We start from the raw sequence: 144,179 nt of genomic DNA on the forward strand, positions 1-144,179 counted from the left end.
AATTTCCCTTTAATGTGACTCTATTAATAATATGGCATTTTGGACCAGTATAACACCAGTTCTCAGTGGTGTCCTTACATCATCTTCCTCTCTGTCTCTGATTCAAATGTAGCTGCAGTTAAAGGGAAGACATAGAGGGCCAACTTAATACCAATATGGAGAGAAATTACAAAATATAATTGTGTTTTTTTACCATTATATTGTAATGTAGGTATCTTTCCTTCACATCCAGAACCCTGCATAGAAAGATAAAAAGCTATCAAGGTAAAATTTGCCTTTTTAATTTATTTGAGGAACCTTGCAGAGTTGACAAGAGTTGGACAATCTTTCCAGAGTGGAGCACATTACCTAATCAGGCCCTTAGTTAGAATCCACTTTAAAGGGACACTCAGGTTAAATTAAATTTTCATGATTCAGATACAGCATGTAATTTTAAACAACTTTACAATTTACTTTCATTAAAAAAATGTGCACAGTCTTTTATATTTACATTTTTTTGAGTCACCAGATCCTACTGAGCATGTGCAAGAACTCACAGACTATACGTATATGCATTTGTGATTGGCTGATTGCTATCACATGGTACAAGGGGAGTGGAAATATACATAACTTTAAAAATTGTTATAAAAAAATCTACTACTCATTTGAAGTTCAGACTAAGTGCTATTGCATTGTCTTGTTCTCTTGCATTTATTGATTATGCAAATCTAATGTGTTGACTGGTCCTTTAATAAAATTGTATATATTTAATAGTTTTATTCAAAAGGATAAAATGTCTAGTGCAGTTATACAGATGTAGATGCACGAGATTTAGATCTTGCCAAATAATTTCTAAAAAGTTCTCTGAATCAAATGAGAGAAAATGCTCAAGAGGGAAATTGTTAAAGGGACACTGAACCCAAATCTTTTCTTTCGTGATTCAGATAGAGCATGCAATTTTAAGCAACTTTCTAATTTACTCCTATTATCAATTTTTCTTCATTCTCTTATTATCTTTATTTGAAAAGCAAGAATGTAAGTTTAGATGCTGGCCCATTTTTGGTGAACAACCTGGGTTGTTCTTGCTGATTGGTGGATTCATTTAACCGACCAATAAACAAGTGCTATTCAGAGTTCTGAACTAAAAAATAGCTTAGATGCCTTCATTTTCAAATAAAGATAGCAAGAGAACGAAGACAAATTGATAATAGGAGTAAATTAGAAAGTTGCTTAAAATTGCATGCTCTGTCTGAATCACGAAAGAAAAAAAAAAAATGGGTTCAGTGTCCCTTTAATAAAGCAAAGGTTTTACTAACTTTTTTTGCATTACAATGACAGGGACCTATCATATTTTCTTAGAAGTTAGTTTAAGATAACAATTTAACAGAATTATGTATAGGGAAATAAAGAAAAGACGAGTGAGTACAGACGGTGAAATGTGCTGTTTTCTACATTTAAATGGTTAATTACTATTAATTACATGACAGTAAAAATCCTCAGATTCCAAAGGTTGTATATATTTTAGCATCCTCTTATTTTATAATCTACAAATGATTAATAATTAGCTACTACATAATCTCTTAGGTTATTTGTTTAGCCTGATAATTCCTATTAAGTCAACAGCTGGATGATTTCCACCTCACAAAAGTGCAGAACGGCCAAACTAACAAAGAATTCTGCAACATCTAAAAATTCTATCCACAAATGTTTACGAGTTTGCAGACTATGAAAAATCTATCAATTTCTTGCTGTCAAACGCACATCTTTGTATTTTAGTATTGTATATGATATTGTAAAGTGTACATGTCGGCAAGATAATCTGCATAAGCCACAAAAAAATGCTCACACACACACACATATATATATACAGTGGATATAAAAAGTCTACACACCCCTGTTAAAATGTCAGGTTTCTGTGATGTAAAAAAATTAGACAAAGATAAATAATTTCAGAACTTTTCCACCTTTAATGTGACCTATAAACTGTACAACTCAATTGAAAAACAAACTGAAATGTTTTAGGTAGAGGGAAGAAAAAATATAAAACTAAAATAATATGGTTGCATAAGTGTGAACACCCTTTAAGTAATACTTTGTTGAAGCACCTTTTGGTTTTAGTGTATATATATATATATATATATATATATATATATATATATATATATATATATATATATAAAACACAGAGAAAGTCTGGCACTCTCTTGCAAGCAGTAGATTAAAAGCAAAACAGAAGAGTTAGTTACAGCATTTGGCCAAATGGTTATAGGCACAGGTCCACGTCAAGGTCTCTTTCTCCATGGGTCCCTAACTCACAGCCACACAGTGCGTGCAAACAATGGCTGTGTGGAATATAACAATATGTTAAAGGGACTTTAAACCATGTGAAATATTTATGATCAGATATACTGAAGCAGCTACAGAGTTAAAAGGACACTCAAGTCAAAATAAACTTTTATGATTCAGATATTTTTAAGACACTTTCCAATTTACAGTGTTTTTCGATTCACACTTTCTGGGGAACAAGATCCTACTGAGTATGTGAACAAGGTCACAGGGTATACGGATACTAGTCTGTAATTGGCTTATGTCTGTCAAATGATACAGAGGGCCGGAAAATGGGAGAAAAAATACGTCAGAAAAAAAATCTACTGCTTATTTGAAATTGAGAGTAAGTGCTATTGCATTGTCTTTTTATTATGTACTTGTTAATTATGTAATTCCACTGCATTGAGTGGTCCTTTAACTGTATTCAAAACAGCTACAGGAACAGGAATGGGCTTGTCTTTCTCCCATTCTTCACTGGGAGATTGAGTTTTGCTGCTGCCACTTGTTTACCTAGCTTTTTTTTCTAGCAAATACTCCATATACTTTCAGTATATATATATATATATATATATATATATATATATATATATATATATATATATATATATACCGGTATATATAGGTTTGTGCAAGGTAGAGTTATCTTTCAATCACGTGGTGTTGGCAAAAATAAAGATGTTATATTGTATTAATTAGAAGTCACTGCTTAGAGCATTAACACTTTTTTATTTTGTGCTCGATTCCTATTACGAGCCAAAATGTATTTTTTAAAATCACTTTTTACATAATTGATTGATTTCACATATATGGTAAAATTGTGAAGAATGAGGTTACTGGTTTCATAAACCTTTTACAGCAAATAAATTGTGATGATATTACATATAACTTAGTCAGAATCGTTAAAGGGACACTGTACCCAAAAATTTTCTTTCGTGATTCAGATTGAGCATGAAATTTTAAGCAACTTTCTAATTTACTCCTATTATCAAATTTTCTTCATTCTCTTGGTATCTTTATTTGAAATGCAAGAATGTAAGTTTAGATGCCGGCCCATTTTTGGTGAACAACCTGGGTTGTCCTTGCTGATTGGTGGATAAATTCATCCACCAATAAAAAAGTGCTGTCCAGAGTACTGAAACTAAAAAAAAGCTTAGATGCCTTCTTTTTCAAATAATGATAACAAGAGAACAAAGAAAAATTGATAATAGGAGTAAATTAGAAAGTTGCTTAAAATTGCATGCTCTTTCTGAATTACAAAAGAAAAAATTTGGGTACAGTTTGCCTTTAATGGAAGATAAAGGATGTTTAAATGTTAAAATATTTTAAAATATTCTAATTAAAGAAAAAAATTGTTAAAGGGATACTAAACCCACATTTTTCTTTAATGATTCAGATAGAGCAGCAATTTTAAGCAGCTTTCTTATTTACTCCTATTATTCGTTCTCTTGCTATCTTTATTTTAAAAGCAGGATGTAAAGCTAAGGAGCTGGCCCATTTTAGATTTTGGGTATAGTATCCCTTTAACCATATGTATAAATCCAATGCAAGATATGACCCCTGCCTAGTTAAAATATATATGCCTGGGAAAAGGACATTTAAAGAGTTAGCATCCACCAATGGAAACATTTTGATATCTTTAAAAGGAAGAGGGTAGACTGCAATATTACTCTTTGAAAAAGCTAATACATCTGGTGAAACGTACGTCGGAGTGGTAATCCACACATGGACTTACTCATCACAGGAGGTGGGACATTCACTTTGTTCCACAATCTGGAGGAAAACACTGGGTGGCAGTCGCTCCGCCTTTTACATTGATCCGGCCAGTTGCTTTGTCTCTTCCTTGGTGAAGTGGGAGACAGAGACGGTTTTTTCCTGAGAGCTCAGGTATAGCTCTGTATAAAGTAAGGTTTCTCTATACCCTTTGCCTTAAAGGGACATTAAACACCTGATGAAAATTGCTAAAAGCTCATTTTTCCTATTAATAAAAATAAAATAATCACTGCTGTCTATTTAATCTGTTCCTCTTACCTCAAACTGTTGAAAAAGATTGTTTTGAAGTAGAGCATTTATCCAGTGCTTGATTCTACTATGTAAGCTGCCATATTGTAACCTGCGTTACATGGGCACAGTAGTCACATGCTCATGAAGCAGTCATGTGACACACACAGCATATTGTCTGTTACATATATTTTTTAGAGGATCACATCTGTCTGCAGTGTGTGAAGATAAATATTTGTCAGTCAGAGTATAAATGTATTAGACTTTCCAATCTATTTATATACACATAATATGCAGCAAAATTTAAATAAAATTCTTTATAAGCAATATGTTTGTTTTTAACTCCCCCAGAGTTTTTTCTTCAAACTGCCCAAAAGTTTTATGGTCTAAGCAATTTCATTTGCATTAATTGGCTTCAGACACTATTGTGATTGTAAATCATTACAAGCAGCTCCGGGAGGGGGAGAGGGAGGGGGAAGCTCTCACGTATACTCGGCACAGAAGATTTCTGCTTCTCAAGACCTGTCTTGTTTATGTAAAGCACTAAGGGCTGACTCTTGTACTGTGTCTCGGCAGAGGGTGTGACAGGAGCAGATCGCAATGCTATCTAATGAAGACGATAATTGCTTAACGATCACAAAGGCTGGTACTAGTGATGTGCAGTTCATGAACGAATCGTTCATTTGAACTGGTTCTTTTTACTGAACTGTATGAATCAGTTCACCAGACTGAACTGATTCGTTTGTAACAGTTCAGTTCCTGAGTCAACTCAGTCAGATGTAATATGATCCTATAGTGAGGTCTCTGTTATAACTCTGGTTCTGCTATGAATCACTGAGACCTCACTCTAGGATCATATTACATGCTGTTGAATCAGTGTATTGCATCAGTGTACTGTGTACTGTTAACTCAGTGATTCATTAGCAACTGTGTTATTATAACTCTGGTTCTGCTATGAATCACTCAGTTGCTAATGAATCACTGAGTTAACAGTACACAGTACACTGATGCAGTACACTGATTCAACAGCACAGCACTCATATATATGATCCTAGAGTGAGGTCTCAGTGATTCATAGCAGAAGCAGAGTTATAACACAGTTGCTAATGAATCACTGAGTTAACAGTACACAGTACACTGATTCAGTACACTGATTCCAGCTCAAAGGGGGCACCCTGCAGGGTCACAGTAATGCTGTGGTATTCAGGGGTTCAAAGGGTTAACCTTGTAGTTATTTGGGAATCTGCCAGAAGGAATCGATGGTTTATTAAGAGAACACCGTATCTTTATAGTTAATGTAATTGGGACACTTTAATTCTGGGTTGTTGCTTTTCTATGACATGGGCAGTTTAGAATGAGCGGGTTAATATGGCTGGGAGCATAACAATGATGGATATATTATGTTGTAAATAGACGCGCGTTCTAATTGGAGGTGAAGTATAGCAGGGCTATTCCGTCCCCCCTATTCTAGCTGCATTGGTCCTGTGCTTGGCGGATTCGTGCACACTACTGTAGAAGCTTCAACGGCAGCAATCAGGAAGATGCTGGCAGTAGCAGACGCGTGCCTACTTATCAGACCGTTGAAGCTTCTACAGTAGTGTGCACGAATCCGCCAAGCACAGGACCAATGCATCTAGAATAGGGGAGACGGAATAGCCCTGCTATACTTCACCTCCAATTAGAATGCGCGTCTATTTACAACATAATATATCCATCATTGTTATGCTCCCAGCCATATTAACCCGCTCATTCTAAACTGCCCATGTAATAGAAAAGCAACAACCCAGAATTAAAGTGTCCCAATTACATTAACTATAACGATACGGTGTTCTCTTAATAAACCATCGATTCCTTCTGGCAGATTTCCAAATAACTACAAGGTTAACCCTTTGAACCCCTGAATACCACCGCATTACTGTGACCCTGCAGGGTGCCCCCTTCGAGCTGGTGCTATTAGATCCCGGTTAATTAGAGTAATCGAACCGTCCGAAATGAACCGATTCATCAGGATGAACCGAACTTCACATCACTAGCTGGTCAGCCCTTAGTTCTCTACATAAACAGGAAGACAGGTCTTGAGAAGCAGAAATATTCTGTGCCGAGTATACGTGAGAGCTTCCCCCTCCCTCTCCCCCTCCGAGAGCTGCTTGTAATGATTTACAATCACAATAGTGTCTGAAGCTGTTTAATGCAAACAAATTTGCTTAGAGCATAAAACTTTTGGGCAGTTTGAAGAAAAAACTATGGGGGGGGAGTTAAAATTCTTTATAAATAATATGTTTATGTTTTTATTTAATTTTTGTTGCATATTAATGTGCATATAAATAGATGGGAAAGTCTAATACATTTTTATTCTGACTGACAAATAAATATCTTCAAACACTGCAGACAGATGTGATCCTTTAAAAATATATGTAACAGACAATATACTATGTGTGTCACATGACTGCTTCATGAGCATGTGACTACTGTGCCCCTGTAACGTATGCTACAATATGGCAGCTTACATAGGAAATCAAGCACTGGATCAACAATGTACTTCAAAACAATCTCCTTCAGCAGTTTGGGGAAAGACAAACAGATTTAATAGACAGAAGTGATTATTTTATTTTTATTAATAAGAAAAGGTTGTTTTTAGCGATTATTAGAAGACAGCTGTAAGTGTCCCTTTAATTTAAATGGAACTTCACTATATTGTGCATTCTATTTTTTGATGCCATCTGTATTGAAGCCCTGAAATCGGCAGCACATTTAAGAATTTTAAGGACTTTATTATTTTATTATTAGTGCACAGTGTTGTGTTTTAGTAAATATGTGTCTTTAAGGTTTCTAAAATATTGTGTGGCCCCATGTGTTAAGAAGTTGTTCTTGGTCTAACTCATTAGAGCATGTAGTTTTATTACTAGTGATGCTGCAACGCTACATGTTATCTAATAGCATTACTATAAACAATTAATAGGGATACATCAACATACAGGCCCTTCCACCTGTGTTGTAATTGATAAACTAACTAAATTGTACATTTCATTTTAGGATTATGAAACCAGGAGATTAATAATGCAAATAATTATTTTGTGTTGGATTTGGGAGGCAACATTTATAATCTTCAGGGTTATTAAGCCCTAAAGGGACAGTCTATTTTTATTGTTTAAAAAGATAGCCAATCCTTTTATTACCCATTGCAAAGTTTTGCATAACCAATACGGTTATATTAAAGGGATACCAAACCTTATTTTTTTCTTTAATGATTCTGATAGAGCTTTTATCAATTTGTATTCGTTCTCTTGTTATCTTTATTAAAAAAGGAGGAATGTAAAGCTTAGGAGCCATCTCATTTTTGGTTTGGAACCTGGGTTATGCTTGTTTCTTGGTGGCTAAATGTATCCCTTTAATATACTTTTTACCTCTGTGATTATTTTTATCTAAGCCTTTGCAAACTGCCCCCTTATTTCAGTTATTTTGACAGACTTTCATTTTAGCCAATCAATGCTGACTCATCAATTAACTCCATGTGAGAGAGCACAATGTTATCTATATGGCACACATGAACTAGTGCTGTCTAGCTGTGAAAAACTGTCAAAATGCACTGATATAAGAGGTAGCTTAAAATTAGCATATGAGCCTACCTAGGTTAAACTTTCCACAAAGAATACCAAGAGAACAAAGCAAATTTGATGATAAAAATAAATTGGAAAGTTGCTTAAAATTGCATGCCATATCTGAATCATGAAAGTTTAATTCTGACTAGACTGTCCCTTTAAAGACAGGGAATTTCAGAGAAAAAAGTGCAATCACTCCATTTAAACAGAAATAGAGCCTTGAAACTATATATATTTTTCTTAGTAGACAACCCAAAATATTGATCTAGACCCATTTTGGTATATTCCATGTTATTGTTTCGCCACCAAAAGTGATCATATTAAAAAAATTGTTAAATTTTTGCACAAACTTTTTCACTAAAATTATTTACACACAACTACTACAGTCATAAAATAAATGGTTGTAAAAGATTCTCTGGGGTCCCCTTTGTTCAGAAACAACAGAAATAGATGACTTTGCCATTGTTTTTGGGCAATTAGAAGGCCACTAAATGCAGCTGTGCACCTCACTTCTGAAAATCCCAGCACTGAAGGGGTTAATCAGGTAAGTTGTAAGGTTAATTTCTGCTGTAGTGTAGAGATTACCCTCCCACCGGAAACCATCCACCCCCCAATCCCTCCCAAAAACCTCTCTTCCCTTCTTCAGCCCCCACTGGTCAACACCATCTTAGGTACTGGCAAACAGTCTGCCAGTATGAAGTTTAGGGCTATTTGTTTTTTTAAATATGTATAATTTTTTTACATTTTTGTAGTGTAAGGAGCCCTCCTCACCCACCTGCCTCCCTCCCCCCAAACAGCTCTCTAAGCATCCCCCTCTAATAGCCAACATCTTAGGTACTGGCCGCTGTTTGCCAGTTCTCAATTTATAAAATTTTTTATATTTTATTTTTTATTATTTGTATTAAAAAAAAAAATTCTAGTGTAGCGATCCCCCTCAGTCCCCAACTGATTTTCAATAGGGCCCCCCTCCCTCACCCATTTCTGTAGTGTAGCAGCCCATCCCTCCCAAAAAAACCTTTTCTGTAGATAAGGAATCCCTACCCTTTCTCCAATCCCTGCCCCGATGCTCCTCTCTCCTTGAAGGCAGCACCGCAAGCCAATGCAAACAGTGATACAGTAATTTTTTGCATCGACGATCTACCTTCAGTGCTCCTTTACCATATGAAGGCTGCGGTCTTAGCTGTAAGAGCTGACAGCCGGGATCACAGCATGAGCCAGAAGGTTGGATGTAGCTACTACAGCAACATGGTACGCTGAGCAATTTACCCTGTGACGAAGTAGCTACATCCTGGTGGCTTAAGGGGTTAATAGCAGAAGTTCAGAAATCGCTATCTACCGAAAACACCCACAAGATCACCCTCCCTAAAAAATGGGCTGAGGATCCCATAGCAGGCCCAAATGTCACGATCTCTGAATTACAGCTCAGGTGATAAAATCAGCTGCTCAGTAATTGTGGTTGTCATTAAAGGTAATGTTGAAAATCTGGCCTAGAAGGTTTTTCTGAGGAATGAAATTAAAGAACTGAGATTAAAGAGTGGAGAATAGGATGGCTTGAGAGCCGAAAGAAATTTACGGTAGTAGTTTTGTAGTCGTTTACAATATTTTATTAGCGTTCCCAAAGTAACTCCTTGCCCAATGTGCTTAGAGGAATATTGCTGAACCTCAATGACGAGGCCCAAAGAAGGCAGAAACGATCGTCTGGGATTGTCATGTTCCTTGTTCAGAGAAGGATTTAGTTGTATTTTGGAGCTGGACTGATCTTGTTAGGCAGGTTCAGACTGATATATTTCAGTAAAGTTCTCCTCTGTGAAAAGCACAATTGGGCTAAAAGAGGCTGCTCCCAAGTGGTAACTCACCATAGAACAATCTACTGAGCTGTTGTTCTTTCCTTGTTGAGTGCTTCTCTTCCAGTTTGTATTTGCATAATGACCCTGGGGAAGTCTACCTAAGGGTGATGGGGAAACCAAATGTGGACTCCTTGGCCAATGTGCTTAGAGGAATATGGCAGTATCTCACAGAAAAGGTCCAAAGAAGGCCGAAATGATCGTCTTGGGGTTTGTCATGTTCCTTGTTCAGAGAAGGAGTGTCTGATAATTTGGGGCTGGACTGATCTTGTGAGGCAGGATCAGGGTGACATACTTCAGGAAAGTTCTCCTCTGTGAAAAGCAGGATTGGGCTAAAAGAGGCTGCTCCCATGTGGCAATTAGCCATAGAACAAGCTAATGAGCTGTTATTTGTTCCTGAGAAAGCACTTCTCTTTCTGTTTGTATTTTCATAACGACCCTGGGAAAGACTCCCTAAGGGTGATGAGGGAAAGCAGACATGGACTCCTTGCCCAATATGCTTAGAGGAATATGGCTGTACCGCACTGACAAGGCCCAAAGAAGGCCGAAACGATCATCTGGGGTTGCCATGTTCCTTTAGAGAAGGATTGCCTGGTATTTCAGGGCTTAACTGACCTTGTTAGGCAGGATCAGACTGATATACTTCAGGAAATTTCTCCTCTATGAAAAGCACAATTGGGCTGCTCCTGGGTGGTAACTCACCATAGAACAAAATGAGCTGCTGTTAATTCCTGGTTAAGCGCTTCTCTGTTTGTTTTTGCATAATGACTCTAAGGTTGATGAGGGAAACCAGAGCGCTTCTCTTTCTGTTTGTATATACATGTGCAAACAGCAAATAGAGAGTAGCAGCACCAAATGTAAATTTTCAATAGCCTTTAATTCGAGACATCACAAAAAACAAGAAACGACGTTTCGGTCAGCACCTGACCTTAATCATGTTGTATATACATATGTCCACAACCACTCTATATAAAGCCATAAGAGGAGGAGTCTAATACCTGTACAGGTGTTTCAAATTCTGTTAACCCATCATCTACTGACAGGAGAATATTTTCCAGACTCCATCTAGTGGTTACAGGACTACTCATCTTACAAATATATTAACCTGAAAGACACTATATATATATATATATATATATATATATATATATATATATATATATATATATATATATATATATATATATATATATTAGCAATCTCCTTAACATTAATATTCTTTTATTAAACAATTAATCCAAAGTCATTTAAAAACAGCATTCTAGTAGCAAAGTATTTATATTAAATTCAATAATACTTTTTCTAAAAAACATTTACAAAGTGACATTCCAGTCTATCTCCCTATTCATCCCTAGTGGAATGAGAGCATGATGGGTATATATCCAATATGTTTCCCTACACTTTAGGATTTTTTGCCTGTCTCCCCCTCTCCTAGGTCTCTTAATCTGTTCAATAACCTGGTATCTTAGTTGTGAAAAAGTATGTCCTGCTTGCAGAAAATGATTTGAGACCGGAGCATCCCTGTTCTTACACCGTACATTAGATTTGTGTTCAGTGATTCTATCTCTTATGCTACATGTAGACTCACCTATGTATATTTTCGAACACGGACACTTCACCAGATAGATCACATATTCTGAATTACATGTATAATAACCAGGAATTTTATACTTCCTTCCATTTAGTGGGTGAGTAAAAGAATCACCCTTAATAATGTTATTACAATTACAGCATCCCAAACAAGGGAAGCATCCCAGTTTAGGGGTAGATATATATATGTCTGAATCAGTTTCCTCTCCGGGCCTAGATCTGCTCTCACTAATTCATCTTTTAGATTTCTACATCTCTTATATGCAGGCATAGGTGGCTCTTCAAATTCTTCAATCTGGGGGTTAAGATATTTGATTATAGACCAATGTTTTCTAATGATGCTATTCACATCTTTACTAAGGGGGTTGTATTGGGAGACAAAAATCATCTGTTTGTTATCCTGTTTATCCTTCAATTTCATCTCTCTAAGGATGGAACGTCTGGGAATTTCACTGACTTCTCTAATTTGTTGCTGAACAAGCTGCTTTGGGAAACCTCTCTCCAGAAAACGATCACCCATCTCACTTAATCTAGTCTTTACCATATCCTCATCAGACACTATCTTTTTAACCCTAAGGAGTTGACTTCTGGGTAAACCCCGAATAAGAGGGAGGGGATGGGCACTTTCATATCTCAGTAAGCTGTTCCTATCACTATCCTTTCTATATAGATAAAAACGCCACTGAATCTTCACTATGTGTCAACTTAAATTTAATATGTCTCATGGAGATATTGAGTTCAGCCACAAACTCAAGCAGGGAGTCAATGTCGTCCCACCATATGCCAAATACATCATCTATATATCTAAACCAGCATAACCCATACTGTAAAAAAGTTCTATTGGTAAATACAAATTTTTCTTCCTATATATTCATGAAAATATTGGTATATGTGGGGGCGACATTCGACCCCATTGCTGTCCCCTGGCACTGAATAAAAAACTGATCCTGGAAGAGAAAGTAATTACAATAAAGGATAAGCTGTAACAATTCCAAAAAGTTTTTACATTGGAGCTCAGAGAACATCCCATTAGTGCTAATAGCTTGTTTTATGGCACCTAATCCACTAATATGAGTAATTGATGTGAACAAGGTATTAACATCCAGTGTATAAAGGATGAATTTATCACTCTGTATATCCAGCTCTTCTAATTTAATAAAAAAAAAACCTGTATCTTTGATATATGACATTGACTCAGTAGTAAGGGATCTAAGGAGTTTATCCAAATATATAGACACATTTTTCATGATAGAATTGGTACTCGCTACAATAGGGCGACCTGGGGGGGGGTCTCCCTGCTTTTATGTATCTTGGGCAATATGTAAAATACTGGTGTAGAGAATGTTTCCTGTATTAAAATTTTTTGTTCTTTCTCAGTAATCAGACCATTACACATTGCCTTACTGATACATTTCTCCAATTCTCTCTTCACTTCAAATGACGGATCTCTATCCAACAATTTATAGATCTCCCTATCTTGGAGTTGTGTTTAATTTCCTGGACATAGTAACTTCTATCTAAGATAACTGTGGCCTGCCCTTATCGGCTGGCTTGCATATAATATCTTTATTACCCTTTAAATCTAACAGGGCTCTGGTTTCCCTCTTAGTGAAGTTACTATGCAGAAATTTATGTCCCCTGTTTGAGACCCTATTTTTGTATTTCAATGCATCAACATCTCTCAGAACTAGTTGCATAAAGGTTTCAACACTATTATTGCATGTTTTTGGGTTAAATTTACTTTTCACTCTAAGGTTCAAGTTATTTAATGATAAATTATTACCAGTCTGTGTTTCAGCCCCTGTCATGGGATTAAACCCCTGTAGTGACTGTAAATGTCCAAAGTGAGTTTTCAATTTGATATTACGAAACAATGCATATAGGTCCCTTTGTAGTTAGTAAAAGTCACATTTAGATAAGGGGCAAAAAGACAACCCCTTATTAATCACTTCTCTCTCCATCTCAGTCAAAACATGTTTGGAAATATTTACCACTAGTTCTGCTTGTTCCTGTTGCGGGTCATCCTCTGTGGTTTGGATTCCTTGGGACCTGTATCCGTTGCACTTGTGGCGATGTTTCCGGCCGCCTCGATGCTTCCTTCTGAGTCCCCCGATGAGTTGTTGGTTGATGACGTGGAGCTTGCGCCTGTGTTGCGCATGTGACGTTTTTTCGCCGCCAATTGGTCACTCCCTGTTGCCGTGGGGGGAGTCCCTGGACCATCTGTACACCATACCATTATGGTAATCATCCTCATCTCTTTGGAACTTCTGGCGTTTGCGAGCCTCTATTATCTTTTTCAGCTCCGCAATATTTGTATTTACAGACGTCAACAGTTTGTCCATATCCTCGGTGGACAACATGGATTTCAGGGCTCCTTCAAGACGTGCTAGCTCCTCCTTCTGTGCATTCAGGTCCCGCTGCAGGAATTCCACCGTCAGCACCAGGAGATCAAAGGAGCATTTATTTAAAATATGAGTACATTTTTCATAATATTCCTTATTTTCTCGCATCAATGAAGGTCTCACATTCATGCGAAGGCCCCTCGGTATCCGTCGCACCCTATGGTACTCTGCTATGGTTGTGGTCTCTTTAGTTGATGTTTCCATAGGTGGGGTCTGGAGGAAGTTTCTTGAGCCTCGCACTAGAGTGGTAATTTGTGCGGCTTCCAAGTCACTGTATGTGAAAGTCTGTGGTTCTATCTCATTCATATTTTTCTCCATGGTATGCAGGCTAATATGTGAGTGCACGAGCCAAGTGCAGTCAATGACTTAATACAGTGGGGGAAAAAAGTATTTAGTCAGCCATCAGTTGTGCAAGTTCTCCCACTTAAGAAGATGAGAGAGGCCTGTAATTTTCATCATAGGTATACCTAAACTATAAGAGACAAAATGTGGAAACAAATTCATACAATCACATTGTCTGATTTGGAAAGAATTTATTTGCAAATTATGGTGGAAATTAAGTAGTTGGTCGATATCAAAAGTTCATCTCAATACTTTGTTATATATCCTTTGTTGGAAATGACAGAGGTCAAACATTTTCTGTAAGTCTTCACAAGGTTGTCACACACTGTTGCTGGTATGTTGGCCCATTCCTGCATGCAGATCTCCTCTAGAGCAGTGATGTTTTGAGGCTGTCACTGGGCAACACGGACTTTCAACTTTCTCCAAAGGTTTTCTATGGGGTTGAGATCTGGAGACTGGCTAGGCCACTCCAGGACCTTGAAATGCTTCTTATGAAGCCACTCCTTCGTTGCCCGGGCAGTGTGTTTGGGATCATTGTCATCCCTGTTAAACGTGGCAAAACTATGGTCTGTACGGGCTATGGCTTAAAGAAAATATATACATGCTTTGTATCTATGCTTTAAGGAGACATTGAGTATTCTTATTTACATCAATATACTTACCACTAGGTACTAAAACTCTGCTGAGGCTATGAAACAAATATAACATTTTCTAGAAAAAAAATTAAGAATACAAATCTTTTAATCTATTTGCTAGACAATTATTTCCATGGATGAATACATTTTATGGATTTTTTTTATTCCCCAGGGCGAGTTAAAGTTGGTCTTTCTGATAGTTTAGCCATAGTAAGTAAAATGTGTTTTGGTTCTGTCATGAAACCCCTATTTGTTTAGGCTTATGATATTTTGCATATTTGTCAGCTGCATTGACCATGGGATCAGTGGAGGCTCCTCCATATGTGCACTGTCGCACGTGAACCCCCAGGGGGCAGAGGAGGGGGGGGGGAAATGAGCAGAAGAAAAAAAAAATGAGAAAAAAAAATGATGAAAAATTTTATTTTTATTTATATTATTTTTATATTATATTTATTAATAAATGTATTATTTTCCTGTGTGCTGTCTAACTATCATCATGCATATTAGGCTAATAGGCTGAAACCTGAAAGTGGAAAGGGCTGTTTTGCCTATACTTCTATGTATCGCACATGCTGTGCAGTGCGATACATTGAAGTATAGGCAAAAGCACTTTCCACTTTAAAACTGCATTGACTGCAGCGCCACCTAAAGGCCAGCCCATAGCCTTCCTGTTCGCACAGCTCTTAGTGTGCGGGAGCCAGCTGTCACGTGACACTCGCACACTAAGAGCTGAGCTGACTATGTGTGTGGGAGGAGGCAGGGGTGTAACAGTTACTCCGTAACTACACAACTACTTCATATGCAGTCGCCATTGCTCAGAGCTAATCTCATTCTTCATTTATCTTTATCTTGACCTCTGGTTGTCTTAAGTTGGTGGTCCCATCAGCTGCAAGCATAGAAGTAACTCAAGTAAGTAATAATAGTCCTGACAGTGACTTCAATAATACATATGATAAGCCTTGCCGAAGTTGCGCTGCTAGTTTTCTGTGGGCGTGATCAGGGGGTCATAACGGTGTCACCAAAATGAAACTATTTCATTGATCTTCTTAAACAGTAGCTGTGTCTGCCTTTTGTTAACACACAGCCATCCCTCCTCCAGTCCTACTCAGTCATCCACAGTCCACCTTATCTCTCTCTGGCATTGCTTTTCATTATGACAGGCAGACAGTTATACTCAGAACAGTGGACGGAGCTTCTGTTGTGCTTGCCTGCATACCAGGAATACCAGTGCAACTTTGACTGGTATTCCTGGTATGCAAGTAAGCAAAATAAACACTCTGTTCATTGTGAGATCAGATTGCTGAATAATAATGCCTGGCTGTCAATAATACTGCCTGTCATGAGAGGCTCCTGTTGTGTGTTTTTTATACAGGAAGGAAAATGTGTATAAAGATTAGTGGATTGGGAGTTGATTTTGTGTTTAAAATCCCTATGTACAAAGATAGTGTTTGCACATGATGATATATATATATATGTGTGCATATATATGTGTGTATATATATATATATATATATATATATATGTGTGTGTATGTGCATATATTATATATGCACACACATATATATATACAGGGAGTGCAGAATTATTAGGCAAGTTGTATTTTTGAGGATTAATTTTATTATTGAACAACAACCATGTTCTCAATGAACCCAAAAAACTCATTAATATCAAAGCTGAATAGTTTTGGAAGTAGTTTTTAGTTTGTTTTTAGTTATAGCTATTTTAGGGGGATATCTGTGTGTGCAGGTGACTATTACTGTGCATAATTATTAGGCAACTTAACAAAAAACAAATATATACCCATTTCAATAATTTATTTTTACCAGTGAAACCAATATAACATCTCAACATTCACAAATATACATTTCTGACATTCAAAAACAAAACAAAAACAAATCAGTGACCCATATAGCCACCTTTCTTTGCAAGGGCACTCAAAAGCCTGCCATCCATGGATTCTGTCAGTGTTTTGATCTGTTCACCATCAACATTGCGTGCAGCAGCAACCACAGCCTCCCAGACACTGTTCAGAGAGGTGTACTGTTTTCCCTCCTTGTAAATCTCACATTTGATGATGGATCACAGGTTCTCAATGGGGTTCAGATCAGATGAACAAGGAGGCCATGTCATTAGATTTTCTTCTTTTATACCCTTTCTTGCCAGCCACGCTGTGGAGTACTTGGACGCGTGTGATGGAGCATTGTCCTGCATGAAAATCATGTTTTTCTTGAAGGATGCAGACTTCTTCCTGTACCACTGCTTGAAGAAGGTGTCTTCCAGAAACTGGCAGTAGGACTGGGAGTTGAGCTTGACTCCATCCTCAACCCGAAAAGGCCCCACAAGCTCATCTTTGATGATACCAGCCCAAACCAGTACTCCACCTCCACCTTGCTGGCGTCTGAGTCGGACTGGAGCTCTCTACCCTTTACCAATCCAACCACAGGCCCATCCATCTGGCCCATCAAGACTCACTCTCATTTCATCAGTCCATAAAACCTTAGAAAAATCAGTCTTGAGATATTTCTTGGCCCAGTCTTGACGTTTCAGCTTGTGTGTCTTGTTCAGTGGTGGTCGTCTTTCAGCCTTTCTTACCTTGGCCATGTCTCTGAGTATTGCACACCTTGTGCTTTTGGGCACTCCAGTGATGTTGCAACTCTGAAATATGGCCAAACTGGTGGCAAGTGGCATCTTGGCAGCTGCACGCTTGACTTTTCTCAGTTCATGGGCAGTTATTTTGCGCCTTGGTTTTTCCACACGCTTCTTGCGACCCTGTTGACTATTTTGAATGAAACGCTTGATTGTTCGATGATCACGCTTCAGAAGCTTTGCAATTTTAAGAGTGCTGCATCCCTCTGCAAGATATCTCACTATTTTTGACTTTTCTGAGCCTGTCAAGTCCTTCTTTTGACCCATTTTGCCAAAGGAAAGGAAGTTGCCAAATAATTATGCACACCTGATATAGGGTGTTGATGTCATTAGACCACACCCCTTCTCATTACAGAGATGCACATCACCTAATATGCTTAATTGGTAGTAGGCTTTCGAGCCTATACAGCTTGGAGTAAGACAACATGCATAAAGAGGATGATGTGGTCAAAATACTCATTTGCCTAATAATTCTGCACTCCCTGTATATATATATATATATATACACACATATATATATATGCACACATATATATATATATGCACATATATATATATATATATATATGCACACACATATATATATATATATATATATATATATATATATATATATTTGTGTGTATATATATATATGTGTGTGTGCATATATATATATGTATGTGCACATATATATATATATGTGTGTGTGCATATATATATATATATGTGCGTGTGTATGTATATATATATATCAGAGCCATCTGGTGGGTGGAGCTTAGCCATATGGTGGGTGGAGCTTTATTTTAAGGGGTGGAGTCTAGTGCTCCCCCATCTTCAAAAGTCACCAGCCGCCACTGCATGGGATTAATTCATGCAGGAGGCATCACAGTACTATCTGCTTTCCCTATAAAATGTGGAATGATGAGACTGTGACATTCTCTTAGGGACTCCTCTTCAGCTGCTGTTTTGGAGATTCCCTATCTTGATAGCTGGTCACTAGGTCCTCCACCATAATGGGCAACCTCTGGTGGGTATGATGTCACAGGAAATGGGGAAGTGTCCAGGAACAGAGACACTTCCTCACTGTAAGAAGTGCCAGTGGGGAGTGTCTTTTGGAGACCACATCCAAAGAGGGAAGTCTACCCTTTCAAATGAGGAGTTGCATGTCTCTAAAGTATGTGGGTGATTGCGAAAATATGATCACCATCAGAAAAAATCCCCTAACTCCACCTCTATTTGACCTAGAGGAACAAATAACCCCTTATTTAGAAAGGGAGCAGTCTTTCAAATGAGGGGTCATTTTTCCCAAGGTAAACCAGTGATATCCCCCCCATTTCCACACAGAGGGTATGAAACCTCATTCTTTTGAAAGAGGGGAGTACTCTTTCTCAGGGACATACCCTATATTTCTGTGCACATGCAATTTTAAATAACTTTCCAACTGACTTCTATTATTAAATTTGCTTGATTCTCTTGGTATCCTTTTTTGAAGAGTAAATCTAGAAAGGATCAGGATTGGGCATGTGTCTTTAGCAATCTATGCCAGCAGTGTTTGCAAATGGTCCTTAAGGGCTTATGACCAGCGTTGTACAGGGTACGGCACTAGTCGTTAAGGAGTTAAAACTTTATCAACACATACCATATGGTTATAGAAGTAAAAGAAATAAATCCATGCCAATGTGGCTAAATAAAAATGTGTTAAGAGAAATTAGGAAAAAAAAATGTAGGGCATTTTAATTATTCAAAGAAAATAGTACAGACCCAATATACCAAATATATAAGTAATGTAACAAAGCAAGCAAAAAAGCAATCATATTAGCCAGAATTGAAAGATTGATTGCAAAGGATTCTAAGTCAAACCCTAAAAGGTTTTTTACATACATTAATAGAAAAAAAAAAATCTAAGGACAGTATAGGTACATTAATGTGAAGGATAGCATGATTAGCAGTGACAGGAATAAGGCTGAGGTACTAAACCAATTCTTTTCTTCAGTATACACAAGAGAGGAACCAATGGGGGATACTTTAAAACAGACAAGAAGATAAAAGCCCATACTATTAACCGGGTTATCTCTAGAGGATATGATTGGAGTCCCCCAAGCGCCTATCATACGAAGGCAAAGGGGATTAACAGAGACGATTAATAATCGGGATAGAGAAATTACTTAACACTCGGACAATTGTGGTTATACAATGTCAAATTTTAAAACTTTAATAATACAAATCATATATCTGGATGTACACAATAAATATCAATGTGTGCAATAAATATCATGGATCCATGAGACATTTACAGATAAAATAATACAATAAAAGCAATACTTTAAAAAAGATACAATACAAATGCAATAAAAACAATAAATTGGAGTATCATATAAGGTCCTCAGACACTGTAAAAACACTCAAAATGACACTGGGAGTGAATGATAATGTAAACAAACACAATGAAAAGATGTGGAGAAAAAATGAAAATTATAAAAATGTCGAGAAGCGTGGAAAAAACGGGTGATTGGTGAATAAAAAATATGAAAATCCTTTTAAATATGTAAAAATCCTTTTAAATAATCTAGTCCATAGAGTTCATCATGAAGTGTGGTAGACTTAGAATGCAAAGAGGATAAATATTGCGTGTAGATTTTGCGTGTAGAGGTACAACAATAAAAAATAGAAAGTAGAACCAATATATATAAATCCAGTGATAGTCAGGGGAGGTGTAGATCCACCTTTGAGAGGATGAGTTTGGAAAGGTTTGTGTAGAAACAAAACTAGTGAAGATATCCGAATCACACAGTAGTGAATAATGGTATTAGCAAAAATAGCAAAAAAATCAAAATAATAGTGACAAAAAATAGTGACCAAAAAAATGGGTGCTTGCAGCTAAGGGGTTCCTAGAAAATACAGAGTGTGAACTTCTGAAAGACTCCAAGTGTATGGTGAACCGGATATCAACCTAAAAGGAAATGAAAAACAACATAGCGCAATAACGTTTTCACAATAGGGGTAGTAAAGGAAACAGGCTTACCAATCGGTCAACGCGTTTCGGCCCGTGATAGGCCTTTATCAAGACTGATTGTAAGGTAGGATTGGTAGCCTTTTAAAGCCCAAGGACCGGAAGTATTACATTGATACGCTTCCGGTTTCCTTTGTTAAGGCATAAAACATAAAATAGTTAAAATTATTAAAATTAATTATAAATAGATTTCCGTAGAATATCGGACTTTGTTATGTCCGTTATTTAGACCTTCTGATTGGTCGTGACGCCATAATCGGCGTCTGAGGGTAGTAATTGGTAAATACTATTACAGACTAGGGGCAAAATCTTCCCTTCTATATTTAATAAAGGCTTATAGATATTGATCACCATCATTGTTAAATAGAGTGAATGTCGACCCTGATCGTTATAGTGTTTACTTCACTACAGCGGTGACTTTATTTTTTAGAAAAGGAAACTTTAGGTGTGTGTGCACTTGATATTACGATTGGGCAAGTTTCTGTGAGTTGATAGATTATGATCTTAATTTATTTGCATGTGATGTGTTGATAAGTAGACATTAGTCCTAGTTAAGTTTACGAAGCTAAATAGCTTAAAAGAAATCTTTTGAATGAGAAGGTTATATCTCTATATCAGTCTCTCTAATTTCAATTGGAGGAGATCGTGGGTGTGAGAGCGTTTAATCGTGTGATTGGACGAACTTTGCCTGTATTGAAATATTTATTACGTGTTGATAGTATAGAGCGAGTAGGGGAAAAAGGGAATAATAAAAGGTTCAGAGGCACGATAGTGTCATAATATAATCTCATCATGAAGTTTCTAAGAGGATTTTGCAATTAATCTATTGAGAGATTTATCGGAGTGATTACAGACTTATTCGAGGAATTAAATAGTCGACGCTGTTAGCTTTACCAGGTTATGCTATTGACTTGTCTGCCTGGTGTACATAGTTCTTTTGAATATTTCTAAAGATACTCATACTATGTTATAAGAATGCCATTCAAATATATATCTCTATTTAGTTATAAGAATGCCATTCGAATGTCTATCGGTTTAGTCTTATATATCCCAATATAGAAAGGAGGTTTGTCGGTTACAAGGATAGAGTATATATTTCCAATTGCATAAAACGTGTTGAATAATAAAATACTAAAATCGATTCGGGGGACCAATTTTTCTAATTGTAATATGTGTGTATCGATACATAATATGAGGACAAAGGTGCTGGCACTTTAGTTAAGTGTAAAGAAGTGGATAGAATCAAATGCGAATGTGTTTATACCAATCGGGATCAGACTGATCCCATTGGTTAGGCATTGTTTTATAACGCCACTTATATCTACTTTTTTCTATTTCTCACTGATGGAATAAACCTGGGTAATAGCTGAGTTGTATTATTATTGGGGCAGCGGCCTCATAGCAAATGTTATGGTAATCAGAAAAACCCCGAAGTTAGGGGCAACTCAGATTGGTCACATGGGCAACAGAGCTGACAATCATATTTGAAACTTTCAAATGGTACAAGGACTAGTACCAGTTTGATGTTGCAATACGAAATTTATTGCATAATGAGATTGGGCAACAGATTGCGCTGTAAGGATAAGGCTTAGGATTCAATTAGATGACCCATAGCAGATGCTTATTAGAGTCCCATTATCCTAAAGGCTATTCTTTAGACCTTATATTAACAACTTATATTGCAAATTTGTTAGTACATATGTGGGGGGGGGGGAGTCATGAGGCAATTTTTTTAAAAAGACCTTTCCGGTGGTAAATTTCTCCAGACGGTCCCATATGAGGTTTAGAGATGAAAAACTCATAATTGGTTCATTTGATGGTCCCCACTAATATGTGGTGGGATTGTTATATCTTTCTTTATGTCATGTTGATGGTCCCCACTAATATGTGGTGGGATTGTTATATCTTTCTTTATGTCATGTTCAGAAGGTGAGATAGGTCTTCTTTGTTATTTAACCCTTTAGGGTAGAGGCAGTCCAGGTTGAAAATCCATAAGGATTCGGTTGTTAATAGGTTTTTTTCAAAGTCACCTCCCCTCCATCTTTTATTCACCTTCTGTATACCCAAAAACTTAAGGTCTTTCACATTTCCATTGTGTTTCATTGTGAAATGTTTATATAATGGTGTTTCCATACTGCATTTCTCAATTGATAATAGGTGTTCACGTACCCTGTCTCTCAGGTACCGTGACGTTTGGCCTACATATTGTAGTCCACATGTATATGGCACCTGATCATATCATAGATCTTAAAGGTTTCTCCGGTGTTATGGCATTTAAATGTTGAAGATTTAATTCCATGTTTACATGCCTTGCAAGATGGACATGGAAAAAAGTCTTTTATCTTTCTTCCAAAGACAACTCCTAGTTTTTTCTTTTTCTGCATACTCTGTGCTATTATGCTTTTTAGATTATTGGTTCTCCTATAGATGAACCTAGGTTTTGAAGGTAATCTTTCCCCAATTACCTCATCTTCTTTAAGGATCGACCAATGTTTGTTGAAAATGTTTTCAATAATGTTTTTATTCGCACTGTATTCAGTGATCATTGGTATATCAAGTAATCTATTCGGTCCATCTTCAGATCGTCCAGCTTTGTTCTTGTATTTTGTCAGCTCTGTCCTTTCTATGTTTCCCACTTCTTGAATTTTTTCTTCCAGTAGACTTTCAGGATAGCCTCTTTCTAAGAACTTGGTTTTTATCATTTGGGATTGTTTCTCCCATCCTTCCTGGGTGGAGCAGTTCTTCCTTATTCTTAGCAGCTGCCCTTTTGGGATGTTGTTCTTCCATTGATCATGGTGGCAGCTTGTTTTATGGATGTAATTGTCGCTGTCTACGGTTTTGAAATATGTCAAGGTTTCTATCTTTCCTTTATTCACAGCAATCTTCAGGTCCAAGAATACTATCTCTGTGGTACTTGACTCATACGTGAATTTCAGGTTATTTACGTTCTTGTTCATGACTTCGATCGTAAAGTCCAGGTCTGCCTTTGTCCCCTTCCATATGATTAAAATATCGTCGATATAGCGGCGGTAGAGGACCAGGTCCGCGCCAGCTGAAAAAAAATGGATAATAATTAGGTAAATAAAACTCCAGGCCCAGATGGAATACACTCAAGGGTTTTACGGGAACATAGTACAGTTATAGCCAAATCTCTACTCTTAATTTTTCGATACTTATTATCTTCAGTCATAGATAAAGGGGAATCAGTTGATGTGATATACTTGGATTTTGCAAAGTGTTAGCGCATGAGTAAAACCCTCATGGACTGGGAATTTTGAAATATTTAAGTTTAAAAAAAAAAAAAAACAGATTTGTTTGAAACTTGGTATTTTTTATTTATTTTTATTGAATGATCCTGCAAAAACTTCCACATACATGATAACAGAAAAACAGGACAAAAATAAATTATTCTTCATTACACAAAGCTGTAAAATAAGATCATATTCATGAAGTCTCCAAGATCCAGTTTTTACATTACATAAAGACTAAAAGAAAAAAGAACAGCTCCTATAAATAGTAAATCATACAGGGGGAGGGGGAAGGAGAGAGGAAGATAAAAAAAAGAAAAAAAAAGAAAAAGTATTACATCCATCCACTTGGAAAAAAAACATCACCTATAGTTTTAAAAAAAAAACAAAAACCCTCCATTCTTTGCTAATGGCGAATAATTTGGTGTTGAACCTCTCTTGGCTGGTCCCTAATTACCTCTATACAAATATATACAATTAAGGAGTGCCGGTCTAATCTAATCAATAACATGAGTGTAATAGGGACCAAAAAATACGGAATTAAGTTATGTAGTCCCAAAAGTTCTTGTAGTGTACAAATATGATAATCCAGGACTGAAAGTAAAAGGTAAGTGCTGTGTATTCGATAGGGTGCCTGGACTTTTGCCGAACATCTATTCCAAACGAGCGATGAGACCCCTCTGGAGCAGGTCCGGTCTGTGTGTCCTGTAATGGGAGTGCTGATCACGGTGAGCCTGTTCCCGGTCTGAGGCTTCCTGGTGCGTCACCAGTGAAGCTCAAAGATGATAGGCTATTGGAGGGAGGGGGGAGGCTCCTCTAGTAGAGGAAAAGTTCCAGTGGGTAGTCCAGCGGACAAAAACCGGTATTTCCAACCGTTATGAGTAAAAATAATATGAGCAAAAAGGAGTCATGCTGGAACAGGAGAGTCTTTTAAACAGAGTTTTTTGGATAATTCCAAGCCAAGTAAGGCTGAGGGTCACAGTCAGTGATTCCTGATGCGTTTTGCGCATGCGCACATTACCTCTACCCATTTATAAAATAACTTCTTAATATATTGATCATTATCTTTACTAGACACTGTTCCATAAAAAATTGGCTTTGAATACTACTAATAAATTCAGAAATGGAAGGACACTATCCTTTCCCTTTTTCAGAATAATATTCCAACCTATTAATAAAGCTGTATTTATCAACCCCATATTGAATCTTAAATTGGCATCTTTAAAAAAAGAAAGATATTTATACAGGTTCCAAATCTAAAATTCTCTCCATGTATTTATTAAAGCCAAACATTAATTTCACCCCTAAATGTTTTAACTTTTGGATAGTTCCAGAAATAATGATAAAAATCAGCTTGTTCGGCATTACATTGAACGCATCTACTAGGAGGCCCTGTAGTCCACCTAGATATTTTGGCTGGAGTTAGATACAGTTTATTTATTATTTTAATTTGAGATTCCCTCCATGTGTTTGAAACAAATTAATTATATAAAATTGTAAAAATTTGTTAATCCCTAAGATCTGGGAAGATTACCTGCCATTTATAGAACGGAGTGCTAAAATGTAACTGGCGTTGCCTATTCTTAAACAAATTATATATATTAGAAATGGCGAAATTACCAGCCTGATATTATTTAATTCCCAGTTCAATATCCTCTAGATCCCAGCAATAACCATACTTATGAATCAATGTAGCAAAGAGGTTGGATCTCTCCAGCTTGAACTCAGCTTTAAAAGGGATACTGAACTTATTTTTTTTTCTTTCATGATTCAGATAGAGCATGCAATTTTAAGCAGCTTTCTGATTTACTCATATTATCAATTTTTCTTTGTTCCCTTGGTATCTTTATTTGAAAAAGCAGGAATGTAAGTTTACGAGCTGGCCCATTTTTGGTTCAGCACTCTGGATAGCACTTGCTGATTGGTGTTTAACTGCAGCCACCAATCAGCAAATGCTACCCAAGTGCTGAACCAAAGATGGGTCAGCTTGTAAGCTTACATTACTGCTTTTTCAAATAAGGATACCAAGAGAACGAAGAAAAAAATGATAGTAGGAGTAAATTAGAAAGTTGCTTAAAATTGCATGCTCTACCTGAACCATAAAAAAAAATGTAGGTTCAGTATCTTTTTAAAAGGGACACTGAACCCAAATTTTTTATTTTGTGATTCAGATAGAGAATGCAATTTTAATCAACTTTCTAATTTACTCCTATTATCAAATGTTCTTCATTCTCTTGGTATTTGTATTTGAAAAGCAAGACTATAAGTTTAGATTCCGGCCCATTGTTGATGAACAACCTGGGTTGTTCTTGCTGATTGGTGGATGAATTCATCCACCAATAAACAAGTGCTGCCCAGGGTCCTGAACCTTCTTTTTCAAATAAAGATAGCAAGAGAACGAAGAAAAATTGATAATAGGAGTAAATTAGGTTGCTTAAAATTGCATGCTCTATCTGAATCACGAAAGAAAAAAAAATTGGGTTCAGTATCCCTTTGTCTGTCAAAATTGCATCCCAGTTAAAAATTTTAACCAAAAATGTAAGCCCTTTCTGAGCCCAATCTTGCGTTCTACACATAGCTTCTGAATCACATTTCTAAAAAGCAGCAAATCAGAAATTGGAGTAAGGAGTTAAGACAAAGGGGCCTATCTATCAAGCTCCGAATGGAGCTTGATTGCATGCGAGCACAAAATAGTGCTTGTATGCAATGCTGAATTCCGGCAGAGGCGAGCTGCGGCGGACAAGGGCGCATATGTGTGCCCCAGCTTGATAAATAGACCCCAATGGGCAGTGTAGGATAGCTTTTAACAATAAAGATGCAATTCGACTGGGGTGATTGACAAGCCATATTCTCAGGCAATTGGCTTTGTGAATATAGGGGGCAGTATTGCAGGAATGTTCACTCGTGCAACGATAAATATGGAGAACACATTCGCCCCACAATTTGCGATAAGATGCAGACAGGTTTACTACATGTGAATCCTGTGGGCTCGCAAATTGATAAATACTACCCATTATTGCGGTCTAATCAGGTGTTAAACTATGACTGAGAACACAGCTTGGCAACGTCTAATCTCAATTTTTTATTTTGCAAAATATAGCAATCCGTTTTAACCATAAATTGTACCATATATTTGTATTCAGGAACCAGTGGCGTCACTAGGGGGGTGCGGGCCGCACCTGGGTGACACCCTTCAGGGGGTGACACCACAAAAAAAAAAATTGTGAACATTAGTGGGACTGGGGACTGCTAGCCTAAACCTGCCTGCCTATCTGTGCTCACTGCTCAGTGACGTGTGGAGCAGTGGAGTCACTCACTGCTGTGCTGTCTCTCTAAATGGGAAAAGGGAAATTGTGAGGGGGATGCCTGGCACCTGACTGTCTGACATTGTCTCTAAAGTGAAGGAGCCACGTATGATGCCCACCAGACCGTTACGGTCACGGTACACTAAGTGCACACTGAAGAGGTAGGAGGGCGGGGGTCCTGGGGTGGGCAGAGAGCAGAGGTGATTGGCCATAAGAAGCGGTAGGCACGTGGCCCGGGGCTGTGCACTGACAGACTTGGAACAGAGTCAGAGAGCAGAATTTTCATAGTTTGCGCGCCTAAACCTTTTCTTCAGTGGTTTATTTTAGAGTGCTCTGTTTATGTTTCATTTGATGCTCTGCTGAGCCAGGGAGCAGCTCTAGGCATGAGCTTTATAATTAATGCAGTGCAGTTTACATATTTTGTATGTGTGTATGTCTGAGTTTTTGTGTGTGCATGTCGGGACATACTAAACTGCATATTGGGATGATTGGGATGATGGGATGATTGGCTGCAATGCTAAACACTATCACTAGATGTCATTATACTTTTTACACACATTCATGGTAATGACTCTGCTGTAACTCAAAATATGTTGTTCTTTTCTGCACTGCTTGATACTAAGTTGCAAACAGAAGGTGCAAATGTTTAACTATTCACTTGCTGACATATATACAGTTGTATAATGGAATCACATTAAATAATATAATAGAAAAATACTTTTGTAGGACTACATTACTAATTTAATATAGTACATGTATGTGCAAACCTGTTTTGATAGGAACCTGTGAATAGATGTTTTAAACATGGGGATTATGGGTTACACATGCCAAGGAAAATTTTAATTTCTGATAAGAATATGGTTATAATTATTTTTCTACATGGGGATTATGGGTGAAATAACATTGTTACACATGCAAAAAAACACATTTGACCTGTTTCTGATAGGAATATGGTTCTAATTATTTTTATACATGGGGATTATGGGCGAAATATAATGGTTACACTTGCAGAGGAACACATTTGACCTGTTTCTGATAGGAATATGGATATAATTATTTTTATACATGGGGATTATGGGTGAAATATCATGGTTACACATGCAGAGGAACACATTTGACCTGTTTCTGATAGGAATATGGTTCTAATTATTGTTATACATGGGGATTATGGGTGAAATATCATGGTTACACTTGCAGAGGAAAACATATGACCTGTTTCTGATAGGAATATGGAAATAATTATTTTTTATACATAGGGATTATGGGTGAAATTTCATGGTTACATATGCAGAGGAACACATTTGACCTGTTTCTGATAGGAATATGGTTCTAATTATTTTTCTACATGGGGATTATGGGTGAAATATCATGGTTACACTTGCAGAGGAACACATTTGACCTGTTTCTGATAGGAATATGGTTCTAATTATTTTTATATATGGGGATTATGGGTGAAATATCATAGTTACACATGCAAAAGAACACATTTGACCGGTTTCTGATAGGAATATGGTTCTAATTATTGTTATACATGGGGATTATGGGTGAAATATAATGGTTACACATGCAGAGGAACACATTTGACCTGTTTCTGATAGGAATATGGTTATAATTATTTTTCTACATGGGGATTATGGGTGAAATATCATGGTTACACATGCAGAGGAGCATATTTGACCTGTTTCTGATAGGAATATGGATATAATTATTTTTATACATTTGTATTATGGGTGAAATATCATGGTTACACATGCAGAGGAACACATTTGACCTGTTTCTGATAGGAATATGGTTATATTTTTTTTTCTACATGGGGATTATAGGTGAAATATCATGGTTACACTTGCAGAGGAACACATTTGACATGTTTCTGACAGGAATATGGTAATAATTATTTTTATACATGGGGATTGTTGGTGAAATATCATGGTTACACTTGCAGAGGAACACATTTGACCTGTTTCTGAAAGGAATATGGTTCTAATTATTTTTATACATGGGGATTATGGGCGAAATATAATGGTTACACTTGCAGAGGAACACATTTGACCTGTTTCTGACAGGAATATGGATATAATTATTTTTATACATGGGGATTATGGGTGAAATATCATGGTTACACTTGCAGAGGAACACATTTGACCTGTTTCTGATAGGAATATGGATATAATTATTTTTATACATAGGGATTATGTGTGAAATATCATGGTTACACTTGCAGAGGAACACATCTGACCTGTTTCTGATAGGAATATGGTTCTAATTATTTTTATATATGGGGATTATGGGTGAAATATGCTTACACATGCAGAGGAACACATTTGACCTGTTTCTGGTAGGAATATGGTTATAATTATTTGTATACATGGGGATTATGGGTGAAACATCATGGTTACACATGCAAAGGAACACATTTGACCTGTCTCTGATAGGAATATGGTTCTAATTATTTTTATATATTGGGATTATGGGTGAAATATCATGGTTACACTTGCAGAGGAACACATTTGATCTGTTTCTGATAGGAATATGGTTATAATTATTTTTATACATGGGGATTATGGGTAAAATATCACGGTTACACATGCAGAGGAACACATTTTACCAGTTTCTGATAGGAATATGGTTCTAATTATTTTTATACATGGGGCTTATGGGTGAAATATAATGGTTACACTTGCAGAGGAACACATTTGACCTGTTTCTGATAGGAGTATGGATATAATTATTTTTATACATGCGGATTATGGGTGAAATATCATGTTTACACTTGCAGAGGAACACATTTGACCTGTTTCTGATAGGAATATGGTTCTAATTATTTTTATACATGGGGATTATGGGTGAAATATCATGGTTACACATGCAGAGGAACACATTTGACCTGTTTCTGATAAAAATATGGTTATAATTATTTTTATACATGGGAATTATGGGTGAAATATCATGGTTACACATGCAGAGGAACACATTTGAGCTGTTTCTGATAGGAGTATGCATATAATTATTTTTATACATGGGGATTATGGGTGAAATATAATGGTTACACATGCAGAGGAACACATTTGACCTGTTTCTGACAGGAATATGGTTATAATTATTTTTCTACATGGGGATTATGGGTTAAATATAATGGTTACACTTGCAGAGGAACACATTTGACCTGTTTCTGATAGGAATATGGATATAATTATTTTTATACATGGGGATTATGGGTGAAATATCATGGTTACACATGCAGAGGAACACATTTTACCAGTTTCTGATAGGAATATGGTTCTAATTATTTTTATACATGGGGCTTATGGGTGAAATATAATGGTTACACTTGCAGAGGAACACATTTGACCTGTTTCTGATAGGAGTATGGATATAATTATTTTTATACATGCGGATTATGTGTGAAATATCATGTTTACACTTGCAGAGGAACACATTTGACCTGTTTCTGATAGGAATATGGTTATAATTATTTTTATACATGGGGATTATGGGTGAAATATCAAGGTTACACATGCAGAGGAACACATTTGACCTGTTTCTGATAAAAATATGGTTCTAATTATTTTTATACATGGGGCTTATGGGTGAAATATAATGGTTACACTTGCAGAGGAACACATTTGACCTGTTTCTGATAGGAGTATGGATATAATTATTTTTATACATGCGGATTATGTGTGAAATATCATGTTTACACTTGCAGAGGAACACATTTGACCTGTTTCTGATAGGAATATGGTTCTAAGTATTGTTATACATGGGGATTATGGGTGAAATATAATGGTTACACATGCAGAGGAACACATTTGACCTGTTTCTGACAGGAATATCGTTATAATTATTTTTCTACATGAGGATTATGGGTGAAATATAATGGTTACACTTGCAGAGGAACACATTTGACCTGTTTCTGATAGGAATATGGTTATAATTATTTTTCTACATGGGGATTATGGGTAAAATATCATGGTTACACTTGCAGAGGAACACATTTGACCTGTTTCTGATAGGAATATGGTTATAATTATTTTTCTACATGGGGATTATGGGTGAAATATCATGGTTACACATGCAGAGGAGCATATTTGACATGTTTCTGATAGGAATATGGATATAATTATTTTTATACATTTGGATTATGGGTGAAATATCATGGTTACACATGCAGAGGAACACATTTCACCTGTTTCTGATAGGAATATGGTTATAATTTTTTTTCTACATGGGGATTATAGGTGAAATATCATGGTTACACATGCAGAGGAGCACATTTGACATGTTTCTGACAGGAATATGGTAATAATTATTTTTATACATTGGGATTGTTGGTGAAATATCATGGTTACACTTGCAGAGGAACACATTTGACCTGTTTCTGAAAGGAATATGGTTCTAATTATTTTTATACATGGGGATTATGGGCGAAATATAATGGTTACACTTGCAGAGGAACACATTTGACCTGTTTCTGACAGGAATATGGATATAATTATTTTTATACATGGGGATTATGGGTGAAATATCATGGTTACACTTGCAGAGGAACACATTTGACCTGTTTCTGATAGGAATATGGATATAATTATTTTTATACATAGGGATTATGGGTGAAATATCATGGTTACACTTGCATTGGAACACATCTGACCTGTTTCTGATAGGAATATGGTTCTAATTATTTTTATATATGGGGATTATGGGTGAAATATGCTTACACATGCAGAGGAACACATTTGACCTGTTTCTGATAGGAATATGGATATAATTATTTTTATACATAGGGATTATGGGTGAAATATCATGGTTACACTTGCAGAGGAACACATCTGACCTGTTTCTGATAGGAATATGGTTATAATTATTTTTATACATGGGGATTATGGGTAAAATATCATGGTTACACTTGCAGAGGAACACATTTGATCTGTTTCTGACAGGAATATGGTTATAATTATTTTTATACATGGGGATTATAGGTGAAATATCATGGTTACACATGCAAAGGAACACGTTTGACCTGTTTCTGATAGCAATATGGTTATAACCATTTTTATACATGGGGATTATGGGTGAAATATCATGGTTACACATGCAGAGGAACACATTTGACCTTTTTCTGATAGGAATATGGATATAATTATTTTTATACATAGGGATTATGGGTGAAATTTCATGGTTACATATGCAGAGGAACACATTTGACCTGTTTCTGATAGGAATATGGTTATAATTATTTTTATACATGGGGATTATGGGTGACATATCATGGTTACAAATGCAGAGGAACACATTTGACCTGTTTCTGATAAAAATATGCTTATAATTATTTTTATACATGGGGATTATGGGTAAAATATCATGGTTACACTTGCAGAGGAACACATTTGACCTGTTTCTGATAGGAATATGGTTCTAATTATTTTTCTACTTGGGGATTATGGGTGGAATATCATGTTTACACATGCCAAGAAACATATTTGAATTGTTTCTGATAGGAATATGGGTATAAATATTTTTATAAAAGGGGATTATGGGCATAATATCATGGTTACGCATGCCAAGGAACATATTTGACTTGTTTCTGATAGGAATATGGGTGTAAATATTTTTATATAATGGGATTATGGGCGGAATATCATAGTTACCCATGCCAAGGAACATATTTGACTTGTTACTGCTAGGAATATGGGTATACATATTTTTATATATGGGGATTATAGGTAGAATTTCATGGTTACACATGTCAAGGAATATATTTATCCTGTTTCTGATAGGAATATGGTTCTAATTATTTTTATATATGGGGATTATGGGTGAAATATGCTTACACATGCAGAGAAACACATTTGACCTGTTTCTGATAGGAATATGGATATAATTATTTTTATACATAGGGATTATGGGTGAAATATCATGGTTACACTTGCAGAGGAACACATCTGACCTGTTTCTGATAGGAATATGGTTATAATTATTTTTATACATGGGGATTATGGGTAAAATATCATGGTTACACTTGCAGAGGAACACATTTGACCTGTTTCTGACAGGAATATGGTTATAATTATTTTTATACATGGGGATTATAGGTGAAATATCATGGTTACACATGCAAAGGAACACGTTTGACCTGTTTCTGATAGCAATATGGTTATAACCATTTTTATACATGGGGATTATGGGTGAAATATCATGGTTACACATGCAGAGGAACACATTTGACCTTTTTCTGATAGGAATATGGATATAATTATTTTTATACATAGGGATTATGGGTGAAATTTCATGGTTACATATGCAGAGGAACACATTTGACCTGTTTCTGATAGGAATATGGTTATAATTATTTTTATACATGGGGATTATGGGTGACATATCATGGTTACAAATGCAGAGGAACACATTTGACCTGTTTCTGATAAAAATATGCTTATAATTATTTTTATACATGGGGATTATGGGTAAAATATCATGGTTACACTTGCAGAGGAACACATTTGACCTGTTTCTGATAGGAATATGGTTCTAATTATTTTTCTACTTGGGGATTATGGGTGGAATATCATGTTTACACATGCCAAGAAACATATTTGAATTGTTTCTGATAGGAATATGGGTATAAATATTTTTATAAAAGGGGATTATGGGCATAATATCATGGTTACGCATGCCAAGGAACATATTTGACTTGTTTCTGATAGGAATATGGGTGTAAATATTTTTATATAATGGGATTATGGGCGGAATATCATAGTTACCCATGCCAAGGAACATATTTGACTTGTTACTGCTAGGAATATGGGTATACATATTTTTATATATGGGGATTATAGGTAGAATTTCATGGTTACACATGTCAAGGAATATATTTATCCTGTTTCTGATAGGAATATGGGTATAATTATTTTTCTACGTGGGGATTATGGGTGGAATATCATGGTTACACATGCCAAGGAACATATTTGACCTGTTTCTGATAGGAATATGGGTATAAATATTTTTATATAAGGGGATTATGGGCGGAATATCATGGTTACACATGCCAACATATTAGACTTGTTACTGCTAGGAATATCGGTTTACATATTTTTATATATGGGGATTATGGGTGGAGTTACACATGCCAAGGAACACATTTGACCTGTTTCTGATAGGAATATAGTTATAATTATTTTTCTACTTGTGGATTATGGGTGGAATATCATGGTTACACATGCCAAGGAACATATTTGACTTGTTTCTGATAGGAATATGGGTATAAATGTTTTTATATAAGGGGATTATGGGCAGAATATCATGGTTACACATGGCAAGGAACATATTTGACTTGTTACTGCTAAGAATATGGGTATAATTATTTTTCTATGTAGGGATTATGGGTGGAATATCATGGTTACACATGTCAATGAACATATTTAACCTGTTTCTGGTAAGAATATGGTTATAATTATTTCTCTACATGGGGATAATGTTGCCCCACTGGGTTTTTGTCGCGTGCCACGAGTACTGCTAATGCTGCTCTGAACATCACCTGTGTGTCCTTGGCGGGAACCGGCGCCTATGTAAGTAATGTCACGCCGTGCCGTTGCTAGGGACGCGGCGTCTTCCCCATGCTCGTTGCCTAGGGCTGTGTCGGCTCAGGATGCGTGCAGTGCTAACGTCATCGCCGCACGCTCCTGATGCCGGCCGGTCTCTTGGCACCAATCCACCAGGTACTTTAGCGGGCAGCAAGCGATCTGTCACTGCCCAAGTATAGGTGCTACTTCGTGTGCTCCTGGGAGTGACAGATCATCTGCTGGACTGATACTTTGTTGCTGAAACCTTGCCTGTCTTACTACATGATTTGGTTAACCCCTAAACTGCTGGACTGATACTTTGTTGCTGAAACTCTCCTGTCTTACTACGCTACTTGGTTAACCCTTAAACTGCTGGACTTATACTTTGTTGCTGAAACCTTGCCTGTCTTACTACGCTACTTGGTTAACCACTAAACTGCTGGACTGATACTTTGTTGCTGAAACCTTGCCTGTCTTACTCCTCTACCTGGTTAACCCCTAATCTGCTGGACTGATACTTGTTGCTGAACCCTGCCTGTTTCACTATGCTTCTTGGTTACCCCCTAATTTGCTGGACAGACTTCTTGTTGCTGATCCCTGTCCGTCTCACTACGCTACCTGGTTAACCTCTACATTGCTGGACTGTCTTCTTGTTGCTGAACCCTGCCTGTCTCACTATGCTACCTGGTTAATACCTGAATTGCTGGCCTGATTTTCTGTTGCCATATCCTGTCTGCCTTATTTGCCTTGTGCTGTCCAGCCTGTGGTGAGTGCCGCTCTCCTCATTTGCCTGATACTCTCTGCTCTGGGATATTCCCTATCTTTCCGGCTCGACGCCAGGATAACAGGACTACTGGCTGAGTTCGGTCTGATAGAGGAGTATCCCACAAGCCTTACAAGTAACTCCTTTTCATGTAATCTCTGCCCAAGAATAGGTTTACCCGTGTACTCCTGGGTGCTATTGTAGCAACTTGCTAGTGTTCTATAGTGGACTGCCTGCTTGTTACAGAACCCTGTGCCTTGTGACCATTCCTTTGCTTAACCCTTTTGATACTCAGAAAGATTTGACAGCCTGCCTGTTACTGAACCCTGCACTGCCTTGTGACCCATAATTTGCTTAACCCTTTTGAAAACTCAGAAAGATTGAACTGCCTACTCTTAAGGAACCCTGCACTGTCTGGTGAGCATTCCTTTTGCTTTATTTCTTGTGTTTCTCAGGGGCATAGAACTACTTGCTTACTTCTGAGCCCTACTCAGCTCTTTGACCTTCTCCTCATTAACCCTTGCTGTTCATTGTGTTTGCTGTTCCTGTACTACCACATTCTTTCAATCTGTTAACTTAAGTTCTGGGATTTTTCCTTATGTTTCCACCACTTGATGCGCGGATAAGAAGACTACTGGCCAGGATTGGTCTGATAGGAAATATTGCACAAACATAACAGATAATGGGTTAAATATCATGGTTACACATGCCAAGGAACATATTTGAGCTGTTTCTGGTAAGAAAATGGGTATACATACTTTGAATATGGTGATTATGGGTGGTATATCATGGTTACACATGCTGATGAACATATTTGACCTGTTTATAATAAGAATATGGTTCTATTTTTCTACATGGGGATTATGGGTGGAATACCATGTTTACACATACTAAGTAACATATTTGACATGTAAATATATTTCCTACATGGGGATTATGGGTGCAATATCATGATTACTCATGCCAAAGAACACATTTGACATGTTTCTTATAGGAATATGGGTATAATAATTTTTTTATGCGGGGATTATGGGTGAAATATTATGATTACACATGCCAAGGAACATATTTGACCTATTTCTGATACTTCTGGTTACAAGAAGTGCAGGCTACAAGTAAACGTTTCTACAAATTCAACACTAGAAATATTTTTAGTTCACAAACTCAACCAGCCATCTAGTTTATATAGGGTCTCAATTTGCAGATACCCTACTTATGTTTAAAAATGTTTTTAACCTAACTATTTTTAGATGGAGCATGTATCTCAAACATCAATATAGATTATGTCTATACCAAGGCCATAATAACAACAAACACAATAAATGTCTTACAGAAAACAGTCCATTCTTACTGAACAAGTGCATTTTCATATTCTCATGTGTATTGATGTGAAACAGTAGGTTAGACTTCCTTACAAGACAAGCGGATAGCTTCATATATTTAGGGGCCGATTTATGAATGTCCGTCCCATATCGATAAATGCTGCCCCCTGCACATTCACGGCCAATCGGCCGCTAGCAGGGGGTGTCAATCATCCTGATCAGATCAGGATGATTGCTGTCCACCACCTCAGAGGTGGCGGACGAGTTAACGAGCAGGGTCTTAGGACCACTGCTCCTTAACTCTTGTTTCCAGCGAGCCTGAAGGCTCGTGCAGAAACTGCAGCATACACTGCATGATAAATCGGCCCCTTAGGCTGGAATTGAGAATTTTCATTCATTTTCATGCTAAACTTAACAAAAGAAAAAATATCTGGTTATTTCCTTGGGAGATCATGAGGGGTAATTTACACATGTAAACTATTATTAAATAACTGGACAGGAAGAGTGTTTTACTTTGTGTCTCCATTAATGGAATTCAATGTCAATAAACATCCAGTTTATCCCAGGCAATTTAAATTCACATTAAGAGCAGTTTATCAGAACTATTTTGTACTTTTTTATTTACATGTTTATTGTTTTGAATAGCTATGTACCAAACATTTTTAAAAGGACAATTTAACATTCTACTAAATAGTAATACTAAAATGTGGTGCTATTTTCTTTTGCACTGTAAACAAATTAAATATTTTGTTGGTCTACCCTTCTGCCCTCCACACTTCTGGTGATACCAGTTTCGACACACAACACTTAGTGGTCAATTTATCATTGTGCGGACGGACATGATCCGCTATAGCGAACCATGTCCGCCGCACATAGATAAATGCAGACAGCATTTATCATTGCACCAGCAGGTCTTCTGAACTGCTGGTACAATACCGCCCCCTGCAGATTTGCAAGCAGGGGGTGTCAATCAACCCAATCGTATTCAATTGGGTTGATTTCTATCTGCCGCCTCAGAACAGGCGGACAGGTTATGGAGCAGTGGTCTTTAGACGGCTGCAGACCCATAGGATCTGTTTTTCATCATGGTCAGCATCACCAAAGCAGTAACAAGATGAACAAAATGTCCAGTCTTCTGATTTGCAGTAACGGGAGGGGAAAGAACTCGTCCTCCTGTTTGTCCTGTTCTGCTATTTTGACCATTGGTGGGCTGTATTTCTCAATTTTTCCTGCTATAAATGTGTGCTTTGTGGTTTGTTTAGTGGTCAGGTATGAGTAATCAACTTTGCAGAATCTTGCTGTGCATCCACTGTCTAACTTTATTGCTGTCAAAATTCCTCACATATTTGAGACCACTACATATAATGTACGAATTTAGGAGGACATGCACTCCAGTCATAAGTATTACTTTGTTTCGGGCAATCTAGGTCCAGTCTGCTTCAAGAAACTCAACTGAGGGACAGAGAGTGTGAATGCAATAGAGCATTTTTTGGACAATAGCACATTATGTGTTATAATCATTGCTTAGCGAGTCCATTATTGTCACTGTTTTAGATTTTAGGTCTGCTACAGCCAAAAACCAGTGCAAACCTCGTCCATATAAAGTTAGGTCACTGTTAGTTGGAAAGAGTGAAACATCATAGTTTAAAAGTGATAAGGAATCTGCAAATTTTACAAAGGATACATGTACTCCATTACTAACAGAATGGAAACAATGTAGAGGAATAATAATTGCAACCATATTCGTATCAAAAACAAGTCATATATGTTCCTTGGTATGTGTAACAATGATATTCCACCCATAATCCCCACGCAGAAAAATAATTATACCCCTATTCCTATCACAAACCAGTCAAATATATTCCTTGGCATGTGTAACTATAATATTCCACCCATAATCCCCATATATAAAAATATGTATACCCATATTCTTAGCAGCAACAAGTGAAAAATGTTCCTTGGCATGTGTAACCATGATATTACACCAACAATCCCAATGTAAACAATATTTATACCCATGATTCCTATCAGTAAAAGGTCAAATATGTTCCTTGGCATTTGTAACCATGATATTCCGCACATAATCCCTTTATATAAAAACATTTATACCAATATTCCTATCAGACACAGGTCACATATGTTCCTTGGCATGTGTAACCATGATATTTTACCCATAATCCCCACATAGAAAAATAAGAATACCCATATTCCTATCAGAAACCGGTCAAATATGTTCCTTGGAAAGTGTAACCATGATATTCCACCCATAATCCCCATATATAAAAATAATTATACCCATATTCTTAGCAGTAACAAGTCAAATATGTTCCTTGGCATGTGTAACCATGACATTCCGCCCATAATCCCCTTATATAAAAATATTTATACCCATACTCCTATCAAAAACAGGTTAAATATAATCCTTGGCATGTGTAACCATGATATTCCACCCATAATCCCCATGTAGAAAAATAATTATACCCATATTCCTATCAGAGACAGGTCAAATATGTTCTTTGGCATGTGTAACCATGATATTCCACCCATAACCCCATGTATAAAAATAATTAGAACCATATTCCTATCAGAAACAGGTCAAATGTGTTTCTCTGCATTTGTAACCATGATATTTCACCAATAATCCCCATGTATAAAAATTTTGAACCATATTCCTATCAGAAACAGGTCAAATGTGTTCATCTGCAAGTGTAACCTTGATATTTCACCCATAATCCCCATGTATAAAAATAATTAGAACCATATTCCTATCAGAAACAGGTCAAATGTGTTCCTCTGCAAGTGTAACCTTGCTATTTCACCCATAATCCCCATGTATAAAAATATTTAGAACCATATTCCTATCAGAAACAGGTCAAATGTGTTCCTCTGCATGTGTAACCATGATATTTAACCCATAATACCCATGTATAAAAATAATTATATCCATATTCCTATCAGAAACAGGTCAAATGTGTTTCTCTGCAAGTGTAACCATTATATTTCGCCCATAATCCCCATGTATAAAAATAATTAAAATCATATTCCTTTCAGAAAGAGGTCAAATGTGTTCCTCTGCAAGTGTAACCATGATATTTCACCAATAATCCCCATGTTTAAAAATAATTATTACCATATTCCTGTCAGAAACATGTCAAATGTGCTCCTCTGCATGTGTAACCATGATATTTCACCTATAATCCCCATGTAGAAAAATAATTATAACCATATTCCTGTCAGAAACAGGTCAAATGTGTTCCTCTGCATGTGTAACCATGATATTTTACCCATAATCCAAATGTATAAAAATAATTATATCCATATTCCTATCAGAAACATGTCAAATATGCTCCTCTGCATGTGTAACCATGATATTTCACCCATAATCCCCATGTAGAAAAATAATTATAACTATATTCCTATCAGAAACAGGTCAAATGTGTTCCTCTGCAAGTGTAACTATGATATTTTACCCATAATCCCCATGTAGAAAAATAATTAGAACCATATTCCTATCAGAAACAGGTCAAATGTGTTCCTCTGCATGTGTAACCATTATATTTCACCCATAATCCCCATGTATAACAATAATTAGAACCATATTCCTATCAGAAACAGGTCAAATGTGTTTCTCTGCATGTGTAACCATGATATTTTACCCATAATCCCCATATATAAAAATAATTAGAACCATATGCCTATCAGAAACTGGTCAAATGTGTTCCTCTACATGTGTAACCATGATATTTCACCCATAATCCCCATGTATAAAAATAATTATAACCATATTCCTATCAGAAACCGGTCAAATGTGTTCTTTTGCATGTGTAACCATGATATTTCACCCATAATCCCCATATATAAAAATAATTAGAACCATATTCCTGTCAGAAACAGGTCAAATATGTTCCTCTCCATGTGTAACCATGATATTTCACCCATAATCCCCATGTAGAAATATAATTATAACCATATTCCTATAAGAAACAGGTCAAATGTGTTCTTTTGCATGTGTAACCATGATTTCTCCAACATAGGTGTGTCCCGTCCACGGCGTCATCCTTACTTGTGGGATATTCTCTTCCCCAACAGGAAATGGCAAAGAGCCCAGCAAAGCTGGTCACATGATCCCTCCTAGGCTCCGCCTACCCCAGTCATTCTCTTTGCCGTTGTACAGGCAACATCTCCACGGAGATGGCTTAGAGTTTTTTAGTGTTTAACTGTAGTTTTTATTATTCAATCAAGAGTTTGTTATTTTAAAATAGTGCTGGTATGTACTATTTACTCAGAAACAGAAAAGAGATGAAGATTTCTGTTTGTATGAGGAAAATGATTTTAGCAACCGTTACTAAAATCCATGGCTGTTCCACACAGGACTGTTGAGAGGAATTAACTTCAGTTGGGGGAACAGTGAGCAGTCTCTTGCTGCTTGAGGTATGACACATTCTAACAAGACGATGTAATGCTGGAAGCTGTCATTTTCCCTATGGGATCCGGTAAGCCATGTTTATTAAGATTGTAAATAAGGGCTTCACAAGGGCTTATTAAGACTGTAGACTTTTTCTGGGCTAAATCGATTCATTATTAACACATATTTAGCCTTGAGGAATCATTTAATCTGGGTATTTTGATAAGATTATATCGGCAGGCACTTTTTTAGACACCTTTCTCTTTAGGGGCTTTCCCAAATCATAGGCAGAGCCTCATTTTCGCGCCGGTGTTGCGCACTTGTTTTTGAGAGGCATGACATGCAGTCGCATGTGTGAGGAGCTCTGATACATAGAAAAGACTTTCTAAAGGCGTCATTTGGTATCGTATTCCCCTTTGGGCTTGGTTGGGTCTCAGCAAAGCAGACACCAGGGACTGTAAAGGGGTTAAAGTTAAAAACGGCTCCGGTTCCGTTATTTTAAGGGTTAAAGCTTCCAAATTTGGTGTGCAATACTTTTAAGGCTTTAAGACACTGTGGTGAAATTTTGGTGAATTTTGAACAATTCCTTCATATTTTTTCGCAATTGCAGTAATACAGTGTGTTCAGTTTAAAATTTAAAGTGACAGTAACGGTTTTATTTTAAAACGTTTTTTGTACTTTGTTATCAAGTTTATGCCTGTTTAACATGTCTGAACTACCAGATAGACTGTGTTCTGAATGTGGGGAAGCCAGAGTTCCTTCTCATTTAAATAAATGTGATTTATGTGACAATGACAATGATGCCCAAGATGATTCCTCAAGTGAGGGGAGTAAGCATGGTACTGCATCATTCCCTCCTTCGTCTACACGAGTCTTGCCCACTCAGGAGGCCCCTAGTACATCTAGCGCGCCAATACTCCTTACTATGCAACAATTAACGGCTGTAATGGATAATTCTGTCAAAAACATTTTAGCCAAAATGCACACTTATCAGCGTAAGCGCGACTGCTCTGTTTTAGATACTGAAGAGCATGACGACGCTGATAATAATGGTTCTGAAGGGCCCCTAAACCAGTCTGATGGGGCCAGGGAGGTTTTGTCTGAGGGAGAAATTACTGATTCAGGGAACATTTCTCAACAAGCTGAACCTGATGTGATTACGTTTAAATTTAAGTTGGAACATCTCCGCATTCTGCTTAAGGAGGTATTATCCACTCTGGATGATTGTGACAAGTTGGTCATCCCAGAGAAACTATGTAAAATGGACAAGTTCCTAGAGGTCCCGGGGCTCCCAGAAGCTTTTCCTATACCCAAGCGGGTGGCGGACATTGTAAATAAAGAATGGGAAAGGCCCGGTATTCCTTTCGTCCCTCCCCCCATATTTAAAAAATTGTTTCCTATGGTCGACCCCAGAAAGGACTTATGGCAGACAGTCCCCAAGGTCGAGGGAGCGGTTTCCACTTTAAACAAACGCACCACTATACCCATAGAAGATAGTTGTGCTTTCAAAGATCCTATGGATAAAAAATTAGAAGGTTTACTTAAAAAGATGTTTGTTCAGCAGGGTTACCTTCTACAACCAAGTTCATGCATTGTCCCTGTCGCTACAGCCGCGTGTTTCTGGTTCGATGAGCTGGTAAAGGCGGTCGATAGTGATTCTCCTCCTTATGAGGAGATTATGGACAGAATCAATGCTCTCAAATTGGCTAATTCTTTCACCCTAGACGCCACTTTGCAATTGGCTAGGTTAGCGGCTAAGAATTCTGGGTTTGCTATTGTGGCGCGCAGAGCGCTTTGGTTGAAATCTTGGTCAGCTGATGCATCTTCCAAGAACAAGCTACTTAACATTCCTTTCAAGGGGAAAACGCTGTTTGGCCCTGACTTGAAAGAGATTATCTCTGATATCACTGGGGGTAAGGGCCACGCCCTTCCTCAGGATCGGCCTTTCAAGGCCAAAAATAAACCTAATTTTCGTCCCTTTCGTAGAAACGGACCAGCCCAAAGTGCTACGTCCTCTAAGCAAGAGGGTAATACTTCTCAAGCCAAGCCAGCTTGGAGACCAATGCAAGGCTGGAACAAGGGAAAGCAGGCCAAGAAACCTGCCACTGCTACCAAGACAGCATGAAATGTTGGCCCCCGATCCGGGACCGGATCTGGTGGGGGGCAGACTCTCTCTCTTCGCTCGGGCTTGGGCAAGAGATGTTCTGGATCCTTGGGCGCTAGAAATAGTCTCCCAAGGTTATCTTCTGGAATTCAAGGGGCTTCCCCCAAGGGGGAGGTTCCACAGGTCTCAGTTGTCTTCAGACCACATAAAAAGACAGGCATTCTTACGTTGTGTAGAAGACCTGTTAAAAATGGGAGTGATTCATCCTGTTCCATTAGGAGAACAAGGGATGGGGTTCTACTCCAATCTGTTCGTAGTTCCCAAAAAAGAGGGAACGTTCAGACCAATCTTAGATCTCAAGATCTTAAACAAGTTTCTCAAGGTTCCATCGTTCAAAATGGAAACCATTCGAACAATTCTTCCTTCCATCCAGGAAGGTCAATTCATGACCACGGTGGATTTAAAGGATGCGTATCTACATATTCCTATCCACAAGGAACATCATCGGTTCCTAAGGTTCGCATTCCTGGACAAGCATTACCAGTTCGTGGCGCTTCCTTTCGGATTAGCCACTGCTCCAAGGATTTTCACAAAGGTACTAGGGTCCCTTCTAGCTGTGCTAAGACCAAGGGGCTTTGCTGTAGTACCTTACTTGGACGACATTCTGATTCAAGCGTCGTCCCTTTCTCAAGCAAAGGCTCACACGGACATTGTCCTGGCCTTTCTCAGATCTCACGGATGGAAAGTGAACGTGGAAAAGAGTTCTCTATCTCCGTCAACAAGGGTTCCCTTCTTAGGGACAATAATAGACTCCTTAGAAATGAGGATTTTTCTGACAGAGGCCAGAAAAACAAAACTTCTAGACTCTTGTCGGATACTTCATTCCGTTCCTCTTCCTTCCATAGCGCAGTGCATGGAAGTGATAGGTTTGATGGTAGCGGCAATGGATATAGTTCCTTTTGCGCGCATTCATCTAAGACCATTACAACTGTGCATGCTCAGTCAGTGGAATGGGGACTATACAAACTTGTCTCCGAGGATACAAGTAAATCAGAGGACCAGAGACTCACTCCGTTGGTGGCTGTCCCTGGACAACCTGTCACAAGGGATGACCTTCCGCAGACCAGAGTGGGTCATTGTCACGACCGACGCCAGTCTGATGGGCTGGGGCGCGGTCTGGGGATCCCTGAAAGCTCAGGGTCTTTGGTCTCGGGAAGAATCTCTTCTACCGATAAATATTCTGGAACTGAGAGCGATATTCAATGCTCTCAAGGCTTGGCCTCAGCTAGCGAGGGCCAAGTTCATACGGTTTCAATCAGACAACATGACAACTGTTGCGTACATCAACCATCAGGGGGGAACAAGGAGTTCCCTGGCGATGGAAGAAGTGACCAAAATCATTCTATGGGCGGAGTCTCACTCCTGCCACCTGTCTGCTATCCACATCCCAGGAGTGGAAAATTGGGAAGCGGATTTTCTGAGTCGTCAGACATTGCATCCGGGGGAGTGGGAACTCCATCCGGAAATCTTTGCCCAAGTCACTCAACTGTGGGGCATTCCAGACATGGATCTGATGGCCTCTCGTCAGAACTTCAAAGTTCCTTGCTACGGGTCCAGATCCAGGGATCCCAAGGCGGCTCTAGTGGATGCACTAGTAGCACCTTGGACCTTCAAACTAGCTTATGTATTCCCGCCGTTTCCTCTCATCCCCAGGCTGGTAGCCAGGATCAATCAGGAAAGGGCGTCGGTGATCTTGATAGCTCCTGCGTGGCCACGCAGGACTTGGTATGCAGATCTGGTGAATATGTCATCGGCTCCACCATGGAAGCTACCTTTGAGACGAGACCTTCTTGTTCAAGGTCCGTTCGAACATCCGAATCTGGTCTCACTCCAGCTGACTGCTTGGAGATTGAACGCTTAATCTTATCGAAGCGAGGGTTCTCAGATTCTGTTATCGATACTCTTGTTCAGGCCAGAAAGCCTGTAACTAGAAAGATTTACCACAAAATTTGGAAAAAATATATCTGTTGGTGTGAATCTAAAGGATTCCCTTGGGACAAGGTTAAGATTCCTAAGATTCTATCCTTCCTTCAAGAAGGATTGGAAAAAGGATTATCTGCAAGTTCCCTGAAGGGACAGATTTCTGCCTTGTCTGTGTTACTTCACAAAAAGCTGGCAGCTGTGCCAGATGTTCAAGCCTTTGTTCAGGCTCTGGTTAGAATCATGCCTGTTTACAAACCTTTGACTCCTCCTTGGAGTCTCAACTTAGTTCTTTCAGTTCTTCAGGGGGTTCCGTTTGAACCCTTACATTCCGTTGATATTAAGTTATTATCTTGGAAAGTTTTGTTTTTGGTTGCAATTTCTTCTGCTAGAAGAGTTTCAGAATTATCTGCTCTGCAGTGTTCTCCTCCTTATCTGGTGTTCCATGCAGATTAGGTGGTTTTACGTACTAAACCTGGTTTTCTTCCAAAAGTTGTTTCTAACAAAAACATTAACCAGGAGATTATCGTACCTTCTCTGTGTCCGAAACCAGTTTCGAAGAAGGAACGTTTGTTGCACAATTTGGATGTTGTTCGCGCTCTAAAATTCTATTTAGATGCTACAAAGGATTTTAGACAAACATCTTCCTTGTTTGTTGTTTATTCCGGTAAAAGGAGAGGTCAAAAAGCAACTTCTACCTCTCTCTCTTTTTGGATTAAAAGCATCATCAGATTGGCTTACGAGACTGCCGGACGGCAGCCTCCCGAAAGAATCACAGCTCATTCCACTAGGGCTGTGGCTTCCACATGGGCCTTCAAGAACGAGGCTTCTGTTGATCAGATATGTAGGGCAGCGACTTGGTCTTCACTGCACACTTTTATCAAATTTTACAAGTTTGATACTTTTACTTCTTCTGAGGCTATTTTTGGGAGAAAGGTTTTGCAAGCTGTGGTGCCTTCCATCTAGGTGACCTGATTTGCTCCCTCCCATCATCCGTGTCCTAAAGCTTTGGTATTGGTTCCCACAAGTAAGGATGACGCCGTGGACCGGACACACCTATGTTGGAGAAAACAGAATTTATGTTTACCTGATAAATTACTTTCTCCAACGGTGTGTCCGGTCCACGGCCCGCCCTGGTTTTTTAATCAGGTCTGATAATTTATTTTCTTTAACTACAGTCACCACGGTATCATATGGTTTCTCCTATGCAAATATTCCTCCTTAACGTCGGTCGAATGACTGGGGTAGGCGGAGCCTAGGAGGGATCATGTGACCAGCTTTGCTGGGCTCTTTGCCATTTCCTGTTGGGGAAGAGAATATCCCACAAGTAAGGATGACGCCGTGGACCGGACACACCGTTGGAGAAAGTAATTTATCAGGTAAACATAAATTCTGTTATTTCACCCATAATCCCCATGTATAACAATAATTAGAACCATATTCCTATCAGAATCAGGTCAAATGTGTTTCTCTGCATGTGTAACAATGATATTTTACCCATAATCCCCATATATAAAAATAATTAGAACCATATTCCTATCAGAAACAGGTCAAATGTGTTTCTCTGCATGTGTAACCATAATATTTCACCCATAATCCCCATGTATAAAAATAATTATAACCATATTCCTTTCAGAAACCGGTCAAATGTGTTCTTTTGCATGTGTAACCATGATATTTCACCCATAATCCCCATGTAGAAACAGGTCAAATATGTTCCTCTGCATTTGTAACCATGACATTTCACCCATAATCCCTATGTATAAAAATAATTATATCCATATTCCTATCAGAAACAGGTCAAATGTTTTCCTCTGCAAGTGTAACCATGATATTTCACCCATAATCCCCATGTATAAAAATAATTATATCCATATTCCTATCAGAAACAGATCAAATGTGTTCCTCTGCATGTGTAACCATTATATTTCACCCATAATCCCCATGTATAACAATAATTAGAACCATATTCCTATCAGAAACAGGTCAAATGTGTTTCTCTGCATGTGTAACCATTATATTTCGCCCATAATCCCCATGTATAAAAATAATTAGAACCATATTCCTTTCAGAAACAGGTCAAATGTGTTCCTCTGCAAGTGTAACCATGATATTTCACCCATATTCCCCATGTATAAAAATAATTATATCCATATTCCTATCAGAAACAGATAAAATGTGTTCCTCTGCATGTGTAACCATTATATTTCACCCATAATCCCCATGTATAACAATAATTAGAACCATATTCCTATCAGAAACAGGTCAAATGTGTTTCTCTGCATGTGTAACCATGATATTTTACCCATGATCCCCATATATAAAAATAATTAGAACCATATTCCTATCAGAAACAGGTCAAATGTGTTCCTCTGCATGTGTAACCATGATATTTCACCCATAATCCCCATGTATAAAAATAATTATAACCATATTCCTATCAGAAACCGGTCAAATGTGTTCTTTTGCATGTGTAACCATGATATTTCACCCATAATCCCCATGTAGAAAAATAATTATAACCATATTCCTATCAGAAACAGGTCAAATGTGTTCCTCTGCATATGTAACCATGAAATTTCACCCATAATCCCTATGTATAAAAATAATTAGATCCATATTCCTTTCAGAAACAGGTCAAATGTTTTCCTCTGCAAGTGTAACCATGATATTTCACCCATAATCCCCATGTATAAAAATAATTATATCCATATTCCTATCAGAAACTTGTCAAATATGCTCCTCTGTATGTGTAACCATGATATTTCACCCATAATCCCCATGTAGAAAAATAATTATAACCATATTCCTATCAGAAACAGGTCAAATGTGTTCCTCTGCAAGTGTAACCATGATATTTCACCCATAATCCCCATGTAGAAAAATAATTAGAACCATATTCCTATCAGAAACAGGTCAAATGTGTTCCTCTGCATGTGTAACCATTATATTTCACCCATAATCCCCATGTATAACAATAATTAGAACCATATTCCTATCAGAAACAGGTCAAATGTGTTCCTCTGCATGTGTAACCATGATCTTTTACCCATAATCCAAATGTATAAAAATAATTATATCCATATTCCTATCAGAAACATGTCAAATATGCTCCTCTGTATGTGTAACCATGATATTTCACCCATAATCCCCATGTAGAAAAATAATTATAACTATATTCCTATCAGAAACAGGTCAAATATGTTCCTCTGCAAGTGTAACTATGATATTTTACCCATAATCCCCATGTAGAAAAATAATTAGAACCATATTCCTATCAGAAACAGGTCAAATGTGTTCCTCTGCATGTGTAACCATTATATTTCACCCATAATCCCCATGTATAACAATAATTAGAAGCATATTCCTATCAGAAACAGGTCAAATGTGTTTCTCTGCATGTGTAACCATGATATTTCACCCATAATCCCCATGTAGAAAAATAATTATAACTATATTCCTATCAGAAACAGGTCAAATGTGTTCCTCTGCATATGTAACCATGAAATTTCACCCATAATCCCTATGTATAAAAAATAATTATATCCATATTCCTATCAGAAACAGGTCATATGTTTTCCTCTGCAAGTGTAACCATGATATTTCACCCGTAATCCCCATGTATAAAAATAATTATATCCATATTCCTATCAGAAACAGGTCAAATGTGTTCCTCTGCAAGTGTAACCATTATATTTCACCCATAATCCCTATGTAGAAAAATAATTAGAACCATATTCCTATCAGAATCAGGTCAAATGTGTTTCTCTGCATGTGTAACCATGATATTTTACCCATAATCCCCATATATAAAAATAATTAGAACCATATTCCTATCAGAAACAGGTCAAATGTGTTTCTCTGCATGTGTAACCATAATATTTCACCCATAATCCCCATGTATAAAAATAATTATAACCATATTCCTATCAGAAACCGGTCAAATGTGTTCTTTTGCATGTGTAACCATGATATTTCACCCATAATCCCCATGTAGAAACAGGTCAAATATGTTCCTCTGCATATGTAACCATGACATTTCACCCATAATCCCTATGTATAAAAATAATTATATCCATATTCCTATCAGAAACAGGTCAAATGTGTTTTTCTGCATGTGTAACCATGATATTTCACCCATAATCCCCATGTATAAAAATTATGATTACCATATTCCTATCAGAAACAGGTCAAATGTGTTTTTCTGCATGTGTAACCATGATATTTCACCCATAATCCCCATGTATAAAAATAATTATAACCATATTCCTATCAGAAACAGGTCAAATGTGTTCCTCTGCATATGTAACCATGAAATTTCACCCATAATCCCTATGTATAAAAATAATTATATCCATATTCCTATCAGAAACAGGTCAAATGTTTTCCTCTGCAAGTGTAACCATGATATTTCACCAATAATCCCCATGTATAAAAATAATTATATCCATATTCCTATCAGAAACAGGTCAAATGTGTTCCTCTGCAAGTGTAACCATTATATTTTGCCCATAATCCCCATGTATAAAAATAATTAGAACCATATTCCTTTCAGAAACAGGTCAAATGTTTTCCTCTGCAAGTGTAACCATGATATTTCACCAATAATCCCCATGTATAAAAATAATTATATCCATATTCCTATCAGAAACAGGTCAAATGTGTTCCTCTGCAAGTGTAACCATTATATTTTGCCCATAATCCCCATGTATAAAAATAATTAAAACCATATTCCTTTCAGAAACAGGTCAAATGTGTTCCTCTGCAAGTGTAACCATGATATTTCACCAATAATCCCCATGTTTAAAAATAATTATTACCATATTCCTGTCAGAAACATGTCAAATGTGCTCCTCTGCATGTGTAACCATGATATTTCACCTATAATCCCCATGTAGAAAAATAATTATAACCATATTCCTGTCAGAAACAGGTCAAATGTGTTCCTCTGCATGTGTAACCATGATCTTTTACCCATAATCCAAATGTATAAAAATAATTATATCCATATTCCTATCAGAAACATGTCAAATATGCTCCTCTGCAAGTGTAACTATGATATTTTACCCATAATCCCCATGTAGAAAAATAATTAGAACCATATTCCTATCAGAAACAGGTCAAATGTGTTCCTCTGCATGTGTAACCATTATATTTCACCCATAATCCCCATGTATAACAATAATTAGAACCATATTCCTATCAGAAACAGGTCAAATGTGTTTCTCTGCATGTGTAACCATGATATTTTACCCATAATCCCCATATATAAAAATAATTAGAACCATATGCCTATCAGAAACTGGTCAAATGTGTTCCTCTACATGTGTAACCATGATATTTCACCCATAATCCCCATGTATAAAAATAATTATAACCATATTCCTATCAGAAACCGTTCAAATGTGTTCTTTTGCATGTGTAACCATGATATTTCACCCATAATCCCCATATATAAAAATAATTAGAACCATATTCCTATCAGAAACAGGTCAAATATGTTCCTCTCCATGTGTAACCATGATATTTCACCCATAATCCCCATGTAGAAAAATAATTATAACCATATTCCTATCAGAAACAGGTCAAATGTGTTCTTTTGCATGTGTAACCATGATATTTCACCCATAATCCCCATGTATAACAATAATTAGAACCATATTCCTATCAGAATCAGGTCAAATGTGTTTCTCTGCATGTGTAACCATAATATTTCACCCATAATCCCCATGTATAAAAATAATTATAACCATATTCCTATCAGAAACCGGTCAAATGTGTTCTTTTGCATGTGTAACCATGATATTTCACCCATAATCCCCATGTAGAAACAGGTCAAATATGTTCCTCTGCATATGTAACCATGACATTTCACCCATAATCCCTATGTATAAAAATAATTATATCCATATTCCTATCAGAAACAGGTCAAATGTTTTCCTCTGCAAGTGTAACCATGATATTTCACCCATAATCCCCATGTATAAAAATAATTATATCCATATTCCTATCAGAAACAGATCAAATGTGTTCCTCTGCATGTGTAACCATTATATTTCACCCATAATCCCCATGTATAACAATAATTAGAACCATATTCCTATCAGAAACAGGTCAAATGTGTTTCTCTGCATGTGTAACCATTATATTTCGCCCATAATCCCCATGTATAACAATAATTAGAACCATATTCCTATCAGAAACAGGTCAAATGTGTTTCTCTGCATGTGTAACCATTATATTTCGCCCATAATCCCCATGTATAAAAATAATTAGAACCATATTCCTTTCAGAAACAGGTCAAATGTGTTCCTCTGCAAGTGTAACCATGATATTTCACCCATAATCCCCATGTATAAAAATTATTATTACCATATTCCTATCAGAAACAGGTCAAATGTGTTCCTCTGCATGTGTAACCATTATATTTCACCCATAATCCCCATGTATAACAATAATTAGAACCATATTCCTATCAGAAACAGGTCAAATGTGTTCCTCTGCAAGTGTAACCATGATATTTCACCCATAATCCCCATGTATAAAAATTATTATTACCATATTCCTATCAGAAACAGGTCAAATGTGTTCCTCTGCATGTGTAACCATTATATTTCACCCATAATCCCCATGTATAACAATAATTATAACCATATTCCTATCAGAAACAGGTCAAATGTGTTCTTTTGCATGTGTAACCATGATATTTCACCCATAATCCCCATGTATAACAATAATTAGAACCATATTCCTATCAGAATCAGGTCAAATGTGTTTCTCTGCATGTGTAACCATGATATTTTACCCATAATCCCCATATATAAAAATAATTAGAACCATATTCCTATCAGAAACAGGTCAAATGTGTTTCTCTGCATGTGTAACCATAATATTTCACCCATAATCCCCATGTATAAAAATAATTATAACCATATTCCTATCAGAAACCGGTCAAATGTGTTCTTTTGCATGTGTAACCATGATATTTCACCCATAATCCCCATGTAAAAACAGGTCAAATATGTTCCTCTGCATATGTAACCATGACATTTCACCCATAATCCCTATGTATAAAAATAATTAGATCCATATTCCTATCAGAAACAGGTCAAATGTTTTCCTCTGCAAGTGTAACCATGATATTTCACCCATAATCCCCATGTATAAAAATAATTATATCCATATTCCTATCAGAAACTTGTCAAATATGCTCCTCTGTATGTGTAACCATGATATTTCACCCATAATCCCCATGTAGAAAAATAATTATAACCATATTCCTATCAGAAACAGGTCAAATGTGTTCCTCTGCATGTGTAACCATTATATTTCACCCATAATCCCCATGTATAACAATAATTAGAACCATATTCCTATCAGAAACAGATCAAATGTGTTTCTCTGCATGTGTAACCATGATATTTTACCCATAATCCCCATATATAAAAATAATTAGAACCATATTCCTATCAGAAACTGGTCAAATGTGTTCCTCTACATTTGTAACCATGATATTTCACCCATAATCCCCATGTATAAAAATAATTATAACCATATTCCTATCAGAAACCGGTCAAATGTGTTCTTTTGCATGTGTAACTATGATATTTCACCCATAATCCCCATATATAAAAATAATTAGACCCATATTCCTGTCAGAAACAGGTCAAATATGTTCCTCTCCATGTGTAACCATGATATTTCACCCATAATCCCCATGTAGAAAAATAATTATAACCATATTCCTATCAGAAACAGGTCAAATGTGTTCCTCTGCAAGTGTAACCATGATATTTCACCCATAATCCCCATGTATAAAAAATAATTATATCCATATTCCTATCAGAAACAGGTCATATGTTTTCCTCTGCAAGTGTAACCATTATATTTCACCCATAATCCCCATGTAGAAAAATAATTATAACCATATTCCTGTCAGAAACAGGTCAAATGTGTTCCTCTGCAAGTGTAACCATTATATTTCACCCATAATCCCCATGTATAACAATAATTAGAACCATATTCCTATCAGAATCAGGTCAAATGTGTTCCTCTGCATGTGTAACCAGAATATTTCACCCATAATCCGCATGTATAAAAATAATTATAACCATATTCCTATCAGAAACCGGTCAAATGTGTTCTTTTGCATGTGTAACCATGATATTTCACCCATAATCCCTATGTATAAAAATAATTATATCCATATTCCTATCAGAAACAGGTCAAATGTGTTCCTCTGCATATGTAACCATGACATTTCACCCATAATCCCTATGTATAAAAATAATTATATCCATATTCCTATCAGAAACAGGTCAAATGTGTTCCTCTGCAAGTGTAACCATGATATTTCACCCATAATCCCCATGTATAAAAATTATGATTACCATATTCCTATCAGAAACCGGTCAAATGTGTTTTTTTGGCATGTGTAAATGTTATTTCACCCATAATCCCCATGTAGAAAAATAGTTATAACCATATTCTTATCAGAAATTAAAATTTTCCTTGGCATGTGTAACCCATAATCCCCATGTTTAAAACATCTATTCACAGGTTCCTATCAAAACAGGTTTGCACATACATGTACTATATTAAATTAGTAATGTAGTCCTACAAAAGTATTTTTCTATTATAGTATTTAATGTGATTCCATTATACAACTGTATATATGTCAGCAAGTGAATAGTTAAACATTTGCACCTTCTGTTTGCAATTTAGTATCAAGCAGTGCAGAAAAGAACAACATATTTTGAGTTACAGCAGAGTCATTACCATGAATGTGTGTAAAAAGTATAATGACATCTAGTGATAGTGTTTAGCATTGCAGCCAATCATCCCATCATCCCAATATGCAGTTTAGTATGTCCCGTGCATGTCTGAGTTTTTGTGTGTGCATGTCTGAGTTTTTGTGTGTGCATGTCTGAGTTTTTGTGTGTGCATGTCTGAGTTTTTGTGTGTGCATGTCTGAGTTTTTGTGTGTGCATGTCTGAGTTTTTGTGTGTGTGTGTCTCAGTGTTTTTGTGTGTGTCCGAGTGTTTGTGTGTGCATCTGAGTGTGTGTGTTTGTGCCTGCTTTCTGGGGGGGGGTGACACCATAACTTACCGCACCGGGTGACACCAACCCTAGTGACGCCACTGAATGTAACTGCGGATAGGTGTATTAGTATATAAAGATAATAAGCACAGCCATGAACTGATTATAAACTACTATCAATACGATTGTGATGCGGTTAAAAGATACCTTAAATAAAATTAGCATTTATATATCACATAGCGCCGTTTGTATCGCGTACATTCGAAACTAAGCAAATGTTAAACTATAACTGAGAACATAGCCTGACAACGTCTGATCTCAATAATTTATCTTACAAAATATAACAATCCGTTTCACACATAATAGCACCATATATAGGTATACAGCTATAGCTGCCATAACCGAGCTGTGTACTGTAATGTGCGCCTCCGACAGTCACACAGTATGTACAACTGAGATTGATACACAATTAATTACACATACTCGCTCACAAGACATGCGCGCCACCCCATCTAGTTCTAAAGAGACGTCACTTAAAAGTAAGGAGCACAGGCTCGATCAATAGAGAAGCTCACTTTCCTACATGTAGCGTTTTGCAATCTGCGGATAGGTGCTTATTTATTTAGGTCTAGCTTACGTTTTGGTAAAGGAATCAATGGACGTCTCTTGGAGGTGGGGCTTGTGGTTTAGCCGGTTGAGTAGACTTTGGGAAGCTCAGCTGCGGAGGAACTAACAGGGAGTCGAGTTTCACTTGTTACCGGCTACACTCGGTGCGTGTGGTTACTGTGGGTTGATGGAGTAGATAGATTACAAAGGCTTCTAAATTCTGCGTGCGTGGACATTTTACCTCTAATATCCAGCGGTAAACAGTAAATATAGATACAGATACGTAATGTCTGGCTTCCCTGAGTGCACTCAGAGGTTAGCTTACAGTTGGATGATCATTGTTAATTATATATTCATAAATAAAGTGCTTTGGGGTTAAGAGTGAAAAGTTACTTGTGTTTTAAAGAGTTTGTTTTAGCTGAAAAAGCATTAGGATTTTAGATATAAAAATGCCTACAATGGTTTTGTAGAATATCTTTTAATCTTGTATACATTATACCATGCAGACTTGCAATGATTTTACAGTTAAGATTTATATTTTTTATATTAATAAGGTAATTATACATATAAAATAGTCACTGCTTCTGGTAAATTTTGCCCATCTTTCTTAATTCTGTGACTAGCTTGTGTGTGTATGTATATATAATTAATAATATATATATATATATATATACACTGTAATACTGTAATACTTACAGAAGTGTATTCATTATGTATATTTTGAAGGCATAGACATGTCAAAATTAATATATGTATGGGTGCATTTCAATTTTAAATATAATCATATCTGCAATATGTTCCCATTAGCAAACATGCTGCTTCTAGTAAAAGGTATTACTGTTTTTCAGCAGCATATGCTGTGAGGTCCCATGCACCAGTATTCCAACATTACACCTTTTTAGAGAGTTAAAGGGACACTAAACCATGAGAAAAACTAATCTTCAATTGCAAGATTAATACATTTCACCTATATTTGTAATTGGCATTGCGTTTCCAATTACTACCGTTTATTATATTTTTAACATTGAAAATAAATTGTTTTCCAAACCCACCGTTCTGCTAGTCTTTAGCATCCTCAAATCATTAACGATAACCTGGGTTATGAAAATGGCGGACAAATGTAGCTTTGCGCATATTCAGGACTCGTCATAGTGTACGTCACATAGCTTTGTGCATGCACGATATTCAGGACTCATCATAGTACACATCACTCACCATCAAACCAGCAGGTAAGTGAGGTAACAGAGATAGTATATGCGCATGTGTGAGTGAGCGGATCGCAATGCGCATGTAAGGGGTGACAGAATCGTCAGTTAATGATATTCAAGAAATCGCAATAGGATTGGCTATTGAGTTTGGTAGTGATCTGCCCATAATAGAGGGTTGGATTTACTGACGTCATCATGGAAACATAAATTATAATTTTATATTATTATGAACGATTGTTTTCATGTAAAAGTAGGTAGGTTATGCAATATAAACGTTGGTGATTAGAAATTGATGGTCATGTTGTGCCTAAAATAGTAAAGTTTTGGAATCCTTTAACAGTGGCTTTTATGGCACATTAAAGGGACATTAAAGTGAAGGTAAAGTTAGCCTTTCTTTAAGACAACCTACCATTTATCATTATCCCCTTCATGTACTCGCTTAGTTATTTTTTCATTTTCTGCCATAGTTTTAATAAAAAATATAGTTATAATTCACCACTGTTTTGATCCGACTCCTCCCAAGCCCTACTTCCTTATTGTGTATTGTTTTAAGTCTTCAGCGGTCCCACCCGCTCTCCAATTGTTCTCAGATGCGCGCTCGCGATATTGGATTACAATGCGCATGCACAAATCGCCAATGCCGCTTTTCAATGCGCATGCGATAATCCCCGTTCCATGTTTAATGGTAGGGGAATTCATAGCTCGTACAAATACGCATGCTCGAAACGGGAGCGCGTTTGGATTTCATTGAGAAGAAAATTTTTATAGCGCATGCGCAGCGGAAAGAAGGGTCGGATGACGTGGAGTGACGGCCGCCTAACGGCCAGAATTTCAATTGGGTTTGAGAAAAACGTGATCGACAGGTTAAAAAAAAACAAAAAAAAAACGGGTTGGATTTGTGGATCATTTACGTATAGATTTATATGGCGATAACTTTATATCTACACAAAAATATTAAAATTGATGAATGAAAGTCATATTTATTTTACAAGCAAAATGCTATACTCTGTCGACATTAGGGTAAGTTTACCTTCACTTTAAACACTAGATAAATGCTTGATAGAATGATGCTTTCAAAGAAAAGATTAATCTGAGAATAACGTGGATGTATTTTTTTTTAAAGTTTCATTAGTTGTTTAAATATTGACAAAACAAATGTAAAGTTTAGTGTGTATAATGCAATGGGAGCTGCCATGTTGTAACTTAGGTTACCTTCCCTGCTGTGGCCAATTAAGAACAGTTTTATAAATAGGTCACTAGAGTGTGCAGCCAATGACTGTGTGGAATATAACTGTGTTCTGCACTTCCATTTCTAACAGGAACTGAAAAGCTCATAATTTTAAAAATGAAATTACAGGAAAAAGGGGACAAAATAAATAATGAAAGTATATTACAGACTTTTATTTATGTAATATAAAAAATCATATATACATTATATAGAAAAAGGGGTGGTTGCTATCCTGGACTCTTATATACCCTTTGCACACTCAAAAGATAGACCGTGATTCTCCCAAACACGGTTAATTTAAAATGTTAAAATAAAATATGGGGAAGAGTGGCGCTAATAAAAGCTGAAAAAGGGAAATGAGTATATTAATACACAATTTACAACTATATGTAAATATTAATGATTTAATAAGCTCAAACAGATATACAATAAATAGTATTATTTCACACGAAACAATCGTGTTGTGGCCACAACTCAAATAAAAAACATATGTATAAGTAACTCCTAATTAAGTTTTGTAACAAAATCTTCAATGGGCGTATATTGCGCTTGAAAAAATGGGCACTTATGCGCTTATTCAAAAAGTCAGCACCTTTTGCGATATTCCACTATAAGGATGTTCCTTTATATCGTTATCTTAAAAATCCATAATAAATTGTTGGACACAATCTATACCAAAGTACAAGTGTAGGAAAAAACTCCTCAGAGAGTATGATACGGACCTTGATGTTTATAGTCAGCGTGAACCGTGGTGTAAGCTGTAGTATCCACAGTCTTTATTTCTTTGTTTCTTCTAAATCAAAGTATATCTAAGACCAAAAGTTTGTTGGCAATCGAGAGTAATGAAAAAAAAGTTTTATTACAAAACTTCATTAACCTTTTAAAGCCGTTATGCCGTTCCATTCCGTCATAATTAGACTGGGCTTTAAAGCCGTTATGACGGAATGGAACGTCATAACTAACGGCTGTCCTGAAGCCTTCTGTGCTTCAGGGATTTAATCGCGGTCTGGAGGGCGTTCCTAGGATTGTAGGGACGCCCCCCAGATGCGATCCAATAATTGAAATCTCGCGATCGTATGCACGATCGCGTAGTTTCAATTTGTCTACATCGGAACAGTTGTTCCGATGTAGGCACTTTAACCCTGTCACGAAAGGGTTAAGAGTTACTTATACATATATATGTTTTTTATTTGAGTTGTGGCCACAACATGAGTGTAGGTTTTGTGTGAAAGAATACTATTGTCTATTTATTGTATATCTTTTTGAGCTTATTAAATCATTAATTTTTACATATAGTTGTAAATTGTGTATTAATATACTCATACTCATATTAGCGCCACTCTTCCCCATATTTTATTTCAATATATACATTTTTATGATTTATCATTTTATATTACAATCCCAAAGTGTTTAGTGTCCCTTTAAGTCTTCACAGACACAATACTCGCCACTTTTCTGAATTTGAATACTGGTGCACAGTCCCATACAACATATGTGCATGCCACTGATAAACTGTAATACCTTTTTTATTAACGGAATTATATTGTAAAAAGCTTCTATTTTAACTTGAAACCTTTGACATAAAATAATTTGATACAATTTAATCTCTGCCTGTTTCTTATACAGTAGTGTCAGATAATTGTGCAGTACACAGTACTTTTTTGCCAGAACAAATTTACTATGTATGATGCCCCAGGAGATTGCAGTTTACCAGCATAAACTTTAACCTTGTGACTAACAATACGTCTCATAGTTTACCTAGCGTGTTTAGTTAAGCATACACACATATGTCACCTGCATTTTTTTCCTGTTCTTACGATGGATGGAATATAATCTAACAAATATTGAAAGATGTATGAATAGATTAAAATAGAAATTGGGGTTTGGATTGTTAAATGGCTAGTCTAGTCAAAATTAAAATGTCATGATTGGAATTAAATGTCCTTATAGCTGTCAAGTGATTAATCATAGTAAGTCTCCATTTATATTAAAGGGACAGTCTAGTCAAAATTGAAGTTTCATGATTCAGCATATTCAAGTTCCCAATTTACTTTTATCATCAACTTTGCTTTGTTCTCTTGGTATTCTTTGCTGGAAGCTAAACCTAGGTCGGCTCATATGCTAATATTTACGGCCGCCTCTTATCACAGTGCATTTTGACAGTTGTTTTTTTTTTTTACAGCTAAACAGCACTATTTTTTTGTGTTTGCCGTATAGATACCTCCAGTGGAGGTTTTTTTTTTTTTTTTTTTTTTTTTTTTTTTTTTATATGAGTTAGCACTGATTGGCTAAAATGCAAGTCTGTCAAAAGAACTGAAATAAGTGCTCTTTAAACAACGCTTTGCTCTGGCTGCATTGTGTACATTTTCTTTCACACAGTGCAGCGTTAGCGAAGCACTGTTTGAAGAGAACATTCAAATACAGTGTAGCACTGCAAAGCAGCAACGCATTGATTGCTGGTTGCTTCTTTTTAACAGCTCCAATATAATATATAAAACTTTAAAATTTGCTTTATTCTCCAGTTAATCAGTATATTGCAATTTAGCTGCAGAACATATTTGACGAAAAAAAATGTTATTGCAGAAAGTGAAAAGTTCTGCCTCTGGGCACAGAGGTAAAAAGTGTATTAATATAACCGTGTTGGTCATACATACCGTGGAATGGGTAATAAAGGGATTCCTATGATTAAGTGCTGAGTGCGGCCACGAAAAACGTAAGGAATACGTCTCTGTGGAATTTTTTTAACTTGATTTATTAAAAGTTAACTTTTGTGCAGCCTTTCTTTTGCTAATAAAAGGATTATCTATCTTTATAAACAAAAACAATTCTGTAGTAGACTGTCTCTTTAATACATTTTGGCTGTAGACTTTACGCTTATTTATGTGTATGAAAGACAATGTTTCAAGAGTTCTGCTTTCTCTGGTTTGGAGCAATACTGATCAATATGACATAATTTAGAAATGATAACATAAAGGACCATTAAACAGACAGTAAACATAAAAAAATATCTTCACATTTAGAAATTTCATATGTAGATGATATCTTAAAATCCTGGGAGTAGGTCATTGTCAGTTTCCTCCAACTCCAGTCTGTTGTTTTAAAGTGCAGCGAGTGGAGTTGCCAATCTCTAGGCTACCGATAGCGGCACTGCTTTCATGAGACGCATGCCTCTTCTCTGCCCAGCATTGCAGAGCAGACATCCTGTGCATGCTTTGTTACAGCAAAAAAATCACAGCATGCATTCAGAGCAAAATAGTGCATCACAAAGCGGTTTTGCTGCTTTCAGATTGATGATTTTTTTTTGTTGGAGCGAGAATGTAAACCCCTTGTTATAAAGCAGAAATTATATTATTTAAAAAGTTTTTTTTTTTTTTTTTTTGGTCAGCATTTTATTACTGTTTATTTAATGCAAAGTAGAGTCATTATTTTAAAATGGGCTTTTGTCAATGTAAACATCACATACAAAAGTAGGTTAAATATTTTTTTTATTACAAGGAACATAATTATAGTTAAAGGTGCAGGTGGTAGTCTTGTTCTGGGCTGGACCTGCTGGATCTCTCACTCCCCAAAAGTAGGTGCAGCCTTCAGGGATTCTTAACGGATACTGAAACATCAACAACATAGATTGTAAAAATGAACACATTACATTTTATTAGCATATTTAAAAGGGCCATAATAGCTGATAAGTTATTTTCTCTAATTTGTTAAAGGGGTTAAACACACAGTAGAAATACTGCTCAGGACCCGTAGAGTACTGCTGGTCCCAAATGGAAACAGTAGTAGTCTAGGGTCGATAGACTTAAAAGGATATGAAACCAATTTTTTTTTCTTTCACGATTCAGATAGAGCATGCAATTTTAAGCAACTTTCCAAATGACTCCTATTATTTTTTTCTTCGCTCGCTTGGTATCTTTATTTGAAAGAGCTGAAATGTAAGCTTAGGACCCGGCCCAATTTTGGTTCAGCACCCTGGGTAGCGCTTGCTGAATGGTGGCTTAATTTAGCCAATTGGCAAGCGCTACCCAGGTGCTGAACCAAAAATGGGCTGGCTCCTAAGCTTACATTTCTGCTTTTAAAATAAAGATACCAAGGGAATGAAGAAACATTGATACTAGGAGTAAACTAGAAAGATGCTTAAATTGCATGCTCTATCTGAATCATGAAAGAAAAAAATTGGGTTTCATATTCCTTTAAAATTACATGCTCTATCCCTTTAATTGTATACTGCAATACATTTTATAGCTGCTTAAAGGGACAGTCAAGTCCAAAAAAAACTTTCATTATTTAAAGGTAAGGTAAAGTTGATAACAGTACTTAACGCTATTTGTACGATTATAAAAAAAACCCATAAGTTTTATTCATCAATTCACAAATATCCCGCATAAATCTACCTTTCTCTACCTTTTAAACTTTGTCCTGTGTACAATATTTCGTCCGCCCGACATTTTGCTTTATTTGATTGACATCCGCTTTCTATATTACCATCCAATCGGCATTTTCCCCTTCAGGGGTTTAGCCCATCAATCCCGACATCACTCGCCGATTGAGCGCATGCGCTGGACTAGACTCAAGCCTCTTCAAACTGTGCTCGTTCGCGAGTAGCGCATGCGCAGTGCTAGCGGTGTAGCGATCACTTAGTTTGATTCTTTCTAACCATTTCAAAGATCCCTCCGCAAGTGTTGGTAAGATATGAAGCTCCTGATGTGTAGAATGAACAGCGATGTAAAGAATCACTGTTTTTTTTGGGGCAAAAATATTGTTGTATTTGAAATAGGATGTCAATCTGCAAAATATGCTATTACTAATAATCAAAAAACGGGTGAATTTGCGCATGCGCATAAGATAGTGCCTCTGTGAACGCGCATTGACCTGACGACGACAAAGGGGTGAGAACGCTTCCTGTAATAACAGCGATAAACACGGAAGTGGCATGGGGGAGGAGGATTGAATAGAACGGTTGCAAATAAAAAGATTGGATTACAGGTAAAATAAATAATGTAAAGCAAAAAAAAAATTAGCGACTACCTTATTATTGATATTTATTTTAAATATATGAGGTCAATAAATATAAACTTTACCTTACCTTTAAATAGGGAATGTAATTTTAAACTTCCAATTTACTTTTATCACCAATTTTGCTTTGTTCTTTTGGTATTCTTAGTTGAAAGCTAATTCTAGGAGGTTCATATGCTAATTTATAGAAGACTGCCTCTAATCTGAATGCATTTTGACCACTAGAGGGCATTAGTTCATGTGTTTCATATAGATAACATTGAGCTCACGCACGTCAAGTTACCCTGGAGTGAGCACTAATTGGCTAAAATGCAAGTCTGTCAAAAGAACTGAAATAAGGTGGCAGTCTGCAGATGCTTAGATACAAGGTAATCACAGAGGTAAAAAGTGTATTTCTATAACTGTGTTGGTTATGCAAAACTGGGGAATGGGTAATAAAGGGATTATCTATCTTTTTAAACAACGGCAATTCTGGTGTTGACTGTCCCTTTAAATAAAAAGTTGTGTTCCACATCTAAGTTGTGAAAGTATTGCTGCTGATCGGATCAGCAGTGGTTTGTGCTTGGGACCAGCAGTATTTTGCAAATCCCGATCAGTACTTCTATTGTGGGTTTTAACAAACTGTAGTGTAGGGTCCATAGTCTTAAAATTACATGTTCTGTGGAATCGGAGCATGTCAATTTTTTTTTTTTTTCACTTTTATGGATCTTTAACTATATACCAGAATACATTTATTGCTGTTTATAGGGACATTCTGGTAAAAATATAAATGCGTACAGATGAATTATATCTTTGAATAGAAACATATTTGCAATATACATGTATTGGCAAAAATACTTCTAGTAAAAGTTATTACTCTGTTAGTGTTTGACGTTTTCTCTGCACATGCATGTGAAGCATATCTAAATATTCTCAATGCACCAGCATTTGAAATACTGCAGCTGCTCAGAGTGCCACTGGGGCTTTTATCATGTAATTAACAAATTGAGTCCTGGTACAAGCACCTTGGGCTCTTTGAGCAACTGTTGTGTTTAAAATGCTGGTGCACGGTGCAGACTTAAATACACTTTTGAAACAGCTATATGGGGTTATTTTTAGAAGCATTTTTGCTAATACATTTATATTACCAAAATGCTTCTATTCCAAACTGAAATACATTTATGTGGATTCAAGTTTTGGCTGCAATGTCCCTTTAAATAAAAAGTTGTGTTTACTGGCATTTTAATTTAAATACAGTTGAATTACACAATTGGCAAATGTATAATAAAGACAATACAATAACACTATGAACTTCAAATGAGCAATAGATTTTTTTTTTTCTTCTCACAATTAAAAAAAAAAAAAAAATTGTCTTCCTATTTCTCTGCCTAATATATAATGTGAGTCATCAGAGAACCACAGACTCATATGTGTCTCAATGTGAACTCTTGAACACGCTCAATATTAGAGGTGTGCATTCAGCAGTTTCATTCAAAGTCAGAGGCTGCTTTTGGTTTTCTGCTCTTTTCGGAGCCGAATATCTTCTTGTGCAAGTGAAACCCACTAAGTTCTGTGCAAATCCACATCTTAGTGTATTTCACTTGCACAAGAGGAGATTCAGCTTCAAAAGGCTGACTAGAGAAGTCAGAAAACCACAGAATACACACCTTTACGCTATTAGCTGGTGTCTCAGAAAGTGTGAATAGAAAAAGGCTGCACAATTTGATAATGGAAATAATTTATTTTTTTAATTATATTTGCTAACAAAACCATAAAAGTTTAACTCTAATTTTAATATCTCTTTTAAAATGTAGAGAAGGCTAAAGGAACAGAACCAAATATAGTGCTGTGTGTTGGGGGGGGGCGATGTGTTTTTTTATATATACCCCGTATTGCTCCGCATATAGGCCGCACATTTATCCCTTGATCTGTAGCGTTAAATTTGCAGTGCGGCTTATATGCGGGTGCGGCCTATAATCGGGTACTTTTTGGCTAAATCGTACATGCGCAGTACGGCCGAACTTCCGGTGCACCCTGTGGCATTATGGGTAATGTAATCCACCGGAGTTGGGTGGTTTTGCGACGGTGACCATGGTTAGTAGGTTTGGCGGGACGCTCATATGCATTAGCCACTGCTGTGAAGATGCGGTAATGCTGAGCACAGACATATGAATGAGGAGGGAGGAAGTGGGCAGAGCACACTCTGTCCCATGGGAGTCAGTTGCGTTACTGATATTGTCTGGTAAGAGACATTTGTGTTTTTGTTTTGCCCTCACATCATACCTGCTAAAAAATAAATAAAAAATACGGTATAAAATAAAACAAAGGAAAGATGCTGTACTCCTTAGTACTGGTAATTTGAAATGTGAAAAAACCTTTATTCAGCCATTACAGATTTAATGGCTGAATGTATTTTTTTTTTCTTTTCACATTTGAAATTACCAGTACTAAGGAGTGCAGCATCTTTCCTTTGTTTTATTCTATACTCTTGGGGAAGTGGAAAAGGCTCCCCTGGGAGCTGGCACCCTGCATTGGGACTCATTGCTTGCACATTTGAGTGCTGGTCTCAATCACTTGCAAACATTGCAGCTTGTGCAACTAATGTGTACATTTTCTTTCAAATTAAATTTCTTCAAACTGCCATCAAACTTTAACCCCTTAGTGACCAGACCACTTTTCCATTTGTTGACAGTTTGGGACCAGGGCTATTTTTACATTTCTGCGGTGTTTGTGTTTAGCTGTCATTTTCCTCTTACTCATTTACTGTACCCACACATTATATACCGTTTTTCTCGCCATTAAATGGACTTTGTAAAGATGCCATTATTTTCATCATATCTTATAATTTACTATAATTTTTTTTTTTTTTTTTTTTTTATAAAATATGATGAAAAAATGGAAAACACTTTTTTTCTTACTTTGACCCACAAAATCTTACACATCTACAACCACCAAAAAACACAAGCTAAATAGTTTCTAAAGTTTGTCCTGAGTTTAGAAATAGCAGACATATATGACTTTGGCAATTAGAAGGCCGCTAAATGCCGCTGCGTACCACACTTGTATTATGCCCAGCAGTGAAGGGGTTAATTAGGTAGCTTATAGGGTTAATTTTAGCTTTAGTGTAGAGATCAATCACTCACCTGACACATCCCACCCACTGATCCCTCCCAAACAGCTCTCTTCCCTCCCCAACCCCACAATTGTCCCCACCATCTTAAGTACTGGCAGAAAGTCTGCCAGTACTAAAATAAAAAGCATTTTTTTTTTATATTAATTATGCAGTGTTGGATCCCCCTTAGCCCCAACCTTCCTGAGCCCCCCCATACAGCTTTCTAACCCTCCCCTGTCTACCTACTTGCCGCCGTCTTGGGTACTGGCAGCTGTCTGCCAGTACCCAGTTTGCCAAAAACAGTTTCTTGCTTTTTTTTAATATTAAAAATTAGTTATTTTTTTCTGTAGTGTAGCTGCCTTTCCCCCCCGATCCCTTGGCCAATATTTAAATATCCCCCCTCTCCCTCCCTCCATGTCGATTCATTCATGTGTTTTTTGTGTAAATGTGGTGTGCGCACGTCCCCGATGTCTACCCCGCCGCATCTGCGAGTAAACATGCACAAATCTGTGTGCACCGGAACCGGATCCACCCATTGATGAGCCGTCCACCCGCCTCCCTGCTGCTGCTCCCCCCCCACCAACGATCAGCACCATCAATGGCCGATGCAGGGAGGGCCAAAGAGTGGCCCTCCCTGCATCGGTGGTTTAAAAAGGGTATTAAAGTGATGACTCAATATGGAGGCATTACTACAATACCCTGGAAGCAATTCGATCGCTTCCGGCGCTTCAAACCCCAGAGGACGTGCCAGGCATGTCCTTGGTTGTTCAGGGTAGTTTTTTGGAAGACGTACCCGGCACGTCCTTGGTCGTTTAGGGCGCGGCCTATATGCGGCACAATACGGGGGGTGTGTGTGTATATGTGTGCATATATATATATATATATATATATATATATATATATATATATATATATATATATATATATATATATATATATATATATATATATATATTTTCAATTTAGTTGTTAAATTTGGCACTAAAAGTGGCTTTATAATGCATTTTTTAACAATAATAAAAAATCTCTTGCTTTAAAATAGGAAATGTACAAGGTTGAAAACCAAAATAGCTATTTGCATTATTATTATTTGATTTTCTTAAATTTTTTTTAGATTAGGCAATTTGCAGCCTTTTGAAGAAAACCTAGCTTACAGAATTGGTGTCTAGGAAGCATGGGGCAAACACAATGCTTACACAAAAGCAAGAGGTCTTTAACCTATTAACGCCGTTAGGATATTGTATTCCGTCTGAATTTTGCTGGGCTTTAGCGCCGAAGGACGGAATACAACGTCCTAACCGCTTGGCTTTCCGGAAGCCACTGGCGCTTCCCTGATGGGATCGCAGTCTGGAGGGCGTGCCTAGCATCATAGAGACGCCCCCTGACGCAATCCCATCATTGAAATCACGTGCACGATCGCAAGATTTCAATTTCTTTACATCGGAACAGTTGTTCCGATGTAGACACGTTAACCCCGGCACAACTTTAACATGACTTTTTCATTTAGAAAAAATAAATTTTTTAGTATGTTTAAGTAGAGCTTATATTAGGTTTTCTTAGCATTTTACATTCTGGGACAAACATACTCCCCCCGTCATTATTGAAGGTATAATTAGCTGTATTTTGTTTTCTTAAGGAGCTGGGCAATCATGGTTTGCCAGAATAGCTATTTATCTCATTTTCTTTGGAGCATTGTATCTGCAATGTTGTTGTTATCGGCATTTGCAGATGATCACACTCAACCCAAAGTAGAAGAGGGACATCATGGAGGTTCTCATTTTGATAAAAACATGGTGCAGGACAAAGAGTAAGTATTTTATATATGTAGAAATTAATGTATGCTACCTTAAGAATGTGTAAATATGAAATTACGATAGTACGAAGATGCAATATTTTTTTATTTTTCCTGAAGAAAATAGAGTTTCTAGAGTCTATAATTTTAATGTAAAGCAGTTGATAACCTCAATGGGGAACACAGATTCCACTGGGCATTTTAAAGAGTTACTGAACCAATTTTTTTTCTTTCATGATTTAGATAGAGCATGCATTTTTAAGCAACTTTCTAATGTACTAATGTTATCAATTTTTCTTCTTTCAAATTCTGTTGGTATCTTTATTTGAAGGAGGAATGTAAAGCTTACGAGCCGGCCCCTCTTTGGTTCAGCACCTGGGTAGCACTCGCTGATTGATGGCTAAATGTAGACACCAATCAGCAAGCGCTATCCAAGGTTCTGAACCAAAAATGGGCCAGCATATTTTATTTTCCTGCTTTTGCAAATAAAGATACCAAAAGAACGAAGAAAAATTGATAATAGGAGTAAATTAGAAAGTTGCTTAAAACTGCATGCTCTGTCTGATTCTTGAAAGAAAAAAATTGGGTTCAGTATCCCTTTAAGGGGGTGTATCCCAGAACTACTCTGGAAAAGTAAAAATCTATGAAAACAAGAGAAGACAGATGCGCCACATGGCCCAATATTGTTTGGTCCAAATATGTATTTGATAGATGTACAAAGATTGAACTCACATTTGTTTAAGCACCTCAGTCAGTGCTATAGAGGCAGTCTGGGATCTCTTACAGTCACCCAGGGAACCAAACTCCGGTAGTAATATAATGTCTGTATCAGAACGACATAAGAGACATAGGTGCCAATATGGCCTAGTATTGTTTTGACACAGTGAGCAATATAAAGCGATAGAATGGTACTCACAATAGTTGTAGCATCTCCTTTGATGCTAAAGAGGCAGGATGGTATCAATATAGTCACCCACCAGACTTGAGCACAGGCCCACTGGATCAGGATGGATGTCAGCACCACAGGTAGTCAGGAAATATCCAGGATAGGATAACCCCTCTCGGTCAGAGAGATAGCAGGCATTCAAACAATAGGATAGCAAGTGTTCAGATAATTTAAAAAAGTTTTATTAAAATAATAAAAACAAGGCAACGCGTTTCTCAGCTACAAGCTGTTTCATCAGGCTTCATAATAACATTTGTGAACACTTGCTATATATATATATATATATATATATATATATATATATATATATATATATATATATATATATATACACTGAACATCCAATTGATCTCAATCAAAACCACATGGTAATAGGAGGAGTCTAAGGGGCCATTGCAATTCTATTGGCCCATTCGGTTGCAATTAGTGTAGATTAATCTCAATTATTTATATGTATAATGAGTCAGGTGATCACTGAATAAGTATATTATAGTCATAGTAAAAAACTCAGTCAAACATATATCTCATAAACATGTGGTTTTGATTGAGATCAATTGGATGTTCAGTGTGTGTGTGTATATATATGTATGTGTATATGTATATATATATATATATATATATATATATATATCTCAAGTGTTCACAAATGTTATTATGAAGCCTGATGAAACAGCTTGTAGCTGAGAAACGCGTTGCCTTGTTTTTATTATTTTAATAAAACTTTTTTAAATTATCTGAACACTTGCTATCCTATTGTTTGCCTGGATATTTCCTGACTACCTGTGGTCCTGACATCCATCCTGATCCAGTGGGCCTGTGCTCAAGTCTGGTGGGTGACTATATTGATCCCATCCTGCCTCTTTAGCATCAAAGGAGATGCTACAACTATTGTGAGTACCATTCTATCGCTTTATATTGCTCACTGTGTCAAAACAATACTAGGCCATATTGGCACCTATGTCTCTTATGTCGTTCTGATACAGACATTATATTACTACCGGAGTTTGGTCCCCTGGGTGACTGTAAGAGATCCCAGACTGCCTCTATAGCACTGACTGAGGTGCTTAAACAAATGTGAGTTCAATCTTTGTACATCTATCAAATACATATTTGGACCAAACAATATTGGGCCATGTGGCGCATCTGTCTTCTCTTGTTTTCATAGATTTCTGCTTTGGGTCCCGGCCTGGATCTCTACAGATAGCTGCCTGATCATCATCTCAGTGATTCCTCACTATATACAAATAGATACTTTCATCTATATAACCTCATATCACAGTGAACTTCTCTGTCTAATTGTTTACATCATATTGAGAGGTTGCACACCTAGGCTATATTACCTGTATAATATCACTGTCACTTATACCTTTGTGTCTTTCTCTTAGGAGGTTGTGCTACATATTTATTATATTTAGGTACACCTTTTTGCAATATTATTGTATATCATTTCCACTTATTTTTGTGTCTTTCTCTTAGGAGGTTGTGTTACATATATATATCATATTAGGTACACTTACCTGTATTACCATTGTACACCACTCTAACTTTATCTTTCTCCTAGGAGGATGTGTTTTATATATATAGAATCAATATAATCTTATCCATATATATGCTTATTGTTGATGGAATAGATTAGTCTTTTATATTAAGCATTATATCTTTCTCTTTAGAGGTTGCTGGTTATATTTTCTATATACAACTCTTGCCTCATACTATATCTTGCCTATTATTGACGGCCATAGCGAACTGACTACATAACTTTTATAGTCGTTAGGAACACTAAGTATCCTATACAAGGGCGCCCCCTCCTCTATATCCTTATTCTGGAAAAATAAAGCCTTGCAAATATGGCAATTATAAATGCTTTTAAAACATTTTGGGCTGAATTACAAGTGGAGCTATTTAGCGTTCCCGCTCGTGTGTTAACTGTGCTTAAAGTAAGCTTTTTGCACGTGTCGGATAGCGCGTGTATTACAAGTTAAAAGTAAAAAGTTATCGCACTGGCGCTAACCTAATGTGTGTGTGAAAAGCCTAAATTAGAATATAGTGCGTGCCTTAACGTATTTCCCCATAGAAGTCTATAGAAAAGTGTAAAAAAAAAAAACAACTTATCACCCTACTCGTGTGCTAACCCAACATGAAAATATGTATATTTGACATTCCAATGTTCTTCACATAGCATAATATGTTCTATTTATTCATAAATACATATTTTTGCATATGTCTGATGGTATTTTGAAACCTTTATTAAATATGAATATTGCATAAATGTGTTTTCATCTACTTGACTGCAAAGGGCTCCAATGCACTTATATATGTGCATATGTATTTATTTGTTAATATGTTTATATATGTCTGAAAATACATATGTACATACATACACACACACACACACACACACACACACACACACACACACACACTCTCACAGGACCGAACAACTAGCTCAATACCATTGTTAGCCTGTTCTATGGCGATTTATCACCTCGGTGCAGCTTCGTTTAGCCCAGTACTGCTTTTCACAGAGTAGAACTTTCCTGTAGTATATCAGTCTGATCCCGCTTTTTAACGGTCAGTCCAGCGCCGAAATACCAGGCAATTCCTCTCAGCAACCCGAGACGATCATTTCGGCCTTCATTGGGCCTCGTCAGGGAGGTGTAGCTATGTTCCTCTAAGCAAACATACAGAAAGAAGCGCACTCACAGGAACGAACAACTAGCTCAATACCATTGTTAGCCTGTTCTATGGTTAACAATGGTTACTCTGCTAAAAGAAGTTGCACCCAGCAGGTAAATCGCCATAGAACAGGCTAACAATAGAATTGAGCTGGTTGTTCGTTCCTGTGAGTGCACTTTTCTCTGTGTATTTAGTCTCCCTATGGGGAAAAAGGGACAACCAGACGTGGACTCCTTGCTCAGTGTGCTTAGAGGAAAATGTCTACACCTCACTGACGAGGCCCAATGAAGGCTGAAACGATTGTCTGGGGTTGCTATGTTCCTTGTTCAGAGAGGAATTGCCCGGTATTTCAGTGCTGGACTGACCGTAATAGGCGGGATCAGACTGATATATTACAGGAAAGTTCTACTCTGTGAAAAGCATTACTGGGCTAAATGAAGCTGCAACCAGGTTGTAAATCGCCATAGAACAGGCTAAAGTGTGCTTCTCTGTATGTATCTAGTCTCCCTAAGGGAATTCTATTAGACAGTGTTATTATGAGAGTAACTGCACTTTTACATATAATTTTGATGTTTGGTGCAACTTTTTATTCAATTGTAACAGTTAACCAGAGCTCTGAGGTTGCGCTAACCCGACGCACGTTAACTTCACTTGCGCTCAAGCGATAGCATTTACTTTCATCTTGTAGTTCGCTTGCTACTTCCGACGTGCGCAAACAGGCATGATAAATCCGATATCACTCGTGCTCAACTGTTAGCACGCCACTCATAATATGGCCCTTTATAGAGTTCAATCCTGAATTGCTGATACTGTGCGTTTTTTAAACAATTTTAATTCTGTATTTTAACCTCAATAAAAAAAAAAAAAGTTAACAGGCTGAAATTTAAACAGACAAATCTCCAAATGTACATAGTAAAACATTTTACATATATTTAGCAAACAAGTGACATTTAAACTTGCACCACTTATTCTTTCCACAATAAATGTTGTAAGTGATACTAATACTGCAAAATGTTGACTTTAGTTTTTATATGAGAAATATTCAGTGACCCCCTGTAATAGACTAAAAGCTTAAGTTTAAAGCAGACCCCTAATAAAAATGAGTGACCATTCTTGGGCCACCTAAACTAGAGTTGCAGCATAAAGAAGTACATTGGGGGATTAAACAAAATGGCCACTTTATGGACCCACTATAAAATTAGAATTATATGGAATCAGAACGCAGTAGCATATGTAAGGATAATATAGATCGTGACATAAAACTCTTATCTGCTAATAAGATAAATACAACTGAAAAAATTAAGTGACCGCTCGATATATAAGCAAAATACTAACGCTAAACCAGTGAGCAGAATATCAAACATTATTATAATGTCAGGAAGGTAAATTCACACATTGGGTAAGTTAGAGCTGTAAGAGGTTAATGTGCTAAAGGCCACACTAGTAAACAGGCCATGATTAATTCAGCTCGGCTCCATCAACATTAGTTATTTTGTTAATTGATTACCGCTAGCTTGTGAGGCTATAACTAAGCTTGGAAAAAGGCTGAGGGAGTTAAAGTCCTGCTAAAGGGACACTGAACCCAACTTTATTTCATGATTCAGATAGAACATGCATTTTTAAGCAACTTTCTTATTTACTCCTATTATCAATGTTTCTTCATTATCTTGCTATCTTTATTTGAAAAGCAAGAATATAAGTTTAGAAGCTGGAGCATTTTTGGTTCACAACCTGGGTTGTGCTTGCTAATTGGTGGCTAAATGCACTCACCATTAAACAAGTGCTGTCCAGGGTCTAAACTAAAAAATGGCTGGCTCCTTAGCTTAGATGCCTTCTTTTTCAAATAAAAAATAGCAAGAGAACGAAGAAAATTTGATAATAGGAGTAAATTAGAAAGTTGCTTAAAATTGCCTGCTCTATCTGAATCGTGAAAGAAAATATTTGGGTTTAGTGTCCCTTAACCCTATAAGAGCTCCAAGTACAAGGGATAGTGTAACCTAATTATGGGGCCAATTACCACAATAACTAATTACCTCCTATAGACTGTGTTATGGAGAGAGAAAGATAACCACAAAATTGTTATGATTAGAGGATACATAGAAACCTACTTTTAGGAAAATATTCACATAGATAACAAATTGTCTAAATATTTCAAATTTTACTATCCTTGTCAGTTTAAGAAATTTAAAGTGTATATAATTTAGCAAAACTATTTCAGATTAACAAAAATCTCATTATTAGTTCTATGCAGCCAAGCATTATCACTCTGTGTTGACTGGTAAATTTCACAGTTGAAAACTTTGCAACCAACTACCCTCTAAGGTTCTGAGTGTCCCAATGCTCATGTGTGCATGCTGTCAAAAAGGATGAATAGAGCTATAGTTGGGACACTAACCATGGTTAAACTGAAAAAAATTAGAACAAATTTATATCCGAGATCCTGGGGGGAAGCTATCCACCTCTCGATGTGTGTAACAGTTTAACCTACCCCAATTTTGCTCACATACCAGGGGTCCATGTGCTCTAGTGATGAAGTATCCGAAGAACGCCTCAATCATGAAATGCTTTCTGATTCACTAGGGTTGAAGTCACTGACACCACCTTCCAAGTAGTAGGACCTCTATAAAATCTGAGTATGCTTGAAGACGACTACGGTCTTTTGAGAGCAATCAGTCGTTCTAGACGTCGTATTAACATCGGTAAGGTTCAGGGCCTTGCAACTCTGACTAGTCTTGATAGCGCTCACCTTAACACTCAATCTGCAACTATTCAACTTTTCTGGACTGCTTAAAGAACATACTTTCTCTGATATCAACGCCATCTCTGGTATCAACGCAACCTTCCTCAAGGCCGAATGGTCCACTCCTGAGTCTTGATGGCAGCATAAAGAGGCAAGTGATAGATGTGGGGCCACTGGGTACTACCTCTCGTGTCACACAATAAGAGAAAAACATTTGATTTTCAATAGTGCAGGATTCAGCTTCTTCTGATGTTTTCATGAAAGTGGCTTGATGGATTTGAAGGAGCTTGCCAAGCTTTGCTATCATAACAGTTGACTCTATAACATAAGCTGACTTTTTATTTCAAAGCACATACTTGGAAGTAGGAATACAGTGCTTTCATGGTGCTTCCACTGGGGGGGTGGTTGAGGTTGGTGGCCCTCCAGTGTGCTAGGGCTGGTAGCAACCCAAACAACATAAATTTAAGTTTGCAAGAAGATTCATAATCCTTCAAATATAGGGTCAGATGGCTATAGCAAACTATAATAATAGCATGGTAAGTCTGGAAAGCAGCAGACGCTTGGAAGTCCCGTCCCTACAAGTTGACTTTTTATGTCCAAGTTTACATTCATTTTCTAAATTCTTTGGTTAAAAAAAAACAAACGCATTCATATTTTAAGATGGAAAGCAAATTAAGGGAAGGCTGCAATAACGATGAAAATACTAAATTCATATTATGTTTATCTTATACATAAACAGGACCACATTGTTTGCTTCCCTTACTCACTTCACTTTACATCCACAGAATATACTAATAGCCCATCCACATCATAAAGCTTCCATGAAAAGTATTTGCTGAAATATATTGTCTTTTAAGAATGAGTTGAGTAATGTTATTGCATTTGTATAAAGTGCTGCCCAGGATAAAAATGTCTTATTTTATTGTAGTTTACTAAATACAGCACACCCAGACTGTACTTGAGTTTATTTCCTTATTAGCTGGGTATGTTTATCATTAGATAATCAAAGATATTGTTAGCTGGACAGTGCTTTTATAAGAAGAACATTTCCTTAGTTCACGGTTCTATAATATTCGCTATTTAACATTTTGCAGCCACATCATGGAACACTTAGAAGGAGTTGTTCAGAAACCAGAAGCAGATATGTCTCCTCAGGAATTGCAGCTTCACTACTTCAAAATGCACGACTATGATGGCAATAATTTATTGGATGGTCTTGAGATAGCATCTGCAATTTCACATGTGCATAAACAGGTTAGTATGGGGCATATAACGGCATGAGTTAGTTTTGAATTGAATCTTTTCTGTACTACTCTTTAACAGCCTTTTAAAGTAACGTTGGCACAAACATTTTCTATCATGCATATTAGGGCTGCAACTATTATTATTTTCATAATCGATTACTCGGCCGATAATTTTTTTCGATTAATTAACTAATTGGATAAAAAAAAAATCCACATACTGAGTGTTACAAATATAAACTTCAGACTAAAACTTTACATTAACTCAACTGTTTGTCCAATTTTTAAACAGCAGAGCACATTTTTAAAACAAAACCACAAACTGTTTAAAAAAAGGTAGGACTAGAAAGAGGTAGAATTTCACTGTTAACATTCTGTGATTCACTCTTTCATAAACTTTGCATTGAAATGCAAAAATTACAACCTGCTCCTGGCTGCGGCTGGCTCTTTTTTTTTTTTTTTTTTTTTTCTACAAGCTATATTACCTGCAGCAGAGAAGAGGCGCTCAGATGTATTGAGTCGCTTGAGATGCATAAATAGGGTTTTGCCAATTTCACCAAGGTGGGATATTTATCTTTGTAAAGAGGCCGCTTGCATTAGTGGAGCTAACAAAGTAAGCCTGGACTTCATTCTAATATAAAAATATCTTGAATATCTATATGGTAAATAACCAGCCATAAGGTTAGGGGAAACCTATTTAGTCCGCTCTTAAAATAATACCTATATACTTATAGATGTTGAATTTGGTACATATTACATTTAATTGAAAATATTAAAAAAAAAATAAAAAGTCAAAAGCGCTAAGGACTATATATCAATAACAGGACAAAGTGTATTCAATACATATAATCAGCAATAGCAAGCGATCCGCTAATAATTGTGCAAACTGATAATAGTGCACATCAATTCAATTAACAAATCAATCTAGGGCCTAGGTGTAAATAACAAGCACAGCACTATATCCTGCAAAGCATAGTCCCAAACCAACTAATTGATTATGAAATTCGTTGACAACTATTTTCATAATCGATTGATTAGTTGCAGCTCTAATGCATATAAAAAAGGGCAATTGAAACAATGGTTAGGTTAAAGCTGTTTAAATTAAACCTAACATGAAGTACTCAACTGACACAGGCGGATTAATGCTGACTGGCTGATAAAGACAACTTATAGCCCCACTGGAGATAATCTAATAAATCAAATACATTTTGAAAAAAAAAACTTTTGTTGACTACAACGTTTAAGTTTTTGTTTGCCATCTTTATTTGGGTTCAATGTATTAAGCTTAGGTGTGTTGAGAATTAAATTTTAACAAAATCAGATTGTGAGGAAAATGTGAGTAGTTGAATCTTCTGTTTGTGGGGAGGTTTTAGTTTGTCTGAAATTAGGGTTCGGAGTTAGGGCAAAAAATAAGTCTGGATATTTGCTGGCATGAGGAATAATAGGATGTTTGAAAAGTGTCTGACAGGGTGTTGAATTAAATAATCCAAATATTTCTGAAAGTCTAGCCCTAGGGGGTTGGAAGTATCATCTGTGTTTGTGGTACAGATCCATTGGTATGAGAGTTGGAGAGACAGTGTCTTGCAATTATTTACTGAGGGGCTTAGGGAGATTTATGTCTCATTGAGATAAAGTGTGAAGTGTGATCGATTGAGTGAATGATGTGCTCTGTGCACTTGGCAGGATTAAGAAGTAGAACTATTTGGCGTTAAAAGGAAATCAAAGTTGGTGAGTTGTTGATCTCATACTAGTGGAATGTTAAAGTGATGATATTAAAGAGCTTATTTCATCTTTCTAAATCATACCACACCCCTCCTTTTGTTTTCCACCAAAGTCAACACCCGTAAAAAGACATTATAATTCAAAAATGTAAATCTCTAATTCATAATAGTGTAAATTGCACATCTAATCTTAGTTAAAGGAAAACTGAACCCAAATGTTTTCTTTCGGGATTCAGAAAGAGTATGCAATTTTAAGCAACTTTCTAATTTACTCCTATTATCAATTATTCTTTGTTCTCTTGCTATCTTTATTTGAAGAAAAAAAAGGCATCTAAGCTAAGGAGCCAGCCAATTTTCTTCTATAAGATATGACGAGTCCACGGATTCATCCTTTACTTGTGGGATATTATCCTCCTGCTAACAGGAAGTGGCAAAGAGCACCACAGCTGAGCTGTCTATATAGCTCCTCCCCAGACTCCACCCCCCAGTCATTCTCTTTGCCTATACTAAGTGATAGGAAGGGTAAAGTGAAAGAGGTGATAAAATGTTAGTTTTTATTTTCTTCAAGCAAGAATTTGTTATTTTAAATGGTACCGTTGAGTGCTATTTTTTCCCAGGCAGCAGATGGATGAAGATTTCTGCCTGGAGACTGATGATCTTAGCAGTTGTCACTAAGATCCAGAGTAGTTCCCACAGAATGGCTGAGGAGTACTTTAGAAACTTCAGTGTGAGGAAAGGTTTTCATGCTACAAGCATTGCGGTATGTTCAGTCATTTTTTTTTCTGGAGAGACTGTGTTATTTCAGAATTGACAGTATCCCCATGAGGGAAGGGGTAAGCAGTAATTCTATTGGCTATGTTGGGCTATAAAATGATTGACACTGATAACATAATGTTTGTGGGCAAATGATTATATGTTGGGAGATAACAACTTAACGTTTTTTTTGTGACAAACATTTTCTTGTTTATTGGCAATGGAGGGTACACATGGCTTCAGTTAGATTTGGGTATATGAACCCACATGGCTAGATTTGTAGACCGCTTGGGAGCGGTCCTTTTGCAAAGCTGTGAGACATCGAGTAGATGGGCGGGGCCTATTTTCGCGTCTCAGTTGCGCAGTTATATTCCCCATGCAAGCAGCAAGCTCCAGCTCCGGTGGGCCCTTCAAGAAAGTTTAGGCCTAATCGAAGGGTTATTCCGATTTTGCAGACCCCTGAGGGAAGGTAGGCGCCACAGCAGAGCTGTGGCGAGGTGCAGGTTTTTTTTTTTTTGACTGATTATAACGTTTTTTGTCTAACTTTTTTTTTTTTTTTTTTTTTTTTTTAATTTTTAAAAGGAGCTTTATTGAAAAATAAAGATATAAACATACAAACATCTCAACAATGTCTCATTAGGTTACAATATACAATCTCAATAACAGAAACTATAGTTCTCGACAGACTATAAACGTCCAAAGTGATCTAATTCAAATAAACATTGTTCGAGAAATTGTCCGAGGCCCAAAGCTCCTGTTTTCCACATTTTCTTAGATTTTCTTGCAGCATGTGGACTATTAAAACAATCCAAACTTTTGAAATAACATTAACAATATGGTGCTCCGTAGAGCAGGTACAACTTAAAAAAATATCTGTATAGAACCACACTGAAGTGTCAGATAAACAAGGCCTAACACAGGCGACTGATACAATCTATAAGAAGAAAAAAAGAGAAGAAAAGAAGAAGAAAGAGGGAGAGGAGAGAGGAGAAAAAAAAAAAAAAAGGGGAGGGGGAGAGGGAAGAAGGGGGGAGAGGGAGAGAGGTAAGGTTCCAGCAATAGGTGGAGGGGGCGAGGAATAGGGCAAGGGGGGAGGGGAAGGGGACAAGGCGCCAGCGAGTGGGGATCAGTTCCATCATGGCTCAAGCCATTCAAATTTCACCGTTGCTCCAAAGTTGGAGCAACAGGTCATGGGTATCCAGTTTGCCTATACGGGCATAGTGATATCGTTCCAAGCATAAGAGGTTGGTCACCCCCTGTTTCCACTCCAAGGTCAGGGGGATTTGGGTCGTTTTCCATTTGGCAGGTATTAAGTTTTTAGCGCTTGTCAACATCAGCAACAGCAGTGTTCTCTTGGTTATATCCGGAATCTTTGTGGGAAAGTGAAACAATAATGTCTCCATGGTTTTTGGTATCTCTAGGTTCAGTGTTGAATGGATGTGCTCCCAGACCTCCCTCCAGAACTCATCCAGCATAGGACAATCCCACCAGATGTGTGACAAGGAACCCACCTCACCGCACCCCCTCCAGCACTTGTCTGAGGAGTTAGGGTAGATTTTTTTGAGACGAGATGGCGTGAGGTACCATCTGCTCAGAACCTTATATTGTGATTCCTGTATACGCGCGGACACAGACACCGTTCTGGTGGCTCGGAAAATCCTTTGCCACTCCTGCGGCTCCAGTTCGACCCCCAGCTCCCGGTGCCACTGTCTAGTGTACACCGGTAAGCTGTCGGTTCCTTTACATAAGATCCCGTAGATTTTTGAAATTAAATGCCTGGGCACTGTTTTCTGTGTACATAGTCCCTCAAAGAGTGTAAGGTCTCTTAAGAACAGTCGCTTATGTTTATGCGTTGTGATGTAATGCCCTATCTGCAGATACACAAACCAGGGGATCTCAATGGCGGGTTCGCCCGACCCTAGCGATTCCCTCGGTTTCATGCTTCCATTCGCCACAAATTCTCCCACGCGATTGTTGGCAAATTGTGACTGAGCAGTTGTTACCTGAGTCTGTAATGGTATGTCAGGGTTTCCATAAACCGGTGTCAGTGGGGAAAAAACTGTGGATATGTGTGTTTCTGTGCGTACAGACCTGTCCCATTCCTCCAAGACCACTTTGGTCAAGGGGTATCTTTCCACCTCTGCGGGCCTAACTTTTTTATCTAACCAGGGAAGGGAGGCGAGACCCCCCAGCTGGAGGACACCAGCTTCCAACGCAATCCAATCTTTTTGAGGGTAGTTGTGGCACCACTCAACCAGCCTCTGGAGAAGAACAGCCCTTCTATAAAAAAATACATTAGGGAGTCCCAGTCCACCCTCATCCCTAGGGAGATACATAGTTTTTCTATTTATCCTGGGCTTAACATCCTTCCATATATAGTCTTCTATCAGTTTTTGCAGGGAGGGGAGAAAGGAGCGTGGAAGAGGGATTGGAATAGTCTGGAGGATATATAGCACCCTGGGGAGGACATTCATCTTAACGACGCTTATCCTCCCTAGCCAAGAGATCATTTTGTGTTTCCACACCGAGAGATCATTCGAGATATTTTTCCTAAGAGTTGCATAATTGGTCTCGTACATAACCGAGGTCTCTGCAGAGAGCTCAACTCCGAGGTACTTCAGCGAGACAGTGTTCAGGACAAAAGGGCTATAGGTCTTGAGCCAAGTCAGGGTGGCAGGGGTCAGGTTAATGCTTAGTAATTCCGACTTGGTGTTATTAAGGAGGAAATTTGAAACAACCCCATATTTATGGAACTCGTCCATCAGTGCCGGGATCGAGGATTCAATATCGGATATAGTAAACAAGAGATCATCAGCATACATAGCAATCTTGTATTCCCTATTATTTACGTGGACTCCCTGCACTAACTTGTTGGCTCTGATGCTGCACGCAAGCGCCTCTACTGAGATGGCAAACAGTAGGGGGGACAATGGACACCCCTGCCTGGTGCCATTGGTGATCTTAAAGGGGGAGGAAAGGATATTATTCACCTTAACTCTGGCATTAGGTGTTGAGTACAATGCAAACGTCATACTCAGGAATTTCTTCCCGAATCCCAACTTTTCCATTACACTTCTGAGGAATTGCCAATTCACCCTGTCAAATGCCTTTTCGGCATCGGTTGACAGTAAGGCTATAGGTTGGGCGCAATTTTTAGAATATTCAATTAGTTGTAGAACTTTTAGGGTATTGTCCCTCGCCTCCCTTCCCGGGACAAACCCCACCTGATCTTGTGAAATCAAAGTGGGTAGGATAGTGTTTACTCTGTTTGCCAGTGTTTTAGCTAAAAGTTTGACGTCTGTATTGAGTAATGAGATAGGTCTGTAGCTTTGAGGGACGTCTGTGGGTTTGCCCGGTTTAGGCAACACAGTTATATATGCAGTCAACATTGATGAAGGTAGTGTCTCTAGGTCAGATGTACTGTTAAATAAATTTTGTATATATGGGAGTAAGATTGGTAAAAAAGCTTTATAATATCGGGCTCCAAAGCCATCAGGGCCTGGGCTCTTCCCAGATGGTAGGTCTAACAAAGCGGCCTGTATCTCTTCTTGCGTAAGGGGAGTGTCAAGGGAGCAAGCAATTTCGTTCGGCATAGTGTTCATATGTATGCCCTCCAGATACTCTGCTATCGCTAGCTGTTCCTGTTGTGTGTTAGGTGTACTGGCTAACGCAGTGGCTCCCAAGTTATATAATTGGCTATAGTAATTACGGAATGTCTCCGCAATGTTTGGGCTGTCTTTGTGTGTTTTCCCAGTTTTGTCTTTAATTGTGTGAACGTATGTTTTAAGTTGAGAACGTTTGAGGGCCCTGGCCAGTAATTTACCCGCCTTGTCTCCCCCTTCGTAGTATGTTTGTTTAAGCAGCAGCGCTTTCCTCTGATTTTCTTCCTGTAATAATTGTTTAAAGTCTGTCCTAGCTTGTGATAATTCAGCCAACAAAGCGGCATCTGTCGGGGCCTTTTTATGACGTTCCTCCAGTCTTCCTATCTGCAAGAGCGTATGATTATATTTTTCCCTAGCCTGTTTTATCCTCCTACTTTTATGGTCTATCAGGAGACCTCTCATAACACATTTGTGCGCTTCCCAAATTGTGGTCAGTGGGAGATCCTCAGTCACATTTAAAGCAAAAAACTCAGTCATTTTGGTAGATATGTCCTCTTTGATAAGCGGGCAGTCCAGTAAGGAGTCGTCTAGGCGCTACAAGAATGGCGTTGCTGGAGTGTTTGGCCAGTGCATTAAGCACGATACCGGGGCATGGTCTGACCATGTGATAGGGGTGATGTCGCTATTTGTGGTATATGCGATGCCCTGGGAGTCAGTAAAAAAGTAGTCAATTCGTGAGTATTTCAGATGTGGGCTAGAGTAGTAAGTAAAGTCAGATTCCGTCGGGTGCAATGTACGCCACACATCGTGTAATAGATGTGTCTTCGTCGTGTTATTTATATGTTTTAGGATATGGTGCGGAACGCTAGACACCCCATTTGATGTGTCCAGCTTAGGGATTAGTGGTGCATTGAAGTCGCCTCCCATAATCACCACCCCCTTAGAGAGCTCTAATAGTCTCGAGGAAAGTGTTCTGAAAAAAACGTGTTGTGCAGTATTCGGTGCATAAACATTTACTAGGGTAACTGGCCTACCGTACAAGAGACCTATCACGATAAGGTACCTACCCTCTTTGTCTCGTTCTACTGTTTGTGCCTGAAAGGGAACATTATGATGTATGAGTATTCCTACTCCATTGTGTTTGTGTGGGCCTGAAGCAAAGATTGCAACCGGGTATCTGTGGTTAAGCCATCTCGGTTCTTTATGCTTGGTAAAGTGGGTTTCCTGTAAAAAAAACAGGTCTCCCCGCATTCTATGGAGTTCACGTGAGACTATAGAGCGCTTACCAGGACTGTTAAGTCCTTTTACATTAACAGTAATAAATTTAGTTGGATGAACCCTCGGGTCCCCCTCGGCGGGCGCCATGTAGAGGAGGGGGAGGGGGTGAGAGAGAGGGAAGAAAAAAGAAAAAAAAAAAAAAGGGGGGGGGGGAAGAGATGGGAGAGAAAAAGGTGGTTAGGGAGAAGGGATGGTAATGGGAGAGAGAACAGAAGAACAGAAAGTGAGGGAACAAAAGAGAGAGGAGTCTAGAATAGAAGTAAGTCAGGAGACACAACAATTAAACAATACAGTGTATACTTCGTGTGTGACTAAAACACACAACCACAAGTGACACTAACAATGAAATAAAAAAGAAAATTCTTAAGGGTATGTGCCTTTGGCTAGTCATATTATTTAAAATAAAAAGGAGATGAGCTACTATGGAAAAGTGCATATAGTAATAACATTTGGAAACAATACCCAGCTATAACATAGGGTACTGAGAGATATCAGGTGAACCGAGGGGGGGGGGGGGGGAATATAAGGGGAGGAGGAGAACCATAAGGGTTCCTATAGACATAAGTCTAACTAGGGCTGATACATGTTAATTGTGACAGATATATTTCACTTATGCGTACGTTCACAGAGGTTAAAAAGGCCTCATCCATAAACATTTAGTTTGCTACTGGGCGCAGTAGAGTGGAGATATGGGTAGAAAATTAAGGGTACCAAACATGAGAGTAACTTAAACATTTACAAACAATGCAGACAATATATAGAAAACATTTATGGCTAGTGCCCATTACCATAGTCTTGAACATATCTTTCGCGCCCGTGAGGGCCAGGAAGCAGTCAATTTCAGTGAACTCTGTGAAATAAAAGTAAGATTAAGGCAATTAAATGATAGTGTGTTCTCACACTTGCTACAGCAAGTCCTCCTGAGGTCTGTTCGTTAGTTGTTGGCCATCAGAGTCTGGGACTGGAATAGAGCAAAAGGCGTCTAAGTCCTCTACAGATCTGTAGATGGCCGACGATCCATTGTTGGTAGCCACTATGCATGTTGGGAATCCCCACCTGTATTGTATTTTGTTGCTTTGTAATGAGGTGGTAAGAAACCTCAGCTCCCTGCGTTTTTGGAGAGTCGCAGGGCAGAGATCCGAGAACAGTTGAAGAGTGATACCAGCATGTTGGATTGGATGTTTATTCCTGCAGTGGCGTAAAATCTCATCTTTATCCTTGAAGTTTAAAAGCTTGAGGATGACATCCCTTGGGGGAGCTTTGGCAGAGGGTTTTGGGCGTAGGGCTCTATGAGCTCTTTCTATGGTGACCTCCGGTGACATGGGGGTGCCCTTGATTACCCTAAATAAGTACTGTAAATAACCCTGCAGAGCAGTGGAGTTAACACTCTCAGGGATACCCCTGATGCGCAAGTTATTCCGCCTCCCGCGGTTATCCAGGTCCTCAATTCTTTCTAGTAAGTTCTGTATAGCATTAGTGTTCTGCTGTACTTGGGGAATTTTCTTTTATTTGGGCCTGCATAGTTGTCTGAGAGTGTTCAATATCTGTGACCCTTTGAGTTAAAACAGATACATCTTTACGTAGTTCCCCAAACAGATTTTTGATCTCACTCGCTATTTCCTTAATATCTTGTTTGGATGACAGATTTTTCAAGTCCTCCTTTGTGACATATGGTGTTGGAGGTGTAGGGTCTGGGAGAGCTTGGTCTGGGTCTGCTACACTAGGCCCTGGCTGAAGCGTGTTATCCTCAAAGGCCTGGGGCTCTATCCCTTTCAAGTAATGATTCATGTTCCTAGTTTTAGTGTTCTTTTCCCCCAAGCCAGCTTTCCTATGTGCCATTGTGGTCTTAATTTATACTTATATAGTGGGTATAAGCAGCTTATGATGCAAATCCAGTTGATAGATAAGTTCAGAAAAAGGAGATGCAGTAAACAAAAAAAAAAAGAATGGTGCTTTTTGTTTTTATTAAGCCCCCTAATTCTTTATACAGGTGTCCGGTTTGCAGAGACAATGTACTAAATAGCAGTGATCCTAATCCCACAGGGTTGTGTGCTTAGGACAATAAGTGGATTATGCCCAGTTCTCTGTATGTCTCCCAACCCGGTCTGGCCAGTGAGTTAGCGGTGTAGGGATGCCTACTCACCGGAACACAAATTTCTCAGCTATCAGCGCTCCGGGCAGGGGGAAGAGGCTCCGTGTCCTCCTTTATTCCAGACTTTTCAGGCACTCCACGTGGGCGACCGCTCCAGCGGTCGGATCTGGGCGTTATGTAGATGGTGGGTAATTCAGCCGTGTCACCGCCAAGTAAAGGCACTTCACCTGCAGGCCTTAAGAGACAGTCCGCGCTGCATATGTGAGTGTGCCCAGTTCATAGGGGTGCAGAGTTTAGACAACAATCCCGGCTTGAGTGATGTGTAGGGTGTAGTTCTCGTCAGTCGGGTGTCGCTGGGTATTATACAGGCCCACGGCCCACAGATGCAGCGATGCGGTATGCTCGCCGGACTTCAGTGTGCCCTTGAAAAGTAAATTTCTTCACATAGATGTGTCCCCCTCGGTTCAATAAGGGTATTTATGAAATTTGTAGCTCAATTGTGGGCATTTAGATATAGTAGACTAGCCTTTGGCTCAGGAGCCCTACACAATTGCGGCCATTGTCCTGCACAGCCAGGCTCCGCCCCTTTGTCTAACATTTTTTATACATAAGAGTTAAGTGATCCTTTTCTTGTGGTGCAATCTTAGCTGGCAAGTTAGGATATATTTATCATAAAATTGAGATAATTCTATCATTTTGAAGCAGTTTTGGAAAACTTGTATGCTTTTTTTTTTCTCTTAAAGGTGCAGTACCGTTTTTTTCAGATTATTATTTTTTTAATAAATAAAGTGTTTTCTAGTCTGTGGTTATTTACTAACCTGTTTAACATGTCTGACATTGAGGAAAGCCAATGTTCCATGAGTTTTAGAAGCCATTGTGGAACCCCTACTTAAAATGTGTCCCTCATGTACTGAAAGGGCCTTACATTGCAAAGAACATATTTTAGCTGATAAAAGTATGTCTCAGGATGATTCTCAGTCAGAAGAGAATCAGGTTATGCCATCTAATTCTCCCCAAGTGTCACAACCTTTAACACCCGCCCAAGCGACGCCTAGTACTTCCAGCGCGTCTAATTCTTTCACCCTGCAAGATATGGCTGCAGTTATGTCTACTACCCTTACAGAGGTATTATCTAAACTGCCAGGTTTACAGGGTAAGCGCAGCAGGTCAGGTATTAGAGTACATACTGAGCCCTCTGATGCTTTATTGGCCATCTCCGATGTACCCTCACAGTGTTCTGAGTTGGGGGTGGGGGAATTGCTGTCTGAGGGAGAGCTTTCTGATTCAGGAAAGATGTTCCCTCAAACAGACTCAAATGTGACGGCCTTTAAGTTTAAGCTTGAACACCTCCGCTTGTTACTCAGGGAGGTTTTAGCGACTCTAAATGATTGTGACCCTATTCTCATCACACCAGAGAAATTGTGTAAAATGGATAAATATCTAGAGGTCCCTACTTACACTAATGTTTTTCCAGTCCCTAGAAGAATTTCGGACATTGTTACTAAGGAATGGGATAGACCAGGCATTCCGTTCTCCCCCCCCTCCTACTTTTAAGAAGATGTTTCCCATATCTCACACCATTCCCTGGCTAAGCATACAACTATACCTATTGAGGATAGTTGTGCTTTCAAAGATCCTATGGATAAAGAATTAGAGGGTCTTCTAAAGAAATTTGTTTATTCATCAGGGTTTTCTTCTACAACCTATAGCGTGCATTGTTCCAGTAACTACTGCAGCAGCTTTTTGGTTTGAGGCTCTAGAGGAGGCTCTAAAGGTTGAGACCCCATTAGATGATATTTTGGATAGAATTAAAGTTCTCAAACTTGCTAATTCTTTTATTACAGATGCCGCTTTCCAAATGGCTAAATTAGCGGCAAAGAATGCAGGCTTTGCCATTTTAGCGCGTAGAGCTTTATGGCTTAAGTCATGGTCTGCTGACGTGTCATCTAAATCCAAGCTTTTAGCTATTCCCTTTAAGGGTAAGACCCTATTTGGGCCTGAACTAAAGGAGATCATTTCTGACATTACTGGAGGTAAAGGTCATGCCCTTCCTCAGGACAAGACTGTTAAAATGAGGACCAAACAGAATAATTTTCGTTCCTTTCGAAACTTTAAAGGCGGTCCCGCTACTTCCTCATCCGCCTCCAAGCAGGAGGGGAACTTTGCTCAATCCAAGTAGGTCTGGAGACCTAACCAGACCTGGAATAAAGGTAAACAGGCCAAGAAGCCCACTGCTGTTACCAAGACAGCATGAAGGGGCAGCTCCCGATCCGGGACCGGATCTAGTAGGGGGCAGACTTTCTCTCTTCACTCAGGCTTGGGCAAGAGACGTTCAGGATTCTTGGGCATTAGAAATTGTGTCCCAGGGGTATCGTTTAGAATTCAAGGATTCTCTCCCAAGGGGGAGATTTCATCTTTCACGTTTGTCTGTAAACCAGACAAAAAGAGAGGCGTTCTTACGCTGTGTAAAAGACCTATATACCATGGGTGTAATCTGCCCAGTTCCAAAATTAGAACATGGTCAGGGGTTTTACTCCAATCTGTTCGTGGTTCCCAAAAAAGAGGGAACGTTCAGAACGATTTTAGATCTCAAAACTCTAAACAAATTTCTCAGAGTCCCATCATTCAAGATGGAGACCATATGAACAATTTTACCAATAATCCAGGAGGGTCAATATATGACTACCGTGGATTTGAAGGATGCGTATCTTCACATTCCTATCCACAAAGATCATCACCAGTTCCTCATGTTCGCCTTCCTGGACAAACATTACCAGTTTGTGGCCCTTCTTTTCGGGTTGGCCACAGCTCCCAGAATTTTCACAAAGGTGCTAGGGTCCCTTCTGGCGGTTCTAAGGCCGCGGGGCATAGCAGTGGCGTCCTATCTGGATGATATTTTGATTCAGGCGTCAACTGACCATCTAGCCAAATCTCACACGGACATCGTGTTGGCTTTTCTAAGAACTCACGGGTGGAAGGTGAACATAAAAAAGAGTTCACTTGTTCCTCTGACAAGAGTTCCATTCCTAGGAACTCTGATAGACTCGGTAGACATGAAATTTTTTCTGACGGAGGTCAGAAAATCAAAGATCCTAACCACTTGCCGAGCACTTCATTCCATTCCGCGGCCATCAGTGGCTCAGTGTATGGAGGTAATTGGACTAATGGTAGCGGCAATGGACATAGTTCCGTTTGCTCGCTTACATCTCAGACCACTGCAGCTGTGCATGCTCAGACAGTGGAATGGGGATTATGCAGATTTATCGTCGCGTATCAGTCTGGATCTAGAGACCAGAGACTCTCTTCATTGGTGGTTGTCACAGGATCATCTGTCCCGGGGAATGTGCTTCGGCAGGCCAGAATGGGTCATAGTGAGGACGGACGCCAGCCTCTTGGGCTGTGGTGCAGTCTGGAATTCCCTGAAGGCTCAGGGTTTGTGGACTCGGGAGGAGTCCCTACTACCAATCAATATTCTGGAACTGAGAGCGATATTCAACACGCTTCAAGCGTGGCCTCAGCTGGCTTCGGCCAAATTCATAAGATTCCAGTCGGACAATATCACGACTGTGGCATATATCAATCATCAAGGGGGGACAAAGAGTTCTCTAGCGATGATAGAGGTTTCCAAAATAATTCGATGGGCAGAGACTCTTGCCATCTATCAGCAATATATATATCCCAGTAGTGGAGAACTGGGAAGCGGATTTTCTGAGTCGTCAGACTTTTCATCCGGGGGAGTGGGAGCTCCATCCGGAGGTGTTTGCACAATTGATTCATCAATGGGGCACACCAGAATTGGATCTGATGGCATCTCATCAGAATGCCAAACTTCCTTGTTACGGGTCCAGATCAAGGGATCCTCAAGCAGTACTGATAGATGCTCTAGCAGTACCTTGGTCGTTCAACCTGGCTTATGTGTTTCCGCATTTTCCTCTTGTTCCTCGTCTGATTGCCAGAATCAAACAGGAGAGGGCTTCGGTAATCTTGATAGCGCCTGCGTGGCCACGCAGGACTTGGTATGCAGACCTGGTGGAGATGTCATCTCTGTCCCCGTGGAAACTGCCACTCAGACAGGACCTTCTCATTCAGGGTCCGTTACAACATCCAAATCTAATTTCTCTGCAGCTGACTGCTTGGAGATTGAATGCTTGATTTTATCAAAGTGGGGATTCTCTGAGTCGGTCATTGATACTTTGATCCAGGCTCGAAAGCCTGTCACTAGGAAAATTTACCATAAGATATGGCGTAAATATCTTTATTGGTGCGAATCCAAAGGCTACTCATGGAGTAAGATCAGTATTCCTAGTATTTTGTCCTTTCTCCAAGAAGGATTGGATAAGGGGTTGTCAGATAGTTCCTTAAAGGGACAGATTTCTGCTTTGTCAATCTTACTGCACAAGCGTCTGGCAGATGTCCCAGACGTTCAGTCGTTTTGTCAGGCTTTGGTTAGAATTAAGCCTGTGTTTAAACCTGTTGCTCTGCCATGGAGTTTGAATTTAGTTCTTAATGTTCTTCAAGGGGTTCCGTTTGAACCTATGCATTCCATAGATATTAAACTTCTATCTTGGAAAGTTCTGTTTTTAGTTGCTATCTTTTCGGCTCAAAGAGTTTCTGAGCTATCTGCATTACAATGTGACTCGCCTTATCTTATATTCCATTCTGATAAGGTGGTTTTGCGCACTAAACCTGGATTTCTTCCTAAGGTTGTGTCTAGCAAGAATATTAATCAGGAAATTGTTGTTCTTTCTCTGTGTCCTAACCCTTCTTCTAAGAAGGAGCGTCTGTTACATAACTTGGACGTGGTTTCTGCCTTGAAGTTTTACTTGCAAGCGACCAAGGATTTCCGTCAAACATCTTCCCTGTTTGTTGTCTATTCTGGAAAACGTAGAGGACAAAAAGCTACGGCTACCTCTTTTCTTTTTGGCTGAAAAGCATCATCCGTTTGGCATACGAGACTGCTGGACAGCAGCCTCCTGAAAAGATTACAGCCCATTCTACTAGAGCAGTGGCTTCCACATGGGCTTTTAAAAACGATGCTTCTGTTGAACAGATTTGTTAAGCTGCGACTTGGTCTTCCCTTCATACCTTTTCCAAATTTTCCAAATTTGATATTTTTGCTTCTTCTGAGGCTATTTTTGGGAGAAAAGTTCTTCAAGCAGTGGTGCCTTCTGTTTAGGTATCTGTCTTGTCCCTCTGATTCATCCGTGTCCTGTAGCTTTGGTATTGTATCCCACAAGTAAAGGATGAATCCGTGGACTCGTCGTATCTTATCGAAAAAAAGGAAATTTATGCTTCCCTGATAAATTGATTTCTTCTAAGATACGACGAGTTCACGGCCCGCCCTGTCAAATTAAGACAGATTATATTATTCTGTTTAAAACTTCATTCACCTCTGCACCTTTTAGTTTCTCCTTTTTCTTCCTATACCTTTGGTCGAATGACTGGGGGGTGGAGTCTGGGGAGGAGCTATATAGACAGCTCTGCTGTGGTGCTCTTTGCCACTTCCTGTTAGCAGGAGGATAATATCCCACAAGTAAAGGATGAATCCGTGGACTCGTCGTATCTTAGAAGAAATCAATTTATCAGGTAAGCATAAATTTCCTTTTTGTTTCCGAGCACTGGACAGCACTTGTTTATTGGTGGGTGAATTTATCCACCAATCGGCAAGAACATCCCAGGTTGTTCACCAAAAATGGGCCGGCATCTAAACTTACATTCTTGCTTTTCAAATAAAGATACCAAGAGAATTAAGAAAATTTGATAATAGGAGTAAATTAGAAAGTTGCTTAAAATTGCATGCTCTATCTGAATCGCGAAAGAAACAAATTGGGTTCAGTGTCCCTGTAACTGTGTGTTTAACCCCTGCATAGGTGAACTCCTGCTCAGGATCTGCTAGCAGCCCAGCTCCTGAGCCTGAAACTGCATGGGAACCAATCATGAGAGGCAGTCTCACAAACCTGTCAATCACCGTCAGTTTCCTGCCCAGGGGCTGCAATGCTTGTGACTCTAGATTGAGACTTTTCCTGTGTGGTTAACCATATAGGTAAAGCATGCCATTTTTTTATTTATATCCCAACTAAAGCATTAGAAAATCCTTTTAATACCAGTAATTTCATCTTTTTTATTTTTTTCTTCTCAGTCCTTTGTTATTGTACGTGGCTATACAATCATATGATGAAACAAAAAACATGTTTTGACACAGTCTTTCCCTGGTGAGGGAGTGATTGGTTATAGTCGGCTCATAGGTAGGCTGGAATAAGAATTATTACTTTTGCTGGTGAGTGGAGATAGCGGACTCCTAATTGCAAGATATTTCTGTTTTGCTTTAGAATAACATAGCCTAGTGTTTGCTGCAATTCTTTTTCAATAGCCAAACTCCACCTACCTTTTGCTTTATTTAGAGAGACCTTGAGAAGTCAGCAGGGTGCACTTTCAGCTTTAAGAATTGTAAATCCACAATTTTCATAGCTACATTACATGCTAAACCTAAAATGGGCTGCCTCCTAAGCTTTAAATTCCTGCTTTTTAAATAAAGATAGCAAGAGAACAAAGAAAAATAAAAAAAATAGGAATAAATTAGAAAGTTGATTAAAATTGCATGCGCTATCTGAATCATGAAAGAAAAAATCTGGGTTTAGTATCCCTTTAACTTTACAATTTCCTTTTATTATCAAATGTAGTTTGTTCGCTTGGTATCTTTATAGTTGAGTACATTTAGGTCGACTCAGGAGCAGCATACACCACTGGGAGCTAGCTGAACACACTGGTGAGCCAATGACTAGAAGAATGTGTAGCCACCAATATATAGCTAGTTCCCCATAGTGCATTGCTGCTCCTAAGCCTACCTAGATATGCTTTAAAAAAAAAAAAAAAAGATACCATAGGAACAAAGCAAGTGTAATAGAATTAAATTGGAAAGTTAAAATTGCATGATCTATCTAAATCCTGAAAGTTTGTTGACTTTACTGACCTTTTTAAGGGCTCTGATACAGACTTATATAAGGTTTTATGGACATTCTTTAGACAGATTTTATTATTTTTAAATTATTTTGATTAAGTTTATTAATATACTTTATGCAAAGAACAAACGGCATACGTTTTAAGGTCCAAGGATATGGAGTGCATTATATGAGATGCCTGGATTTTATTTATTCCTTTGAGAAATATGTATTGCTTTGAAACAAAAATGTATTACTTTGAGGTAGTCCTTTAAGAATTTGCAATCTGGCTAGCAGAATGAAATGCAGATGTATCTGGGTACTGTGAAACAGGGTTGATTTGATTTTAAATCACTAGTCAGTAAGAACAATTTTTAAATCCATTTTAAATCATGGTTTTAATTTTTAGGATAATTTTTCAGTTATAGTGCCCTCCACTAATATTGACACCCTTGGTAAATATGAGCAAAGAAGTCTGTGATAAATAGTCTTTTAATTGTTTTAACCTTTTTGATCTTTTGTTTAAAAAAAAAAAAAAAAAAAATACACAAATGCTCTTCTCTCATGGATATCAAACAATTGCAAACACAAGACAGGTTTATTAAAAAATAAATAATCTTTGTTAAATATGTGTGGCACAATTATTGGCACCTTTTTAGTCAATACTTTGTGCTACCTTCCTTTGCCAAGATAACAGCTCTGAGTCTTCTCCTATAATGCCTGATGGGTTTGGAGAATACATGGTAAGGGTTCTGAGACCATTCCTCCATACAGAATCTCTCCAGAACCTTCAAATTTCGAGGTAGATGCTCATCTTCGGTTCACCCCACATGTTTTCTATGGGGTTCAAGTCAGGGGACTGGGATGGCTATGGCAGGACCTTGATTTTGTGGTCATCATTATTGTGATGTATATTTTGGATCATTGCCCTTTCTGGCAGAGGCAGTCAGGTTTTCATTTAATATCTGTTGATATTTGATGGTCCATGATGCCATGTATCCTTACAAAATGTCCAGTTCCTCTGGCAGAAAAAACAGCCCCAAAACATTAAAGAGCCACCGCCATATTTAACCATGGGCATGAGGTATTTTTCCATATGGCTACCTCTCTGTGTGCGCAAAACCCACCTCTGGTGTTTATTGCCAAAAAGCTCTATTTTAGTTTTATCTGACCATAGAACCCAATCCCATTTGAAGTTCCAGTAGTGTCTGGCAAACTGAAGAAGCTTGAGTTTGTTTTTGGATGAGAGTAGAGGCTTTTTTCTTTAAACCCTTCCAAGCAACTTGTGGTGATGCAGGTGACATCAGATTGTAGTTTTGGAGACTTTCTAACCCCAAAAAGCAACTAACTTCACCCAGGTGTACTAAAAAAAATGTAAAATATCATTGGGAATATACTTAAAATATATTTTTCTCATATGAATTCATAAGTGTGCCAATAATTGTACCCCACATATATAGGTTGTTTTTGTTGTTGTTGGATAAACCTGAGTTGGGTTTAGTGATGCACCGAAATGAAAATACTGAACCGAAAATTCAGGATGCCCTTGGCCGAAAACCGAAAATGACTTATTTTTTAAACAAATAAATGCCTATATAATGTCTACTGTAAACATGTTTTCTTAGGCAACTGTTTTAAAATATATATATATATATTTTTTCCGCATAATTAGACAATTTAATGAATGAATCTGAATTGAAAAACTGCAAGCCAATAAAATAACCACACTTTTATTGAAAGTAACATACTAAAATTGTGTAAAAATATCTTAAAACAATAATATGCTACACAATAATTTTACCAAGAAAAACCTAGGCAAAAAAAACGAAACCGATAAAAACTATGCCATTTCCGGCCAAAATTTTCTGAGATCTCTGCTTTGCAATGTGAGCCCCCTTACCTGATTTTTCATGCAGATAAGGCAGTTTTACGTACTAAATTAGGTTTTCTTCCTAAGGTTGTGTCAGATTGCAACATCAGTCTGGAGATTGTGGTTCCTTCCTTGTGTCCTAATCCTTCTTCGACTTCCCTATCTTTTTGGTTGAGTGTCATCCGCTTAGCTAACGAGACAGTGGGATATCGTCCTCCTGAGAGGATAATGGCTCATTCCACTAGAGCAGTGGCTTCCTCTTGGGCCTTTAAGAACGAGGCCTCTATGGATCAGATTTGTAAGGCAGCTACCTGATCTCCTTACACACTTTTTCAAAATTTTATGTTTGATGTTTTTGCTTCGGCTGAAGCAGCTTTCGGGAGAAAAGTTTTGCAGGCTGTGGTGCCCTCAGAATAGGATCCGCCTCTTCCTTTTTGTTCCCTCCCGTTATTCATTCAGTGTCCTCTGGAGCTTGGGTATAGTTATCCCAACAGTAAGGAATGAAGCCGTGGACTCTCCGTATCTTAGGAAGGATAGGGAGAGTTCCCCCCCCCCTGTTTTTTCTTGTCTATGGGCAGTCCGTTATTACTTATTTTATTATTATTTATTTTATTCTTCTGGCACCATTTATACCCTAATGTTTCTACTACTTTTCCTTGTTCCCTCGGCAGAATGACTGGGGTAATGAGGAAATGGGGGGGATATTTAAGCCTTTGGATGGGGTGTCTTTGCCTCCTCCTGGTGGCCAGGTGTTGTATTTCCCAACAGTAAGGAATGAAGCCGTGGACTCTCCCTATCCGTAAGGAAAGGAATTTATCTGGTAAGCATAAATTATGTTTTTCGTCCGAAACATTTCTGCGGCTGAAATTTTGGTGATCCCTAGTTGTGTTTGCAATTGTTTGATATCCATGAGAGCAGAGTATTTTTGTGTTGTGTGTGTGTTTTTTTTTTTAATATAAGGTTAAACAATAAAGACAATTTTTCAAAGCCTTCATTGCTCATATTTACCAAGGGAGCCAATATTAGTGGAGGGCACTGTGTATCAGTCCATTACCATTTTGGTTATATATCATTAGATATGCATAGATAGATCATTGAAATGAATGCAATGATTTGTTAGTGAACTATCTCCAGTTTAATAGGTTAATTATTCATACATTTTTTTTTAGCTGCACTTTATTGGAAGGATACAAATGATAATTTTTAAAAAGTTTTATTTAACTAATGAAAAACATAAATTTCCTTAATAAAATAACAATTTAAAAAGTTTTATTTAGCTAAACCAATAACATTTATATTTCATATATTTTCACACTTGGGTTCTTGTACAGATATATTCCGGAATCCAAACAATCTTAATTAAGCTTCTTGAAACTTAGTATGGGTTTATTCTGTGTACATAGATTTGCAAGGGAGCTGTGCCATTAAAGGGACAGTAAAGCCCAAATTAAACTTTCTTTATACAGAAAGAACATGGAATTTTTTTTAAAAAATCCAATTACGTCTCTTATCCAATTTGCTTTGTTCTCTTGGAATCCATTGTTGAAAAACATATCGGTATGCTCAGAAGCAATGACTCGCCCAATGTGTTCAGCTAGGTCCCAGTAGAACATTGCTCTCCTTTAACAAAGGATGCCAAGAGAATGAAGCAAATTCGATAATATAAGTAAATCTTAAAATGGTATGCTCTTTTTGAAACCCAGACGTTTTCTTTCATGATTATGTTCCTTTAAATTCTTTCTCAACTTTGTATGTTTATTTTATGACATTTTTGCTGTGAAGAAGGGGCATGTTTATTTCTGCAGAAACATTCAGTTTTGAGAACTACAAAGCCAATAAATATGTGATAATAAGATAGAAGAATTGCCCAAAATAATCTTACAGAAACCTCTGGGAGAGCGTGACATTGTGAATGGATTAATTGAATTAATTTACCAAACAAATTAAACATTACAGCAATGAATATAAATCATTTTGCTATATAATTTAAAAACGAATCTATATTTCATTATGAACAACCTTTATAGTATGATGCATCTTATATAGAAAATAATATTTGTTTTTAAAAACAAATCATTTACTTTTATCCTCCCCTGGTGTGAAAACCGTGTAATGCTGGTAGCTGGGCAAATAAGATCTGGATTAAAGCACAAATAGCATATGTTTTAAGGTTCAAGAATATGAAATGCATTATATGAGATGATTGGATTTTATTTATTCTATTGAGAAATAGTTTTGAAACAAATGTATTACTTTGAGGTAGTCCTTTAAGAATTTACAATCTGGGTAGTTTGAAGACAATGGGGTAGGAAATGCTTGTGCAATGCCTCTCCCTGCTCACTGCCGCTAGCAGGGGGGCTGTCAATCATCCTGATCGTATCGGGATGATTTTAATCCACCACCTAAAGAGTGGCGGACAGGTTAAGGAGGAGCAGGGGTCTTATGACCGCTGCTTCTTAGCGTCCATTTCAGGCGCGCCTAAAACGATGGGGCTCCGAAGCATCATTCACTGCTCCATAAATGGAGCCCAATGTAATGCTGGTGGCTGGGCCAACAAGATCTAGAAAAGTTGTGGAAAATAAGATATTCCTGGACTGTTGAGGACCTTTGGTTTTTGGATCAATCGTTTTGTGTAAGGGTAAAGGCAGTTTAATTTGCTGTCACTAATGAATTGGGGTCTGAGCCAACCAGTGATATAGTAACAAGGTCGTCACTGTTGGTAAAACATGGCTTAGGAAAGAAAGTGAGGTCCTAATGTGACTTGGATTCTATTAGTGTTTTCAGGCTGTGTTCATTGCCGAGTGTACATAATTCAGAGGCACAGTGATCAGTAACATTGTTTGTTAGTTCTGGGAGTGTGGAAGAGGGCGAGTCAACACGGGCTAGGGAGGTATTTTCTGTCTTGCGGCAAAGCCTCTCGTTACAAAAGAGAGATGAGCTTTGTAAGCTACTGGTTGCAGTTACAATGACTGGAGTTTGTAGGTGCTATGTTTGACATCTAGAGGTGGGGGGCCATTTTTGTATTATACATAATTTGTTTGTTATGATTATATACAGTTGTCTTTTTTTTACATTTTTCTTTTTTCTTTAATTTACTTTCCTAATTAAAATAAAAATTAAAGGGATATAAAGGGGCAAAAAGCAAATGTTCTAATATGTTTTAGCATATAATTGTTGCTTGAACATAAATGGATTGCAAAGGGATTAAACCCATAGTTAAAGTTTATATCCAGAGCAGCAATGCACTACTGGGAGCTAGCTGAACACATCTTGTGACCCCAAAACAAGAGATAATGTGTGTAGCCACCAGTCACAATCTAGCTCTCAGCAGTGCATTGCTACTGTTAAATATGTGCTTATATGCTGTTCAACAAATGACAAGAGAAGAAAGTAAATTTGATAGAAAGTGTTTAAAATTACTTGCTATATTTTAACTTTCATTTCCCTTTAAACCAATGATTTCTTTTCATTATTACTGTTTTTATTTCTTTTTTTAGGAAGGTCATGAAGAGCCTCAAGTATTGAAAGAAGAAGTTATTACCTTAATAGATGAGATTTTAAGAGATGACGATAAAAATGATGATGGCTTTATCGACTATGCAGAATTTGCCAAATCAATGCAATAAAGGCTAAAAAAATTTTTTTTTCCATTTGTGACCCAGTAAAATGTGATAGGTTGTTCTATTACTTGAGTACTTTTAGATGTTTTCTCTGCTTATTTGGAGTTTAGTTATTTATATGTAATGTGCAAGGTATTTTGTATATAGAAATAGATGCTTAAAAACTTCTATATAGATTTTTTTTTTGTTTGTTCGTTCATAAACGCAATGTATACAGTTAAAGACCCTTTTCAACGGTTTGCTTAAAAGGGTGGCATTCATCTTTGAGGCAAAAACTGATTTATTACAGAAAAATGCCCTACTTCCTTACTAGAGAAATTGCAACGGTTTACTTTCAAAAGAATTATGAGTCTGACTGCTACAGTGCTGTAAAATACAATAAGATGGATGATAACACTACTCATCTTATCACAATATATTACCATAGTGCGATCTTATCACATTTTAATATAGTTCCTTTTCATAAGCTAGTTTATTAAATATATTGCTTATGTACAGCACGGACCTAGATTCCAGTCTTAGAATTGACACAAGAAGACATTTTATGGAAGCTCAGATCATTTTCCAGTTCATATATTTATTTTTGCTTTATTTCTAAGCAGTTGTCTGAAATAACAATTAAACAGTGATACGGAGTGGGAGTGTGTGGGTTAGTGTGCTATGTTCCTGCATTTCTTGGCAGGTACCAGGATACTCTGGCATCCAGTGTGAAAGAAAGATGCCAACTGGCCTATTTTTTGTCACAGAGACAGTAAGATTTTGTCACTAAAAGTGGTGGCTTTCCCATAAAAAATAATAATTGTGCTGTTCCCTAAACAAATTGCACAGAAGGAGCAGTGGGAACAGAATGGAAGGGGAACATGTATCTGAAATAAAGGTACAACAGTGGCTTACTTAGAAGTAGAAAGGTAATATTAGAGAATACAATTATGAAAGAAATTACACCGTGGCCGATTTATTATAGTGCGAGCAAGCACAATCTGCTGCTGTTGTAATGGATCACATCGATAAATGCCAACAGCATACGCGTCGGCATTTATCGTTGCACAAGCATTTCTCATGAAATGCTTGTGCAGTGCCGGTCCCTGCACATTTGCGGCCAATCTGCTGCTAGCAGGGAGTGTCAATCAACCCGATCGTATTCGATCAGGCTGATTGCTGTCCGCCGGATCAGAGGTGGCGGACGAGTTAAGGAGCAGCGGTTTTATGACCGCTGCTTCTTAATTTCTGCTTCAGGCGGATCTGAAGCAGAGTGGGTCGGAAACAGCATCCGCTGCTTCATAAAGCGACGCCCTAGGCTGATATCTCACGTGTCGGGTTATATTTTAATACCCATGGTTACTGATAATTAGCTTATAAATTCACATGTGCTCTAGTTCAGATATCCTGCAAATCTGGCTTGTTAGGGGTACTTGAAGACTAGAGTTGAGTAACAGTGTCCTAGTGCAACAACAGTTTTGTTGGGGCCTTGCAATTGACAATTCACTCATTCTACAATAATTGCCATTCTATATTCATGAAGATTTGGAACACCTAGCCCACCTGTTTAAGGAGATTTGTTGTTGCACTGGAAATAATTATAGGTAATGCCTTAAAGGGACATGAAACCTCAAAACTGTATTTTATGGTTCAGATACATCATACTATTTCAAATATCTTTCCAATTTACTTCTATTATCAAATTTGTGTCACTCTCTTGGTATCCTTTGTTGAAAGAGCAGCAATGCACAACTGAGAGTTAGCTGAACACATTAGGGTGAGTCAGTATTGAGGTTTATATGTGCATCCACCAATCAGAAACTAGTTCCCTGTAGTGCATTGCTGCTCCCGAGCCCACCTAGGTATCCTTTTCAACAAGGCATACCAAGAGAACAAAGCATATTATATTATAGAACTAAATTGGAAAGTTGTTTAAGTGAATATTAAAACATTCAACAAACAATGAATTCTGTAAGCAATGCAGGAATGGAGATTTCAGTGGAGATTAAAGTGATGAGATAATCATCCATATATTTATACCTGTAAATTGAAGGTTTATATGTTATCTTATTAAAATTAATTTCCCCTCATATAATTGTTATTTGTTATTCTGGCAGCGAACATTTTAATAAAACAAAAATAGGTTATTTCTGCTTTGTCCTATTTCATAAGTGTGTCTCTTAAGAGGTTATTGTTGCCACTGGATTAGAAAAGTGTGTAAATATCATAGTAATGAAAATATCATTCCATCTAAAATGTAAAATATAATTTGTATTTAAGGTAATGCCAGTTAATCTTGTGTCTGTAGATACATGGGTATAATTTGGCATAGTAAAGTGACATCCCATCTATTGCTGACATTTAATCAGACTTTTTTTTTATTTGACAAATCAAGAACATGTGGTGAGATAGATATATAGATATAGATATAGATATATATATATATAGATATATATATATAGATATAGATATAGATATAGATATAGATATAGATATAGATATAGATATAGATATATATATAGATATATATATATATATATATATATATATATATATATATATATGTGGATAGGTTTGTATTTTCCTGTACAACAATCTTGCAATCAGAGTAAACATGTTCTAATATACCTATACACAGTGCTATAGAATATACTGTACACATGCAATACTGTACATCTAATTTTTGCTTTAAACATTTCTCTTTATTATAGCTACATTTTAACATTTTACATCTCTACAATAATTGTTTTTGTAGGAGATCTGAAAGAGTTTACAATAAAATGTATATTGTTTAAAGAATAAACAATTTAATTCCAATGAGTAGATGGGTCTAATGCTGTCATAGGTGTCAAAGTAATCATGGAAGAAGATAATGCAGTGCTTGGAGTATTAATAGACCTAAGAGAATTGTACCAGTCATCATGCTGTCGAGGAGGTGGAGGACCTGATTGCAAATGTGGGTGACTGCTAGTGCAGGTGAACTGACCGACAGCAGTGGGTGTGTGATAGCTTGCTGAAGCCATGGAAGTAAAACGGGGAATGTGATTGAGCGCATGGGAATATTGATACTGACGAGAAGGGGAGGTCATAGAACAGACACCAGGCATAAGACCACTGCATGCTAACATTCCACTTGGTGTTGATGATTTCTGAATTGTCCTTTCATGTTTACGGTGCTTTGCTCTTCTGTTTTGAAACCACACCTATATGTAATAAAAAAAATATGGTTAGCAGTTGCCTAAAATACAAATTTATAAACAAAATAATTTTGCTAGTTTATGCTCACAGAATGTGAAAACAATTTTTTAAATCAGTATAGTCAATATAGCATCCTTTGCGTTTATGTTCCACATGTAAGCATGCACCGCTCATAAAAAAAAAATATAGTGTAACCACAGGCTGTTAACATTTTTAAAAGCTAATAAGGTATAAGCATTATGTTAAAAGAAGTCCTTAACATTTATAAATTTAGGTCTACTACAGTAAGAGGAAGAATGATCCTGGGAATTGTGAGGGGAAAATACACTATTGCCACATAGACTGTGCTTCTCCTGCTATGTTTCTGACTGCTGAGAGAATAGGGGAAATTGTATGACTTATAACAAAAGTTAAAGGGACACTGAACCCAGATTTTTTCTTTCATGATTCAGATAGAGCATGCAATTGTAAGCAACTTTCTAATTTACTCCTATTATCAAATTTTCTTCATTCTCTTGAAATCTTTATTTGAAATACAAGAATGTAAGTTTAGATGCCGGCCCATTTTTGGTGAACAACCTGGGTTGCTCTTGCTGATTGGTGGATAAATTCACCCACCAATAAACAAGTGCTGTCCAGTGTCTGAACCAAAAAATAGCTTAGATGCCTTTTTCAAATAAAGATAGCAACAGAACGAAGAAAAATTGGTAATAGGAGTAAATTAGAAAGTTGCTTAAAATTGCATGCTCTATCTGAATCGCAAAAGAAAGAATTGGGTTCAGTGTCCCTTTAATGCCAGCTGTGGTTCTAGTAAAAAAAAAAAAAACATTAAAAAAATCGAGTATAGGGGGATAGTTTTTTTTCAGCCTGGTTTTATCTTTATTTTTTCAACCTATGGTCCCTCATTTACATCTCTTCTTGCTCTGCTAGAGATCTGGGCATGTTCAAAAGGTTAAACCTTCCAAATACTGTCATGTCTAAGGTTTGGGATTGTGAGTTATAAAGCTCTCGTAGCACCCCCAAGAAACTCAATTTTATTTGTTTATTGGTAAATGTTGCATGTTAAAAAGACAAAAGAACTCTGTAATTAAACAAATAAAGAAGTAATTTTGTTTATTGTCTGCTTCCGATGGCGCGTTATATATCACAATATCGGCTGCCGAAAATATTTTCTAGTCCTATTGAAAGTATTAGAAACCTTTAAGGGATAATTTACACCCGGTTTCCAATGAAAGCGCAAACCGTTATATACACTGCCGGAGGCTGTTGATACATTGAAAGAAAATGACTCCCAGCTCAACTAGGTGTAAAAGAGGAAAAATTTGCGTTTTGAGACCTATTTTCCATTAAAATTTTAAAACTTGCAAATCATTTGTTTCAATGTAGAGATAAATTGTAATATTTATTGTTGTGCCATGTAAAGGAATTGTTGCATGTATGTTCTTATGGAAATATCAGTATGTATTTAAATATAAAAATATATGCAAGCACATATCTACAAAACTCAAACTAGAACTATGCCTAGGGCAGCAATACATATTACATATATTAATAAAGTGGAAAATATAATTATAATAAAAAAAATTGCTTAAAGTTATAAAGTATAAAAATATGTATTATAAATAAGTGTATCTTTATTTTGTCTCTCTTTAGAGTTACAGATAAGGGTCACAGAAGTTAAACGTACATTTTATATTGTAAGGTTGGGTTTCCATAGCAACTTACTTGATTTTCAGGAAATCCAACATCAGAAGTAAGAGTTTACACAACGTTAAGTTGTTCATACTTGAAAAGTGCGACCGCACGCAATGCGCAAAACATTTCAATGGAAGCCTGGAGCCATAAACTACTGTTAGCTGTCGGCAACTTTGGTAGCTTACGGATCCATTTTCTACTGCTCAATGGAAACAAGCCCATAGTGTCAGGAAGAAGCAAAGATAGGTTAACAACCGCATCTGGTAAAAATGCATTGGACAAAAGCTAGCTATTAATAATATTTATACATATGTCCACTGAAGGAGCGCATAGGCATTGGCTTTTAGCTAATAATCAGCAGCTGATAAATGACTATTACCCAACAAGGTGGTATTCAATGTATCTAACTTGGATGGATAATAAGACAATACCAGGATACAAACCTGTGACCCAAAGTATTGAAGGCATTGCAGTAAGACCCTTAACAAACTAAGCCATACCAACTGGTTAAAATAGATTATGAGAAACAAGTTGATTCATTGTGAACTGAGAGAACAACAGACATGAAATCATTGATCACTGAACTCTTGCTGATACAAAAGGTTTAACCTGCTAATCTATTTCTGGTAAAGAGGGGTTAAAGTATTGGTCTGTATGCAGATTTGCCAGCTAAGGCAAGTAGAGTCACTGCTGCCAGCCAAGTGAAGTTAAGGGACACTAAACACATTCATGCACCTTCCTCTAATCATGGGTGCTGCCATCATGGAACTTCGGTTACACTGCAGGTATCTGAAGGAGAGTTGCTGCACATGAGCAAACAAGTCAGCACTGGAATGTAGTGAACGATGGATTTCAACATAGCGACACCCATTAATAAAAGGAGGCTAGGAATAAACTACATAGTATGCTTATTTAATGTTTAAGGTCACTAGTCTGTGTGTTTTACTGACAAATAAAGTCAAAACACAGCGGTTTGTGTGATGCTTACATTATTGTTAAACACCACTGAGCTGTGTATAAATGCAACAGTATGTAATGAGCTACTCTATTGTGAAAGTGTACACTGGTCAGTCATCACCATTTTATTGTATGTCAAAAAGCCACCCACCATCCTATGCCCACACTATGCTCTTCAACATGTGTCCTGGAAATGGCTGGCCAAAATATGGCAAATCTTTTTTTTATATGGTTTTGTGCTGTTTTCTGCTTTTTAAATACTTCAGTTAACATTAAGGTCCTTTTATTAGTTGCTGACTTGGGTTGTCCATCGTATTTAAAGGGATATTGAACCCAAATTGTTTCTTGATTCAGATAGAGCAGGCAATTTTAAGCAACTTTCTAATTTACTCCTATTATCAATTTTTCTTCGTTCTCTTGCTATCTTTATATTAAAAAGAGGGCATCTAGGATTTTTTTCTTCATAAATGGAAAGAGTCCACAGCTGCATTCATTACTTTTGGGAATTCAGAACCTGACCACCAGGAGAAGGCAAAGACACCCCAGCCAAAGTCTTAAATACTCCTCCCACTTCCCTCATCCCCCAGTCATTCTTTGACTTTCGTCCCAGGAGCCTGGCAGAGAAGTGTCAGAAGTTTTCAATAGTCTCTTATGGAGGGTAGTACCCTTCGGCATGGGACTGGAGTTTTAAGTAGTCCTGTCAGCCTCTCAGTGAGAGCATGGGTGAAAGTTAGAGTCTGGAGATGCAGGGAGAGTCTTTCTGCGAAACCATTCCGACTCATATTAACAGCTCCACAAACAATCAGCGTTGACGAGTTTCGCTGCCTGCTTTTTTCTCTCAAGTTCATGGCAGAAGCGATGCTACTATCTGTCACACTTGAAGGGCTGTGCTCCTGTTCCATGGCGTAGATTCCGGTAAGATCGTTTCATTTTACTTTCATCATGGATGTATTGTAATTTCAACTGTTTATCCGAGAGGGGCTACAACTTTTTGGGGATAACTTTAACATAGGGTCCCAGTGAGGCTCCTTTTTGTATCTAGGAATCAAGGGTTAATATCTCCTGAGGGGGATTATTGAACAGGGGGTTTATAATCATGTTTGTTATGTGATTCTGTCTGCTACTGTGTAGTGTTGCTTCGGATCATGGCTATTTTGGAACATAACGGCCTATGTCTAGTGATGTGGCCTTTTCGGTCGGGTGCGCTTTTGCATGGACTGCACGGTTTACCTTGTGACTCAATTTCCGTTTTTCCTGACCGCGTGGCAATGGAGAAATCCTGGTTCCCTGGTGTCTGGTTCTCTGGAGGCGGCAGTGTCCCAGTTATGGAGGATTCTTGGAGACGGATGTCTCTGATTCAGACTCTACTTTATGCGAAGATTATGAATTGGCCCGGGTGATACATGCCCATCAGTTATGTTCCGAATGCCGTTTTAGAGTGCTCTGTTCCTCGGGATCGGGTGCCCACTGAGACATCCATCTCTGGGGATTCTATCTCTCATGAGACAAGTTTCCTACCATTAACTCTTACTATGCATGCAGGTAACCCAAGCGCTACTTACGATATTGACCGTGTTTCGTTAACTGGGGCTCGTCAAGCGTGGGATCGCCTGGTCCAGTCCAGCCTTCCAGGGGAGCGACTGCCCCTGAGGCCCTAGGGGTCAACCTTCGGGGCGGGTGTTTCCTTTTGTCCCGGCTGAGGTATGTTGCGCCTTTTGTTATAGACTGGCGCGTCTCTGTGTTCTACTAAGGCACATTTTTTGGCGTTGCTGGAGGATCCCACTCTTAATGGGTTTGGGGATTCTCAGTCTTACTCTTTGACTGGCTTGCATACATAGACATAAGGGGATGAAGTAATCTTCTTATAGTCTTTGTTATTTGTGTATCCTTTTCCAGTTCTGAGCTTGGAAGTCTCGGACCCCTGTTGGGCTGGTCCTGCGGGTCTGTCCGTTCTTCATGGGCGATAACCTACGGGTTGCCTTAGCTTTTATTTTCATCCAGTGAGGATGATTTTTATTTGGTCTAAAGCTCATGTTGTGGTGTGATGTTTCCTTTGGAAACTTTCCTCTCTGGAATTGATACTCGCGATTTTGTGGTCGCACTGTTTACAAAAGTCTTTCTGACTGTTCTTTATCCCTCCATCATCAGGGAGACTCTATGTGGCCTTGACAGTGCTGGGGCACTTGGTTTCAGGCTGGTCCTGACTGGGTACAAATCCTTCTGTCTTTTGAGGCCTAGTTCAGACACATGGCATCTTTTTATGTCCGGTGTGTCCAGTGAGGGCGCCTAGTGATCACAATATGATTTGTGTGGTTGTCTTGTTTTATTTTACAAACTTCAACTAGCATCCTGAAAGGAATTGAGGGTCCGTGGTTGCTTAGGGGCATGGGGGATTGGTTCAGTCCTTATTCGCCTTTCAATCTAGTGGGCCAGGACTCCGTTGAGATCTGCAGCGACATGCTTAGTCGTTTCCGAATTTTTCAGGAACTAGAGTGTTCCTTCCCGTTGTGGGTTGGAGGCTTGGAGTATTTAGTTCGTTCATACCGCCGTTCTTATAGTTTGGCCTTTCATGGTCTCTTTGGAAGTGTCCTTTTAGGACTTGTTCCTTTTAGAGGTTCTCTTCCTTTGGGTGGAGACTTTCTGGACTTTTTTTCTGGCGACTTTGGCTGCCTAATTAGGAAGTGAAGGCCGTGAGGCTCTGTCTTCCTTCGGGAGTTAGTCGTCTCCATATCAGGGGCAATAGGAGGTGTTGTTTTTTTTTTCCCAAGCTTTTTGCTTAGGGAATGTTTTTGCCTGGGTTCGGGATGCTTTGCATTCTTTTCCCTTGGGTGTGGTCCCCTGGAACGTTAATCTGAAAGGACTAGCCTTTCTACTCTCTTTCGGGTGACTCTGTTCTCGTTTTCATTTCCCTTAGTGCTGCTCTTGGGGCCTTTGGGCTCTAGAGAAATGTTGTGACTTTGTTGCGGCCTAGTACCTTGCTGGGGGGAGTGTTGACCTCTGGCCAATGGTGTTCTCTTCCCTTTGGTCTGGGAATTACGAGTGAGTCCTGTACCCGTTCTCCTGGTTTCCCGGTTGTCATCCACTGTGAGGTCTGATTGCTTCAGACGGGGTATCTTGTGTTCCCTGAATATGTGTCGTTCTAGGACGATTCTGGGTTCCGGGTCTGGAGTTCTTTTCTTGGATATCTGGAGACTTATGATCCTGTGGACTGGTTCAGGAAGACCCATTTTTTTTCAGGGACCCTATGTTGTGACATAGGGGCTAGCTCATTCGGCTTGCAAGCAGGTAGGGCAGAGTTCACCTCCACCCCTCGGGTACTGGTTATAAACTTTAAGGCCTGACTTGTCCTTCGGATGGAGTGTGCTCCTTTATTGGGTCAACAGTGTTGACTGTATGGTTTTTCATTCAGTCCGTGTTTTGATCATACTATGGCTTCATGTCTTGTGGACATGTACTCTGTTCTTATCTGTGCCCTTTTCTTTGGAGGGGATAGTTTATCTTCCTTTTGAGCTGGGGTTTCTTCTCTCTGGAGGGTCTTTGTCCTGCCCTGTGTGTAGGAGGATTTATCAGGTGGCTTATTTCTGTAAGGGGCAGCATCTGCTTCTCTTTGGGCTGTTCCACCTGTTGGAATTTGATCTATCTATGTAGAGACTGTCTAAGAGAGCTGTGACAGGTCTTCCTACAGATCTATTGCTCTTTTCTCTGTTCCAGGTCCCAGGGGGTTCTCCTTGGGAGTGCCTTATTTTGAAGGAGCGGATTGGGTTGGCACCTGAGCTCTGTTGGGGTGGGTGATTCCCCCCTTTTTTCTTTCCATCCCTGGGGGCTTGTGGTTGGGGTCATTCTGTCCCCCCTGTCTATCAGACATATCTATCGCTTTGGCTGGTCTGGTGTTGGAGCAGGATCTGAGATCTGTTGCTCTGCTAAATTCGTCCTCTGAGCATTCGAGGTATGGTAAGCCTCTTGAGGTTTCTCCTTTCCCCATGTTCTAGATTTGTGGGAAGGACTGGCGGCTCTTAGATAGCCTGCGACGTTATCCGCTGATTAGTGGATACTTAGCAATCTGAGGGATCCTATCTTCAGCTGCTTTCTGCTTGCCCTGCAAGTATTTAAGTTTCAGAGTCATTTTTAGATGACTGTAGCGTGCAGTGTTTTTGCTTCAGGTGTTGTTCTTCAGACCTATCTGAGCTTGCTGCACGAGGTTTTGCTTCTGAATATTTCGGTATTCTGAGCTACCTTTTTTGTGACTTGGAGGACCTTCGTCTTCAGTTACTTTTTAGAGTGCGGTTGCACTGTGTTAGGGGAGATTCTCTCTGTTTCAGATTCCCTGCCTTATCCTGTGGTTTCTGTTCTGGGGTCTGGGTGTTGCCTCCCCTTATTTCTATGAAACTGGTTGGGTCTCTGTTAGCCTGACCCGGTTTCTCGGGTTTTTCGCTCTGTGTTTGTGCCCTTTTTAGGTTTTTTTTTTCTGGAGTTCCTTATGCTAGCTGGAAGCTAGCTCAGCATACTAATGCACTGTGGCTACTCTGCACTGTAGCAAACCAAGGGTTGCAAGTTTGATCCCCGGCGAGGTCTTCTCAGCCTTTCCTCCTTTCGAGGTTAATAAAATGAGCAGCGCCTTGAGTCCCTTAAGGGGGATTAGCCGCACTTTACAAGTACAATCATGTTTTCTCCGTGCCTTTTTTTCTTTGTGGAAGAATATGGTAGTTTGTTCCCTTTCTTTAGTAAGGGGTGTGTTGTTTGGAGACCGACTGCTAGGTGACGGTGTCTTTTGGAGGCTGTTGACTCAGTCGAATCTAGTTCCTGCGGTCTTTAGCAAGGCTGTGGACTATCTGAGGGTTAGTGTCCTTGGGCTTTTTTCTTTTTTTTTTTTCAAAGTTGTTCTCGGCTTGGGATGAAGCAGGATTTAGTTGGGTAGGGGTTTTCAGGCCTGGTGCCCTCAGAATCGGCCTCCCGTTTTTGCATTCAGTGTCCTCTATAGCTTGGGTATTGTTTTCCCAAAAGTAATGAATGCAGCTGTGGACTCTTTCCATTTATGAAGAAAAACTTAAATCATGCTTACCTGATCATTTTCTTTTCTTCAGATGGAAAGAGTCCACAGCTCCTCGCCCGTATTTTTTCTGTGGGGCATCTGTTATTTTTGTTCTTCTGGCACCTTTTCACCCTGATGTTTCTTTTACTGTTCTTTGTTCCTCGGCAGAATGACTGGGGGATGAGGGAAGTGGGAGGAGTATTTAAGCCTTTGGCTGGGGTATCTATCTCCTCCTGGTGGCCAGGTTCTTATTTCCCAAAAGTAATGAATGCAGCTGTGGACTTTTTCCATCTGAAGAAAAGAAAATTATCAGGTAAGCATAATTTAAGTTTTTTGGTTTAGTACTCTGGAGAGCACTTTTTTATTGGTGGATGATGTTATCCACCAATCAGCAAGGATAACCCAGGTTGTTCACCAAAAATGGGCTGGCATCTAAACTTACATTCTTGCATTTCAAATAAAGACACCAAGTGAATTAAGAAAATGTGATAATAGGAATAAATTAGAAAGTTGCTTAAAATGTCATGCTCTATCTGAATCACAAAAGAAAAAAATTTAGTTCAGTATCCCTTTAAGGGATACTAAACCTTTATGATTCAGATAGAGCGTGCAATTTTAAGCAACTTTCTAATTTACTCCTATTATAAATTTTCTTCATTCTTTTTGTATCTTTATTTGAAAAAACTGGAATGAAAGCTAAGGAGCCGGACCATTTTTGGTTCAGCACCCTGTATAGCGCTTACCGATTGGTAGCTAAATGTAGCTACCCAGGTACTGAACCTAAAATGGGCCGGCTAGGCAGCTTCCTATATTACATACTGGTAAACCTTTTACAATAAAACAGTATAACAAATTATTATTTCAAAAAAATTATTATTACTGTACTTAAAAATGAATGTAAACAATCACAGATAAAGCATGCCTAACACCATCTGGTCTCTCACAACACTTTCAATAAAATTACATATTATAAAATTGTAATCTGAAAATGCACCATTCTTTTCTTTCTCCTGACCGCTAATAGCAAAGGCTTAAGCATAATCCATTGGATATCCTGGTATATGTGCAATTGTGTATTTAATTTAGATGCAAATCTATGCATTTGTGGTACATGAAGATATATGCAAGAATTATCGGACTGTTGTGTAGGTGTATTATGAGCTAGGACAGATACATCTTTATACAGAGAATAAAAAAGAAAAGAGGGGGGGGGGATATAAATTACATTTTATCAAAACAAGAGGTGTTCTGGATGATAAAGTTACAGACCAGAATCCCAAAAGGATTGAACCTGGAATCAGATGTAATTAATTTTTGGCAGTAAGTGCTGAAAATGCAGTTTTCAGTAGGATAATTTGACAAGGAGTGAGATGTATATAACAGTAATGTAGACAACAGCACGAAAAGAGAGAGAGTTATGATGATCCCAGCCTAGGTATCAAATCTGCTATAGGTGAGACTGGAGACAAAAATAAAACTATTAAGCAATGATGAAAAGAATAAAAACTTTGAAAGAGGCTATTGGGAGTTAAAAGTAAACAGCTTAGTGATACAATATCTGAATAAGTCACGCAGGGATTGAAGTAGCTAAAAAAGCGTAAGTAGCTTAAATAAAAATTCCTTTTCTTTTAAAATAAACAATACTTGGGAGATCAATATTATTTTGATGTGAATGTTTACGTAATAATCAGAGACTGTAAATGAAAGGGACAGAATGATTAAAAAACGCTTATACAATTACAAAGCATATCATGTAAAACGCTTAATTATATATTATAATAAGCATTTGTATATCCCAAGATGTAATGAGTAGTTAAACTTAAACAAGGCAGACAAAAGTATTGAAAGGATTTTAAAAAATGAAACAATTTATATTGTAAGTTAAAAACATGAGCATAGTGCTGTATCGATGAAATGTATCTATGAATGAAATTGGTAGCGTCATGTTCAGAGCAACCAATGATATGTGATTAACTGTTTTAAATAAACGGGGGGGGGGGGTGTATAGTGGGTCATACAGCTTGGACTACGGCGATTTGCCGAAACGCAAAAGCTGACCCCTTGGCGCTACCGTTGATGGATATGAGTGTTTGAAGAAATACTTTTCTTTTTGCTGCCGCAAAGGATTTTATCTTATTTAAAATAAAGCATTTGGATTTTAATGAGTTCCCCGGATGAGTTTCTTTCATTGATTTGATATCAGCACCTGAAACCTGGGTTGAACTCTATACTGAGGAGCGGAAGCACGGATCCCGGATGCACACAGTGCTTACAGAGCAGGAAGGAGTCGGGTCAGCGTTGCCGAGGAGGAGAGGAGCAGCGGTGAGTAAAACAATTCAAGTAATGCAGGCATAGCCTTTTTGCAACAAATAAAGTATCTTTCTCATACCGCAATTAGCTCTCTCCGTGGACCGGAACCGGTCTACCACACAAAGGGACAACTAAAAGAATTTATGTGTGTGTGTACATAAGACCAAGACTGACCCGACTTTCACAATACTGTGTTTACCTTCTTGTGTTTACCTTTTGGAGTGTATACATTGAAGTAATAATTAGTGTGGATCGTGATTATATATGGATATAAATATTGAAATGAAGAGAACTTTTTACACAGAATAGCCAATTTTTATGTGAGAGGGTTAACTTTGTATATAGATACATCTTTATGAGCCCTGAGGAGTCCCTGTTATTCATTGGGATGAAACACGTGTAGGCAGTTGTAAAAGCTGATCGCTTCTCCTGTGTTTATATTTCACTCCTTGCATTCTACCGTATTTCTGTGGTTATATTACTCTGGCTTAATGTTTATGTGAACTGCATAGATCCTCATGATATTATTATGACATTACCCTTACATTACTCTTTCTTTTGGGGTTGTCCTCTAATAGAGGTGTTGCATTGTCACTATTATATTTAGCCACTTATTAATAGACATTTAATTTTCCTATGAGACGTCTCACTTAGCTTTTTAGCTCATATTTGTTTTCAATTTTCTTTATGGTCACATGACCCTCATTAAGAATATTGTTGCTTTTTGGAAATAATAAAATTATGAGTGCCCTGCAAGCATGCTAGTTGTCAAGTCTTTATTCTAGGTTTCCACCTGGCTCCACAATCAGCTCTATTTATTTTAATACTTAGGTTGATTCCTTGAGATAGTTATATCTCTGTTTCTTTAAGGGCTCCATGTACTAAGCAGTCAGCGAGCTACCCGCAACAAATCTTGCGTCAAAACTCGCAAACTGATATGTACAAAGTCGTCAACTATGTTCAAACTCGCATCTTTAAAATTGCGAGCGTACTTATCCGCCAAACCTCGCTACCTCTCCATTTTTCACTGTAATTAGACACATTTGACCACCAACTCGCCAAAAACGAATGTACTAAAAAATCTATTTGTCCGCTCGCTACAATTTCCGCTCCCACCTCGTTATTTTTGCCTCGCCACCTTTTAGGTGGTGGGCAAGGTACAAAACAATAGGAAAGTCGATCTAGACGCCAGTCTAGACATATATAAAAGGCAGTAATATCAGCATTGTACAGCATAACTGGCGTCTAATTTGTCTCTCATTTCCATGTACATAAATTGCGCCAAATTTGTCGACTGTCAGATCCAGATGAAGCCATATCCAAATTGTAAATAAATATTACAAAAATAACGCTCTGTTATCACTCTTCAAATTTTTTTTAACAATAATAAAGTTGTTTAGATAAGTTGAACTTTTATAGGAGCAAAATTCTATTCCAGCGACTACTATGATGTTCGTGACACCTTGCATGTCACGTGTTAATAATTGGCCAGACAATTCAACTGAAAGTTAAGTACATCAGCTTAGTCGCGGCGAGCGAGGCGTCAAATTTATCAAAATTCTGCCACTGCTCGCGGCGGGCTAGACTTGTCTATTTATTGGGGGATTATTAGTACATAGTGACAGCGGACACCATTTCGCCCGCCGCGAGTAACGGCGAGTTTATCCGCGTCTAAAATGACGGATGAATTGACGGCTTAGTACATGGAGCCCTAAATGTGTATATGAGAGTGCTGAATTCCCTATCTTTTTATAAGGACTACTTCTCCTTATTTTCTCCCTACATATATATTTGTTGTAATTAGTTACATAGGGTCTGCACCTCAAGTATGATAATATTACACAGAGCAAGATATTGTTATGGCTCCCTTATTTCCATTTTTCTATTTTTACCTTTTGGAGTGTATACATTGAAGTAATAATTAGTGTGGATCGTGATTATATATGGATAAAAATATTGAAATGAAGAGAACTTTTTACACAGAATAGCCGATTTTTATGTGAGAGGGTTAACTTTGTATATAGATACATCTTTATGACACATTAATACAAAGTTTATGATATGTTATTTGTATGACTTGAACTAATTTGATGTACAGGCTAACATTTATATGTCAATATATTATATTAATTGAATGATTTATTCTATCATTTACTCAAAAATGAAACGTGTTCACAATTAAAATATAATCATTTGAAAGCTTGGCCATGATTGCAAATAAGTTTTTGGGGATTATAAAATGTTAATTGTTAAATTACAAAAACATTATTTAATTTAACACCATTAAAGGGACAGTCTAGACCACTAATTTTCAAGCCTGTCCTCAGACCTCCCTAACATGCCAGATTTTCAGGATATCTGAACTGGAGTACAGGTGAAATAATCAGCTGATTAGTAAACATGGTTATTAAACTGTTCTCTCACCCAAAGTAATCCTGAAAATCTGGCATGTTAGGGAGGCCTGGGGACAGGTTTGAAAATCAGTGGTCTAGACCCAATACTTATTCTTTACATACCAGACAAGCATCTTGCAATGGATTCCACGTATATAAGCTTTTAACCCCTTAATGACCACAATGTACCCTGTATGTCACTGGTCATTAAGGGGGTTTTCAGGACATAATAGCACAAGTCTAGCAAGAACACGCTATTAATGCCCTCCCTCCAGCAGGCTTTGTGGAATAGAGCAGTTTCAATGCTGGTGGCAAGACTGCGCTATAAAACAATCAAGTCCCAAAAAAAGGCCAGTGACATACAGGGTACGTCGCTGGTCCTTAAGGGGTTAAGAAGTACATAAAACTTTTAAATAATCAAAGTTTTCTTGTATGACAGTTTAGCAGTGCACATTTAATATGTTTTAGTTAGTTACTTCAAATTGCACATGCACAAATCAGCATGTGAGAGTAGGAAAACTTATTTAAGAGTCGATTATTACTGGCTTCTACCAAAATATACATGGAATAGGTGGGCGGAGCTTTGCAGGCATTTTCGTCTCCTAACAGACAATGAATATTTAAATGTAAGGATGGCCAGTTGCAGGATGCTTCTCTTGTATATAACAATAAGTAATCAAATTGTGTATTGGGTGTATACTGTCCTTTTAAGCCAGGGTTTAGATTCAATAATCTTTATTATTTTATTTATTATTTAATCTTGTAAATAAGTGGTCTTTTTATAATAGAGGTCAAGTTTACATTAAAGGGACAGTATACTATAAATAATAATAATATAATAATTGTTTTCCCTTAATGTGTTTCTAATTACTTTTTTTTACCAGCTGCAGAGTATAACATTTATAAGATTTGCTTTTTTAAGGCTTATTTGTGCATATGAATTAGCTGATTTTGTGTTTTGAAGCTACAACCTAATTAAATGGGTTGAGCTTGTAGGTATAATCAGATTTCATTACTGTATCACATTGTGTACATATACATGCTTCTTTATATTATATCTGTCCATAAACCCAATCACCAATACTTGTAGAGAACAATAGAAAATTAACATTTTATTACCTTATCTCTTCTATAACCCACTGAGAGTGTAATTTATTCTACTGGCCTTGAGGCCAAAAACTTTCAGGATGGGTGGGGATACCACAGGCTAAATAAACTATTTCAAATGCGAATATAAGGGTAATGGTAATACTTGTAGACAATTTAAAACACTCCAGCAGGTAAAGTGGATCATTGTGAACAAATTAAAGGGGAGACATTTTTTGAGTAAACTCTCCCTTTAATTGTATATTCTTGCAAACTATCCTATCAAGACACCTGCATTCTGATACTTAAAGGGACAGTATACTGTAAAATTGTTTTTTCCTTAATGTGTTTACAATTGCTTTTTTTACCAACTGCAGAGTAAAAAAAAAAATGAAAATTAGCCTTTTAAGGTTTATTTGTGTATATTAAAGCTCTGATTTTGTGTTTTGAAACCACAACCTAATAAAATGGGTTGAGCTTGTAGGTATAATCAGATCTCATTACTGTATCACACTGTGTACATATACATGCTTCTTTATCTTATATCTGTCCGTAAACCAATCACCAGTACTTGGAGAGAACAATGGAAAATCTAAATTTTATTACCTTATCTCTGCTATATCCTACTCTGAGTGTAATTTCTTCTGCTGGCTGTGTTTACAAAGCTTATCTATAGCTTGGACCTGCGGCCACAAACTTTCAGAATAGGTGGGGATACCACATGCTAAATCAACTATTTCAAATGCCAATATAAGGGTAAAGGAGATACTTGTAAACAATTTAATTCACTCCAGCAGGTAAAGTGGATTATTGGGAACAAATTAAAGAGGAGAAAAATTTTGAGTAAACTGTCCCTTTAATATTTGAAACCTCAAGTTAAAGGCTTTAGTAATTAATGTATTAATTTAATGAATAAAATACAGAGTAATATTGCTCCAACAGCTCATTTATATTGTTATAATGAAGAAATAAACTGCCTGCTGTGTTAAGGCTGGGACATCATTTTTGGGTACTGGTAGGCAGATAAACCATACAACATTTTTTTTAAAAACACATGAAAGTTAAACATTTATGGTTCAGATAGAGCTTAAACTTTTCAATTTACTCCTTTCATCAAATATACCTCTTTCTTTTTGTATGCTTTGTTGAAAATCATATCTAGGTAACCTCAATTCACTACTGGGAACTAGCTGGTGATTGGTGACTGCACACATATGTCTCTTGCCACTGGCTCACCAAATGTGTTGAGTTAGGTCCCATTGCTGTTCTCAAGCTGACTTTTACTTTATGTTTAATCCCTTTGTAGGGTTTATAAACATAGTTATATGTCAACAGCAGCGCAATAATAAAACGCTCCAACACATTAGATCATTTTCATTTTCCACTTTCACGCCTCTTTTAAGAATAATGTAATCTAGATTCTATAGGGGATTCATTCCCAGGAGTGCTGATTTGAGGGGAGCAGGGAATAGTGCAGGAGGCAACTATGTCTTCAACGCGTTCTAACAGAACAGGGAAGGCATTTTCATGAAACTGTATGTTTTATGTTAAAAATTAAAGCTGTTCACCAGGTTAGAGGTTAGGTACTTCTGTTCCTTTAAGATTTTTTTTTTTTCTCAGGTATCTCCAACCTTCATCTCTTTGTGAAAATAAATATAGGAGATTTAATTAAAGGGACAGTATACACCAATTGTCATATAACTGCATGTAATAGACACTACAATAAAGAAGAATATGCACAGATACTGATATAAAAATCCAGTAAAAAAACTTTAAAAAAAAACTTACTTAGAAGCTCCCAATTTAGCACTGTTGATGCGGTAAAGCTTTGACACCCACTGTAAGGGGCTGAGAAAGCAAAGATAGCAGACACTCCCCCCTCCCCTGCATATGAAAAGACCCATTATACAAACATGAGTATGCTAGAATCTGTAGACATCAGTATACATCTAAAACTTTGGGGCTTGGTTAGGAATCTGAAAATCAGCACAATGTTATGGTAAAGGAAGCAAAACTATACATTTTTACAAAAACACTAGCAGAGGGGATATATAAATGGAACAAAACATTTATGCAAAGAGAAATCTAGTGTACAATGTCCCTTTAAGGGCAAAAGTGTATATTTTTATTTTATAATAATTACTGGGCTAAGGTTACTTGAAATACAATGAACATTAAAGTGTCTCCAAATTCTGCTATTCATTTTAATAGACCTTAATTTACTTTAATAATTGTGTGTTTCTTAATGACCAGATATTCTTTTTAATTAAATAAAACATAGAAAACATGAGCATCTCTTGAGCACAGAATCAGAACTAGGATTTACACTTTTCTTCTCCTTTTAGCCACTTACGGAAGGCATTCAGTCTCTCCAAAGGATGAGCATTCGGACAATCAAAAAATTGAAAATACTGATAGAGAAATTAAGGCTGAGATTGGGGAAATAAACTACAAATAGGAGTACTCTAGAGCAGTGGTCTTAAAGTACTGGCCCTGTGGCCCTCAAGAAGTTTAATCTGGCCCTCCATTGTTTATTAGGTAAATTATTAATTTGGCCCCATCAAATTGTTAAGGGTTCTAAGAGGTGTAACAAGTTAATGTTCTATATAGGTTCCAGAATGATCCCTTCACTTGGCACTCACAAGTTAAATATACACTGTGTATGTCTATTGTGAACTACAGCTCCTACCATGCACTCCTACTTGGGTAAATGTCACTTCCAGTTTCTAGCATATCCAGTTCCAGAGCACTTATTTTGTTCAAGTGGCCCCCATGGGAGAAGAAGACTTGGCTAGTGGCCCCCGGATACAATGAGCTGGATACTACTGCTCTAAAGCAAGGATGGCCAATTTGTGGCCCATGGGCTATATGTTGCCCTCTGCACTAGTCTTTGTGGCCCCTAGGCAAAAAGCAAAACTACAAACGTGTGCTTAGGGGACTTCTGGTAGGTGGGCAAACAAGGTAACCTCTACTCAAAAGAGCTGTGGCAGATACAGAATACCCTGCAACCTTGACAAAAGCTTGCCTTGTGCCACTGAACATTTTTAGGTAACTTATTATTATTTATGTTATTATCATTTATTTAGAAACAACTAGCTTATTGTGTAGTGAATGATATACTATTAAATACATTGTATGATTATAGAGTAAAATAAGCAAAGACGGTTGCATGAATCACAAAGGGTAAAAAGTCTTACACTTGAGTTACAGTTTTCTGTTAATCACCTTTATGTGAAGTGAAAGGACAGGTACGATAACATGCTAAAGGAATGTTCACAAGAACCACTTGCGGCGTCATAATATCTCAGCATAATAATCAGATTTAGTCATCAACATTTTGGACGATCAAAACAAGTAACCAGCAAAAGTACTTTCATTGTTTATGTTGTAACCTGTTTGTGGGGACTATCTATCTATCTATCTATCTATCTATCTATCTATCTATCTATCTATTATCTAGCCATCTATCTGTCTATCTATCTATCAATCAATCATCTGTATGCCTCTCTGTCTGTCTATCTAACTGTCTGCATGCCTATCTATCTATTACTATTTAAAATGTTTGTTTTCTGGGTTTGCAATGCTCTCAAATATACAACAGTACAACAATCACCTGTATTCTTGCTTCATTTAACTTTGTAATCTTGGCTAGTTCCTCTCGACAATAGATATCTGGGTAATGATTCTTGACGAATGCTGCTTCCAAATGTTCAAGTTGTTCTTGACTGAATGTGGTGCGATGTCTCCGTCGTGTTGGTGTTGGATAATGAGGAGATACATGCCTGTTTGATGACAATAATGAGTTCCCTTCCATGGTGGACAGTTCTGAAAATGTTTTATATGAACTGTCAATATCTGTTGAAAAAAAAAGAAAAATAACAGTTCATGGCTCTCCACAGGTCTGTTAATCTTATATCATTTGTCCCTTTATTGACTAAATTACATATTTTCCATAACAAACCAAGTGTTTTGCTTTATTTTTATTTTTACTTTTAATTTTTGAAATGTTGATGGTATAGCACAAAACTGCAAAAGTTGAGAAAAATATGTGTTATTCTAGATAACTAATATTAGTGCCATATTTTAAAGTCACAAATTATATCACATTTTTACATTAAGGCATAACCCCTTCTTTACTGGATGGTGTGTGTTAAAATCTTAGCACAACCAAAAGCAAAATAAAACCAATAGGGGAACTCTTATACACAGCCAAATAATGCTCATGAAAAGCATTCAAATAATTGCCTCAAAAGGAAAACAAACAAATTCACCGTCTGAAAATGCAAACCATAAAACTATGGAGAGCTTCATAAAAAAGGAATTGACATACATACAAATAGCAATAAAACACTTGCATAATATAAATATATACTATATTTCTATATTTTATAACAATTTAAATTAAATTCAATGAAAATGTGACAATTTTAATAGATGGTTAGATTTATATATACAGTATATATATACCTATATACCTGCCTAGTTTATAAATTGATGCTACACATTATTATAAATACATATTGGGTTGTGAGATTAATATAAATTAAACAAAACAAGATATATATATATATATATAGATATATATATATATATATATACACACACACAAACACACACACCTAACCTTATAATGTGTAAAGCGTGGCTTCCTTGCAATATTAAAAAATATAGTGGCCACTTAATTGTTTTTTAAATTCCACTATGTAATAAAAAAAAGAAAAAGGCAGACTAATAGCACACCTACTGGTTTCCTCACTCAGTAATCTATTGAGGTATATGTGGGATTGCTTAATTATTATTATTATAACATAGTATTTATTAATAGAAATTTGTAGTATCAGTTTAAATAACCTGGGCACATATAAATATACCCATTTGTAAGTAACTTTTGATATTACATTACACAATATTGATATTTAATTGCTCTGGAGGTTAATAGATTGTGGTGGTTAAACATATACTAGATGAAATATATGAATTACAGCCAAATTTGACTTTAATCACCTTTAAAGCATAGTAATTATTTGACTTACAATGGAAAAAAATGTTACCTAGATACTGATTTTAGAATTTGGTTAAACCCTTAAGATAATTATTAAGCTCATATAAGAGAATAATACAAATTATCCAATAAATAGAATACTTATACAAAGTACAAAACATTACATCACAACCCCCAAAAATAGAATTTTTGAAAATACAACCATATAGGAAAGTAGCTCATAATTATAAGGTTATCTTGTGTAAGCCCATATCCTGATTCCTTGACTCATCACCCTTCTTTATGACAATGATGAGTGTAACCGTATACCAGTTGCAGCCCACGTTAGTTATAGCAGGAGATACAATTTAAATGACCATTGTAATGCTTTTTGTGGACAAGATTTGGAGGTTTCAAAAACCCAGAAAGTTTTTTTTTTTCTTCTTGTACCATGTTATGGTTTGCTAGTTTAACTGTAAAATTTGAAAATTGATACCTCTTATCACCTAGTTATACCCCTAAACTAATCACAGCAGCATTCCACTCATTATTATATGTCCTGATGACTTTACACATATAGATCATTAAAAAAAAAATTTTTTGTAAATATTATGAATTAATGATTTTAGAAAAAGTAAAAATATATTTTGTTAAAATTATTACTGTTTGTAACAAGTTTTTTCTTGTATAAGAGATTCCCATTAATGATAATAATACAAATGTTTCACTATATATCTGTTTAAATTGTTCATAATTTAAATGCAGTGTTTATTACTTCAATATACCATATATTTCTTAACTTATTAAAGTGAGATTTTTTATAGAAAGGCCTTCTAATTTTGTAGTTGATACAATATTTTTATATAAATATCCATTTTAGTAATTTAATCCTTACATGTTTCTTATAGTAAATTACTCCTTAGGATGTCATGTTTATATGCATACAGTTTTAAAAATGTATTTTTTCTTAAATTTTATCTTATATTATCAGGTTTATAATAATATACTATTTCAATGTTATAGATTATAAGAATAGTATGAAGAATATGGTATCTATCTATCTATCTATCTATCTATCTATCTATCTATCTATCTTTCTATCAATCTATCCATCAATGTATCTGCAGGTACTACTCTCTGGGATTGACAGATGGTGCAAAATATATAAAAACAGATAGCAATTTTAAGGTAAAATTTAAAGCATAATAATATATTTAAATTTACATTAGAACCTTATATTTTTATGATTTATAAAAAAAATAATACATTAATTAATTAATTAATTATTTAATTATTTAATTAATTAATGTATAACTTATTTATAACCCTTTATAATTTTTTATTTTTTTCATTTGGTTAATATTTGTTGTTAATGTTTAAACCAATTTAATTCCCTTTAAAAATTCCATTATTATTTTGTCTATGACATATAAAAATGTTATTGTATGTAAACATTATCTCATTAGTGATACACAAAAAAAAATAATAAGACATTGCTTAAAACTTACTATCTATGGTTATGAAAGTTATCTTATTCTCTTCATTTTTCTTACCTGCTGTTGATGTGACTGCAGCAATTTCAGAATAGACCTCATGATATTCTGAACATTTCTTCTTAGATCCCTTTACTCTGGCATCATCCATCTTATCACCAACCCAGTTTAGTCTGTCACTTACCGTTTAATTGTTGTAATGAAACAGTTCTTTTTTTTCCCAATTTTAACTTAGCAAGGGTGTGATGTCACCCAAATCCCAACTCAGTTAAGCCTCCAATCACATCAGTCCCATCTAATTAAGTAGAGCTCCCAGCTAATCATGGTAGGACAGAAACTAGCCCCAAATCAACCTCTGACCTGACAAAGACATTGACTGCATCTGTGTACGTGGCCTATTGAAAAGTGTATACAGTTAAAATAATAGGAACACTTTGTCTCTGTGGGTGGCATTAGTAAAACTAAGTGGACAGAGGAGAGATAAAGTTTACATTAAGATTTGGCTCTTGAAAGAAAAATGTACCTTGGTAATCTTACAAAAATACCTTGTACTACCATAAATGTGACCAATTGTAATTCTAATACGAGTTTTAGTAGTTCCATTTAATCAAGTAGATTACAAAAGACTATAAAAGGATTGCATTCCACATGCAAACATATTTTTCTATGGTACCCTAGATCTGCATTTAACATTGGAATTTTTCATTTAATTAATAGCACTTAGAGAAAGCCTAAAAATTAACTGAAACAAATCTCTCATGCTACTATTGCTTGTAATTACGCATTTTTCTTATGTTTTAAAATAGGTTTATATAAAAAAATATCAAATTTCTAGTATTTACTACACATTTTCATGCACAATTTTAACATTACTTTTAGGATAGCTGTATACTTAAATGGGTACCAGAATAACAAAAAAACATGCAATATATTTTATTCATATGCAGAATACTAAGGTTCAAATCCCATGAAAACTGTATATGAAGATGGACATTATCTTATTCAATTGTGACTTGGACTTAGATAATAGTTGACTATATGTGTATCTTTATGAACGAAGCCCATATATAATAAAAAAAATTTTTTCCAAGGATTGGAAACATTAATTTTGTCTTCCTTTTTTTGCTTAGCGTTTGAATGCTTGATACAGTATATTTGCAGGTACTCAGTGAGACAAAGATATGACTACGTCATGTCTGCTAGCCAGCTCTGATTCATATGGGCATTTGGCAATGTTTTTCCACAGAGATAGCCAATATTTCAGAGAGTAGTACCTGCAGATACATTGATGGATAGATTGATAGAAAGATAGATAAATAGATAGATAGATACCATATTCTTCATACTATTCTTATAATCTATAAGATTGAAATATGATATTATTATAAACCTGATAATATAAGATAACATTTAAGAAAAAATACATTTTTAAAACTGTATGCATATAAACATGACATCCTAAGGAGTCATTTACTATAAGAAACATGTAAGGATCAAATTTGAGTACTAGTGAAGTTATACTGATAATAATCAATCCTAGAAATATCATACTTTGGAAAGAAATAAAGCATATACCAATAATCTGATATTCCTTATTATGTAAGATATAATTGTTTCTAATTTTTTTCCTATTACACCAGGATGATTAATGTTGAACTAATGGACATTATGTGTGTTTAGATATGTATAGAAATACACATTTACATACATTGTTTTAGATTTGAGATTGGAGAATTCATGACATACACTTAATATTTTAATTACTTTGAAATAAGTTTAAATTATTCAAAATATGTTTAATTAAAACTACCTATATTCAATCACTATTTAAATCTTATGTAAGAGACTGTTGTTTAAAATATGGTATATCTTTGGAGAGAAAATGTATATATTCTCCATTATGATGTGCCTTATTTATTTCAAAGGTTTTGTATCATTGTAAGTAAAAAGTCAGTTTAAGTAATACCACTTTTACAATCTTTTAGATAAACATATGAAAAATCTAGAAAAATCTCCATAGTCTTTTAAGGGATCTGAAACCCAAAAAAATATTTTGTAATTCAGACAGAGCATGCAATATAAAAACATTTCCAATTTACTTCTATTATCAAATTTGTTTTGTTCCCATGGTATTCTTTGTTGTAGAGATGCCTAGGTAGGTGTCTGGAGCACTATTTGGCAGGAAATAGTGCTGCCATATAGTGCTCTTGCAAATGGATAACATTATTGCAAAACAGCTGCCATATCTATGTTGCTACTTTTCAACAAAAGAAACCAAGAGAATTAGAAGTAAATTAGAAAGTTGTTTGAAAATTGCATGCTCTACCCGAATCATGAAAAGAAATTGTGGGTTTTTCATATCCCTTTAGGGCCAGATTACAAGTTGAGCGCAAAATATAATTTCTGTGAAAGCGATATTTGTGCTCAACTTAGTAATACCTATACCAGGGCACGCAAATGTGCGCTGGTATTACAAGTGAGGTGCAATGTGAATGCAACTTTGCGTTTTCATTGCATGGAAGCATTGCGCTGACGAGAGAACGCTTTCATACGCTCCAGTTGGAGCCTCGTTCTCATGCCATGAGCGAATATAAATATATAAGCATATGCGTATATATTTACAGAGCACACACTTTTCCCCATAGACCGCAATGTAATGCCACTTTTCAGTGCCTTTTTTTTTCTAACACCTCACACCTGCCAAAAATGCTTAGTGCAGTTTTTTTTTTTTAAAAAAAAAAGGACCTCACACATTTTTTTGTGGGGCAATTGGGGGACATATAATAAATTAACCAGAGGTCTGACCTCTGGTTAATTTTTTTAACCCTAATTTCTACCGTGAGCTTGCTGTGGCAATAACCAGCCACTTGTAACGGCAGGTTATCTGTCGTGCGCCCGTAAACAGACAAATTCCCCGGTTTGCAGGTGCACGATAAACTAGCACTCCACTTGTAATCTAGCCCATAATGGGGATTTTCTGTTGAAAATCATTAGATACATTTTTTTAAGAATTGTGATCAATCCCATAATTAGAAGAATGGTGCTGCTCCATAATAAAAGTTCTGATTTCTGTATTCTGCTTTTTTGTCCTTTTTTATGCATTTATTTATTATTTAATTGTTGCATTTAATGCTCCTTTAATGTATAAACCTCACAAATACTGAAAGCAAAGATTACCCTGCTGGGATTTAAACGTGTGATACTAATACAGGCACTACAGTAGACAAGGAATGATTAAAGATATGGTAAATTTAATACTTGTATTTTGCACCATTCAATGTAACATTTAAAAATAATATAAGTTTCATTTATAAAAATACACAAATTTAAAACTTACTGTAGTAATTTACATATAACCGCTTCTTTGCTACTGCACGCTCCGCCCGCCCCGACACTAAGACCTTTGTTATTTTTTTCCTGACTTTTTCACCGTTGTTCAATGAAAATTGTTGCTTATTTTGCATGTTTCTATGTAAAAAAAAAAAACCACAGGATCTTTTGCGTATGACGTTGGTAACGCATGCGCAAAAGATCCTGTGGTGTTTTTTTTACATTGAAACATGCCTAAATGCCACAATTTTCATTGGACAAAGGCGAAAACGTCAGGGGGAAATAAAAGGACTTAGTGTCGGGCGGCCGGAGCGTGCAGTAGCAAAGAAGCGGTTATATGTAAATTACTACAGTAAGTTTTACATTTGTGTATTTTCATGAATAAAACTTATAGTATTTTTAAATGTTACATGGAATGGCACAAAATACAAGTATTTAATTTACCATCACTTTAAGCTATTTTACTATTATTCACCAATATAATATTATGCATCTTTGCTCTTTTCCATTGCATACAAAATAACACAGTCATTTAAATGGACATGAACCACAAGATGTTTATATTATAATTCAGATAGAGCTTAGAATTTAATAAAAAAAAGTTTCCCATGTTTAAATTTGCTTCTTTCTCTTGTTATTCTTTGTTGAAGAGATATCTAGATAGCTAAGCGTACGCATGTCTGGAGCTCTACATGACAGGAAATAGTGCTGCCATCTAGTGTTCTTGTTAATGTATACAATTGTTGCAAAACTGCTTCCAGATACCAGTGCAGACACGTGCACACTTCTGAACATACATCTCTACTTTTCAACAAAGGATAACAAGAAAAGGAAGATAATTTGATAATAGAAGTAAATTGGAAAGTTGTTTAAAATAGTTTTTTCTATCTGAATCATGAAATAAATTTTTTGGGGTTTTATGTCCCTTTTTTCATTGTGTTTGTACCATCTCAGCTCTATAGATTCATAAAAACAATCAATATATTTTCTTTGCCTTTAAACATTGAAATAAAGTAATGTTGTTATGACAGTATGCTTCTTAAAGGGGCAAAAATGCCAATAGATAATCCTCTAATGTGTTAGAGCATTTTGTTATTGCCCTATTTCTTGCATATAACTATGAGTTTACCTTGCAAAGGATTAAACACATGATTAAATTCAGCTCTAGAGCATTAATGTACTACCAGCACCAATCTAAATGCACCTGGTGAGTCAATGACAAGAGACATATACGTGTGGCCACAAATTACCAATTTGCACCCAGCAGTGCATTGCTGCTCCGGAGCCTATGTAGGTATGCTTTTAAACAAAGGATACCAAGAGTACAAAGATAAAAGTAGTGTATTGAAAGTCTCTGAAAATGACATGCAATATCTAAAGTAAAGTTTTGACTTTCAAGTCCCTTTCAGTGGAAATATTGTAGGTTTAGAAATGTAAACTATAAGCTATAAATATTGTTACTGTATTAAAGGAACTGTAAAGTCAAAATTAAATTTAAATGTATTGAATAAATCATGAATTTATATATAAACAACTTCCAAATGTACTTCTATGATTAATTTTGCTAAGTTCTCTTGATATCCTTTTGTTAAATAATAACAGCAGCGTGCACATGTCTTTAGCAGCAGTGTTTGCAACATTGTTTATTGCAATGTTATGCAAAGTCACAAGCACGGCTGCCATAGACTGCTGAAGGCACATGCACACTCCTGAGCTCCTGTGAGATTACCTAGATTTACTTTTCAACATAGGATATCAAGAGCACAAAGCAGATGTAATAATATAAGTAAATTAGAAAATTGTTTAAAATTGTTCTGTCTAATTCTAGTTTCATTTTGACTTTACTGTCCTTTTAACATCTGTTGTTTGTGGTGGTGTTTTTAATCTTCTGTTACTTGCTCAAAACCACTTAAAGGGACACTGAACCCAATTTTTTTCTTTCGTGATTCAGATAGAGCATAACATTTTAAGTAACTTTCTAATTTACTCCTATTAGCAAATTTTCTTCATTCTCTTGGTATCTTTGTTTGAAATGCAAGAATGTAAGTTTAGATGCCGGCCCATTTTTGGTGAACAACCTGGGTTGTCCTTGCTGATTGGTGGATAAATTCATCCACCAATAAAAAAGTGCTGTCCAGAGTATGAACCAAAAAAAAGCTTAGATACCTTCTTTTTCAAATAAAGATAGCAAGAGAACGAAGAAAAATTGATAATAGGAGTAAATTAGAAAGTTGCTTAAAATTGCATTCTCTATCTGAATCATGAAAAGAAAAAAATTGGGTTCAGTGTCCCTTTAACACAAGATAGTAACACTGCAACTCATTTAGTGACATTATTTTTAACAGCTAAGGCATCTTGGCTTAGTATTCTAGTTTTGCTTCAGATAAGTATATTCTTTAGCAGAAGTTTGACACTATTAGGCGAGGTGAGGACAAGACAATAGCAGATATGCATCACATCTGCACAACCCTATACAACAAAGACCTCTGGGCAGCAGGGAATGGAGATTGATTTTTTTGTAGCTGAATTCAATTCCATTTCTTTAAAACAGATTAAGCCTTCATTTTCAAGCATTGTATACATTGCCTAAACTCCTAAATATGCCTTCATCTATTAATCATTTAGAGGACTGCATTGTTAATTAGCTATAATTAGATGTAAGCTAATGAAATATTCAGCAGTTTACAGAAAACAAACAAGGCACAGAAAATCATTTATGTAAATTGCACCAACAAGCAATGCTATAAAATAATATTCTTGCCATAAGCAAGGTTATTGTATTCTGTTCTATTAAATGGAACATGGAACCCAAATATTTTCTTTCTTTATTTAGATACCACCCCTGTGCTTGATCCCCACAGTGAGAAACCCACACATATTATATATGATTCAAATTCAGATTCAAACTATAATGTTATTTTATAAATATATCATGACTGTGCGACACAATGTATAAAAAATGTATACTTTAATACAAACTATGCTGCAAACAATAGTATGTGTGTTTTTTTCTAAACTCTATAGTCAATAGGAAGAAGGGGCTATCCTCATATAAATAAGGGCCTGTATTATAGTTATGTAACTTTGATCTGCATTCTGCACATAGGGGCTCCCTATGCAAATACATGGAAATGTATTCACGCTAGGTGATTACTAATACTACAGTGATTACCTGGCTATTAAAACCTTTATAGGGTCTTTATTTTAAAGAGTGAATTCTGGGCATTAAAACAAGTGGCCCTATGGGTTTCTAGGCCTTTTTCATGGCATAGAAACACCCTTTTTTTCTAAAATGTATATTGAAAAGAATTGGTTATTATCATATAAATTTTATATATATTTTGAGCATGCAGAGTCAAAGTATAACAGCTTAAAGGGACACTCAAGTCAAAATTAAACTTTCATGATTCAGATAGAGCATGCAATTTTAAACAACTTTCCAATTTACTTCCATTAACAAAATGGGCACAGTCTTTTTATATTTACACTTTTTGAGTTACCAGCTCCTACTGAGCATGTGCAAGAATTCACAGAAAATACGTGATGGCTGTCACATGATACAGGAGGAGTTGAAATAGACATAACTTTGAAATTTGTCAGAATTTTTTTACTACTCATTAGAATTTCAAACTAAGTGCTATTGCATTGTCTTTTTATCATGCATCTGTTCATTATTACTGTATTTACTGGTCCTTTAAATAAAGACATTCTCAGCAGTGATTTGGCAACAGAGGTTTGTGGGATTTGTACCTGCAGCAGTGTAAATATATAGTGGAGGTCAGACTACACACACTACACACACTACACACACATGCTAATACAACATACATAAAATACGTATGCACTACACACACACACAGCATATTCAGCATTTGTTATTCGTTAGGAGAACAAATGTACAATATGGCTGTGGTCTGAGGCAACACACGAATATCCATGCATATCTATATATTCGTGTGTTGCACTTCTTTCCAAATAAATCCAGAAACAGAAATCGCTGAATGTCAAAGACTTCAGCCATATTTGGCATTTGTTTTCCTAATTAACAATCGGCCAAATAACGTTTTGCGTTATGAGTGGCTCGCTGCTAACTTGCAAGTTATTTCCACCGCTCACCTCCCTATAGCGCTGCTATTACAGGTTTGCAAAAAAACGGCGTTAGCAGGCAATATGGCTGCTTTGAGCTGCTTTGAGCTGGTTTTACGTGCTCGTGCACGATTTCCCCATAGACATCCATGGGGAGAGCCGGCTAAAAAAAAGCCTAACACCTGCAAAAAAGGAGCGTAAAGCTCCATAACTCAGCCCCATTGATTCCTATGGGGAAAGAAAATTTTTGTTTTGTTTAATCTGCCGCCCCGACATCGCTGCCACCTACCTACACTTATTAACCCCTAATCTGCCGTCCCCAATGTCGCCGCCACCTACCTACACTTATTATCCCCTAATCTGCCACCCCCGACATTGCCGACACCTACATTACACTTATTAACCCCTAATATGCCACCCCCGACATCGCCGCCACCTACCTACACTTATTAACCCCTAATCTGCTGCCCCCAATGTCGTCGCTACCTACATTACACTTATTAACCCCTAATCTTCCGCCCCAATGTCGTCGCTACCTACCTACACTTATTAACCCCTAATCTGCCGCCACCAACGTCATCGCCACTATACTAAATTTATTAACTCCTAAACCTAACCCTAAGTCTAACCCCAACCCTAACGTAACCCTAACACCCACTAACATTAACATAATTAAAATAAATCTAAATAAAAATTACAATTAATACCTAAATAATTCCTATTTAAAACTAAATACTTACCTATAAAATAAACCCTAAGATAGCTACAATATAACTAATAGTTACATTGTATCTAGCTTAGGGTTTATTTTTATTTTACAGGCAAGTTTGTATTTATTTTAACTAGGTAGACTAGTTAGTAAATAGTTATTAACTATTTACTAGCTACCTAGTCAAAATAAATATAAATTTACCTGTAAAATAAAACCTAATCTGTCTTACACTAACACCTAACATTACACTACAATTAAATTAATTAAATTAATTAAATACCATTAACTAAATTACAAAATCCCCCCCCCCCCCACTAAATTACACAAAAAAAAAAAAAAAGATCAAATATTTAAACTAATTACAGGGCCTTTTGTGGGGCATTGCCCCAAAGAAATCATCTCTTTTAACTGTAAAAAAAATACAAACAACCCCCAACAGTAAAACCCACCACCCACACAACCAACACCCCCAAATAAAACCCTATCTAAAAAACCTAAGCTCCCCATTGCCCTGAAAAGGGCATTTGGATGGGCATTGCCCTTAAAAGGGCATTTAGCTCTTTTTCCTTGCCCAAACGCTAAGCTAAAAATAAAACCCACCCAATAAACCCTTAAAAAACCTAACACTAACCCCCTGAAGATCCACTTACAGTTTTTGAAGACCGGACATCCATCCTCAACGAAGCCGGGAGAAGTCTTCATCCAAGCGGCAAGAAGTCCTCAACGAAGCCCGGAGAAGTCTTCATCCATAGAATTCTATCAGCCAATCAGTTTAGGCTAGGGTTTTTTTTATTTTGGGGGGGGGGCTTTTTATTTTTATAGGGCTATTAGATTAGGTGTAATTAGTTTAACTATTTGATAACTTCTTTTTTATTTTGTGTAATTTAGTGTTTTTTATTTTTTGTAATTTAGTTAATTGTATTTAATTTATGTAATTTATTTAATTGTAGTGTAAGGTTAGGTGTTAGTGTAAGACAGGTTAGGTTTTATTTTACAGGTAAATTTGTATTTATTTTAACTAGGTTTCTAGTAAATAGTTAATAACTATTTACTAACTATTCTACCTAGTTAAAATAAATACAAACTTAGCTGTGAAATAAAAATAAAACCTAAGATAGCTACAATGTAACTATTAGTTATATTGTAGCTATCTTAGGGTTTATTTTATAGGTGAGTAGTTTTAAATAGGAATTATTTAGGTATTAATTGTTTATTTTTAAATAGAAATTAATTAGTTAATAATATTAATTTTTATTTAGATTTATTTTAATTATATTAAAGTTAGAGGGTGTTAGGGTTAGACTTAGGGTTAGGTTTAAGGGTTAATAACTTTAATATAGTGGCTTCGGTTACGTTGGGGCGGCAGATTAGGGGTTAATAATATTTAACAAGTGTTTGCGATGCAGGTGTGCGGCAGTTTAGGGGTTAATTTGTTTATTATAGTGGCGTTGATGTCCGGAGCGGCAGATTAGGGGTTAATATTTTTATGTTAGTGTTTGCGATGCAGGAGGGCCTCGGTTTAGGGGTTAATAGGTAGTTTATGGGTGTTAGTGTACTTTGTAACACTTTAGTTATGAGTTTTATGCTACAGCTTTGTAGCGTAAAACCCATAACTACTGACTTTAGATGGCGGAACGAATCTTGACGGTATGGGCTGTACCGCTCACTTTTTGGCCTCCCAGGCAAAACTCGTAATACCGGCGCTGTGGAAGTCCCATTGAAAAAGCCAAAAAAGTGTGCGGTACAGCAATACCTGCATGACTCGTAATACCAGCGGTAGTGAAAAAGCAGCGTTATGAGGCTTTTTCACTCATAACGCAAAACTCGTAATCTAGCCGATAGTATGTTGAAAAATTTAAGTTCCTAAACATAAAAAAATGGAAACTTCAAAATTAAAAATCCCACCTAAATAACTTATAGAGCAATTATAGTAAAAAAAATAACATGCTGTTAATCAGTTAGAGCATGTGATTTAAGACTAGCAACTGAAAACTACTTTCAGCCCCCCGCAAAGGGGTTAAATACACAGTAGCAGAGCACTGCTGGTCCCAAGCAGAAACAGCTGCTGATCTAATCAACAGCGCTAGTTCCATATCAAAGTTGTGTGTCTATTGCTCCTGATTGGATCAGCATAGGTTTCTGCTCGGGATCGGCAGAACATGCAGTTTTAAGACACTTTCCAATTTACTTCCATTATCAAATTTTGCACAGTCTTTTAATATTTACACTGGTCAACAAGATCCTACTGAGCATGTGCATAAGCTCACAGGATATACAATTACTAGTCTGTGATTGGCTGATGTCTGTCACATGATACAAGGGGCCTGCAAATAGGAGAACAAATAAATTTGTCAGAAAAAAATCTACTGCATATTTGAAATTCAGAGTAGGTGTTAAATCATTGTCTTTTTATTATGCATTTGTTAATTATGCAATTCTAGTGCATGGTTGATTAATGGATTAGAGCATGTTATTTTTTTTAAATTTAATTGCCCTTTAATAAAATAATATAATAATACAATGTGGGCCAGATTGCGACAAAAATTTGAGCGCAAGCGATATCGCTTGTATTGCAAGTTAAAAGTAAATGCGAATGCATGAGAAGAATCACAATTTACGCTAGAATGACACAACCTCAGAGCTCTGGTTTCGTGAAACAAAAAAAGTGTCACAAACACATAAAAAATACATTTCAAAGTACAGTTACACTCATAATAACATCATCTAATAAACATTATTAGAAAAAATATTGCACACAAAAGTTATAAAGGCTCAAATATATGAGATCTCAGGTGTTAGAAAAAAAAGCAGGCAAAGGGCTTTAACATAGAGAGACATACATATACATATACATATACATACATATACACGTCTAAATACGAGCTGTTGCCCGTAGCTTTGCTTGCATGGATTCTGTGATTTGTAAAAAATAGCGAAAAACGCAACCACTCGCAATGTCGTCTGCCGTCACGTGTGTGCCCGTTTGTGTTGCACACTCTGGATTGAACTTTGTGAGTTTTCGTTAATTCTCTGTGTTTCTCGTATATGGGCACCAATCAGTTAAAGGGTCATGATACCCACATTTTTTCTTTCATGATTTAGAAAGAGAATGCATTTTTAAACATCTTTCTAATTTACTTTTATTATCTAATTTGTTTTATTCTCTTGATATTCATTACTGAAAAGCATATCTAGATATGCTCAGTAGCTGCTGATTGGTTGCTGCACATAGAAGCCTCATGTGATTGGCTCACCCATGTGCATTGCTTTTTCTTCAAATAAGGATATCTAAAAAATGAAGCAAAATAAACAATAGAAGTAAATTGTAATGTTGTTTAAATTTGTATGTTCTATCTGAATCAAGATTTTGGGTTTAGTGGCCCTTTAATTTGTGGGTGGAGCGTCTGTCTGGCACATCAAAAATATGTTATCATTATTCTGTTTACAAGTATTTTAATATTAAATTGTAGTTATATATTATAACTATTAACTGTCAGATGTGAAAAAAAGAGTATTTTTTTTTTAGATATATTTATATCTTGAGAACTGCTGATGTTAGGAGCAAGAAAAAAACTTTATAATGACAATTTTATATTATAATGTTTACTTTTCTAACATCTTCGGTTTTTGAGATATAGGGATCCTCATAAATAACCCCTCCCCTCTTCACTCCCCTTAAGTGGATTTTCGGGAAATGGTAAAACACGTGTTTCTTTGTTTTTAAAGGAGAATCTAAATACCAATTTTTACGTCTGTAACATCTTTGGTTTTTGAGATATAGGGATTCTCAAAAATAACCCCTCCCCTGTTCACCACCCTTAAAGGGACAGTATACACCAATTTTCATATAACTGCATGTAATAGACACTACTAATAACTTATAAGATGCACAGATACTGATATAAAAATCCATTATAAAACTGTTTAAAAAACTTACTTCTCAGTTTAGCTCTGTTGAAAAGGTAGCTGGAAAGCCCACTGCAAGAGGGAAATAAGACACTCCCCCCTCCCCCTTCTTTTGTATATGAAAAGACCCTTTACACAAACAGGAGCAAGCTGGAGTAGGTATCTGTCGATATTCTCCTAAAACTTTGGGGCTTGGTTAGGAGTCTGAAAATCAGAGCAATGTTATTTAAAAATAAGCAAAACTATACATTTTTTAAAAAACAAAACTTTATGGGCTATATAAATAGATAATCTATTTATGCAAAGAAAAATGAGGATATTAACAAACTTGAATCTGTGCAAAGGAGGGCTACCAAAATGGTGCATGGTCTAAAAAATAAAACTTACCAGGACAGGCTCAATGACCTAAATATGTATAGCTTAGAGGAGAGAAGGGAAAGAGGTGATATGATAGCAACTTTCAAGTACATTAAAGGGACACTGTACCCAAAAAATGTCTTTCGTGATTCAGATAGAGCATGAAATTTTAAGCAACTTTCTAATTTACTCCTATTATCAAATTTTCTTCATTCTCTTGGTATCTTTATTTGAAATGCAAGAATGTAAGTTTAGATGCCGGCCCATTGTTGGGGAAGAACCTAGGTTGTCCTTGCTGATTGGTGGATACATTCATCCACCAATAAAAAAGTGCTTTCCAGAGTACTGAAACCAAAAAAAGCTTAGATGCCTTCTTTTTCAAATAAAGATAGCAAGAGAACAAAGAAAAATTGATAATAGGAGTAAATTAGAAAGTTGCTTAAAATTGCATGCTCTTTCTGAATTACAAAAGAAAAAATTTGGGTTCAGTGTCCCTTTAAAGGGTTTAGTAAAACTGAGGCTGTGGGTATTTTACATAAAATGGAAAATTCAAGAACAAGGGGTCATGAGCTCAAGCTAAAGGGTAGTAGATTCAGGAGTAATTTGAGGAAGCACTTCTTTACAGAAAGAGTGATTGATTTATGGAATAAACTTCCTCAAGAGGTAGTAGCAACAAACACTGTGGGGGACTTTAAAAATGCATGGGACAAGCATAGGGCTATCCTACGAACTAGATAAGTTTATACTGTTAGGTAAGGTCGGGCAGACTTGCTGGGCCTATGGCTCTTTTCTGCCGTCAATATCTATGTTTCTATGTTTATGTGGATTTTCAGGAAATGGTAAAACACGTGTTTCTTTATTTTTAAAGAGAATCTAAATACCAATTTTCACATCTATAACATCTTTGGTTTTTGAGATATAGGTATCCTCATAAATAAGCCCTCCCCTTTTCACCCCCCTTAAGTGGATTTTCGTGAAATGGTTAAACACGTGTTTCTTTATTCTTAAAGGAGAATCCAAACCGATTTTTACGTCTGTAACATCTTTGGTTTTTGAGCAATATGTATCCTCATATATTACCCCTCCACTTCTCACCCCCCTTAAGTGAATTTTCGGGAAATAGTAAAACGTGTTTCTTTATTTTTAAAGAAGAATCTAAATACCAATTTTCACTTCTGTAACATGTTTGGGTTTTGAAATATAGATATCCTCATAAATAACTCCTTCCCTTTTAACCCCCCTTAAGTGGATCTTCAGGAAATGGTAAAACACGTGTTTCTTTATTTTTAAAGGAGAATCTAAATACCAATTTTCACATCTATAACATCTTTGGTTTTTGAGATATAGGTATCCTCATAAATAAGCCCTCCCCTTTTCACCCCCCTTAAGTGGATTTTCGTGAAATGGTTAAACACGTGTTTCTTTATTCTTAAAGGAGAATCCAAACCGATTTTTACGTCTGTAACATCTTTGGTTTTTGAGCTATATGTATCCTCATATATTACCCCTCCACTTCTCACCCCCCTTAAGTGGATTTTCGGGAAATAGTAAAACGTGTTTCTTTATTTTTAAAGAAGAATCTAAATACCAATTTTCACTTCTGTAACATGTTTGGGTTTTGAAATATAGATATCCTCATAAATAACTCCTTCCCTTTTAACCCTCCTTAAGTGGATCTTCAGGAAATGGTAAAACACGTGTTTCTTTGTTTTTAAAGGAGAATCTAAATACCAATTTTTACAACCGTAACGTTTTTTGAGATATAGGTATCCTCATAAAAAAATTCACCCCCTTAGGGTCGTAAATTTCCAAAAATCCTTCCTTAGTGGGTGCCTACATCATAAAAACAATGTACCTTCCAAATTTCACGTTCCTAGGTTAAACGGTTTGAGCTGGGTGTCGATGAGTCAGTCAGTCAGTACTTCTTGTATATATATATATATATATATATATATATATATATATATATATATATATATATATATATATATATATATATATAGATGTAGATGTATGTATGTAAATATATACTGTATATATATATATATGTTTATATATGTATACATATGTATTTATGTATTTATATGTGTATGTATGTATTTACAGACATATATACACCTATAAACGCATAAATACATACATATATATATATATATATATATATATATATATATATATATATATATACAGTATATATATATATATATATATATATATATATATATATATATATATAAAAGTGCATTGGAGCCCTTTGTTGTCAAGTAGATTAAAACATGTAAAAGCATATTTATGCAATATTCATATTTAATAAATGTTTTACCTATGCATTTACTGTAAATATTTCACATTCCAATGTTCTGCACACAGAGGAATGTGTTCTAAGTATTTCTAAATAGATATTCCTATATATATATCTGTATATATATGCCTATATATAATCATGTATATATTTATATATGTATTCCTCTAGACATGTGCGATTCGTTTCAGATTGATTCGGAAATTCGGAAAATTCGGTAAATTCGGAGATTCGGATCGATTGGAATTTCTGAATTAAAATACTTCCGAATCTACCGAATGAATCCGAATTAGCTGCCGAATCTACCGAATAAATCCGAATTAGCTTGGATGAATTAGCTTGGAGCTGAACACCTGCAAAAAAGCAGCGTTCAGCTCTTAACGCAGCCCCATTGTTTCCTATGGGGAAACACTAAGTCTACACCTAAACCCTAACATGAACCCCGAGTCTAAAAATCCCTAATCTAACACTTATTAACCCCTAATCTGCTGCCCCCGTTATCGCTGACACCTGCATTATACTAATAACCCCTAATCTGCCGCTCCGGACACCGCCGCCACCTATATTATCCCTATGAAACCCTAATCTGCTGCCGCCAACACCTACATAATATTTATTAACCCCTAATCTGCCCCCCCCAACGTCGCCGCAACCTAACTACAAGTATTAACCCCTAATCTGCCGACCGGACCTCGCCGTCACTATAATAAATGTATTAACCCCTAAACCGCCGCATTCCCGCCTCGCAAACACTATAATACATTTTATTAACCCCTAATCTGCCCCCCCCAATGTCGCCGCAACCTAACTACAAGCATTAACCCCTAATCTGCCGACTGGACACCGCCGTCACCTACATTATAGCTATGAACCCCTAATCTGCTGTTCCTAACATCACCGACACCTGCATTATATTTATTACCCCCTAATCTGCCCCCCCCAACGTTGCCGCTTACTTACCTACACTTATTAACCCCTAATCTGCCGACCGGACCTCGCCGCAACTATAATAAATGTATTAAACCCTAAACCGTTGCACTCCTGCCTCGCAAACACTATAATAAATATTATTAACCCCTAATCTGCCCCCCCCCAATGTCGCTGCAACCTAACTACAAGTATTAACCCCTAATCTGCTGACCGGACCTCGCCGCCACTATAATAAATGTATTAACCCCTAAACCGCTGCACTCCCGTCTAGCAAACACTATAATAAATTGTATTAACCCCTAATCTGCCTTCCCTAACATTGCAGCCACCTACCTACAATTATTAACCCCTAATCTCCCGCCCCCAACGTCACCGCTACTATAATAAAGTTATTAACCCCTAAACCTAAGTCTAACCCTAACACCCCCCTAACTTAAATATAATTTAAGTAAAACAAAATAAATTTACTATAATTAAATAAATGAATCCTATTTAAAACTAAATACTTACCTGTAAAATAAACCCTAATATAGCTACAATATAACTAATAGTTACATTGTAGCTATTTTAGGATTTATATTTATTTTACAGGCAACTTTGTATTTATTTTAACTAGGTACAATAGTTATTAAATAGTTATTAACTATTTAATAACTACCTAGCTAAAATAAATACAAATTAACCTGTAAAATAAATCCTAACCTAAGTTCCAATTAAACCTAACACTACACTATCATTAAATAAATTAAATAAATTAACTACAAGTACCTACAATTAAATACAATTAAATAAACTAAACTAAAGTACAACCCCCCCCCCACTAAATTACAAAAAATAAAAAAAGATTACAAGAATTTTAAGCTAATTACACCTACTCTAAGCCCCCTAATAAAATAACAAAGCCCCCAAAATAAAAAAAATTCCCTACCCTAATCTAAATTACAAAAGTTAACAGCTCTATTACCAGCCCTTAAAAGGGCTTTTTGCGGGGCATGCCCCAAAGTAATCAGCTCTTTTGCCTGTAAAAAAAACCACAATACCACCCCCCAACGTTACAACCCACCACCCACATACCCCTACTCTAACCCAAACCCCCCTTAAATAAACCTAACACTACCCCCCTGAAGATCTCCCTACCTTGAGTCGTGTTCACCCAGCCGGGCCAAAGTCTTCATCCGATGGGGCAGAAGAGGACATCCAGACCGGCAGAAGTCTTCATCCAAGCGGGGCAAGAAGAGGTCTTCCATCCATCAGAAGTATTCATCCAGGCGGCATCTTCTATCTTCATCCATCCGGAGCGGAGCGGCAGCATCCTGAAGACATCCGACGCGGAGCATCCTCTTCTTTCTTGATCCGACGACTAAATGACGGTACCTTTAAGTGACGTCATCCAAGATGGCGTCCCTTGAATTCCGATAGGCTGATAGGATTCTATCAGCCAATCGGAATTAAGGTAGGAAAAATCTGATTGGCTGATTCAATCAGCCAATCAGATTGAAGTTCAATCCGATTGGCTGATCCAATCAGCCAATCAGATTGACCTCGCATTCTATTGGCTGATCGGAACAGCCAATAGAATGCAAGGTCAATCTGATTGGCTGATTGAATCAGCCAATCAGATTTTTCCTACCTTAATTCCGATTGGCTGATAGAATCCTATCAGCCAATCGTAATTCAAGGGATGCCATCTTGGATGACGTCACTTAAAGGTACCGTCATTTAGTCATCGGATCAAGAAAGAAGAGGATGCTCCGCGTCGGATGTCTTCAGGATGCTGCAGCTCCGCTCCGGATGGATGAAGATAGAAGATGCCGTCTGGATGAAGACTTCTGATGGATGGAAAACCTCTTCTTGCCCCGCTTGGATGAAGACTTCTGCCGGTCTGGATGTCCTCTTCTGCCCCATCGGATGAAGGCTTCGGCCCGGCTGGGTGAACACGACTCAAGGTAGGGAGATCTTCAGGGGGGTAGTGTTAGGTTTATTTAAGGGGGGTTTGGGATAGCGTACGGGTATGTGGGTGGTGGGTTGTAATGTTGGGGGTGGTATTGTGTTTTTTTTTTACAGGCAAAAGAGCTGATTACTTTGGGGCATGCCCCGCAAAAAGCCCTTTTAAGGGCTGGTAATAGAGCTGTTAACTTTTGTAATTTAGATTAGGGTAGGGAATTTTTTTTATTTTGGGGGGATTTGTTATTTTATTAGGGGGCTTAGAGTAGGTGTAATTAGCTTAAAATTCTTGTAATCTTTTTTTATTTTTGTAATTTAGTGTTTGTTTTTTTTGTAATTTAGTTTAGTTTATTTAATTGTAGGTAATTGTAGGTACTTGTAGTTAATTTATTTAATTTATTTAATGATAGTGTAGTGTTAGGTTTAATTGTAACTTAGGTTAGGATTTATTTTACAGGTAATTTTGTAATTATTTTAACTAGGTAGCTATTAAATAGTTAATAACTATTTAATAGCTATTGTACATAGTTCAAATAAATACAAAGTTGCCTGTAAAATAAATATAAATCCTAAAATAGCTACAATGTAACTATTAGTTATATTGTAGCTATATTAGGGTTTATTTTACAGGTAAGTATTTAGTTTTAAATAGGATTAATTTATTTAATTAATTTAATGATAGTGTAGTGTTAGGTGTATTTGTAACTTAGGTTAGGATTTATTTTACAGGTAAATTTGTATTTATTTTAGCTAGGTAGTTATTAGATAGTTAATAACTATTTAATAACTATTGTACCTAGTTAAAATAAATACAAAGTTGCCTGTAAAATAAATATAAATCCTAAAATAGCTACAATGTAACTATTAGTTATATTGTAGCTATATTAGGGTTTATTTTACAGGTAAGTATTTAGTTTTAAATAGGATTAATTTATTTAATTATACTAATATTATTTTGTTTTATTTAAATTATATTTATGTTAGGGGGGTGTTAGGGTTAGGGTTAGACTTAGGTTTAGGGGTTAATAACTTTATTATAGTAGCAGCGACATTGGGGGCGGGAGATTAGGGGTTAATAATTGTAGGAAGGTGGCGGCGATGTTAGGGAGGGCAGATTAAGGGTTAATAAAATGTATTAAAGTGTTTGCGAGGTGGGAGTGAGGCGGTTTAGGGGTTAATACATTTATTATCGTGGCGGCGAAGTCCGGTCGGCAGATTAGGGGTTAATACTTGTATTTAGGTTCTGGCGACGTTAGGGGGGGGGCAGATTAGGGGTTAATAAAATTTATTATAGTGTTTGCGAGGCGGGAGTGCGGAAGTTTAGGGGTTAATACATTTATTATAGTGGTGGCAAGGTCCGGTCGGCAGATTAGGGGTTAATACTTGTAGTTAGGTTGCGGCAACGTTGGGGGGGCAGATTAGGGGTTAATAAAATGTATTATAGTGTTTGCGAGGCGGGAGTGCGGCGGTTTAGGGGTTAATACATTTATTATAGTGGCGACGAGGTCCGGTCGGCAGATTAGGGGTTAATACTTGTAGTTAGGTTGCAGCGACATTGGGGGGCAGATTAGGGGTTAATAACTATAATGTAGGTCTCGGCGATGTTAGGGACAGCAGATTAGGGGTTCATAGCTATAATGTAGGTGGCGGTGGTGTCTGGTCGACAGATTAGTGGTTAAATAATTTTATGATAGTGTTTGCGATGTGGGGGGGCCTCGGTTTAGTGGTTCATAGGTAGTTTATGTGTGTTAGTGTACTTTGTAGCACTGTAGTTAAGAGCTTTATATTCCGGTGTTAGCCCTACTGACTTTATTCGGTAGATTCGGATGGCCGTGTATTACACTAGTATTGTACAGTATATTAGGTTTTAGGTTATATCACTCTGCTATGGGTTACACCTAATATAAAGTACATAATACTAGTCTAATACACAGCATATCCCACCTAACACATACCGAAATTCCGAATTTCGGAACCGAACCGAATCAAACCGAATTCAGCCGAATTTATTCGAATCCGAATAAATCCAAAACAAATTCATTCAAATTTTGCCGAATTCGAATCAATCCGAACCGAAACAAATTTTTCGATCATGCACATATCTATATTCCTCTTCAAAGAGGTATGCACTCCTCATCAAAGGTAATGGCCAAGGTGCTATCAGAATAAATCAAAATCCAGCATGTAGAAAGCACTCAAATGGACTTTGTCATTAGGCGAAAAAACTTTTATTCCACAACTAAAAGATCATGATGTTTCGGGTACCGGTCCGGTCCCTTTGTCAAATGAGACAAAACATGTATACCATCACCCACACCAACCCTCCTTATATACCCTAATAATACACACAAGTAACCAATAATACTTAGTCTAAACTCTCTGCAGTCGTCGTATGCACCGCCGCAAACACCAGTGTCGCGATGACGTCATCCCGGCGCAACTTGCCACAATACGTCAATGCGCACATGGAGGGGGCGGTGTCTCGACTGACAGCTGTCAGTATTAGGTTGTGCCCTATACATTACATCATATTACAAATCACGCAAATCACTAACTTGATACACATATATTGTATGTTCAATTACATAAGGGCTAAGATAGAGTTACATGATATATTAAAATCACTTATCTACACTATATACATTGTTACTCATTTAGGACACTATCAATGCTTCGTGTCTATTCAAGTATGGTAGAAGGACATAACATCAGAGAACAATAGGATGATAGTGCTATTCAAAACAGTGTGCATGTGGATGGGCAGTTCCTTGTAATATTCCTTCTTCAAGGGATATGGAGCTAGAGTCCCATCCTTGTTCTTCAGAGGCTAGTGGTAGAAGGGACTGAAATCCAGGTGAGTGTTGAGACATTACGGTATTATAGTATCAAGAGTGTAAATCCATCTTGCTTCCCTTCTCAATAATGCGTTAGCCCTATTTCCTCCCCTAGTCATAGGGGGTATTGTGAGGGTTTTCACAGCATGTATGTTCCTTTAAGCAGCTACCTGCATCCTCCTAGTCCTGCCCACAGAGTCTATAAAACACCTGCTCACCCAAAGACAGGTGCTTAGTATTTGTTGCTTTTGACTGAGTAACTCCTGCTCATACTGAGCTCACAATTTTCCTGCAAAGAAGATTGCTTACTCCAACTACTCGTGGATTACTAAAATCTTCAGCTGGACCACTTGGCATTACGCCTATTCAACTTAAAAGACTTTTGTACCTGCTTTTGGTTTATTTCCTTCAATATTTTACACGGCTGTTGCCGCTTCATGACTGGACTTATTTGAGTGCTACAACACCTTCCTGCTCGGAGTCTGGCTTTTCCCTTACTAGCCGCTATCTCTAAAACACAGTTGATAACTTTCCTGCTGTTTAAAACCAAGCGTTTCTTACCGCAATTGTGTTACACGGAGTCCGGGTTTGTCAGCGTTCTTAGCTGTCAATCAAACAGCGTGTCAGCCAGCGACTCCTCCCCTGCTTTCCGCGCTACTCCACAGAACGCTGAGAGCAGCATGTCAGCAGTGAGAAGCTAAGAAACCGTTACCATCCTAAGGAGGAATTGAGATCAGAGAACTCCAGTTTCATAATTTATGCCAGTCTGCCAGTCTCTCAGAATCACAAGCCTCCTGTTAAAAAACTGTAAAGCTGTTTTGGGACACTTATTACAGTTATACTTATACATATAAAATCACGCTCTACCTTAAACTGATATCACTCTCTGCTATAGTGATATTATATCAAGAGGGTGAAACATTCAAACATTAACTTATCTGTTCTGCAGTTGAGTTCCACAAAATACTAAGTTTGCTCAATCATTACAGAATACTAAGCCGCAAAGGATTATGGAACCAGCAGAACTTCCTCAGGTGGTCTATAACTTATCCCAGAAGGTTGATCAAATAGCTCACGCAGTGAGAGAATTACAGATGGAGAATAAGACTTTAAAAGATTTATTTAAGGACTCCATAGCAGCTAGATCAGCTCATGATACTGCACCTGAACCTCAAATATCTCTTCCTGAGACTTTCAGTGGAAATAGACGCAATTACAAACAATTCAAAAACTCATGTCACTTACTTTTTACTTTGCGTCCTAAAACCTATACTACAGAGAGGATAAGAGTGTTAACAGTCATCACATTCCTCAGAGGCGAGCCCAGGGTTTGGGCAGACAATTTATGTGAACACGAAGATTCTGCCCTTGCCACCCTAGAATCTTTTTTCAGTCTGATGGACGATTTATATTCAGACAAAGACACCCAATTGACAGCAGAGGCACATATGAGGGATCTCAAACAGGGTAAGAGGCCCGTAGAAGAATATATTGCGGAGTTCAAAATTTATGCATCTGACTCCCTCTGGAGCCCTTTAGCGCTTCGTAACCAATTCCGTCTAGGATTGGCAGAGAATCTGAAGGATGAATTGGCAAGGATAGAATTACCTCCTACCTTAGAAGCATTGATGAAGATCTCCTCTCAAATTGATAGAAGACTCAGAGAGAGACGTGGAGAAAAACTACATACCGATCTCTACCACAAGCATTCACCTCCCAGAACCCATACCAAACCCATACTACCTACATCCGTTCCCATGGAGATTGGGGTGGTTAGAGGACCTCTATCAACTGAAGAGAGGATGAGGCGTAAGACTAGAAACCTCTGCATGTATTGTGGTGATCCAACCCATTCTGTAAATGAATGTCCCATTCTTCAGAAGAATAAGAAAAGTAAGTCCACCATTATTTGTTCCTCTCATGTGGTACATAAACAATCCACTTACTGTAACCTCTCTCTGTTCTTGCAGTGGGATCAGAAAAGGGTACCAACTGAAGCCATCATAGATTCTGGCGCTTTTGGGAACTTCATCGACTCCCAGCTTGTAAAATTAAATAAAATCCCACTTGTGTTGAAAGAAATACCGCTTGTACTTCGTGTTATTGATGGGTCCACTATACGTAACGGCCCTATTACACATCATACTGTTCCTCTGAGAGTTGTTACTGAAAACGGCCATACCGAATTCATCTCTTTTGATGTGTTGCCTTCTCCTCATTTCCCTGTAGTTTTAGGTATCACATGGTTGAAGTTACATGAGCCTTCCATAGTATGGACCTCCTCAAAGATGTCCTTCAACTCCTCATACTGTCAAAATACTTGCTTCCCACAGCATCACCTTCTCCATACTCTCCCTGATTCACAGATACTACCCGATTACTACAAAGATTTTGCTGACGTATTCAGCAAGACTGAAGCTGACACACTTCCACCCCATCGACCGTATGATTGCCCTATCCAACTACAACCAGGGGCAAGCATACCATTTGGGCACATCTATCCATTAAATGAAACTGAATTGGCACATCTCAAAAACTACCTCGAGGAAAACCTCAAAAAAGGTTTCATAAGACCTTCCACCTCTCCCGCTGGAGCAGGCATGTTCTTTGTGAGGAATAAGGATGATTCACTTAGGCCCATTATCGACTACCGCGAGCTTAACAAAAGGACCATAAAAAATCGCTATCCGTTACCATTGATTCCAGAGATGATTGAACGCCTATCGGATGCTACCATCTTTTCCAAACTCGATCTCAGAGGTGCATACAATCTGGTATGGATACAGGAAGGTCATGAGTGGCTCACGGCGTTCCGCACTAGATATGGGCTGTATAAGTACCTGGTGATGCCTTTTGGATTGTGCAACGCTCCGGCGACTTTCCAACATTTTATAAACGACATTTTTAGAGATTTACTAGATGTCTGCATGGTCGTGTACCTCGACGACATTCTAATATATTCTAAGACCTTAAAGGATCACATTAAACATCTCCGCTGGGTACTCTCAAGACTTCGTACTCACAAGCTCTATGCCAAGGCAGAAAAGTGTCAATTTCATCGCAAAGAGATTTCATTCCTAGGGTATGATATCTCCCCTGACGGTATAAAGATGCAACATAAGAAGGTAGATACTGTTTTGGACTGGCCTCCACCAGCCAACAGGAAGGATCTGCAACGCTTCCTTGGTTTCTCTAACTACTATCGAAAATTCATCAAGGGATTCTCCAAGATAGTAAAACCGTTAACCCAACTTACAACCCAATCCAAACCCTTCATTTGGACCAAGGAAGCATCCACAGCTTTTGACTTCCTCAAGAATAGTTTCTCTACAGCACCTATACTCCGATTCCCTGACGCCTCATTACCATACATCCTTGAAGTTGATTCATCTGACTACGCCCTAGGGGCTGTACTCTCACAATGCCAGTCTATGTCGGAACCCTTACACCCAGTCTCATTCTTTTCCAAGACCATGTCCCCTGCAGAAATGAATTACACAATTGGAGACAAAGAACTCCTCGCCATTCGCAGAGCCTTAGAGAACTGGAGACATCTTTTGGAGGGAGCTAAATTTCCTGTCACCATCTACACAGATCATAGAAACCTCCAATTCCTCCAGAATAACCAAACTTTATCAGCTAGGCAGGGCTGTTGGAGCCTTTATTTCTCCAGGTTTGATTTCATCATCCAATATAGACCTGCCAACAAGAACGGAAAGGCTGATGCTCTCTCTAGAAGAGAAGTTAGACCTTCAATTACAAGAGATCCAGTCAGTGATTCCCCAAGAACGGTTCATTGGAATTACTACACCATTCCTAGCTGAGATTAAGAAACATCAAAAACAAGACGAAGAAAAAACTCACTACCAAGTAGAGAACAAAGATGGCTTACTCTACCACAAGGATAAGCTTTATGTACCTCAAGCTTTAAGGAGTCAGGTTTTAAAATATCATCATGACATACCAACCTCAGGACATCCTGGTGTTAGGCGTACATTGGATTTATTGAACCGTTACTATTGGTGGCCCAAACTAAAGCAATCGGTTAAAGAATATGTTGGTACCTGTTCCACCTGCATTACCTCTAAGAACGAAAGGTTAAAACCTTATGGGCTATTGATGTCTTTACCTATACCCAGCCGCCCCTGGGAACAAATTAGTA

At 37.2% G+C, this 144,179-nt stretch overlaps 2 protein-coding genes across 6 annotated transcripts; one reads left to right on the top strand and one right to left on the bottom strand.

Moving 5' to 3' along the window:
- The first annotated feature begins 15,605 nt into the window (after nt 1–15,605).
- On the top strand, nt 15,606–98,621 carry MCFD2 (multiple coagulation factor deficiency 2, ER cargo receptor complex subunit). 5 transcript variants are annotated; one of them, XM_053712242.1, is made up of 4 exons: nt 15,606–15,626; nt 66,863–67,033; nt 74,475–74,634; nt 96,373–98,621. In XM_053712242.1, the coding sequence occupies exons 2-4, from the start codon at nt 66,876–66,878 to the stop codon at nt 96,499–96,501; spliced, it is 447 nt and encodes a 148-aa protein (XP_053568217.1). In that variant the 5' UTR covers nt 15,606–15,626; nt 66,863–66,875; the 3' UTR covers nt 96,502–98,621. The 5 variants fall into 5 exon arrangements, with proteins under 5 accessions (XP_053568217.1, XP_053568214.1, XP_053568218.1 ...); XM_053712239.1 differs by lacking the exon at nt 15,606–15,626 and adding an exon at nt 54,694–54,850; XM_053712241.1 differs by lacking the exon at nt 15,606–15,626 and adding an exon at nt 54,762–54,910.
- Nucleotides 98,622–99,281: 660 nt separating this feature from the next.
- LOC128657821 (homeobox protein unc-42) lies at nt 99,282–119,767 on the bottom strand. The gene is made up of 3 exons (XM_053712238.1): nt 119,677–119,767; nt 116,756–116,997; nt 99,282–99,677 (listed from the first exon to the last, which is right to left on the bottom strand). Exons 1-3 carry the CDS (start codon nt 119,765–119,767, stop codon nt 99,282–99,284), a joined length of 729 nt encoding a protein of 242 aa, XP_053568213.1.
- Nucleotides 119,768–144,179: the final 24,412 nt, after the last annotated feature.

Source organism: Bombina bombina, chromosome 4 (assembly GCF_027579735.1).
Source record: "Bombina bombina isolate aBomBom1 chromosome 4, aBomBom1.pri, whole genome shotgun sequence".
Lineage (NCBI taxonomy): Eukaryota > Metazoa > Chordata > Amphibia > Anura > Bombinatoridae > Bombina > Bombina bombina.

Excerpts from the sequence above, each read along its gene's own strand:
- LOC128657821 (XM_053712238.1), bottom strand. The coding sequence starts at position 119,767 with ATGGATGATGCCAGAGTAAAGGGATCTAAGAAGAAATGTTCAGAATAT. Across the intron at positions 116,998-119,676 it reads TGCAGTCACATCAACAGCAG|ATATTGACAGTTCATATAAA; the intron begins GTAAGAAAAATG and ends TTTTTTCAACAG. Across the intron at positions 99,678-116,755 it reads TAAATGAAGCAAGAATACAG|GTGTGGTTTCAAAACAGAAG; the intron begins GTGATTGTTGTA and ends TATTACATATAG.
- MCFD2 (XM_053712242.1), top strand. The coding sequence starts at position 66,876 with ATGGTTTGCCAGAATAGCTATTTATCTCATTTTCTTTGGAGCATTGTA. Across the intron at positions 67,034-74,474 it reads AACATGGTGCAGGACAAAGA|CCACATCATGGAACACTTAG; the intron begins GTAAGTATTTTA and ends AACATTTTGCAG. Across the intron at positions 74,635-96,372 it reads TTTCACATGTGCATAAACAG|GAAGGTCATGAAGAGCCTCA; the intron begins GTTAGTATGGGG and ends TTCTTTTTTTAG.